General features: G+C 52.9%; 2 protein-coding genes across 4 annotated transcripts; one reads left to right on the top strand and one right to left on the bottom strand.

The window, feature by feature from the left end:
• Positions 1–1960: 1960 nt before the first annotated feature.
• UNC13A (unc-13 homolog A) lies at positions 1961–78219 on the bottom strand. 3 transcript variants are annotated; one of them, XM_075548854.1, is made up of 41 exons: positions 78055–78219; positions 65295–65394; positions 63526–63643; positions 61670–61793; positions 60521–60594; positions 57378–57432; positions 55626–55661; positions 51311–51518; positions 44574–45122; positions 43910–44006; positions 43128–43174; positions 41574–41652; positions 40901–40972; positions 40476–40695; positions 39568–39795; positions 38587–38728; positions 38327–38496; positions 36911–37026; positions 35723–35886; positions 35162–35312; positions 34809–34877; positions 34034–34123; positions 33209–33343; positions 31567–31700; positions 29261–29346; positions 28937–29063; positions 27717–27813; positions 27142–27285; positions 25985–26068; positions 24944–25021; positions 24638–24726; positions 23787–23939; positions 22864–22987; positions 19802–19840; positions 18618–18647; positions 17186–17242; positions 15963–16043; positions 15450–15597; positions 10384–10476; positions 8922–9081; positions 1961–6281 (listed from the first exon to the last, which is right to left on the bottom strand). In XM_075548854.1, the coding sequence occupies exons 1-41, from the start codon at positions 78074–78076 to the stop codon at positions 5981–5983; spliced, it is 5091 nt and encodes a 1696-aa protein (XP_075404969.1). In that variant the 5' UTR covers positions 78077–78219; the 3' UTR covers positions 1961–5980. The 3 variants fall into 3 exon arrangements, with proteins under 3 accessions (XP_075404969.1, XP_075404975.1, XP_075404980.1); XM_075548860.1 differs by lacking the exon at positions 55626–55661; XM_075548865.1 differs by lacking the exons at positions 18618–18647; positions 19802–19840.
• Positions 78220–96495: 18276 nt separating this feature from the next.
• On the top strand, positions 96496–106428 carry MAP1S (microtubule associated protein 1S). The gene is made up of 7 exons (XM_075548873.1): positions 96496–96636; positions 98555–98656; positions 99598–99680; positions 100257–100397; positions 100862–103202; positions 104931–105166; positions 106197–106428. The coding sequence occupies exons 1-7, from the start codon at positions 96519–96521 to the stop codon at positions 106350–106352; spliced, it is 3177 nt and encodes a 1058-aa protein (XP_075404988.1). The 5' UTR covers positions 96496–96518; the 3' UTR covers positions 106353–106428.
• The last annotated feature ends 35434 nt before the right edge of the window (positions 106429–141862 follow it).

Consider the following 141862-nt stretch of genomic DNA (forward strand, 5'->3'; position numbering starts at 1 on the left):
CTTCATACAGCATGAGTGTGGTTGGCTGATTCTATGACCTCAAGTTGCCTCCGACTCTTGGTGACCTATGTACAATGATGGACCGTTGCCAAGTTCCGGAACATCATCATGACCGGTGGGATATGGGTGTGCCTCATTTTGGCTATTGCCCCATCCAGCTCATGGAGTCTCCCTCACTTCTGACAGCCCTCCACTTTACCAACTGTGGTGTCCTTTTCTGGTCACTGGTCTCGCCGGATGATGTGTCCACAGTAAGCCAAGTGTGTCCATCTCCCTTCTAAGCAACCTTCTCATCGTTTGCCTGGTTGGCTTGTCCTCCTGGCAGTCCGCGGTATACTGAGTACTCTTCCACATCCCCACAGTTCATGGGCATGGACTCTTCTGTCTTCTTTTTCACACGTATGTCAAGCAACTGACAAGACCGACTGTGTGATTGGAGTTGGACACACCCTTGGTCAACGAGGTGACATCTGTACTCGTGAAAGCTTTAAAGTCTGAACACCCACAAAATAAAAACCCAAAGCCAGTGGTCACCGAGTCCACCCTGACTTGTGACATCCCACATGTGACAGAGCAGCACGGGGCTCCAGAGGGTTCTCGGTGGTTGATCGCCAGGACTTTCTTCCCAGGCACCTTGGATGGCCTATACCATCCGACCTTTCCTCTAGCTGCCAAGCACATGGGAATGCTGGTCCTAAATCCTGAGTGTTTCCATACCTGCCTGCTAGCCAGGTGAGGAGGGAGCCTAACCAAATGGCACTGCTGCCTTCTAAACTCTGCGGCGTCCCTGACTGGTGGGTCCGAGTGTGTGTCCCGGTGCACCTGGCTGCAGGGGAGTCTGGGAGGCCTGCCTTGAGTGCCCTACCATTGCGCAGAAAGGGGTGGGGGTGGATAGCAGCAGCTGTTCACCCCACCTTCTCCCTCTGCCCCGTGTCTGAGGGTACATGATCATTGTGGTAAAAGTGATTGTATATTGGCAGGATGTATAATTATAGGAACAACGGCATGTAATTGCAGGATTAGGCGTGGAGTAATTATAATGCTACATAATAAATTACATAATGAAATGTAATCATCCGTGGATTTGGGGATTACATAATTGTTTTCCACCCACTGAGGAAGGTGCCTCTTTGTGAAGTTTTCCTTGAGCCATTGGGCGGTGGAATGATGAGCAGGTGGGAGTCCAGGGGAGTCAGGATTCGGGGGAAGTAAAAGGGTGTGAGAGGCATTGGCAGTGAAGTGGAAGAATGCCCACCTCCCATGCATGAGACCTGGGTTTGATTCCTGGCCATGACACCTCATGTGCAGCCACCACACATCCATCAGGGGAGGTTTCTGTGTTGCGATGCTGAACCAGTTCCAGGGGTGCTTGCAGACTAGGAAGAAAGGCCTGGCGATCAACCTCAGAAAGTTAGCTCATGTAAACCCTATGGAGAACCCAGCAGAACATTGTCTGATAGGATGCTGGAGGGCACACAGAATAAGCAGCAGCTGGACCAACAGGACCAAGAAGCCGCCCAGGCTCAGGCAATATGGGGTGGTCAGGAACTGGAACCAACTCAAGGGGAGTGAACAACAGAAAGAATGAACATAGGGTAGGGGCTGACTAAGGGGGCATGTCTGTTGTGACATGTTCCTAGGAGGGTCGAGTTTTAGAGTCGTCATAATAGCAGCCAGTGCATTCGGAAAGAGCAGCGCCTGCCCAAGTTCTGGGTTCCACTCGCAGCTCCGCCCCTACCCGTCCGTGCCAGCTGAAGTCCAGAGGTTTGGCCCCTTGGGCCTCAGTTTTCTTTTCTGTAAGATGGGGATGGTGCCAGCCGGGGATCAGCTGGGTTAGTGGGCATTTACGGTGAGAACGGCACCTGTGCAGAGTGGGTGCCCCCCCCCACACACACACCCTAGCTGATGGGAGAACGAAAGAAGGTCCCTGGATCCATGCAGCTGTGTGCTTTATCTCCGTTTAATGTCTGCTGTTCATAAAATGTTTTTACAGAGACCAAAAAGTCAGAATAGTGCAAAACAGCTCAACACCATGCACCCGTGACCACTTCTGGTTTGTTTGAGACGTTTGTTCCAAGTCACATATTTACAGATAAATGGGGGCGCCGGGGGGGGGCGCCAGACCGACATGGGTGGATTAAAAACCAAAACCGGTGTTTTGAGTTCACATTTGCAATCACATGCGAAGAGAAGGGGCGCGGCCAGGCTGCCTCCCTGGACGGCAGGACTGAAGGGGTTGGGGAGTCAGTGAGGGTCGGGGTAGGGTCTAGGTGCCCCACTGCCTGTGTGGCCAGGAAGCATGAGGGACCCTTTGCCAGGACCCTGTGTCTCAAAGAAGCCCCTAGGGCTGGGGGAAGGGGAAAGGGGGAGCGGTTCTTATTCAACACCATCAACTTGGTGGCTCTCTTTAAATGAAGAAAAGGCAAAGAGAGCAAAGCAACACGTGTCAGCGAAGACAGCTTTGGTCCTTGACGAAAGAGGAGGTGCCCGGGGGACAGGTGGTGGGAGGGGTGCCCAGAGGAAGAGGTGGGGGAGTCGAGATAGACCCAAGACACCCCCTCATGTCTCTTCTACCCCTCTGGCAGCAGACTTGGAGCGAGTTGGGGCTGTCCCCCTTCTGCCCCCTCCACCCCATGCCCCCATCTGCAAAGGGGCTGGGAGGGCAGTTGGGACTGGACAGGAGGTCTCTGCGGCCCCGGCCAGGGGGTTCCCAGGGTCTCTGGCTGGGTGTGGAGTTTTTTGCATCGCTGAGGGGGCACGGTGGGTGAGGTTTCAGTCTCAGGAGGAGTTGGGGGGCAGTTGGCACCACCTCACATATGGGATTCTGGGCTTGTGGTTTTGGTGGTGTTTCTTGGAGGACCGCCTGCTAGGGCTGTGGGGGTCAGAAGCCCGTCCTCCCTTGGGACTCTGCTTCTCCGTCTCTGCTTCTCTCCACGTTTCAACTCATCCCTTACTCTTCTTTCTCTCTCCTCCTCGTTGGTTGAGTATTCCCCTCTGTGTCTCTGGCCTTTTGTCCCAGGAGTCTCTCTGAACCAACTCCTCCCACGGGCTGATGCCCCTGGATCCCCAGCCCTGATCTGTGGAACTCTGAGGCTAGCTCCCTGCATAAAGCAAGGTCCACACGCAGCCCAGAGCCCCAACTGGGTTCCGGTTCACCTGAGACCCCTGGGCACGGACAAGGTGGTGAAAGCCCAGACAAGGTGCTCAAAGCCTCAGGGGACCCCTGATCCTTACTGGAACCTGCTGTTCCTAAACAAGAGCCCGCTGTTGAAGCCCCCCTCTAGCCCCCTGGCCTCCCAACTGCCTTCCTTCTCCTCTTGCTCTGCTCTGTGGCCTGTGGCCAGCCTGCCAGCCTGGACCCTAATCTGTGCTCAAGCCCATGTGGGAAGGGGTGGCTGGAACAGAGAGATGAGTGTGGGGGCACGGAGCACACGCAGATTCCTCAATATGATGCAATGAGATAAACCCTCCCTGCCACCCTTCTGTGACCACTGTGTGCTGGGTGAAATTGGGATTCCCAAGAGACCTCATGCCCAATATGGTAAAAACAGAGCTGGACATAGACATCCCCAGGCTCCTGGAGTCCAATCTGGGCCAGAGAGAGGACAGAGGCTGAGAGCACCCTGATCAAGAGGTGGGCAGGACTTCCTACTGGAAGGGACATTTGTGGCGGGTTTTGAAGGATGAATAGGAGTTTTCTGCGAATGAACAAAGGGAGAGATTTTATGACACACTTCTAACCTGGGAGTCAGAAAGGTATTCAATATCTATTCCCAAGGCTCCACCTGTGTGACTGAAGCCAGTGCTGGGAATACTCCTCACATGCCACATACATGTGTGAACACACACACACACAGGCACGCAGCCATTCCCTAAGAATCTTGGCTGCCTCAACAACCATTCTTCAAGGGCCACCTCAGAGCACATCTCACCTCTGGGTCTTGCTGGTCCTCTCAACCCTGAGCTCTCACCACCCTCTTAGTTGGGATCTTATGTCTTCTGCCCTTCAGTTCTTAAGCTCCCCTCTCACGCTCATCCAGCCTGTCTCTCGCTGGAGCCCCCTGTCCCATGTGAGGACTCACCTCCTAGGGGCCTTCTGGGACATACAGATCACCTGGAAAACTAGACCACCTGTGTCCACCAATCACGCTGGGCCTGGCTCACGGGTCACAGTAGAACTGGCCCCATCGTGTTCACGCTGGGACCTTTCGCAGCAGATTTCCAGGCTTCTCTTTCAAGGTGCCCCATGAGTGGGCTCTAACTGCCAACCTTTTGGGGGTTCTCTTTTGAATGAGAGTTCCTTCTCACCGTCCACTCCCCCAACCTAAGCCATCCACCCTGCTTCCATGACCCCAGCCACTCTTCATCCCAGCTTCCTGCCCCCACCCCATCCTTGCCCCCAGTTAATATCTCCTGAGCATCAAGCACAGTCCAGAAGGAATCCATCACAAGCTTCTATGTAGATCCCGGGCAGCACACAGGACCTGGAGCCCAACAGAAACCATGCAAAACTGGCCAATTCCGACTCAAAATGACTCCACTACGTGACAGAGCAGAACTGCCCCGTGGCGTTTCCTAAGCTGAAATCTTTAAAGGAGCAGGTTGCCAGGCCTTCCTCCCATGGGAGTGAGCAGCCACGAGCTTCAGCGTTGTACCATCGGAGCTCCCTCCCAAATGGACACATTAGGAGCTGGGAAACTTGCCTGAAAGATTCTGCTAAGATGTGGGGTCCCTTGACTCTGTAGCAGTGTCCCCAAGAGTGCCAGCTGGAAGAAGAGGTTCAGGCCGGAGGAGCCCGCAACCTGGGGGCGTCCTGCATCCTGGGTGTCTGAATGAATGAGATTCTGGAGAAGGTGCTCTGGGTGACTGCATATTCTTCATACACACGACGCACACCTAGAACTTCTGGTCTCTTTCTGCTTTCTGTTCTTTTCCCTCCTGCCTGGAAGGTTCGGGAGAGGAAGGTTCCGGGTGGGACGGGAGCCTGGGATGGGGGTACCTGGATCCTCTCTCTCTTTCAAGTGGAGGTCAGGATTTCTCATGGCCAGGGGATCCCAGTGGTGAGGGCAGAGAAGAGGGGTCTTGCTTGGCAGCTAGAGGAGGAAGGAGGCAGTAGGGCCCTCGGCCTAGGATCCCCACTCCTTGTAAGGAAGGGGGAAGCCCCCCTCAGGGGGAGTTAGCAGCAATGGGGTGCTGAAGTGAGTCAGCTAGCCTCAGCCCACCCTTCATGGGGCACTGGGATCCTAGGGGAGTCTCCAGCAACTCTGGGAATATTTTGCCATCTGTCCAATGGGTGGGTTGAACTCTATGGTGAGGAAGGGCGGGGAATGTGGGGGAGAAGAGGGGAGGACCCGCATAGAGGGTTGAGTGCCGCGGGTGCCCCAGAGTCGTCTCCTCGGACCCCAGGGTGTCGGCGCCATGGGCGCATGTGCTTTTGAAATCCGCTCCTTCCCACTACCCCCTACACACATCGGGACTCCAGCTCTCCTGGGGAGCCCCAAACCCACATCTTGGGCCATCCAGTCCCCAAGGGCGCTTCAGGGAGCCCTTTTCTCCCTTGCCCAGGCCCCGGCACCCAGGAAACTGAGACTTCCATACTTGGCAATTAGTCTGGGTCCCAAGGGTTTAGGGACCTGTCTTTATGGCTTTTCCAAGGGATGGGGCGTGGCTTCCTAAAGGGGCGGGGCGCCCTCGCGTCTCAGCTTGAAACGAGCCCCCTAGGCGCTGGGGGCGTGGCCTCAAGTAGGGGGATGTACCTTCTTCCTTCCCCACGCCCTAGGGGCGTGTCCTCCTCGAGAGGGCGGGGCGACTTCCTCTCACAATTCCCCAGAGGGGAGGCTAAGTTAAGGTCGCAGGCGCCGTGTGCTCTCCACGCAGACTGAGGGCGTGGCCTCCGTGTCCCGGGCTGCGGGGCCCCCACGCGGGGGGCAGGGCAGCCCGCCCACTCCACGCAGGCGCAGTGTCGCCCACCTGGCCCGCGCTACGGCGCAGGCGCGGCGCCGCCCTCCTCGGCGGAGCGCGTGTCCGACTTGAGCTTGACGAATTCCTTGGCCACCTCGTCGTTGCTGCGCTGCGACAGGATGCGCAGCACCGTGAGCCCCGTGTCGTCCATGTGGATGCGGCGGCCGAGCGGCAGCCAGCAGGCGGCGCTCCCGCGCTGGGCCAGCTCGCGCAGCTGCAGCACGGCCAGCCCCACGGTGCGGTCCTCGCGGGCGAAGCAGTAGTCCTTGACGCAGACCTGCAGCTCGTAGCACTCGGGGCCCGTGTCGGCGCTCAGGGAGCTGCGGAAGGAGGGGCGTGAGGGCCACGCCCGCGGGGTGATGCCCGTTCCACGACCACGCCCACCAGGGGAATGCCTGCTCACTGGCCACGCCCCATGATCTCCATGGCCACGCCCACACCAAAGGAGCCATTCGGGCACGCTAGCTGCCTGCCAGGCTACGCTTCTCCCCTCCCAGGTCACCCTGTGCCTCCACCACACCTACACTAGGATATAGATGATCTCCGGGTCTTGATCATGACTGCTCAGGTGACTTCACTTTTGATCTCCCAGCCTAGGGGTGTCCTAGCCCGGCCCCAGGTGCCCATGCCCCCAAGTCCCTTGCTCGATCTCCCTCCTCCCCGTCCTGCAGCCACAGGACCTCATTCTAGGCCAACCTTGCCTCACGAGTGACACGGGCGCCACCTTCAGCCCTCGGTGACCAGCCTTCCGTCCTAGGCTAACCACAAATCCAGGAAGGTCCTACATCCCATGAGGTGAGTCCCTGCCCCAGGCGACCACAACCCCCAATTACTGGGCCACGCCCACAACCAAGTGATTGCAGCCCTCATCCACCACTCCAAGTAATTCTTTTAGAACCTTGGGCTTGACTGTACACCCGTGCCGTGCTAAAGCACACCTCTGCCTGGTGACTGCCAGCACACGGAGGGCCCTACACCAAGCCAGGTGACCCTTGTCTCTCACATCTGCTCTAGGCCACACCTACACTAGGTGACTCCACCCCATGACCTTCCCATAGGCTGGCCCAGCTCTTAGGGAACTGCATTCATATTCCTGACGACAGCTGGTAGATACTACCAGCGACTGGCTGGGGACACACCTGCTGGCCCACACCCATCACTGCCAGCCAACTTCTCCATCCCAAGTGACCCTTCCCTCATTACTTCATGCCTTGACTTATCTGCACCTGAGCTGTCTACACTCATGCCCTCTCTGCCTTCCCCCCTCCCCCTACTCCATGGCCCAAACAAAACACTTACCCCTTCCTTACTAATTTTCCTCAAAAGCATTCCCAACACGGCTGGGCCTGAGGACCCCAACCCCCAAACCAGGTAACCTACCCCCAATAAATCCTGTATAATGTGTGTCTTTCAGGAGCCCTGGTGGTGTAGTGGTTACATGGGCTGCTAACCACAAGGTCAGCAGTTCGAAACCACCAGCTCTGAGAAAGATGAGCCTTTCTATTCCTGTGAAGAGTTCCAGACTCTGAAACCCACAGGAGCAGTTTTACCTTGTCCTATAGGGTCGCTGTGAGCCAGAATTGACTTAATGGCACTGAGTTATTTTGAGTTTATTTATGTTCTTCAGGTCCCCAGTTCCTTCTAGACCCAAACTCCCTCCTGCCCACCAGGAACCTCACTTCTTGAAGTTGGATGGGTCTTTTCTCCATGGCCATTCTCACCATTGCTTTGTGACTCCCACCAGATGCCTGGGCAGGACTATGCAGATGAGGTGCTTGGGGCTCACCAAGGGGATTGGATATCTTGCTAATAATTCAAATAAAGTGCATGAGACCCTTGTTGGTGTGGGACCATGCAAATAAGGCATATGGAACCCTAACAAGGGGTTCAGTTTACCATCTAGCTAGGCTTCAAATGAACCATCCTGGAGACTGACAGAGGGGACCTCAATTTATCTAGAAAAAAGACTGAGGAGTGGAGTACATCCTTTGAACTTGGGAGCCTTGCCCTGAAAACCCCCTTGGCCCAGGAGGAGGCAGAGTTGTAAGGCCAGGTACAGAGCCAGTGTGGGATGGCAGGAAGCAGAGATGGAGAAATTGGCCAGGAGATCAGCAGGAGATGGCACAGTGGGTTTCCTTGGGGCCAAGGAATACTGGCAGAGTAGAGTACCCCAGGGTACTTATTAGTGGAGCCCCGAGTTTTGTAATCCTTTCTGAGTAGAGCAGAGGCCAGCTGGCCAGGGAAATGTTTGCTTGTGGAGATGGCTGAAATGCTATTTTGACCAAAGAACTGTATCCTGAATCGTTCCTGAGCCTGAATTGTATTCTGCTGCTTCCCTAATCCATAACTGTGAGTGTGGGCTGTCAGTTTTTGGCCTCTGTAAGGAATGAGATGGAATCCAACAGAGAAGTGGAATGTCTGAGACGGACAGCTGGCTCAGAGTTGTTAAAAAGATTGGAAAGTGTGCGGGGAAGGGGGGGAGTGGGAGGGGGTGTCTGATCATCCCCTGATAGGAATCTGCCTTAGGCTGTTGATCTAGAGTCTCTCTCCCCCTTGTGTACTTAGAGGAGGAGCTCAGAGCCCCCGCCCCCATGCCGTTTTTAATACTTCCCCAGAAGTCCTCATCCCTATACGACCCCAGCCTTGTCCCATGCCCCCAAAATCTCTCTCCCAACCAATTATGACCATCTATGTCTCTTAACCAGCCCAGAATCTCCACCGTCTCCCCTCTGCTCAGATTCCTTTCATAACTACAAAAGCCTCCTCATCACCACCTCAGCCCCCTTATCACACTCACCACCTCTGGGGGACCTGCCTGCCCTGCAGGGTGCTCACCATTTACTTTGGATGTCACTCCTGTGCCCGCCCCCCATGTTCCTCTCGTATCCCAGGCCCCTCAAACATCCCTCCTGCATGTCCACACACCCCCCCCTTCAGTGCCAAAGCATGCCCACACTCACAACTGGAAGCTCTCGTTGTACTTGGGGGCCCAGCTGTTGTTCTTGGACTTGGTGGCAAACTTGCGCTTCTTGTCGCTGAGTTGGGGTCCAATAATGTTGACCTCAATGAATGGCCGGAAGATGCCGGAAGTCTGCCACTTGAGGTCATTGGCGGCCACCACTGGGCAGGACAGAGGAAGGTAAGGCTAGTCAGGGTCACAGAGGAGGAGGCACATCTGTGGTTTTCAAAGCCAATCTGAAACAAAGACTACATTTCCCAGCAAGCCCTGCAGCCAAATGCAGCCGTGTGAGTTCTGGTCAAGGAGGTGAAAGGAAGGGCTGTCTGAATTTCTGGAGGGCGGGGGGCGGTTAATAACCTGGGTGTGGGTCTTACACTTCTTCCCGCTCCTGGCTGCAGGTTGGAAGGGTGCATGGGCCTGAGCGCTGTGAGACCCCAGAAAACTCCCTGCCACCAAGTTGGTGTCAATTCACAGCGGCCCTCTAGGGAACAGTAGAACCGCCCCTTTGAGTTTCTGGGACCATGTGTGTTTCTGGGAGTAGAAAGCCCCATCCTTCTCCCGTGGAGAAACTGGTGGTCTCAAATGGCTCACCTGGCAGATCTCAGCCCAAAGCACAACCTCTATACCCCCAGGGCTCCCCATGAACCCCACAGAGAAGGAGCATGCACCGAGGGTCACACGGCAAGATGGAAGAGGGTTTGGATGCCCAGGACTGCAGAGCCTACACTTCAGCTCTAGGCAAACTGTGCTTGTATGGTCACTCCAGGAGAAAGCAAGCCAGTTGCCAGAGAGTGGACGCTAGCTCCCTGTGATCCCCTGGGCATCCCCTGGAGGGTTTCCACGGGGTGCTTCCCCAGAAGTCAATTGCTAGACCTTTCTTCGGAGGCCTCTCAGAGTGAACTCCAACCTCTGACCTTTCGGTGAGCAGCTCAGCTGCTTAACCACTTGTACCAGCCAGAGAAAGGCATTATTTCAGGGCTGGGTTACAAGCACCCAGCCTATATCCCCCCAAACCCACTGGCATAGAGTCGATCCTTATGCATAGTGACCCCATAGGACAGGGTAGAACTGGCCCCGTGAGTTTCTGAGACGCTAACTCTTTACTGGAGTAGAAAACCCTGACTTTCTCCTGTGGAGAAAGGAGGAGCTGGTGGTTGTGAACAGCAGACCTTGCAGGTAGCCGAACGCATAAGCACAATGCCACCAGGGCCCTTAATTCACGAGAAAAGCCAAAAAATAAAAAAGCCAAGCCGAGAGAGATGGCATCCACCAAGTCTGGATCCAGCCATGCCTGATGCCTCAGCTGGGTTGACTTCTGACCATTTCCATTTCATGGGCCATGAGAGATCCCCCCCTCCCCCCGCCCCTTGCTTCAGCCAGTTTGAGTTGGGGTCCCTGTCTTTGAATGGAAGGAGGACGGAGCCCGCACCCCTCCTCACGTTGACCGATTGCCGGCCCCTCACCTTTCACTGTGACTTTGTGCTCGCCGGTTCCGGGGTGTGTGAAGACCTCCACGTGGACCGACACTTCACCCACAGGATCATCCACGCCCGAGCCTGGCCAAGGCAGGAGGGTGCTGGCGTAAGCCCTCTTCTTCCCCACTCACCGGGGGGGGGGGGGAGGGGGAACTAAGACCACCACCCGACTCCACCCCATGCTGGCAGCACCTGGTCATCAGCCCTAACAGAGTGTGGCACTGAGGGGGGCTGGGAAGGGAGGTGCTCGTGGGGGCTCTAAGAATCCCAGGTTCTGGCCTCTCTCCCTCTTCCTGTGTGATATGGGGCAGATGCCTTAACCTCTTTGGGCCTAGGCCCATCTGTCTGCCTTCCCCTCATTCGATGACTTCCACCTTGTCATCTTGCACACCACCTCTGCAGCTGTTGGCACCCTGGCTTCCTCCTGTGCCTCAGTTTCTTTTCTTGGCTTCGATGCTACCGTCTTTCACCTACCACATCAGCCACTGCAGCTCACCCGCCTTGGTCAGTTCCTTCTCTGTTGGGGGTCCTGAAAGTGTCAGCGTGCCCCACACCTTTGTCCGGGCCCCCTGCTTTGTTTTCATTCTCCCTCAAAGTGCTGTTGCAATGACAAAGCCAAGAGGATGCTCTCCCTTCCACGGGTAGCCATCATCTCCCCCACCTGCTCGGCCTCCATCTGGATCTGCCTCCTTCCCACCATCACTCACCTGGGCTCCTGCAGGAGCCTTTGGAATCACCTTCCACACACGTGTAATGTAATGAAATGGCATGTGATCACCTTCCACGAGATATGATGTAATGTTCCATCAGTTGAGGTCATGCCACAGTCGGATGGATCCTAAGTCTAATCACTTCTGAGTTCCGCAAAGTGCAGGGAAGATGCAGACATGCACGTGAGGAGCACAAACCCTCTATGAGGATCCGCTAACAGGCCACAGAAAGTCAAGGCGCCGTGGAACCAACAAGGAAAGGAGGGACACGGCTGAGACCCTGGTTTGAACCTGGAGCCTGTGGGGACATTTCCATCGGTCCTTCATAGCCCCCTCCCTTATCTCCTTGCTTCCGCCCTGCTCCTGTCTCAGACACTCCTCACACCAGAGGACTACCAAGGGGCTTCAAAAGTCCATGGAAACAAGGAAGGAAAACAGCATGGAATTTCCTCCACGGACTTTTTGGAATCCCTTGTTTTATTTAGAAAGATCATGTCCCTGCTCTGCTCAAAAGCTTCCCATAGCACCCATCGCCCTCTGTCATAATCAAAGTCCTTTCTCGGACCCGTTAGGCGCTGTCTCCCTCCACTTGCTCTAACTCTGATCCAGACCCTGGATCTGATCACCCCTGGAAGCGAACAGCTTGTAGGAATTGTGTTCTTTAACTTGTCCTCACTGGGTTATGCTTCCAACAGAGAATCGCCACTGTCTGCATAGGAATGCCCCACCCTCACCTAAGAGGTAGGTGTTCAGGTAGGACAGGTGCCTCCAACCCCACTTCCCTCCCTCATGGCTATCCAGTCCACTGACTCAAGGTCACTCTCTTAAGGCAGGGGCGAACTGCTCCTGTGGGTTGCTTTATGGGAGCCGAAAGCCTCATCTTTCTCTCTTGGAGCAGCTGGTGCATTTGAACTGCTCACCTTGTGGTTAGCAGCCCCTTGTAACCTACTACGCCAAGAGGGCGCCTTAGCCTGGCTGCAGGATAAATGAACCACAAGCCCCCCATCAGAGCAGCCTCTGTCCATACTACAGTGATTGGCTCAAGGGTGGCCATGTGCCCCAAGCCAAACCAATAGGACTCGTCCCTGCCATTTTGGCAGAAATTAGTAGCGTCTCCATCTTTAGGCAGCAGGTGGGTGCGACGTGGGAGGGGGCGATGTTGAAACTTCCACGGCTTTTTCTCTACCCAACGGGGGTGAAAAGTGAGTTCGTAACCTCAACCAGAAACAACCAGAACAGGCTAGTCTTTCCACCTATACACCTTATTTAACAACTATTCTCTACACTCACATTCACGTGAGACTTCCTCGCAGAAAAGCCAAGACCCCCTGCACTTCCTACACATGAAAGAACGGGCGTGGACCCGCTCAAGAACCTTCTTTTCCTCGGCAAGTCCCCGCTTTGGCGGTTAGAACAGCTTTCCCACCACCTGTCCCATTCCTTCCCGCCACCTTCCTGAAAGATCCTATAAAGAGAGACCACCACCCGTCTTAAATCCAACTCCTTGACATCGACTCTTCCTAGCCCTTTGTGTCCCCCGGCCCAGAATCTGGCGCTGAACAGTTGAGATCAATGCTGGGTGGTACCTTCTGAGGTTCTGGATCAAGTGGTTGCTGATGTCTAGTCTTTCCGTTCTGTTGTTGTTCTGAAGGGCCATCAAGTCCGGGCTGACCCCCAGCCCCCACCCCGCCACTACAACGGAATGAAACACCACGGGGCCTGGACCATGCTCACAATCTTGATCACATTGGAGTCCATTGTGGTAGCCACCGGGCCCATCCATCTCCATAACGCATCTTCCTCTTTTGTGCCGGCCCCCGGCCTCTCGGTTCTAGACCTTTTGCTTCCATAAGATTCCCTCATCTGCCCCAACCAGGACGAGGCATTCCCCTGTTCTCAGCCACCAAGAGCCTCACTGGTTCACTCTGTCTTGCGGGTTGGGATTGAAGGGGCAGCTGAATGGTATCTGTCCTCAACCCTCCCTCTGTGACTGCAGGAAACACATGCTGTTAGGCCTGAGGACCTGTGACTGCCAGCACCTCCCTCCCTTCCTCCCCTCCTCAACGCCCCACGCCTGGAACCCCACATGCATGGGTAGAGGAACAGAGGGCAAGTGGGGATGGGGGTTGGATAGGTCCAAGGTTCCAAGGTTGATCCAGGTTACCTCACGCTAGACTGGAAGTGACTGAGGCTAGGGGACGGGGAGGCTCAGAGACCCCATCACCTTGGTACTGGGGTGCATGCCCCCCATCTTCACTGCCTATACCCAGCCACCTTCTTGGCTATCTCAGGTGTCTGCCCCACCCCCACCAGTAGCATGCTCAGCCTCACCGCCCCTCCCCCCCACCTCCCAGGCCGATGCTTTGCAGCAAGCTCAATCCGGGCCAGACTGGGGGTGCCAAGGTGGAGTTGGGCAGTGGTGGGTCAGGTGAGGGGTCAGACCAAGGCCAAAGCTAGTAAGAAGGAGGGAGGGGGGCAGTGCTGGGCGCCCCCATCCCGTGCTTTGCTGGCTCCAAGGGGAAGGGCGGTCTGTGTATCTCTGTTTCCCAAAACCCCACTCCCCAACTCTCTGGCCCCACCCACAGGGAAACAGCCTCCTTGGGCAAGTGGCCTCAGACCCCTGTGACTCAGTATCCTCATCTGTGGAGGGATCCACCTCCTCCCCCACCCCACGGGGCAGTTGGGCCGAACGTTTGGAATAATTCTTAGCCAGTGCATTCAGTGCCTGCTATAAATGTTCATTGTTTTCTTCTATCCTGGGAAAAGTGACCTAAGATATTGAAACAACACTGCTGTCGATAGTGGCTGTGGAGTGGGTTCTGACTCAGGCCCACAAGCATGCGCAGAGCAAACTGTGCCTCGTTGCCTTTTCAAGGAAGCAGATCACCAGCCCTTTATTCCGAGGCACCCTCGGCCAATTGGAAGCACAAAACCCCGCGCTTAATCCTCTGCACCACCCAGGGCTCCTGTAGTAATCCTCACACCACGTTGGGAGCAGACCACTGGCTAAGAACTCGCCTAATCTTAAAGGTAAAACCCTGAGATCCGGCTCATGAGAGCCCCCATTTCACAGATGAGGAGACTGAGGCCAGAGGGTGGGCCGGTTCGGATCAAAGCCCCGCTCTTGACCGCACAGACAGCTCGTCGGGGGACCAGGATCTGAACGAAAAGACGCGCCTAGAGAGGACAGGGTCGTCTCCAGTCGCCTCTCCTTCCCGGGACGGAACCAGCACCCCGTCCTTCCGCCTCGCAGCGCGGTCCCGGTCCGCGGGCGGGCCGGGGAGGAGGAAGGACGGGCCTTTTACTAGCCGGGGAGCCGGGAGGGGCGCAGGCACCGGGCACCGTGCGCAGCGGGCGGGCGGCGGGGGCACGTACCCTTCTCAGGATAAATTTCTTCACTAAGGGTAAACCTAGTCCCTTTGCCACCATGGACTAATCAGGGGAGGAGAGAGCGGGCGGGGAGGGGGCGGAGAGACAGAAGAGCGAGAGGATGGAGGGGCGAGTGCGTGGGGGGAGCAGGGGAGGCGCGGAGGGGGTCGGCGAATGAGAGGGAGGAAAAACAAGAGAGAGAGAAACGTCAGCGGCAGACGACAGGCGGACAGACGGCCTCCCGCTTCAGGGCGACGCTGGTGACGCGCAAAGCCAGGGAGCTGAGCGCGGGAACCCTGTGGCTCCGGGAGGGCCCCAGGAGACTGAGTCGGGGTTCGAGCAGCGGGGCTCCCCCCAGACTCTCCCCTACCTCCAGTTTCCAGGGCGCCCCCCTTGTGAACAGCACCCTTTGGGGACAACTGTGAAGAAGAGAGGGTCCCCAGGGAGAGGAGAGGACCTCGGGGTCCTGTCCCCCAGCCCCAGCTGCTGGGAGGTTGCTCGGAGAAAGACGGGGGACAGAGGGAAGAGAGAGAAGATTATGAGGCAGGTGGTGGTGGGGGTGTCCTACGGATCCTTAGCCACATGACGTCAGAGGTCCCGCCCAGAGCTGGCCCCCAAACCTCTCAGGGACTGCCCACCCCAGAGCTAGGAACTGTTCTTGGAGCCAATGACGTAGAAGTCCCGCCCCCGGAGTTGTCAATCATTTTCCAATCACGGGCGTGGTTAGCGTTAGCCCCCACATTCTCAGAAGGCACTCCCGCCCGGAGCTGTCAATCACTCCCCAACCCAGCCGAGATGACAATCATCCCCTGGTCCTATGACGTCATAGGCCCAGGACTTCTCCGAGACTCCAGGGCGCGCCCCGCAGTTGTCAGGCGCTGTCCAGGACTGCCCAACCCATGAGGCCACAGAAGGGCGAGCATTGGCTTCGGGTTGGGCTGGGCTAGCAGAGCGAGCCGGCCGCAGCCCCCTTACCCTGGGCTGCCTGCGTCTGCACGAAGGTCTTGATGAGCAGGTCGGTGGCCTGTGTGTAAAGGGACAGCGCGTAGCGCAGGGACTGCAGGTCCGGGCTCTTCTCCAGAAAGGTCTTTTTGAGGCCGACGCCGCCCGCGTGGAAATATTGCTGGGAGAGGGACGGGAGCGGAGGAGGAAAGGATTTGAAATACCTAAGCAAGGTTGGGCCACTCGCTTCTCATTTCTACCCCAGGGCCTTTGCACGCGGTTCTCCTTTGCCTGACAAACTCCTATGCATTCCTCAAAACACCACCTCTCATTACCACCACCACCTTCCAGGAAGTCCAGCGGGCCCATCCTTCCCTATACCCCAGCCCTGACCCCACACCGCTGGAGATGCAAAGATGTCCCCCAGGCTCGTCCTCCTCAGAGCCCCAACATGGCCCAATCTGGCTCTGGCACAGAGGGGACATCAGGCATGAATTCAGGTGGGTTGAGCTGTCCCTCTGGTGGGGGCAGGGGCGAGGCTCTCACCTTGATGGTGTCCAGAGCCAGCTCCACAACAGCGCACTGCTTTGGGGTCAAGCTCTTGGCTTCTTCTCGAACCATGTGGTCCTAGACAGAGGGAGAAAGGGACCAGATGGGCGGAGCATCAGGGACCCTTTGAGGCAGGGGCATATCTTTCCATAAATGGATGTCTGATACTCAACAAACAGTAAATATTTTTATACGATGGGTTTCTTGTAAAGGTCTCCATTATGTTCCCATGGAATATGTGCCGGAATCCTAACCCCCGTACCCTTCTGGGGAATCCTTTGTTAAGTTAAGGAGACCATAACCAGAGTCCAATTCCTAAACCGGTGGTTCTCAACCTGTAGGTTGCGACCCCTGGGGGTGGTGGTGTCGAATGATCCTTTCACAGGGGTTGCCTAAGACCATGGGGAAACACATATTTCCGATGGTCTTAGGAACCGAGACACCGCTCCTCTCTCCGTCTCCAGGCGGGTTGCCCACACTCAGCTATACCCACATAGGAGTACTCAGCGTGAAGACTGTTACACATGCTTCAAGACATTTCATTTATTTGTCATTCGAAATAAGTATTTCACAATATAGATAATGACATCTCATTTTTGTGATTCACCACTATGCTTTCATGATGTTGAATTTGTAACAAAAAATATATCCTGCCTATCAGATATTTACATGATGATTCATAACAGTAGCAAAATGACAGTGATGAAGTAGCAACGAAAGTAATGTTATGGTTGGGGGTCACCACAAAATGAACTGTATGAAAGAGCTGCGCCATTAGGAAGGCTGAGAACCACTGTCTTAAACCGAGTCACCTCAAGCTGTAAAATCAGGCAGACTAGACACAGGAAGGGGCACAAAAAGGGAGAAGATGGATGCCATGCGACCCAGAGATTGCCAAGACATCCAAGAATGCCAGGCCTTCAGTAGCTGACAGGTGAGGCTCCTCTCCCAAAGCCAACAACAGTAAGAGCAAGCCTTCCCCTAGCTGGTGAAGCCTTGAATTTGAACTTCTAGCCTCAAGAACTTGGAGCAAATGAATTTCTGTTTTAGGTGCATGTGGTACTTCTGTTCCAGCATGTACATCTTCCCCAAACCCTGGAGCCAATCAATTGTGTCCTGGGTTCCTGTCCCATAAGCCTGCAGAGCATGTGGTCATTCTGGGATGCCCTGCCTCCCTTGGATCTCTGGCTCCTCCTCCCCACCCCTCACCCGGGGCTCACCTTGAGTTTGGACAGCTGGCCCAGCTCCTTGGCCGCATTGAAGATCATCTGGGTTCCCTATAGGGAGGAACGGACATGAACGGGATGAGGGCAGGGGTTGTACCAGCCCAGCCCTCAAATATCTTGCTGACACCCTGGCCCTGGACACAACTTCCGTTCTTGTCCCAAGGCTCTGCCTGGGTGGCATCCCCAGAGGGGGCAGGGCTCTGCAATCTCCCAGGAGGTGCTACGAGACAGAGATGACCTTGGCCCCCCCAACCTCAGACCCATGGGGACTCTAGCCACCCTACCATCCCCATCATGACCCTAGGACTATGAGATCAGAGATGGGAGCTGGCCTTGAGGGTTGTGGGTGGGATGGGAGCCAGACTTGGGGGTGGGGAAGAGGGAGTGGGGAAAAGGGGGTGGAGTTTGCCAGCTGCAGGTGAGGGTCTTTGAGAAAACCACGGGATGGCTCAGAGTATTGGGGAAAAGACACTGGGGAGGGAAACCCTTGCTTCACCCATGAGGCCACCCTCCCCTTAGGGAAAGGGAATTACCCCAGGAAACTGGGGGTGCCATTGGCCTGACCTTTTAAAGGAAGACCATCCCCTCCCTCCCCGCAATGCACACCTCAGCACCCATCCCTCCACAAAACAGATACCACAAAGATGGTGTTGTGGTTGTGGCCCTGGGTGCAAATCCCATCCCTGCTGTGTGGCCCTGGGCAAGTCACTGAGCCTCTCTGAGCTTCCCTTTTGCCACCTGCATTGCATCCACTTCCTCGGTTACAGGGACTGAACGTTTTTGCTCAGTGTTCGCTGTTAGCACTTGATGCAGCAACCTCCAAAGGGTCAGAGGCTGTGCTGGCGGAGGAAGGCGGGGTCCTAGCCTGGCAGTCCTGTGTCCTGTCGCGTCCCTATTTCCGTATGACCTTGGTAATGCCCCTGAGTGATCCTTTCTGGGCCTCATGGATAATAGGGATATGAGACTTGCTTGAGGGTGTGGCGGGGCTGAGTATAGACGAGGCCCAGAGCCCTGCATTCCTAGATCCTGGTGTGCTCTGAGGGCCCTGCGCTGGGCTGAGCAGGCTGGGGGGCTTTTACAGCTGGACTACCTGGAATTGTGCTGACAGGCTAGGAGCTAGCCTCGTTGGTCACTGCTGCAGCGCCTTGAGGCTCTCACCAGGCACAGCGACCCAGGAGCCCAGCTGTCTGGGCCTCAGTTTCCTCTGTTGCATCGGCCCGTAGTCCAGTGAGGACATCCTCCTCCCCAGCCACCTCCCTCTGCCCACCAACCCCCACGAGCAAGCCAGACAGACAAAGGAAGAAGAGACCGACAGACAGGTTCACAGTGGGTCCCCGGACGGCATGGACCACAGAGGCGGGAAGGGGGGGCACGGGTTGGAGGGGTGGGGATAGGAGCCAGACAGACAGTGAGAGGCCGGTCTTACGTCTGAGTGGCTTGGCAATTTCACCCTGCCCTGTGGAGAGAATCAGGTGGAGGTCAGAGTTCTGCTGGCTGCTGAGGGGATATTCAGTGGGACTTCCCGACCCCCTCAAAGCACAGTCCCCCTCTCCAGCCCTTGAGCTCCCTCCCAGGTCCTGGGTCTTTTCCCCAGGTGGGCATCTTCCCTTGTCCCTTTGGTGGGGGCTCAGGGACAGACTCCTGGATTATCAGGGCTCTCTGGGGGCACCCAGGAGGCTGAAATGAGCCCCTCACCTTGGGATACATGGGCAGATCCCACAGTCAGTCTACTCTGGGATGGGGCCCCTTGGGGATTGGGAGAGGAGAGAGGAGACTTGGGGGTCTCTCCCCTCCTCACCCCCAATGGCTTATCCCAAAGTGACTCAAAAGAAACACACCAACAGATATTTCCAGTACACACAACACACAGACACACCCAGGCAAGTCTACATGCATGCGCAGAAAGTTCATGCATGCACACAGCCAGATCAACATACAAAGACATACACACAGATGCAGAATTCACACTAAAACACACAGTGCACTCCTACACATTTGCACATGTGGGCACAACCACACACATATGCACAATCTCACCCTCACACGCATGCGCCTAGGTGCATAGGGTGCCTGGCACATAGGGTGCCCCCCATGGAGTTGACAGAGCGAGTGGGAAACCCAGAGCTCAAGTGCATGAAGCTGAGATCCTGTGTGTGTGCACACGGACACGACAGCTTTTGCACAAGTTCTGAGAAGGGCAGTTTCCCCGGGGCCGCTCCAGCTCCCGTCACCTTACAGAGAATAGCCATTGGAACAAAGTCCCCAAAATCAGGACACGGCCCAGCCCAGGGCAGTGCTCCAGTGGCTGGGCACTCTGCAAAGCGAGAGTTTCAGCTGAGCCCCAGACTGGGAGGAGCCCCGGGGGTATTGCCATGAGGAGAGGGGGGCTGTCCGTCAAACCTGCACCCATGCTTCAAGTGGTGTCCTTAGGGAATCCCCTTGTCTCTGACTCAGGTTTTGTTCATCCTGGTTAGGGTGCCCACCTCCTACCCGTGCCCTCCATTGGCCCCCTAACACACACACACACACACACACACACAGACACACACACACACAGACACGCTCGGACACCGGAGCTCGGGGCCTCAGTGGGGGCGAGACCCTCATTACCTTTTCTAATCCCTTGCCATGTTTTCTCAAGAGGGTCCCCTGCAGAGACAACGTCACAGGGTGATCAACCTGGTCATTCGTGTTGGGTGGGATACGGGGGGGGGGGTTTCACATGTGTACTCATAGGGAGAAGGGGGTAAGGGACACCTGTACCATACAGGGAGAGGTCACTGGGTGGCATGAGGGCACATGTGTATGTCTTACTGATGGACTCTTCAAAGGTGTGAGAGAGACAAAATAAATGGAGAGAGGGAGGAAGGGAGGGTCGTAGGGAGGAAGAGAGAGAGGAAAGAGAGAAGCAGAGATAGAAAGGCAAATAGAGAAAGGAGTGTAGTCACCGCCAAAATACAACCCAATTACATTGACTGGACATCTGCGGCTCTTGGCTGTCTTGGGTTCACAGGGCCTCCAGTCCGTCATGTGAACTCTGACTCAGGCCAACACTTATTGTGTGACCTTAAGCAAGTGATTCCCCCTCTCTGAGCCTCCCTTTCCTCATCCACCAAACGGGAATCGGCTCTTATGTCTACTTCATTCCGAGGGTTGGCCCGAAAGCAAGTTGAAACAGCAGCTACCAGAAGGTCTGGTACAGCCAGCCCTGGAGAAAATTTGCCCTCCATCTCCCCACTAACAAGTGCATCACTTGTGGTTGCGTAGGCTGCCACCACGTGGTGACAGGTAAAATTCCCGGTTGCAGCTACCAAGAAGTGAGACCGGCACAAGAAAACTTCGGACAAAATGAAATATGTTCAAGTCGTTTGCCTCATGCACCAAAGGCGTGTCAGATGTTGTTCACTGGCATGTCCCTACCCTTGGGTGCATCTTCATCTTGTCCCCACTACCCCTGGCAAGAAGATGAGCTCGGGGTTCCTGAGCATTGCCTCTGGGCCGGCCCGGGATGAGTCCTGGCATGCATCATCTCACTTCCTCTTGACACCAACCCTCAAGGTCGTTGCTGAAAATGAACCCTATTTTCCCAGAAAAACCTACTGAGCTTGGGAGGTGCAGTGACCGCCCTGGGTCACAAAGAGAGAGCAGCTGGGCCAGGATTGGACCTCCGGGCTGCCTGACACCTGTCCTAAGCACGAAAGGTGCACTTGGAAGAACTGATGCGTGTGAATTATGGTGTTGGCAAAGAATATTAGGATTAGCATTGACGGCCAGAAGAACCCCAGCAGAGTGCTCCTTAGAGGTTAGGATCGCGGGACTTTGGACCTGTCATCCAGGGGGACTAGAACCTGAGAAGGCCCGCATGCTTGGTCAAGTGGAGAGTCAGAGAGAAAGAGGAAGACCTGGGTGAGTTGAATCGACGGTCTGCAACCACGGGTGCAGGCAGCGAGGACTGTGAGAATGGGCAGGAGCAAGTTTGTGAGTCAAAGCCGACTCGGGAGCACCGAACAACTCCCTAACATCAGACCCACAGAGGGGGCTCCTGTCTGGGCGTCTCCATGTGTGTCTGGGTTTCTGCGTGTCTGTGTGGGCAGGGGAGGGGTGTGGAGGGGTGATAGAGGGACAGAGGATGGAGGTAGGACTTTGAGTGGGGGTGTCAGAAGTGAGAGCAAGGGGTTAAGGGCCTTCATTTTGGGAGGCCTGAGAACAGTTCAGACCCTGAAGAGGTGGTCAGAGGAGGCCCCTTGACGTTGCACCTCCTTTGAACTTACGGGGCAGACCCCAGTATCCGGGGGGTGTCTAAACCCAGGACGAGGGCGAATCTAACCAAAGGGTGAGGACAGAGGCGAGGGGAAGCTGGCTCTCTGGTTTGGAGGCAGTTTGGCCCCTCTGTCTTAAGACATTAGGAGGCAGGGTGGATGGGCGTGGTCTCCCTCCCTCCCGGCCCCGCCCCTCCCCATGCCCCGCCCCGAGACAGACACAGGCACATCTAGGCGGAGAGGTGGGACGCTGGGTGAGGAAGGGGGCGCTGGGTGAGGGGCGGGGGGTGCAGCCGCGCGGCGGGCCGAGTCCAGAACATAGAGCGGACGGACAGACAGACGGACAGACGGGCCTCTACTTACGATCATCTGTCGGCCGTGTGGGCGGGGCGGTGGGGGAGGGGGGAATAAGGTACCGTGAGTCTCCCCGGAAGGCCAGGGAGGGGGCGGTGACGGCACTGAGGGCGGACCCCGTGCTCCAGCCCAGCCCAAGCCCCAAGAGGTGGCGGGGCGGGAAGTCTGAGCAGACGCCCCATGGTTGCCTTTCTGAGACCCCTGCCCTCTGGAGTCCTCTCCATCACCCCAGAGCGTCCTCCCGCGCCAGCCTGTGGTCTCAACTCGCATGCCATCGCTGACCTCAGGTGCCCCCCTGCTTCCGCAGACCCCCCAGGGCAGGACTTGTGGACACCCACCCAGACACACCCCTCCTCCACCATGCTGGGGTCCCCACTCCCAGCCAGCAGCGGGTTTTCCCAGGCTCCAATCCACAGCCTGGTGTCTGGGGATGGTAGACTCTGTTCCTGATGGTCTCAAGCGCACATTCCTGGTCTCTGGGCGACCTTGGGCCTCTGCGTGACCTCTCAGACTTCAGATGTTCTCCATGACTTCTGGGGGCCTTCCCGGAGCCCTCGGGTCTATTGGTCTCTGATATTTGAAATCCATGTCTCCCCTCTTTGTCTCTCGATTGACCTCAAGGCCCTTGGATGACACTGCTGACCCCTAGAAGACCTCTATGACCTATAGATACCCGAGATCCCCAGGGTCACCTCTCCGTTCCCAGATCAACATCTTTGTTCACTGCATGATTCCTGGCCTTCAAAGGATCCCTGACTCCAAGTGTGGCTTTTATGTCCCTTAGACAGCTGACTTCTCCAATCTTTGACTAACCTAGTCTGGTGTCTGAAGGACATCCTTGAGCTATGGATCACCCTTGACCCTTGTGTGACCTCTCTAATCTTGGAATGGTCCCACTGACCTCTGGTGGACTCTAAGAACCTCCGATGACCTTTGTGCCCATTTGACCTCTCTGAGCCTCCAGTGCCTTTTGGCCTGGTCCATGCAGTCTGTAGGCTCTCTGGACTCCCATCAGGGCGGTGGCCCCAAGTGGCCCCTCTGGCCCACGCTGGGCCTCACCGTTTGGTCAGTGAGAGGTGGCAGGACGATAGTCTTTTCCATGGTGTTCATGACCAGCTTCCACAGCTCCTTCAGCACCCGCTTCAGCACCGTCTTCTCGCAGATTTTGGCAAAGAGGGTCAGGCTGGGGGCAAGGGGCAAGGCTGAGACAGGGACTGACTGGCCCCAGTCCATGGTGCCCCTCTTCCCACAAGTTCATCTCCCTTCCTTTTACCCTCCCATTCATCCATGCATCCATCTTTGTATGAATTTATTATTCTACCCATCCATCCATCCATCCATCCATCCATCCATCCATCCATCCATCCATCCATCCACTTGTCTATTCATCTACGTACTCTGACTCAAGCCTGGCGGACTTTACCCTCATCATCCACCCATCTACCCATCCACTCATCCATCCTTTTGTATCCACCTATTCTCTATTTGTCCTTCTAAGTGTTTATCTTTTAGTCCACCCATCTCTCAGTCCAACCACCAGCCCTTCATACCAAATATTTATTCATCCATCCTTCCTTCCAATGAGGAGCCCCAGTGGCACAGTGGTTATGCATTGGGCTGCCATCTGAAAGGTCAGCAGTTTGAAACCACCAGCTGCTCTGAGGGAGAAAGACGGGGCCTTTCTACGCCCGCCAACAGTTACAATCTCGGGAACTCACAGGGGCAGTTCTACCCTACCCTTTAGGGTAGATATGGGTTGGCATCGACTCCATGGTAGTGGGTTTGGTTTGTATCTTCCAGTAATCTATCTGTCTCTTCCTTCATCTCTGTATCCATTGATTCCATCATGCCTGTACCAGCCACTCATCAAATCATTCAACCAACTAACAAATCAGAGGACTCTTAAAGTCAGCCTCCAGGTCTCCATGGCTTCACCCCCCTAGGTCCCTCTCTTTCCAGCCCCACCCACCAGCCTGGCTTACTTGCTGTCCAGCAGGTCCATGATGGGCTGGAGCACGTTGTCAGCGTCCTGGGCCACACTGCTGCAGGCACTGGCTGGCACATTGCCCGTGCCCTTCACCTGGCTAAGGATGTCACCCATCTGCTTGACACACTCTTCGATGTGCGGCTGGAAGCTGGGGACGCAGAGAGGAGTAAGAACAGATTCTCACAGCCTCTCAGGGGCTGAATCAGATGGAGGCCACGGAACCTGAGCTCTGCACTCCGACCTTCTATTACCAGCACTCACTCACTCCCTGCCATGGAGGGGGAGGCCTACTCATAGTGACCCCACAGGACAGGGTGGGGTCCTGCCCTTTGAGTCCCCCAAACTGTGACTGTTTGCAGGAGTAGAAAGCCCTGTCTTGTTCCTCCAGGATTGGCTGGTGGGTATGAACTGCTGACCTTGCAGATCGCAGCCCAGCATATAAGCAGTACTCCGCCAGGGCTCCATCACCAGCACTGGGGAGTCATACCTGGTATCAGCATAAGGGACTGGAGGCATAATGACGGCAACCTCAGCTACCACTGTTCTTATGACCGGGTCACTCTGCGAAGCCAGTCGCCTGTGCTGTGCATTTCATTGTCACAGCCCCACTCGGGTACTATTATTCCTGTGCGTACAGCGGAATAAACTGAGGCTCAGTGAGGGTAAGGGATCTGCCCTAGGCCATGCAGCTAGTTGGCGATGGGGGTCAGGATTTGACCTCAGCTCCATCGAATGCTAAGCCTGAGGTGTTTCCCACTCATCTACTGAGTCCCTTCTACATGCGCCCGGCTCAGAGGACTGGGGGCTGCTCACTCCCCTGGCCCCTAGCTTGGGAGATGCCCCCACCTGGTAGCAAACACCCGGCTGAGTTCATCCAAGACGTTGTTGAGTTTCACCTGAAGCTCCTTCAAAATGTCACTGGCCTCGGCATCCAGCTGGAGAAGGAGGAGCCACGTCAGGTCTGGTCCCTATTCCTGGGTGCTTTCTCAAGGAGCACCATGAGAAAAGGCTCCTCGGGGGCTGGAGAGGAAACCGAGGCCCAGATGGCCGAGCAGATTGCTTGGGTTTGAGGGAGCAGCTCTCAGGCTTGCAGGAACCTAGGGGTGGCAGTGAGCCTGCCCCATCTGCAGACCCTACCGGGCTCCATCTCACCTCCTTCCCTCCCATGGCTTCGAACATCTTTTCAAGCTGAACTCGTAGCTGTTGAGTGTTGTTCATGAGGATGCAGGGCTGAGGATGGGAACAGAGGGGGAGTTGAACCTTGTGACCCTTCTCCTGAGCCTCCCCCGCCCACTTTCTGGGGACATTCTTTGGGGCTTGGGGCTGGAGGAAGATGGGCTCTCACTGGGGAATCTAAGCATGGAAGATGGCATTGGGGCCCAGGTTCTCAGGGACCCGGGGGTAGGCAGAGAGAAAGGCTAAAGTAGTTCCCACTGAGGTCTGAGTTAGACCCATGGCGGGTCTCAGCGAGAGGCTGGTTCTCTGAGTGTACTATGAAGAAGATTAGTGGTCCTGCACACACAATCTCCACTCAGCCACCAAGCTGTGCACATTCACATCCACCCTCACCACTTCATTCACAACAATGGTCAGAGCAGGAGGTGGGATCGAGGTGGGAATCAGCGTCATGGTGGAGGCTGAGAGTGAGGTGAGAGTTGGGATTGAGGTTCGGTTTAGGCTTGGTGATATTGGTGGTGGGGGTGTCGTTGGGGTTGGAGTGAGGTGAGGGTTGAAGTCAAGGTTGGTGATGGGATCCGTGTGAGGGTTGAGGCTGGGATTGAGATTGAAGTTGGGGTTAGGTTCGGTATGGGCGATATCATCGAGGTTGGGGTGTACAAGCAAAAGGCATATTCTCTCACATTCGGATCCACGCATACAGTCAGAATGAACATTCCAGACAGGCATAGGCACAGCCCCTCTCTCCCCACCCCCACACTGTACGCAATTAGTTAATACTCAGATAATACAGGCAGGATACATGCACTGAGTTCATACACCCAGACTCAAATAGCTGGACTTGCACACAGATCACATGCATTTAAGCAAGTGCACACACACATACACATAATTCCTAGGATATCTACAGTCAGATAAACACACCCACCCAGGGTCAGGGCCCTGGGAAGGATGGAGCTCTGGGGATGCTGAGGGAGAAGTAAGGGAGAGGGAAGGGCAGGGACACCCCCAGGTCACCACTTTCTCCTTCTCCTTGGAGCAGTAGGAGGCGAAATCCTTGGAGATGATGTCCGCGTACTGGAGAAGCACATTGCTGATGGTCTAGGAGGAACACGGGGTGAGAGGAAAGAATGGAGGCAGGGTGGACCCACATCGCCAATCCCACCAAGAGCTGGTGGTGTGACTGTGGATGAACTTGAACCTGAAATAGCCTATCAACCTGGGATTATCACTGTCCACCCAGGATTATCACTGAGACTCTGGCAGACCCACATGGGGAGACATCAGCAGATAAGGACACTTATTTTATGTGGACCCAGCTCTCTATTTCTGAGTAAACAAACATCATCTATTATCCCAGATCCAGCCACAAATCTGACCTTAATCTAATCATAATTCCTAGCTGCCATCTCTAATTTCAGCCCAGTATATATACGTATATATCCAGCCCAACAAACCCCAAACTCAATGCAGTTCAATGATCCCAATCCCCAAAGTCATCCCAAGGTCTACCCAAATTCTACATAAATCCAAACACACATTTCAACTCAATGTCAGACCAAATAGCCACCCTCACCGTAAACAGTGGAACGGTTGCATGAGCCTTGAACTGTTAACCACCGGATCAGTGGTTCAAGCCCACAAGCCACTCCATGGGTGATAGACGAGGCTTTCTGCTCCCATAAAGTTACAGACGTGGAAACCCTACTTTGGGCTGCTGGGAGCTACAATTGACTTCATGGCAGTGGGTAGATAGCAACTCTAAACTCCAGCCTCAAATTAACCTTTAACCTTACCACAGCCCTAACCTCAAACTCAGCTTCAACGTCCACCTCAAGGACATCACCAACCTCAACTCTAATCTCAAACCTCAATTCTAGACTGAACCTGAACCCCAAAACAACTTCAGTGATATTATCAACCCCAATCCTAGGCTCAACTCCACCCCCAACCTTGATTTCAACTTTAACCTCCACAAAAACTTCAATGATTCCACCAACTGTAATCTCAACTCAAACCTGACTACCATTGACCCCAGCCCTAAACTCAACTTTTAACTGCAACCTCAACTCTAACTTCAGTGACATTGTTAACCCCAGCCCTAACCTTAATCTCATCTCCAGCCCCAAACCCAGCCCTCTGCCCCACCCCCGACTTCACCCCCACTCCCACACCTTGGCAAAGCGCCTCATGTAGTGCCCCACAATCTGGGGGTCAGGGCACTCCAGCTTCTTGATGATCTCAAAGCTCTGGTTCAGCTGGGAGAAGACATCCACCACGGAGCAAGAGAACAGGGCATGCTCGGAGGTTTGCTGGAACTGCAGTGGAAGGAGACCAGGAAGGAGGATAGCAGTCAGAGCCAATGTGCCTTAGAGCCCATCCCCCCATTCTTCTTGGAGAGATTCAGCGACCAGAGTCAAGGGCTTCAGCCATCTGCCTGACTAAAGGCACATCTGGCCACTGCCCTGAGGCCAGACGCCGAGGGCAAAGTGGAGTCAGAGCCAACCTTGAGGGGTGGACTCAGAGATCACAGGGTGGAGGTATGGGACCCAGCAAGGGTTGATGAACTTGAATTCCGTATTTGCTGAATGGACCAAACACTTTGAAAGCCCCGGATGAGACAAAGACGGTAGACCCCTTCCGAGATGGGCTGCACCCCAATGGAAACTCGACTTTGCCCCATTACATCCCAGAGGGAGTGAGGCCACTGTGGGTGGACCGGGGGCGTGGTCGTGGGTCTGCTTCTCACCCCATCCTTTTTGTCTCGCTCCAAGGCTCCGTGCAGGAAATCCCGGGACACCTCCTCGTTCTCATCAAGCCACTGGATGACAAAGGGCTCAAACCACCTGGAACGGGAGGACCAGGGATGGGCCCTGCTGCCTCTTGCCCCCTTCTCCTTCTGCTCTGCCTGGGGCTAGTCCAGTGCTGAATGATGCTGAAGGCAGGGTTTTCTATCCTGACCTCCCTCTACCTCACCATGTGGTCTTGAGAACCTTCTCCCCACTTCCCTCCCCTAACAGAACTCAGTTTCTTCATCTTTGAAAAGGATGGAGCAGCCACTGTCCAGAGTAGGGACCAGCCTTGCCGGGATCCTGGTTCAGATAAGCTGAGCCCCAACTGCAGGCAAACAGGTCGACTCTCTGATATTCCCTTGCATCTACATTAGGTAGGAGAGAACATCTGTTCCATCTCAAAGCTGAGCCGTGAATGGGAGCACGTAGTAGGTCTGCAGCAAAGGGCAGCCACTCTGCCATTCTCTAACACGGCATGGAGTCCAACAACCCAAGGTCAAACCCTAGCTCCGTCATTTACTGGACTTCACCTTGAGCCAGTTGTTCAACCTCTTGTATCGGTGGATGGATAATGAGTGGGTGGATGGATAGATGGGTGGACAGGAGGGAGAATGAGTGGGCATGTGGACGGATGAGTGATGAGTGGGTGATGAATGACGCATACACTGTTTCTTTCACACACAGTGGGGGTGATAATGATCCCACCTTAGAGAACCAACAAAACGATTAAAGGAAGAAAAGCAGGTGGGACAGTTCAGGATGGTTATTGGACTTATTAAGATCATTAATTTCGGGGGCTATACTCACTGCCACGGAGTAAATTCTGATTCTCAGTGACCCTACAGGACAGAGTAGAACTGCTGCCGTGGGTTTCGTGATTGTGAGTCTTTTCGGAAGGAGAGAGCCTCCTCTTTCTCCCTTGGAGTGGCTGGTGGTTTCGAACTGCCGACTTTGCAAACAGCAGCTCAATGCGTAACTCACAATATCAACAGGCCTCCTTGTGGACTAAAGGAATCCATAATCCAATGTCTGGGGGTCAAGAAAACTGGACTTGGGCCCCACTTGTTCTCCTGGCTCCCAGGTGACCCTGACTAGGTCAGCCCTCCTTCCTGGGTCTCAGCCTAGCTGTTAATTCTACAGTCCTGGCTTTGGCTTTGGCTTGGGCTAATGGACTTACGCAGGGTACTCAGGGACACGGTCCTTGAAAGAGGGAAGTTCCGTCACATACTCATTGTAGAGCCACTTGACCTTGAAGTGGAGGTTCATGTAGTCGGCACTCTTGCATAGGCGATGCTTGTCATGCTCTGGCGGTGAGGGGTGGGGAAGGGTTCAAGAAAGAGGCAGCTCAGCCGAAGGGGTCTGCCGGCTACAACTGCCCACTCTGGCCATCACTGATGTCCAAACCTCCTGGCATGAGGGTCCAGAATACTCATAGCCTTGGCGGGGACACTGAGGTATAAGAACCCCCTGCAGCCAGGCTGGAATGAGAGTGAGGGCTCACCTTCCATGGCGTACTTCATGTCCTGTGCAAACAGATTCCACATCACTTCGGCACTGATTTTACCCACGTTCAGCTCCTGGGGAAACCTGGCAAAGGTCGCAGGAATGTGAAACCTTGGCAGATGGCAGCCAGATGGCACCAGATGCTTTGCCTTTACCTGCCCCAGGGGGAAGTGTGGAGCAGGTCAGGGGAAGGGGCTCCATCTTCAAATTTTCTCCCAGCCATTGGCTTGCTGAGGGATTCTATATGAAGACCTTACTTCTCCCTGACCCCCCATCCACCCACCCATCCATCCATCCATCCATCCACCCATCCATCCACTATGTCACGCATCCATCAATTCACTCATCCATTCACCCACCTGCTCAACTGAAGTGCAGGGAGCTACTTCTGTCTATCCCTTCTAACCAGAGTCTTGTCACCAAACAACGATGGAGCAGGACTGACAAATAAGGTGCTTTTGGCTCAACAAGAAGGTTCGACAGCTTTGCTAATGAAATAAGATGCTTGGAACCCATGGAGAGATTGGTCCATTTGGCCATCTCACCCAACTTAAAGGGAGCCAGTCCCAGAGGTCGGAGGAGAAAATCCCACAACCATGAAGACAAGAGCCAGAGATCCTGAGACCGGAAGAACGAAATAGTGCCCAACTATCATTACCAGTGACTTTTAAAGGGACCACATGAGAAAGTCCTGGAACGAGTGGGAGAAAAACATAGAACAAAACTCCAACTCAAAAAAGACCAAACTGTCTAGATGGATGAAGGTGGACACCTCGAGATGAGGCCCCTTAATTACACTTCAAGCCTGGAAGTGAATCTGGCCCCCTGGCCAATGAACAGACAGGTCTATAAGGTAGGAGATAAATGCATTCCTTACAACAATCAACCATTGGCGACTTTAAAAAGGCACCCTTTTCCCAGGGTCAAAGTTCAGCAAGGCTAGGGAAGGGAAGGACAGTTGAGCTAGGGAAGAAAGACAGTTGGACACAGGGAGGTCGGGGGATGAGGGGGGAGTGCTGTTACATTGTGGGGATTGAAATCAATAGCATGGAACAAAACGGGTGTGAACTACTGAATGGAAAACGTGTATGCTCTGTAGACCCTCACCCAAAGCATCATCCAAAGCCAAGCATGTCCCTTGGACCCAGGAACCCAGTGCTGAGACCCTCCTGGGCCCTAGGAAGCAGGCTGCTCTGTATGTGGCGCAGGACCAGCAGTCTACGCTCGCTGATTCCTGGAGTGGGAGAACTGAGCAGGCTTCTGGGTGGAGGTTGGAGGTAGCGTGGCTCCAGGGCCTCGGTTGGACTAAAGAGCTTTGTGACACTTGTCCAAGGGGGGCAGAGGCAAGAGGCAAGACGGAAGTCAGCTCGTGGGCACGGCTGAGAAGAAGCCGTCCTGATTAAAGAACTGGATCCTGAGTCACTCCTGTTACTTCCAAGTTGCTCTTTCCAAGTGTGTTCTTTCCCTAATAACCTCCAGAATTGTGAGGATGGTCTGTGAGGTCTCTGTGGGCATCGCAGGAGAAAAGTCGGGAGTGCCCTGAGAGCGCCAGCTGGGTCAGACTTGTTTTAAAAAAAAAAAAGATTGGAAAGTGAAGGTGTATCTCACCTCCACCTCATAGGAATCAGCCCAGAGCTGGTGCTGATGTTGATCTTCCTCTCTCCCTCTGAAGGCAGACAAAGTCTAATGCCTGGATGTTTATGAACCAACTACCCAGCCATTCTTACATCCCTCCAACCATTCATCCATCCATCGCCCACCTATCCATCTACTCATCCATCCCTCTGTCATCCATGTAGTCATCCATTTGCTATTCATTCACACATTACCCATCCATTCATCCACCCACCCACTTGTCCATCCGCCACTCCATTCATTTAAAATATTTGACCTTAACTCCATATCTCCGTAAGCAGAAGATGTTAGCACGCTAGATTTAGAGGCCCCCTAGGCCCCCTAGGACCTCCCCTTGGGGAGCTCTAAGAGAACAAACAAGCTCACTCAGTTACACATGGAGGAAAATTCCAACAGTCACCCAAACTCACAAACCAAAAGTGTCTACTCACCTATATAATTATACAATATATATCATTAGCCAAGACACAACAGATTTAACTGTGCTCTGTAACCATACACATACGCAGCTAAACCCTGGGCCACCACCATACCACAAAATCATATGCTCTCATGTGTAAGCTATACCACAATTAGACCTGATCATCTCTACACACACGGCACAAAGTTGCATGAATACTCATGTGGCGGCCCTCCTCGGAGAGAGAAATTCACAGACACACTACTCACTGGTTGAGGCAGGGGGTGTAGGAATTCTTGTCTTCCTCAATGATGGATACGATGAGGGTGATCAGCTTGGACCAGAAGTCCAGGTTCTTGATGCTGGGACCCTGTTCCTCTGGGGGAACTTCTCCCTTCTTGGCCTGAAAGAGGAGGCGGAGACACTGGTCATGAGGGCACCTCAGTGAAGGGCACCTCAGGCAGTTCAATAGTGATGAGGAGGGGCTTGGTGAAGACATGTTTGCAGGTAGGATGTCTGCGTGGTAAGGAACTGAACGCGCATCAACTGACCCACACATAGTCCAGAATAAGGCAGTTCAATGAAGGTGAATTAGACTTAACTCATGAAATGGAATAAAAATGAAGGAAATTTGACTTTGTGAAATGGACTCAAATTCCACTAAACCAAATGGAATAAAAATGAATTCAGATCACACCTATTTAGCTTAACAGAAATTAACTTTCTTCAGGGTCAATTCAGTGCAACTAGACTTGGGCCAATTCCACTGGATGGAGTAGAATTAAATTTAACTGGATGGACTTCAATTCAAATTAATGCAATTGGATTGAATCTAAGCAATCTGTCCAAGATCAACACCAACCTAAGTTACAATCATGGGGGAAAAATTGACCTCAACTGAACTCAACCAATTCAATCTAACTCAACCCAATCTAATTCTCCCTATAACAACCCAATTTAACACACTCAAGTCAATTCAACCTAACTTTAATCAACAGAAGCAAATGTAGCTAAACTCAACTGGAATGGGTACAACCCAACCCAAATCAAATGAACTGAGTCTACCTCATCAATCCAGTTCACTCTAACCGAAGCCAACTCAACCAATCAAGAACAACTTCAATGGGAGGCAAAAGCATGAAAATGGCTGAAAGTCTACCAATTCTTCTCATTTCAGCTCAGCTCTACTCCCTAATTATCCGTTTTAACGAGTGAACCATCTGGAAATAAATGACCTAGAACTGGTTATACTTGAACTACAGGTAACTCTGTATAATCTCGTTCACCTGAACCCAGTTAAACATACAACCCGTCAATCCAATTGACTGTTAATGAACCAAATGAAATATAGCATATCTGAATGCCTGTTTTGTCTTATCACTCATTGGAAAGGCTGAGTCAGAGTAGGGGCCATCGGTAGCCCCCCACCCCGTTTCCTCTGCCTCCTACATTCTTGTATTAATTAATCACTCTGGGTTGTAAATTTCTGCATCCTTTTCCCTACCAGCTTATATAAGACCCTTGAGATCTTATTTATTATCTTGGGATACTGTATGTGTAGATAAATGTTTATTGAAAAATCTAAAACAATTGGGTTGAACTGGATTAAATAAATTCAATTCAACTCCACCTTTATTGAACAATAGCTCTACTCAACTAAGCTGAACTCAGACAGAACTCACTGAGCGCCTACCCTGTGCCAAGTGCTGAGCACGTAACCACAGTCTACCTGACACTCCTATCTTGTTACATTTCCTCCCGTCCATGGACATGGGGGTTCATGACCTTCATCTTACAGGAGATGAAACTGAGGTCCAGAACAATTAAACGATTTGGGAAGAGACAGAGCTAGGACTTGAGTCGGGGACTGGCTGGCATCCACCACCCCGCTGCCCCACCCCGAGTCCTCACTGGATCGGTCTGATACTCCCGGCTGTAGAGCTCGTGACAGTTGTTGAAGATGTACTCATAAGTAGAGTTGAGGCAGGCTTTCACACAGTCCTTCACCACCTGGCTGGCTCGGGGTGGGCTCTGGAGTTCTTGTACCTAGAGCAAGGCAGGGACACAGGCACAGGTAGCCCTGCTGGCACAGGAAGCAGCTCTAAGGCAGCGCTTCTCAACCGTCCTCAGGCTGCCACCCTTTCATAAAGTTCCTCAGGTGGTGGTGACCCCCCACCCCCCACCAACCATAACATTATTTTCATTGCTACTTGCTCACTGTCATTTTGCAACTGTTATGAATCATCAAGTAAGTATCTGATGTGCAGGATGTATTTTCATGGTTACAAATTGAACATCATTAAAGCATAGGGATGAATCACAGAAACAATATGTCATTAGATAGGGTGAAATATTTGTTTCTAAGGACCAATAAATGAAATTTTGTCTTGAAGCATGGTGTAGCATGGGTAACAGTCTTCACTCTGGGTACTCATATGTGGGCGTATCTGTATGTGGGCGGACCCACCTGGAGATGGACAGAGGAGCAGTATCTTGGTTCCTCAGACCATCGGAAATATGTTTCCCGATGGTCTTAGGCAACCCCTGTGAAAGGGTCGTTCACCCACCAAAGGGGTCACGACTCACAGGTTGAGAATCGCTGCTCTTTGAAAGACTAGGGTCCCTAGCGAAGTGCAGCGCTCTCCAGGAGAGATGTGACTTGTTCTGGACATTGGGAGTCTGGGCAACCCCAGATGCCTCCTGGGAGAGCGAATGGAGCTGGGCCCCCTTGCCTACCTTCATCCGAAAGAAGGTGATGCTGGTGAGAAGGTCCACAGTGGATTTGAGGTCCTGGAGTCTCTCCGGGCTGCTGGCTGGGAAGTTATTCTGTTAGGGAATGAGAGGCGAAGCGGGCTTATGCAAGAAGGCTCAGGGCCGGTGGGAGACAGCCCACCTGGGTGGGAGACAGCCCACCCATGTGTCACCCTGTGGCAGCTGGTGTGTGGTTAGCATGATGGAAAAATTGCCACTAGGCTTCCAAAAGCCAACAGGGTCACCCATGGTAGGTACGTTTCCAGACTAAGAGAAACTGGGGGCAGAAACCTTAGGGACCTACTTCTGAAAATTAGCCCCGCCCCCCCCCCAAATTGTATAGATCACAACAGAATACTTTCTAATAGACTGCTGGAAGATGAGTCCCCTAAAGGCACTACCAAAAAAACAAACCAAAAATGAACTCAAGAAACAAGCACAGCGGTGGAGTCGGCTCTGCCAATGATCATGAAGACGGCACAGGACTGGGTGACAATTTGGTGGCCATGACTTGCAGTTGATTCAGTGGCAACTAACGACAACAACAATCCAAAAGTCCCCAAGTTTCAGGAGGGGTGTTGAGGGGCCGTCAATGAGTGAACCTGGAAATGTCTGGGGTCTGCTTGGATGCACCATGCTCTTTGGGAGAGGTACTGATGCGTGTGTGTGTCCACATGTCTGGGGAAGGGACTCCATGTGGTAATAGACCTGCTGACACAGACGGAGAAGGCGGGGGACCTGTCACGGGGCGTGGCCTTACCCGGTACATGGAGAGGTCAATCCGCAGTGAGTTATGTAGCTGGTCCAGGAGTTTCACAAAGCGCTCTTTCTGAGGGAGGACAATGGAGAAGACTCTGAGGTCAAGGGTAGCAGCTCATGGTGGCCACCTATTAGCCGGGCACGGTACACACGGAAGGTACCCCTCCCACCATGGACTCAAGATGTCCCCACACTTGTCATCACATTTCTACAGAGGGGCTAATGGAGATGCAGGGGGAAAGTGACAGGTGCCACCAATTCACACAGCAAGTCTCGTCCTGGGCACCACATGCAGTCTGGCCAGATGCAGTGGGACCCCCCCTCTTTCCCCACGTCCAAGCCCTTGACACTGACCCCAAAGTTGGAGGCGGCAAAGCGGTCGGAGGCAGACACGTTGGTGGAGGCGGTGGTGTGCGCGTAGTAGGCGTTGATGTTGGCGAGCAGGGTGCTCATGACGGCAGGCACCCCGGGGCACATGTACTTGGAGGAGAGGCAGGCAAAGTGGCTGGGGGGAGGGAGTGGGAGGCACTGGGCCCAGCGTCCTGCTAGGAAGGGCCATGTTCCCCCAACTATCCCCAAGACAGCATCTGTGAGAGACCCCTCCCTTGATCCCCCCTCCCCCGCCTCAGCCATTCCCCTTCTCCCTGCCTCCTTCTGTCCTGGCTTCTCGCCGTCTGTCTTTCTGTGCCTCTTGGCTTCCTTGGCTTAACTCTGAGGCCTCTCACATCCCTCTCACTCTAGCTCATAGGGCTCTACTTGACACGGGGACCAGGCACCGCTTTGCCCACTTCTTCTCTGGTCCATCCTCCCTACAAGCTCCGCTATTCCAGATCTGGCCGGTGCCCACTGGTGACTCCCAGCCCTCTCCAGTTTTCTGAGCCATGCCCTCATGCCCACCCCGGCCTGCAGCCTCACGTCATGGCTTGGTAGATGGACTCAACACCATAGCGCATGGCAAACTCATCCACGATCTCCTGGGCTGTCTCATCGTAGTAAACCTTCCAGGCGTCATCACCCTTGGCATCTGGGATCTTCACGACCCCGTTGTTCTGCACGTCCGTCACGAAGTGGAACAGGTTCTGCCGAGTGGGAGGGGAGAGATGTTGTCGTAAAGAGGGCACGAGGACAAGAAGGGCTCAGAATTCGTGGGGTCTGAGGCAGCTCACATCATCTACCCATCAATTTAATTATTCATGAATCCATCTATGCTTGCATCCATCCATCCACCCATCCATTCAATCACACACACTCCAATTCACCTCATCTAGACTACCATCCATCATCTACCCGCCCACCCACCCAGTCAACTATCCGAAAATCCATTCATTTGCTCATCCTTCCTTCTAACACATAATCCGACCACATCCATCCACCACATCAGTTACCCACAATTTAGCCTGTCCACTCATCAGTTCATCCTTTACCCATGCATTCAATCACCCATCGACCCGCCTATCTATCCATATATCAACTTCTCCATACATGGAGTATCCGTATGTCCACCCATTCGTCCCTCCATCTACTCTAAGATTCACCCATTTGTTCATCTGTCCCTCAGTAGCTCAACCACACATCTATCTGTTCCTCCGTCTCTCCATCATCCACCCATCTATCCCTTCACACACCTACTCATCAACTCATCTATCTGTCCACCCACTGATCCTTTTATCTACTCATCATCCATCCACCCATCCAACCATCTACCGAATCCCTCATTAATTCATCAAGCGATGTCTTGGGGATGCAATTCTCTCCCGGAGTTCCTAGGCAGCAGAAATAGACACACACACATGCAGCCTGCCCCCAAGTGTTCATGACTGGAGATGATGGGAAGGCCTCGAGTTGGGCAGTGAAAGTCTGTGTATATAGTCAAGTCAAGGGCTTCTCAGAGGAGAGGACTGGAAGCTGGACCTCGATGGATGGGGAGAGGTTTTCCAGACAATGGGGATAGTTTAAAAAATAGCCACAGGTGTGCAGGAAGGTGTGGACAGTGTGGCTGGAGAGAAGAAGTTGGGGCCAGGACAGGTAAGCATGGTACGTGGAGGTGTGGTGGACCACAAGACCACCGTGGGTCTCAAAGGCCAGCCCAGCCCCGAGCCTCACCTCATGCAGACAGGTGTACTGGACGTGGTAGGGGGCCACCTTCTCCTCGCCTTTGATCTCCACACTGATGTGCAACCGGATGGCGCCCGACACAGCCGACTTGTCAGTTCGCTTGTCTGCAGTACAGAGGTGACGGCAGCGTGAAAGACAGAACTTGCCGGCATGCCCTGGGCTCCCTTACTCTGTCTGTGAGTGTGTGCAAGGTGAACATGCTTGACTGATAGCCACAAGGCTGGAGGTTTCAGTCTACCTAGAGTCACCTCGGAAGAAAGGCCTGGCAATCTACTTCTGAGAGATCACAGCAGAGGAACACTCTCAGGAACACGGTTCTGCTCTGAAGCACATGGGGCGTCATGAGTCAGAGTTGACTGGATGGCAAGTGTGTGTGTGTGTGTGTGTGTGTGTGTGTGTGTGTGTCCCACTCAGCACCCTGAAATCAAGGCTTGGTCTCTTGCTTCAAATCAGCTTCCCAGGTTTGCATAGCATACTCTTTAGATTAGAATTTCTTTCTTCTTTTAAAAATCATTTTATTGGGGCTCATACAGCTCTTATCACAATCCATCCATCCGTCCATTGTGTCAAACACATTTGTACAAATGTTGCCATCATCATTTTCGAAACATTTTCTTTCTACTCGAGCCCTTAGTATCGGTTCCTCGTTTATTTTCCCTCCTTCCCCTATGAACCCTTGATAATTTATAACTTGTTAATTTTTCATGTCTTACACTGACCGATGTCTCCCTTCACCCACTTTTCTGTCGTCCGTCTCCCTGGGAGGGGGCTATAGGTAGATCATTGTGATCGGCTCCCCTTTCCTCCTTCCACCATCCCCTTCCCCTTCTGGTATTGCAACTCTCATTATTGGTCCTCAGGGGCTTATCTGTTCTGGAGTCCCTGTGTTTCCAGATCTTATCTGTACCCATGTAAATTCTCTGGTCTAGCCGGATTTGTAAGGCAGAACTGGGGTCAGGATAGTTGGGGGGAGGAAAGATTAGAGATTTTTAGACCCCATTTCTCCCCAGATTAGGATCCCAGGCCTTGCTTCCTCATTCAGATGAATTTCCTAGATCTGGGTCTCCTTGGATCCACTTCTCTCCCAGACTGAGCTTTTAGGTCCTGCCTCTCCCATCAGGTTGAATTCCCCAGAATCGCTTCAAAAATTTTAGACAGGTTCCTGGTCTAGTCCTCCCAAGTCTTGCTTGTGCCTCCTCAATCAGACTGGGATACATAGGCTCTCTCCTCTTACTAACTAAAGGGTTTTGGAATCTTATCACACTGGGTAACTTCCTGGCCCTCCTGTTGGGCTCCCGGGCCCTGCCTCCCTAACCAGATTGGCCGCCTCCCCACTCCCATCCCACCCCCAACCACACCCGTCTCCGGCTCTTTCCCATGCCCCTCCAGGACCCTCTGGCTCACCCAGGTTGTACCACACATCCATCTCGCCGCTGAGGGTCCGCACTTCGATGATGGTCTGCCCCAGGAAGTCATCCGATTCCCTCTTGAATCTCTGCTTCACTCGGGATTTGATGTCATCATCCTCGTCCCAGACACGCACTTTGATGCGGTCCGAGGAGTTGTGACATTCACTGCAAGGGAAGGGAGAAGGGGGGGTCAGCAGGGGGTGAGGGGGAGGGTGCTCCGGGGGGCTCAGGTCAGGGGAGGGGCCGCCCACTTACAAGTGGAAGTTCTCCTCCCACACCGGGTTCAGGTTCCCGTAGATGGTTTTGGTCCGTTTCTTGGTCTTCCCGACCTGGACGGTGACATAGGGGTCACTGGATCCCGTCTTGTCCTTTGCCTGCAAGCCCTGGGCACAGACGACTGGAAGACACACAAAAAGACAAATACACAAATGGGCACAGTGGCTGAGGCCCACCTGGCATCGTCTGGGCAGTCACAGTCACACACGGCTCCAGGGCACACCTGTGACCTGGCCGTTGGTCTTTGTTCTGGTGGGACCTCCTCACCCCTGGGCTGAGACCTCCCAAATGTGCCTGCCTGAGCTCCGGTTTCAGGGTCACCTGCTCTTTGGCGCCCCTGCCCTTGTCACACTTTCCTATTCCCCACAGGGGTTCCCAGGTGACCCAAACCCAGTCGATGCTGACGTTTCCTTCGATCCATTGCGACCTAATAGGACAAGATTAAACGATCTCTTCTGGATCCGAGGCTGTAAATCTTCCTGGCACCCGGAAAGCTTCATCTTTCTCCCTCTGCGGAGCTGCGGTGCGTTGGAACCACCAAGCTTGTTGTTAGCTGCTGGACGCTTAACCCACCGCACTACCAACCCCCTGACCATGACCCCCTGAAATCCTCATCTTGGAAGCTGTCTTCCGGGAAATTGAAATGAGGCTGGCTGTGGAGAAAACACCCCGGCGCCCTTGCCCCCGTAAGGGACCATTCAGAGCTAGGTGTCCGCCCTTCTGAGCCCAGGTGCCCCAAGTATCGCTTTGGGGGGCCCTACCCCCTGCAGGGGACCTTCCCACCCTGTGTCAACTCGCCACGCCTCCTGGGCCTTGCGGAGTTCCGCCCCGCTGCAATATGCAGTCCAAATGCAGGAGCAATGAGCAGAACACACGAGAAGCACGAAGGTCTATCAAGCAAGGATGACGGGAACACACGCAAGCTCCTGCCACCCAGGGCCGGGCCGCCCCCGGCCTCACCGGTGATGCTGATCTTGGCCGACCACTTGGACGTGCCGTCCAGCACGCTCTGCTTGACCGCCTTCATCTGCTGCGTGTGTGCCGTCTTGGTCACGGCGAAGATCTCCTGGATGAGCTCGAAGATCTCGGGCTTGTTGCGCTCCCGGATCTTCATGCGGTCCTTGAGCACCATGATGATGTTCTGCGTGCGGTCCTCCGCCCCGTGCTTGGAGCTCTTCTCCGCCGCACCTGCGAGACCGAGACCATAGAGGACCGGTCACCGGGGGACCCCTGGGAGAGCTTGGGCTGCTGTCGCCGCCAGGAGACACCTCCGCGTACCTGGCCCCTTTCACAGCCCTCACCTCCCCATAGGTATCCCCTCCCCTCTGAGGGGGATAGGTACCCCAGCTCTCAGCTCTCAGAGTCCCCGCCCATTCTGCACCACCCCTTTCTGGGACACGCCCCCTAACCTTTTTTATTGAACCCGCCCCTCTCGGATCCCTGCCCCAGGCCTCCTCCCCTTGTCCCCTAACTCATGCGCTAATTGTTCTTGGACCTCCCTTCGCCTCGAAGCCCCTCCTCCAGAAACCGTCCTTATCTCGGACCCGCCCTCTGCCCCTTCCTTGTTCCCACCCAGCAGAGCCCCCTCCACTGCCCTGCTCCGCCTCACACAGTAGCCAGCTTGAGCCCTAACCCTAAACTGAGTTCCACCCACCCTTCTGACCCCGCCCCATGTGCCAAATCCCCGTCCCTGTCCCCGCCTCATCCCCGCCCCTCTATCGCGATCCCATCCTGCAGAACCCCGCCCCTCTGTCACCGCACCTTCTCAGCCCCGCCTTCACTCAGCAGAGCCCCGCCCCAAGCTCCGCCCAGGAGAGGCCGGCCGAGCGCGCCGCCCCGCCCCCCTCGGTGCGCCGCCCCGCCCTCACGCTGCAGGCAGTCGGCGTTGAGCAGGTCCTGGCACTTCTCGTGGCACTTGACGCCGCACTCGGTGCAGCGCATGCCCTGCCGCGCGATGCCCCACAGCAGTCCCTCACACTCGTAGCAGTAGGTGGGGGTGGTGGCCGTCCACACCTCGAAGTTATGCGGTGTCGTGCACGAGATGGGGTAGATTAAGGCTTGCAGGGTCTTCTTGTAAACGTGGTTTTTCTGCGGGAGCGGTTGCCATCGTGGGCCTCATAGGAAGGTGGGCACAAAGAAACCCCAGGACCTCACTCGGGCAGCTGCCTTATTCCCAAAGGGAGGCATGCCCACGACCCTCACTTCTCCCCACCGGCTCAGGGGAGACTGAGCCCCTCCCAGGAAACCCTTCGCAGGTCCATCCCACCCGCGGTCTGGGGAGGCGCCCACGTACCAGCTCCTCGTTGTTCAACGTGCTGGAGGCCAAGGCTGAGGTGATGCCCGCTTTCCTGGACTGGACTAGGGACTGTGGCCAAGAGGGGTCGAGGACACCCATGGGACATCACCCGGGACCGAATCCACAGTCACGTATGGGGTCGGTCAGCCACATATCCAAGGTTGGCCACGAATTAGAAGCAGGTCACGAAAAGCAGGCAGGAGCAACACAGAATTGGGGAAAAGACATGGGCCCCGGGGTTAGAGGGCCTCATGGCCAATGGCGGCAGACCCATCCTCCTTCCTGACTGACTGTACTCTCCACCCCCTCCCTACCCCCCACAAGGGACTGGATTTGGAACCCCTCTGGACAAAGTCATCCACAATGGCAGGGGCCAAGCTAGCGCTCTTTCCCACCCATGGACAAGCCCCGCCCCCCACCTCCCAAGGATTTGGGGTAGGTTAGAAGATTCCCAGTGGGGCGGGGTCTAGAAGGGAGACTTAGAGGTCCCATCATGGTCACTCACCATGGCCTGCGTGTCCATGCCGCAGATGGGGTAGAAACGAGATTGCATTAGTCCCAGAAAAGACCTTGCCAGCCCACAGCCCCAGGACTGCATTGGCTGTAACACAGGCTACACATTGCTCCAGATGAACTTGTCCAGTGCAGGGGGGGTGGGGTAGACACTTACCAGGTCGCTCACGAGGGGGATGGGCTTCCTCTTGCGGATGTCAGGCATGCTGTCAATGATGATGAGGCCACCTCCGGGGCTGCGAGACACACACAGGTCTGTTGAGGTCCCAGGCTCCCCCCCACCCACCCATCCCTGTCCTCACACAAACATCATTCATCCTCCTCTGGGCCACCCCTTCCTCATCTGGGAAATGCTGCAGTAACACACACTGCAACTGTGTGAGCTTTTGACTTCACCAACTCTAAAACTAATCTAAGCAATACAATGACACTTCAGGACAGTGGGCTCAAACAGCTCAAAGACGCTGGCACAGGACTGGGCAATGTTGCGCTGGGTTTGACAGAAGGTCACCAGGAGTCGGATCGAACTTGACAGCAATGAGGAAATAATATGAAGCATCAATAAGGCCTTTCTTGAGGCTCCACATTGGAGACCCATGTGTATACTTCAGTCTGTCCAGGGAGGTGATTTCAAAGCTGGTGTGGACACACCAAAACTAAACCAGTTGCCATAAAGTTAATCCCAACTCGTGGCAACCATGATGACCTGGGTGTCATAAGGGGCTAAGTGCTCAACTCCTAGCCAAAAGGGTGGAAATTTGAACCAACCCAGACCCATAGGCACTTGGCATGGACTACAACCCATTGTAAAGAAAAGCAAAATCCTCACAAGTGGATCAATAGGTAACATCTTGATCAATGGAGAAAAGATTGACATAGTCAAAGATTTCTTCTTGCTTGGATCCACAATCAGTGATCATGGGAACAGCAGTCAAGAGATCAAACAACACATGACATTAGGTAAATCTGCTGCACAAGGCCTCTGTAGAGTGTCGAAAAGCCAGGATGTTACTGTGAGGACGACGGTGTGCCTGATCCAAGCCATGGTATTTTCGATGGCCTCCTATGCCTGTGAAAGCTGAGGACGTTGAATAAGGAAGACCAGGGAAGAACCGGTGCATTTCAACTATGGTGTTGGTGAAGACTGTGGAAAATACCATGGCCTGCCAGATGAACACACAGATCTTTCTTGGAAGAAGTACAGCCTGAATGCTCTTTAAAGGCAAAGATGGCGAGACTTCATCTCACGTACGCTGGACATGTTATCAGGAGAGACCAGTCCCTGGAAGACATCACGCTTGGTAAAGTGGAGGGGCAGTGAAAGAGAGGAAGGCCCTCGAGGGGCGGATACACACAGTGGCTACAGTCATGGGCTCAAACATGAGAACAACTGTAAGGATGGTATGGGTTGCTGTAAGTCATTTTTAGAGGCAAACGGGCCTGAATTATGCAGGTGGCCCTGGCCAGGCAGGAACCTCTCTGGACTCACTCTTCCCATCTGTGAAATGGGCTTGCTGAGAGGCTTAAGCCTGTTATTGTCTTCTACACTTGGATCTGGGAAGTGCCGCCTGAGAGTGACTATATTATTTGGCCCAAGCCTGGTTTGTGTCCCTCATAAATGTGTTCCCACCCCATCCTGGTTTCGTTAGGTCCAGAGGGCATACTGGCCTGAGCTTCATATTCAAAACCTCTCCCCGAGCCTGTTACTCACCCGCCTTTGAACCAGAGGGATTTCGACATCTCTCCTTCTCCCCGGGCCTGCAGGATGGACAGACAGACATGGTTAGTGCAACTGTCCTGACACCTTGCCAGGGCAAGGCAGCCTCCATGCCCACTTCTGTGCTTCTCTGGACTGGGGGTCAGAGGCCTGAGCCCTCACCCTCACCCTGCCTGTGTGTCCTTCGAGAGCTCCCTGGCTAATTCTGGGCTTCAGTTCGTTTATCTATAAAATGGGGGTGGGGTCTTCACGACAGCGACCCCAGTCTCATTGTTCAATCCTGGGAATGCGTTCGTATTATCTCCACCAACAGCATCATGCTGCGTGTGTAACCCCAGGATCCGCAAGGGCTACACTGGGCAGTCGGAGCAGGCCCTGGGCTCCCTGCAGCTCACTCTCGGGACTGACTCGCTCTTCCCTGGACCTTTGCTGGAGCCGGCTCACCTGCTTTGGTGCCTTCCCTGTCCTCTTTGCCCACCAGGCTCTGCTCATTGCTCAGATCTCAGCTGAGACCCAACCTGTAATTGGGGTGGGGCCAGGTGGGGGCATGGCCAGGGTGTGAGCAGATGGGGCCTAGCCAACCTGGGGAATGGCGTGGGTGACCAGCCTGTGTGTGGGCAGAATCTGGCCTGGCCTGGCTGTGTGTGGAGTAGGAGGTGGGGCCAGGCCGGACTTAGGTGGAGCTGATGGGAGATGTGGCCAAGCTGAATGTATGTGGGGCTTGGGCTGGTTCCAGCGATATGGGGCTAGGCGAGCGGGGCGGGGCTCTCACTCACCTCCTGTAGTTGCATCCGCACCTTGTTGAAGGCTCGCAGCCAGTTGGACTTGGCCCTGGACATGGAGTCCTGCCCCTCCTCATCCTGCGGCCTAAAACTAAAGCTGAGGCTGTGAGGCTCTAGAGCAGTGGTTCTCAACCTTCCTAATGCTGTGATCGTTGAAATACATACAGTTCCTCATGTGGTGGTGACCCCCTAACCATAAGGTTATTTTCATTGCTACTTCATAACTGTAATTTTGCTACTGTTTTGAATCGGGCCACTCCTGTGAAAGGATCGTTCGAGCCCCAAAGGGGTCGCGACCCACAGATTGAGAACCACTGCTCTAGCGGGTCTCTAACCATTCCTCAGAGGGATGCTAGCCCTCCTAGTGCTCCCTCCCACATGTGATCCCTCAGACTGGCCCCGCCCACCAGCACCTCTTTGGGACCGTCAACTCCCTCGCTTCCTCTCTGACCTCTCCAATCCTGGTAGACCCTCCTTACTCCCAAGATCCCATCTTACTCCCGGTCCCATCTGACCCCTACAGTTCCTTCGGCCTCCCGAATCCAGCCTGCACCCTGTTCCTTCCAATCCCTTCCACAAACCCCAGACAACCTCTGCCCCTTCCCAGGTCTATTCTGATCCCATCAGGACCCCTGTGTCCCCAGTCTCCTCCCCTCACCTCTCCTCTGCTTTGGGGGGCTCAGGTTCAGGGATCCGTCCATCTGGAGGCCCCTCCGCAGGCACCACGGGCTCTGGGACCCCCTTGGCCCCACCAGGGGCATCGGTCGGCCGGGCGGCAGCCTTGTCCTCCTTCTCAGGGGTGGCCGGCGGCGGGAGGCTGATGCGCTTGAAGTCCTTGGACTCGGTCACGGCTGGTTCCTCCCGTTCCGAGTAGCTGCCCCGAGCCAGTTCAATATCCTCGGGCACCTCCTCCTCCTCCTCCAGCTCCTCCTCCTCCAGCTCTTCCAACTCTTCCTCCTCTTCCTCTAGGAAGTCCTCCAGGTCCTCTTCTAAGTCCTCCTCCAGCTCCTCCTCGTCCTGGTCCCAGCGCGGGGAGTCCTTGTGGTAGCTCACCGAGCTGTGGCATGAGTGGTAGGAGTCCCGGTCGCGCTCGTCTTCCAGCTCTGAGCCCTGCAGGCTCTGGTCCTCGGGGTCAAAGTCCTCGCTCAGCTGTGAGCTGCCCTGGCTCAGCTCTCCAGACGAGGCGTAGCGGCTGCTGCCCGTGGGGCTGTGGGGACAGCAGGGTTCCTCACTCAGGGAGCACCTACTGTGGGCCAGCTCCCTGAGTGACGCCAAGGCTTTGCACCTGCAGGGTGGGCCAACAGAGCCCAGAGCTGGCAGTGGTTAGAGTTGGGTTGCTAACCTTAAAGCCAGCAGTTGGAAAACCCCAGGCCATCCGAGGGAGAAAGCTAGGGCTTTCTACTCTCTTAGAAAGCTTGGCATTGATGTATGTATATGTATGGATTGTAATAAGAGTTGTATGAGCCCCTAATAAAATGTTTTTTTAAAATAAATTAATTAATTAAAAAAAAGAAAAAATTCAAGAATAAAAAATTAATTAATTTTTTTTAAAAAAAGAAAGCTTGGCTTATGAGCCCCCTCCCAGGGGGCCAGACAGCAGACATGTGGGTGAAAGGAGACAGCAGTTGGTGTAAACATAAAAAATAATAATAATAAATTATCAAGGAGACATGGGGGAGGGAGGGGAGAAAATGAGGAGCTGATGCCAGGGGCTCAAGTAAAAGGAAATGATTTGAAAAAGATGATGACAACCTACGTACCTATGTGTCTGACAAATGGATGCCTGTGGGTGGATTGTGATAAGAACTGTAAGAGCCCCAATAAAAAATAAAAAATTATAATAAAATAAACATTTAAAAAGAAAGTTAGTCTTGGAAACTCACAGGGACAGTTCTACCCTGCCCTACAAGGTCGCCAGGAGTCAGCAGTGACTCGGTGACAGTGAACGAGCAGTGGACCGGGCAGAAGCCCCGGTGGCAGAGTGGTTATGTGTTGGGCTGCTTACCACAAGGCCAGCAGTTCAGAACTTCCAGCCACTCGGTGAGAGAAAGACCAGGCTTTCTACTCCGCTAGAGAGTTAGTTTCAGAAGCTCAAGGGGGCTTTCCCATCCTGTCTGTATAGGCTGGCTATGAGTCTGGTGTTTGGGGAGGTTGGACCAACCAAAGTCAGTGGTACCAACCCACCCTGTGGAGTCAACAGCGCACGAGGTCATTTCCATGGGCTGGATGCCCACTCCTGGCCCATGCCGAGTTTTGCTGCCGCATGTTAAACTGAGACTGCCCCCCTGCTATCTCCAGGGTGAGACACCCAGGGTCTCAGCATAGTCCTGTCCCCACTCAGCACCAGGGGTCCATATGCTGCAGTCCACAGGGTTGGTACCCGACGACTGTCCTAAAAGTTGGCGGTTTGAACCCACCCATCAGCACCAGAGAAGAATGCTCCGGTGATCTACTTCCCTTAGGATGACCGAAACCCAAACACTGGGATCGAGTTGGTTCTGACTCACAGTGACTCGATAAGAGAGGGGGGAACTGCTCCTTTGGATTTTCAAGGCTGTGACGCCGAGAGAAGAAAGCCTCCTCTTTTGCCTAAGGAGTGGCTGGTGGGTTTGAACTGCTGACCGCTGACCTTGAGGTTAGGAGCCCAATGTGTAACCAGGGCTCTTTTCCTTTAAGATGACAGCCAAGAAAATCCTGTGGAGTATTTCTCTGTAGCGCCCGAAGCTGCAGTGAGATAGAACAGGCTCAATGATAACTAACCACAACTCCCTCCTCACTTCTCACTCTCCACCTGGAAAGTCTCTCCTCACCCCTTCGTGGTCTTACACACGGCTTCAGGGGTGGGAACTCCTCCTTCTCACGTCTCCATTTTCTCCCGGAAATGCCATGACAGACAGGCTCCACCAGGGATAGATGGACCCGCCCAGAGCATCTTGGTACACTTCCACCCTGTGAGCCTCAGTTTCCCTATCTGTATATGGGCAGCATCCACTCTGTGCTGCCTGGTCTCCCGGGCGTTCACGGAAATGGTGGGGAGCCTTCCCTGTCCGGACACCCATGGAGAAAACCCTACCCCAAAGTAAACTGAAGCCATCTGCCATGGAGGACGGCCCCTGTGGGGTTCTGAGGCTATGAATCCTGCGAGGAATAGAAAATCTTATCTTTCTCCCGCCACTGCCGCCCCTAAAAGAATGTTTCCCCCCTTTTCTATTCTGCTCTTTTCCCTCAAAGAAGAGGATCTCTTCTAAAAGAGTTAATAATATTCTGTTTCATTTCTTCATAGCCCTCCAGCCATTTCCTGTGGCTGAAACTTTGTTCCAATAATAATAGCTGAAGTCTGAGCCAGAGGCGGGTGGAAATTAATGATGCGTTAAACATTGTATCAGCTGCCACTGAAGATGGTACAGAAAAACAAGGTGGGGTTCTTGCTATCCTTACAGAGCTGCCCCACAGAGCCTCCTGAGAAGATGGAAATCTTTTGCCACCAGCCCCGGGCAGGGCGGCTACACAGCGCTTGAAACAAGTCTAAGATGACCGGGAAAGTGAGTTTTTATTTGTTTTTCATTACTTTAGATTTAACTTGAAGATGCCAAAGGTGGCTATCCCCACTACTGTCAAGCTGATTCTAACTCACAATGACCCTACGGCGGAGAGTAAAAATGCCCCATAGATCTTCCCAGGGTGCACGTCTTTACAAGAGCAGACAGCCTCATTTTTCTACCAATGAATGGCTGGTGGATTTGAACAGCTGACCTTTGGCTCCTCCAAATGCAGATTGCAGCTACGGAACTGGACAGCCCAGTGCTAAGAGATGTTTCCCTTGATGGCATAAAGACGAGCCACCGATCGTTTGTTTTCTTATTGCACCTTGTTGATAGTTGCCACCAAGTTGATTCCAACTATGGCAACCTATGTGTTCAGGGAGCTAGGCTCTATATAGGAAATAAGCCTGCCAGACTTTTCTTCCGCTGCACACGGGGTGGATGGACAAGGTTTTGCCGAGTAGTCAAACGCAAACCCCTGGCGAGGGAAAATTATTCCAAGGGTTCGTCAGCTCATCTGTGTAATTAACATCCCCAACAAGGCTCCATGACTTGGTGTAACTTGGCGTTGTCCCTAATTGTTGGAACATGGAGAACTTGTTCCCTCAGGGTGGTGTGGAGGGACCCGCCACTGGACCTGCCACTCCGTGGCCTCATGTGCACGTGAAATTGGACACGGAATAAGGCACACTTAAGAAGAATGGATGCATTTGAACTGTGGTGCTAGAGACGAAGGTGGAAAGTACCACGGACTGGTAAAGGGACAGACCGAGCTAGTTGGAAGAAGTACAGCCAGAGAGCTTCTTAGAGGCGAGGCTGGGGAGACTCTGTCTTACATACTTGGGGCATATTGTCAGGAGAGAGCAGTTCCTGGGGAAGGACATCATGCTTGGCAAAGTGCAGGGGCACCGAAGGAGAGGAATGTCCTCAAAGAGATGGCTGGACACAGTGAACTTGGAGCGGGCACGCAACTTAGACACTGCCCCAGACGCTTGCTACTCCGGGTGTGGGCCAGCTGCCCAAGCACCGGGCCCAATTCTGCCTTTATGAAACTATTGATACTTTGTTTATCAAAGACTTGAACGTTCTTTATTGGATATAATTCACTTCCACTAACATCCATCCTTTTAAGGGCTGGTTGTTCTTCGGGGGTGGGGGACGTGTTTGTTTTTTTAACCCATCATGGGTTTCTTTTGCATTACTTTTTTAAACCTTGTGTTAACTATGTTGAAGAGTATTGCTCTTAATGACTGTTTTAGTGCTCCCTTGAAATTGGATCGTCAGGGCCACTATGAGTCGGAATCAACTCAATGGCAGTGAGTTGGACTTGGGGTTTTACATTCTGCCTAGTCCTGAGTCTGAGGTACTGGAGAAATCCGATAGGTTCCCACAGTTCTCAGAGGCCCTGGGCTTAGCTGAATGGGGCCTAACATCTTAGAGTGATTTGGGGGGGCTGTGGTAGTTACATAATTTCATGTCAACTTGAAGTGTAGGGGTGGAGTCCAGCCTGTCAATCAGGTCACAGCCTGATGGTGCCTCCATGTGGGTGTGACCTCCTTATAAGACGGGTCCTGGGAACTTCATCTGCCTCACTTTCCTGCTGTCTCGGAGAGCTGCCAGAGACACCACCATTGGATCCACCCACCAGCCTGAAATCTCCCTGAATTCTACATCATTGCATGTGGCTGTGTGAGTCTGAAGAGTGATTTATGGATTAGTACCAGACTTATGGACTAGTGTCAGACTTATGGACTTGTTCTAGGCTGGCCTGGGATGTTTGCTTCATATACAATAACCTCTTGATTCAAAACTCTCTTGTCAACTTGGCCTAGTACACGTGCGTTGGCTGCTAACTACAAGGTCAGCAGTTCAAAACCACCAGCCACTCTAAAGGAGAAAGACAGGGCTTTCTATTCCAGTAAAAAGTTACAGTCTTGGAAACTTACAGGGGCAGTTCTACCCTGTCCTATAGGGTCGATATGAGTTGCCATTGACTCAAGCAATGACTTTTTTTTGGGGGGGTTATTAATAGAGTAAGGAGCTTCTATTACATGTTGGGCTGCTAACCATGCGATCAGCAGTTCAAATCCACCAGCTTCTCCTTGGGAGACAGATGAGGCTTTCTGCTCCCATAAGGATTTACAGCCTCAGAGATTGATAGGGGCAGTGCTACTCTGTCTATAGAGTATGGGTCAGAAATGACTCAATGGCAATGCATTGCTTGTTTAAGAAGTATAGGCTCAATACCAAGGGAGCGTATATATTTTTGAATATATTACTAGAAGTATAGGTTAAACACTAGGAGAGTACAATTTGCCATATTCATAGAATATAGGTTCGACCCAGGAGAATGCATTTTTGTGCCATTTTAAAGGGATCCTGGTGGTGCTATCTGGTAGTATTGGACTGCTAACCAACAGGTACACAGTTCAAACCCAGCCGCCGTTCCTGGGGAGAACGCTGTGGCTGTCTGCTTCGGTAAAGACATACCGTCTGGACACTCTTGAAGTGGAAGGAACTTGATGGCGGTGGGCTTGGGCGTAGGTATTCCACACCAGAGGAGCCCACGTACCTTCACTGGTGACTTTCCTCCCTGCTCCCCTTTCATGGAGGACGTGTGTTCTTGGGAAGCCACCTGGGAGGAAGGGCCACTACCAAACATTCTCCCACTCACGCCCGATTGCCAGCAGACTCACCATCATGACCGTCACGTTTCCTGGTGTTCTGCCAGCGGCGTGACCGCAAGCAACGTACTCGTTTCTCTTTCCTCGAGTTCCCATCTGGTTAATGGGATCAATAGCTTCCCCACCCAGAGAAGGAAACAGATGAAGCAGCAGGGGTGGGGGGGCGACACCCCGCACTGGGCGAACGCAGGGCGCAAGGTCAGCCCCTGACATCAGGGTAGGTGCCTGTGTGCTAATCTACTGGTCACTGTGTAACTCTCCCCCACTCTGTCCTCAGTGGCTGGCTCCACACACTGTACCCGCTGGATGTCCTGGTTTACTTTGGGAACCAGGGCTGGGGAGGCCATGGGGCAGCAAAGTGGGCACCAAGTGGGGACGCCCACCTCTGAGACACAAGGGCCAGCACACAACCCCAGGAGCAGGCGGTCCACGGGACCCACTTGCGCAGCAGGTGTAGGGACCAGCAGCTTTCCAAGAAGGAGTGATCGCAGTCGGATTGCGCGGGATTCATGCCTCCTGGGTAGGGGCCCAGGACCCAGGACCCAGGGCCACCAGGGGCCACCCACCCACCAGCAGCTCCCTGGGAGCCTTTCCCACAGCAAGAAGCTTCACTCCTAAAATCCAAAAACCAAACTCACTGCCATTGACTGGATTCCAACTTACAATCATTCTCATGGACAGGACAGCACTGGCCCTGTGGGTTTTCCCAGCTGTAACTCTATGGGAGGAGAGAGCCTCCTCTTTCTCCCTTGAAGCAGCCAATGGTTTTGAACTGCTGACCTTACGGCTCGCAGTCCAACACAGAGCCCACTGTGCCTCCAGGGCGCCTCACGGTGTCCTCCCGGAAGCCCCCCACCCCCAATTAATCCTCATCTCTTCCCTGCTTGCCAGCCAGTTAGAGAGAAAGCAGGAACAGCGGCATTTAAAGGTAGTGCCCGGAGCCCCCATATTTCAGGGGAACCATTCAGGGGCCCGTTACTTCCCCCCTTTCTTCTGCTCAAACAGATCCATTTGCATTAAGAATGTTCTTGCAAGATTGTGGGCAAAGAAAGGGCTAGAACCCACAAGTCAGAGTTGACGCCGGGCTCCTAGATCTGTCACCGTCCTCTCCCCCCTCCTCCCCTCCACCTCTGCCCGTCACTGCCCCCCGCCCCTGCCCAAGGGGCTACCTCAGCGCCCGAGGCTCCGAGAACTCTTCGTAACTGTGCATGGAGTCACTGTAGGATTCCCGGGAGCCCAGGGGCGGCGGGCGGACGGAGTACTGGTGGACAGAGGCGTTGGGTTGGGATGTGGTGTAATACGGGGGCGGGATGCTGTTGCTGGTCTCGCTGCGGTAGTCGCTGTCCCGATCGTCCACCGCACTGTCAGCGTCATCATCTGGACGGGAATGAAAGGAGGAGGGGAGGGTGAGGAGGACAGCGCGAGGACGACAGGCCTTGGGGGCCCATGCAGACTCCCAGGCTGAGGGAGGCTTCACTGACTGCTAACCCAAGAAGAGGAACTTTGCCCAGAACAGATGGACTACGGACCATGTTAATAAAGGCATATGCTTTAGAGAAAGGAAGGGGAAAGCTCTGCTTTGGACCTTGAAGTTCAAGGTAGGGTTCGAGGGGGGCCCTATGTGAGGAGGCCAAGGACACACTAGAGGGTATCTTTCAGCTCAACAGGAGGAGGAGGAGGGCCTTGCCCAAATGTAAGGCTCCAAAAATGAGATGGGGTTTTCCATCAGGCAGTGAGCTCCCCATCAGGGGAGGTAAGTATGAAAGCGCTCGGGGGAAGCTGGAAGGCTCTCAGGCAGAACTCAGGTAAGAAGTAGTGACATAGACCCAAACTCACATGGGCAGAAGCAAAGAGATTGCGGCAAGGCGGTGGCTCCCTCCTTCCAAGGGGACTAGACTCTTAATTTGGCGAGGCCACCACGCATCCAGAGTCCATTACCAAAGTGTAGCATCAAGACATTTTGGTTTGGTTTTTCTTAGTAAAAAAAGATGCGTTATGTTCTGTTCGAGTTACTAGAAATCTAAAGCAGTGCCCCTGGGCAGCAGGGGGTCAGGAATTGTCCACTCTGCCTTTCTAGGTCTTTTCAAGCCTTGGGGTTCTTTTTCAAAAGGTGGGGGAAGCCCACACAGCAAAGCCTGCCCGGTCACTCGGTGACCACCTGGGCAGGCCATCTTCACTACCCTTCTGATCTAGTCTCCCACCATTCGCATCAACTCAATGCAGCCTCTTTCTTCTCCCCTCCCATCTGTGGTGGCCACAAGTAAATCCTGGTGTCTGTATATGTATTTGGAGCCCTGGTGGCACGGAAGGTATACCTTATACTGAGATCTGGAAGGTCAGCAGTTTGAAACCACCTGCTACTCCAAAGGAGAAAAACAGCTTTCTACTCCTGTAAAGAGTTGAGGTCTCAGAACCTCATAGGGGCAGTTCTACCCTGTCCTAGAGGGTGGCTATGAGTTGGAATCAACTCGATGGCAGTGAGTTTGGATTTGCACATGTGTTCAAGGAGCTCTGTGGCACAGTGGGTAATGGGCTGGGCTATCAACTATAAGACCAGCAGTTCAAAACCGCCAGCTGCTCTCTGGGTGAAAGATGAGTCTTTCTGCTCCCATATGAGTTCCTGCCTCCAAAACTCACAGGGACAATTCTCCTCTGTCCCACGGGATCACTAGGAGTCGGTGTTGATGGGACAGCCGTGATTTTTTTAGTTCAGGTGGCCTGGTGGGCGGCATGTTGGGTTACGAACTCCGAGGACAGCAGTCTGAAAACAACAGTTGCTTCTTGGGAGAAAGACGAGGCGCTCTAGTCCCCTCAAGATTTACGCCCTGGGAGATGCACAGGGGCAGTTCTGCCCTGTCCTACCCTGTCAGCCGTGGATTTTTTTATACATATATTTAAGGGTGCCCCGGTGGCACTGGCAGGTAAGTGTTGGACCGGTAGCTACAAGGTCACAAGTTTAAAACCACGAGCCCCTCGGTGGGAGAAAGAGGAAGCTCTCTGTCCCACAAAGTCTTCCAGCCTTGAGACACCACATTTGCCTAGGGTTGTTATGGGCCAGGATGGACTCCATGACAGGAGATGAGCCGATACAGATTTACATGAGCCCCCAAGTAGCACACACAGGTAAGCGTTTGACAAGTAGTTGAAAGACTTTTAACAAAACCCAAAACCTCAAAGTCCCTGCCATTGGGTTTCCCTCGTGGAGCGGCTGGTGATTTTGAACTACTGACCTTGCAGTTAGCAGTTCAAGTTAGCTCCACCAGGGCTCCCAGCGTCGCTACGAGTTGGATCGGACTCAGTGGGAATGAGGTTGAGCGGAAAGACCGGCACTTCAACCCCACCCCCACCCACTCCCCACCCGGGAGAGGCTCCGTGGAAGATAGGTTTGGGGATCCGCTTCCAAAGGGCAACCGGAGACCTCGGTGGAGCACTCGCAGGCAGCACACAGTAGTCACCGTGAGTCCACACCACTCAGTGGCAATGAACCGGCAAGAACAGCAGATTTGCTTACTTCACACACGCGAGGTCATGCGGTATTTATCCAGTCTCTTTCGGCACAGTTTTCTAGGCCGAGCCAGGGGATGGCATGCACTGGGACTTCCTGTCTCCTTAGGGTTGGGTCATATGACATGGTATCTATGGTCTCTTCTGAGGTTTGACAGTGATGTGCATGCTACTTCTATACTTAAAGAAGAGCTAAGAACGTGGTTTCTTTCTTGGAAAGCAGGATGACACGGCATCCAAATAGAAAAAGAAGAGAGAAAGAAAGCAAAGCTCCAGACTGCCAACACTCCGGCCAGCGAGATGGACCTGTGGACTCCTGTCACATGGAATGTGTGCGCATGTGCATGTGCATGTGAACGGCAGCGTCAAGGAATGCGTGAAGGACTCACTATGTTTGGAAGGGAGACACTCAGTTTACCTCCAAGCCCAAACCAAACTCACTGCCGAACCACCCGTTTCTGGTTTTTCACATAGGCCCCAGTCCTGACTTAAAAAAAATTCTTCTTTTAAACACAATAGTCTGCTGAGGTAGTTAGTTTATTGTGCCAACCTGGCTGATAAACACATGTGGGATTAATTGAAGGGCGGAGAGATAAATGGCTCAGGGAGCCTCGCCTTTCTGGTCTCTTGCTCTTTGATGATGGGACCAGTATGCAGCTGCCTTGCTTGTTCTGTGCCTCAATTTACAAGCTACACTACCTGTGGGACACCTAACCCGTGGACTCTGTTGCTGTAATTTGCAGTTCCTTCAAGACCTGCTTCACCACACCATTGGAATTTACATCTCTTGAGCTGGGGACTGTCAGACCCTGTCATCTGGCTGACTTTTGGTGACCTGCCTTGCTGTTTGCTCCCTGTGCCCGGATAGCCTGAATTGATCTACAGAGGACTACCCAGCAGCCCTCAAAACTTAAAGGACTGCCAGTGTCTCACAACTGTCTCACTGGAGTGAGTTGCACTGAGCCATTTGTACTGCCTTATAATTTAATTGTTTATTTCTTGTGCTATACATCTATCTGTATAAATTTGTTTGTTTGTTTGTTTATTAGCAATCTGGTTTTGTCTAGAGAACCCTGTCTAACACATCTGCTTTGGGCAAACTTGTCTTTACTTTTGACCCAATTATCAACTCTGGCTAAATTGGTTTTAATTTGCTGATGGATGGTCTCAGCAGCTTGGTGGTGAAGTTGGCTGCTCCCCAGCCACCCTCTCCCACCTGTCAATCCCGATTCTGGCTGAATGGCTCCCTAACCACTGTCTTTTTGGTAGATTATCTTTTCCACTGAAAGATCTGTAAGCCGTCAGCCTGGTCCTGGAAAGAGAGTGGGGCTGCCTCATTGGGCTGCGGGGAAGGAGTGCAGAGGCCTCCTGCTGGTGGGTGCAAGAGGGCAAAGGCCCTAGTTCCATGACCCTCTTGAGAGGGCAGGCAGGGAAACAGACAACAATGGAGAAGAATGGGCATTCACTGGCAAGGCCTTGTTGCCTTCTCCCAGAGGCAAAGGGCAGAAAGGTTGGTGTGTGTGGGCATGCTGGAGTGCTTTGGGGACAGGTTTCTGCCAGGGCATCTGCCTGAAGGTCCCTGTCCAGCCCTTGTGTCTGAGACCCTCTCCCCTTCCCCTGTGACACTAGAGCCCTTTCCTGGTGGAGGAGGAAGATGGGAGACAAAGAGGGCAAAGGGTCACAGGGAAGGAGATGAAGTTATACATAGGGAGCAGGGGGAGAGGGCGGGTGGTGGGGTACACAGTGCCCAGCTGGAGACAGGGCAGGTCTCCAGTCTAAATGCCCACCCCTCCCGGCTGCATGCCCCCACCCAGTGGGGGGCCACTGCCCATCAGGCAGAGCAGGAACTCCAAACAGGGGCCGCTGGGCACTGGATGGGGTTCTGTCAGCGCCCCACTTCCCTGCACAGTCCAGTGGGGGCCTGAGGGTCACCAAGGCCCCACCTCCCCGTGACCCCCGAATAAAGAGCTGAGTACTTACTCTGCTGTTCACCCCAGCCAAAATAATTCCAGTTGCCTACAAAGAGAAGGGGCAGAGGTCGCACACAGGGAGCAGGGGGGCTGCCTGGCCTCCTCGCCTCCCTTCCCTTCCCCCACCCCAGGACCCCTCCTCCCCCGGTCTGAGGAAAATTGCTGGCTCTGGCCAGGCCGCCTCTCACTGAGCCCTCACAATCTTGAGGAGAAGGCAGTGTATCCCCATTTTTCATCGAGGCCAGAGGCCTAGCCAGAGAGGGGCCAAGAGGCATTGGAGCTCCTCCCTGAGCTTCGAAACACCCCTGGTGGGAAGGGGTCTGTCATTCTCTGTACATGACTTCATGCTCTGAAAGGTGGGGAGAATGTCTCCAAGCCACCCAGCCTCTGAGCATCAGGGACAGGGAGAGAGCCACAGCCCCTGCGCCCCCGCCCCCCTGTATTCCCAATGCTCACCATCTCTGAAAATACCCTAGGACTGAACCCCAATTCCTGTGGCCCTTGACTGCCTCCTCTGTGAAACGGGGGTAACCCCAGAGGGACTTGGGGGTGGGGGTTAAATACTGGGCAATGGGTTCCATTGGTCAAGGTCAAGGTCAACCCCTCAGCTTCATTCCACCTGCCAGGTGCCATTTGCTGCTCTGCTCCAGCCCCCACATTGCAGGGCTCAGCTGGACCCCATTTGCCGGGTGTGCTTGTGATTCCACCCAGAGAAATGGAGGAACCCATTCGATGTCACATCCCACGTCAGGATGTAAACAGGGTTCGCCAGTTCACCCCCAAGAACCCCCCCATGCTTCATCACCACCATCCTAGGCACAGGGACGGGGGGGAGGACAACAGATACAGGGGAGACTGAGAGGGGAGGGAAGAAGACAGGGAAACCAGATGGAAACAGAGGAAGAAGTCAAAGAGCAGGATGGGGGCCGCAGGTGTCTGTCAGTGGCCCATGAGACAGGAGGGGATACAACTTGCCAATTCCTCTCCACCATGAGGATTTAGAGGGCACCTTCTTGGAGGGAAAACAGCTTGGTGACCCCTATAGACTGGTCTTTGGGGAACTGTACACTGGGTCAAGGAGGAGAAATGTCTCCAGCCTTGATGGAGGCGAGTGGTCGGTAGGCAGAGTGACACGACCGTCGTGATCACGGAGAGGTGTGGCCCAGTGGAAAGAGAAAGCCACGTAGGAAAGTGGAAATCCCACAGCCCTGAGTTTGAATCCTGGCACTGCCACTCGCTGGCTGTGTGCCCAAATCACTTCCCTTGAACCTCAGTTTCTTCATCTGTGAAAACGGGCACCTGAAGCAGCCTTCGTCCCTTGTACGGATGTTGGCCCGGTCACCTGGTCAGTGTCTGTGCCATCAGACACAGAAGCGCTGGCCCCATGAATCTTTTTATTTGTAAAGGGATTATAGACCCTCATCCACAATCTTAATAATGAAATTAAAAATCTTCCCCAAAATCGTGTATGCCTTTTGGGGCTTTATGTTCTTCAGACACCCCTCGGAGTGAGGGGCCTTATCAGATGCCCGGTTCAAAGAGAAGGATTCTAAGGGCCAGAGAGGGGCACTAGCCTGCCTGTAACCAAATCACAAGGAAGGACTCAAACCCAGTCCCCAACCTCTTCTTCCTTCCACTACCCTGTGAGCAGGCCTGGCAATGCCTCTCCAGGCTCATCTCTCCGGGGAGTGACCCATGAGGCAGGGCAATCAGCGTGGGGAGGGACGAGGTTCCTGTCAGAAAGGAAATGAGAAACACTCACAGCACTGGTTGCCCGGAACGGGAAGCGGCTTCTCCTGCTCTTCTTCGAAGGAGTACTGAGGGGGAGAGAGGGGAGAGTGAGCCACCCCAGGGGGCAGAAGGCAGAGGAGCCAGGATGGTCCCATCTGACTTCTCCGGGCCTCCGCCAGCCCCACCGTCTGGAGGAGAAGGATACAGGTACACACACACACACACACACACACACACACACACACACACACACACACACACCTAGAGAGAGAGTCGGTGGGAAGCGGAGCTGGAAACAGAGAAGCACAGTGAGAAAAGACACCCCAAGACAGGAAGGATGGAGGACGGGGGTAGGGAGCTAAAGAAAGAGGAAGACAGGAGCTTGGACAGACGTCATGAACCCCCGGGTGTCATGGGTTGAGCTGTGGTTCCCCGGGATGTGTTGTAAATCTAGGTTCCGTATCACTGGGTACGGTCCCATTGGGAGTGGGTTCGCTTCCTTGTCATGTCCTGGCGGCAGTATCCGTGCAGGGCGTGTCTTCAGCCAATCTCATGAGACACGAAAGAGCAAGTCAAGCCCACAGCAGAGAAAGCAGAGATGGGAGCCGATAAACGCCACGCCACATGAGGATCGCCAAGGAGGTGAGAAGCAGAAACTCAGAAGACAAGATCCTTCCCCAAGGCCAACAGAGAGAAAACCTCCCTTGGGAGCCAGGGCCCAGAATTCGGATTTCTGATCTCCTAGATCAGGGGTCCTTAAACTACGGCCCACGGGCCACACATGGCCCACTGAGGACATTTATCCTGCCCGCCGGGTGTTTTTGCCCTGTTTTATTTTTACTTCAAAATAAGATATGTGCAGTGTGCATAGGAATTTGTTCATCATTTGTTTTTTTAACTATAGTCCGGCCCTCCAATGGGTCTGAGGGACAGCGAAGTGTCTCCTTGTTTAAAAAGTTTGAGGACCCCTGTATGATCAGAAGATTAAATTTATGTTTGTTCACAATACTCGCGTGGAGCATCTCTTTCGTAACAGCATGTGTGAACCAAGACATTACACTCAAACACCCCAAAGACTAAACTCACTGACATCGAGTCACTTCCAGACCAAGCAAGTCTGGCGGCGTGGCCGGTTATTCCTGGGACTGCTCACCACAAGGCCAGCAGTTGGGACCCACCCATCGCTCTGCAGGAGAGCAACGACGCTTTCTGCTACCATCAAACTTTGAATAAGGTAGACTGAAGAATCGATGCATTTGCACGGTGGGGCTGGGTAAGAATATTGCAAATCCCAAGGACTGGGGGGACCCAGTGATAAGGGTCCACATGTGACCTCCTCCCTGGGGGATGGACAGCAGAGCAGAAAAGTGGGTGAAGGGAGACGTCGAACAGGGCAAGAGATGACAAAATAATAATTTATAAGTTATCAAGGGTTTGTAAGGGAGGGGAGAGCAGGGAGGGAGGGGGGAAAATGAGGAGCTGATGCCAGGGGCTTAGGTGGAGAGCAAATGTTTTGAGAATGATGAGGGTAACAAATGTAAAAATGTGCCTTACACAATTGATGTATGTGATAAGAGTTGTATGAGCCCCCCCCCCTAATAAAATGATTTAAAAAAAGAAAGAAAGGACCAAGGACTACTAAAGGGACAAGCCTATCTCTTAGAAGACGTACAGAGGGCTCCTTCGAGGCAAGGATGGCGAGGCGTTATCTCTCACACTCTGGACGTGTTGTCAGGAGAGACCCGTCCCTGGAGAAGGACGTCATGTTTGGTAAAGTGGGGGTGGGGGTGCAGGAAGGAGAGGAAGGCCCTTGAGGAGATGGGTTGTCACAATAATTGAAACCATGGGCTCCGGCCTAGGAACCATGGTGAGGCTGGTGTAGGACTGGGCGGTGTTTTGTTCTGTTGTACACAAGGTCAAGATGGACTGGAGCTGACTCAATGACACCCAACAACAACAACAACAAAGATCGATGGCTCCGGCAACTCCCAGGGGGCAGCTCTAGTGTGTCCTCTAGGGCTGCTGAGTGACTGTGTGTTAGGCCGGTTGACTAGAGAAACAGATCCAGAGTCACTCCTACCTGTGTAAGACAGAACTTTATATCAAAGGGCAAGTGTCTAGTAAGAAACGTCCCAGCCAGTCCAGATCAAGTCCAAAAGTCTGATATTAGCCCACATGTGTGCTACTCAGCCATAAATTCCTCTTCAGACTCACACAGCCATGCGATGATGCTGAATGCAGGAAGATCACAGGCCAGTGGGTGGAAAGTCTTGCGGATCCAGTGGCAGTGGAAGCATCTCAGCCTTGGCGTGGGTCTCCACGTGGCTCTTCCAGCTCCAGGGCTCTGTCTCTATCAGTGTGTCTCTATGTGGCTTGTCAACAGGGATGTCTCGCAGGGAGAGTGTGTGTCCCGCCTCCAGGGAGGAAGACAGGAGTTCCCAGAATCCTCAGGAGAAGGCCAATTGGCTAAGGCATGATTAACAGACTAGACTCCACCCCTTCACTCAAGTTGATAGGAGATTATGTAACAGCCACAGACTACTGACCCTGGGTGATCCAGCGGTTAGTGTGGTTGGTTGTTAACTAAAAGGTCAGAGGCTTGGGTTCACCCAGAGATGTTTTGGAAGAAAGGCTTGATATTCTCCCATCAAAGAGCCTGTGGCACACAGCCCGGCTCGGATGCTCTGGCAGCTGCCTTGGTTTGTCCCTCTGTCCTGAGCCTCCCAGTATCAGACCTTCTGGCCACACCTACTTCCTCCCTGTTCTCACTCTGGGGGCCATCTGCTTAGGCAGCACTGGGGTTCCACACTGCAGTGACGTGGGCCAAGAAGAAAGAGGTTAGCATGGAAGAAGAAGAGGCACGGGGGGGGGGCTGTTAGGAATGTCTGCGGTGTGCGAGTCTCCTGGGGTGGGGGGCATGGGAGCAGAAAGAGGGGCTGAGGAGGGCCTTTGGCAAACGCTGACTTTGGGTTGGCTGCAAGTGTAACGTGGATGGTGTACTTGTTCGTGCTCAGCATCCATCGTCGAATTTGCCAGGAGACTGGACCACATGGGCCACAAAGACACAGACCAGAGAGAAAGGCCAGCCACGAGAGAAACAGAGAGACGGGCTCGTAGAGGCACAGCCCGGCCCAGGAGCCCAGGAGGTCGGAGTCGCCCACCCCCAAGACTCACCTCATCCTGGTCCCTCAGGGCGTTCAGCTGCTCCAGCTTCTTGGCCCAATAGCGTGCCTCCTCCTCCGGGATGTCTGGAAGCAGGGCCGGAGCCGTGAGCCAGGAGCCCCGCCCCCCCAGCACCCCATCCTGCTCCCAAGTACACTGCGCCTGGCTGGAGGCTCCGGCATAGTCTGGTCGTTGGCAAAGTCTGGGTGGGGGGAGCTGGTCTCGAGTGGGGAGGAGGGCAGGGTGTCCCCCAGTCTCCCCTGGACTACGTTGGTGGTGGGACAGCTGAGTCTTGGCAGGATAATGTGGAGAGAAAGGAGCTGGCGGGTGTGTGTGGTGTGCATCTTCCTCTGTCTCTCTCTGCAGGGTGTGTGTGTGTGTGTGCATCTTCCTCTGTCTCTCTCTGCAGGGTGTGTGTGTGTGTGTGTGTGTGTGCATCTTCCTCTGTCTCTCTCTGCACGGTGTGTGTGTGTGTGTGTGCATCTTCCTCTGTCTCTCTCTGCAGGGTGTGTGTGTGTGTGCATCTTCCTCTGTCTCTCTCTGCAGGGTGTGTGTGTGTGTGTGCATCTTCCTCTGTCTCTCTCTGCAGGGTGTGTGTGTGTGTGTGCATCTTCCTCTGTCTCTCTCTGCAGGGTGTGTGTGTGTGTGTGCATCTTCCTCTGTCTCTCTCTGCAGGGTGTGTGTGTGTGTGCATCTTCCTCTGTCTCTCTCTGCAGGGTGTGTGTGGGGGGGGGGGTGTGCATCTTCCTCTGTCTCTCTCTGCCTCTGTTTTTCCATCTTCCTATTTCTCGGTTTCTCGTTTTCTCTGGGTCTCTGTACTGTCTGCGTTTCTCTTGGTCTTGGTCTCACCCTACCTCTTTCCACCTCTGTCTCTGTCTCTCTCTGTCCCGGCTTCTCCCTGTCTCTGCAGCCCACCCATATAGTCTAAGGCCTCACCAGGCACCAGCGCAGCTCACACCTGAGCCTGGTGGCCCCACGCTGGTCCCTCCAGCACAGGCAGGGCTGGACCATGTTGCTGGCAAACCAGAAGAGTCCCCTCTGGGGAGTGGGCCCCTGATCTTCAGAGTGAAGACTCTGCCCCCTCGACCCCAGTCCAGCCATACCCCAGGTCCCCCAGGGGAAGCCCAGGAGCCTGGTGGGCGGGGCAGGCCCCACACTCACCTAAAGGCAGCTCGAAGCGGGTGTCGAGCAGAATTCGGTGGAAGGTGGGGTCTTTGGTGCCGCAGATCTCATTGTCCGCCATGATGACCTGGGAGTCCAGGGTCAGCCATTCTCCAGGGCCCTCCTGGGTGGGGGGTGGGGTGGAGGCAGGGTCAGGGCCCTAGCCGGTGGGCTCCCTCCTCTCATATGAAGCGTCCACCTCGCTCCATCTCACCGACCCGAGAGCAACAGTGACACCTCCGCTTTACAGAGAAGCTAATTAGAGGCTCAGAGGGGAGAACCACATTCAAGGACTACATGGTGGGTGTGAACACCTGGAGAGAGCCTTGTAGCCTGCCCTCACCCCTGACTTCAGATGCAAGCCTTGATCTACCAGCCACCCCCAGAAACACCCCAAGCAAATGAGCCAACATCCTCATGAGAACCAGTGCCCCTGGTTTAGACACAGGAGCCTCTGAGTAATGGGGTCCACTCTGAGCTCAGTGTCTTCATCTCTTAAAGGAGAATAATCTATGAAATCTGCTTTCTGTAGCTCTGGGAAGAGACAGTGTGTGTGTATGCTCAGGGGGCAGGTCTAGAATCTCTTCCACGGAAGCTTTCCTTCCACCTGGGAGACTCTGAGGAAACCTGGGGTCTCCATGAAAGCATCTTTGTGGGCTCACTTTCCTCTACTATTGCACCCATTTCTTCCCTCTCTGTTCATTCATTCATTCATTCATTCAGCGATAACCCTCCCTGATGTCTCTGCTGCCTGGCCTGTGCTGGGGCTGTTAAGGTCCCCAAGAGACACAGCCATCACCAATCCCTTGGGGGATAGCATTGAGCCAGAGGGAGGGGCGGGTACTGGGGGTCTGGGGGTATTAGAGAGGGCTTCCTGGAGCAGGGGACACCAGAGCAGAATATGGGACCTAAGGGTGATGGAAAGGAGGACAGCGGAAGTTGGGGGCAAGAGCCAGCATGGAGGGAGGCCTCCCCAAACCAACCTTGGGACTGAGAATGGGGGGAGTTGGAAGTTGTAGTTTCTTCCTCCAGGGAAGCCCCTGGGCAGTAAGGTCCTGCTGGGGCATGCCTCAGGGCTGCAGAGGTAGCTGACCAAAGGCCAGGAGGCAAGCCAGAGATGGGGTTGGGAGGCCGGAGAAGGAGGGGATTAAGAGACCTAACTACTGCCAAAGCAGACACCTCTTCCCTCAGGGCTGGCATGACCATCGTCATGCCCACCTGTCTCTCAGCATGCTCCTTCCCGCCCATTCCACTTCTCTTCTTCCATGGCAGCGCCTTTCTAGCTGGGCTCTGGGCACTCAGCTTAAGACTCCATCTCCCAGGCACCCCTGCAGCTAGGTGCGGCCGCATGGCCACCAAAAAACCAAACCCACTGTTACCGAGTGGATTCTACTACATAGCAGCCCCTCTGTCAGATTTCCACAGTGGCCCATCTTTACAGGAGCAGAAAAGCCTCTTCGCAGTTCTGTGAGGCAGCTGGTGAGTTTGAACCGCTGACCCTGTGGTTAGTAATTCAATGCTTTTTCAATGACAGTGTCATCAGGGCTCCTGGGCCACATGGTTAAGTCTAGTGGGTGGAATGCAAAGGTGCAGCTTAAATAGGGGGGTGAGGTTCGTCCCTCCCTCCCCCTGCCATCCTGCCCTCCTCTGGCTGGAGTGCTGATGTAATGGTGAGTCTCCTGCAGTCCTCTTGTGCCATGAGGTAAAAGCAGAACAAGATGGAAGGGGTCTAGGCCCTGGGCGCTTTAGAGACCCCCTGGCAGCTATCTGTGGGGAGGTCCTTATGAGATGGTGAGAAGCACTCATTTTGTGGGGCCTCTGGGCCCCCTTTGCCCCCTTCCCCACACAGCACTCACCTCATTGGACTGGCGGATGGTCCGCAGTGGGATCCACACGGTGCCCACCATCGTGTCCCAGATGAGCCCCTTGTTCCACACCTCCACAGTCAGCCCCAAGTCCAAGCGGTTAATCTCACTGCGGCAAGAGGGGGGGGAGCATCGAGGGAAACCGGTGAGGGCTGGAGACTCAGAGAGGTCAGTTCACCCGAGTTAGGACACAGCACACAGTGCCAACTCTCCCCCGGCCAAGCTGGGGGCACGAAACAAGGTAACACAGCCGTCCTTAGTTCACAGAGGGGAACCTAAGGTGGTGGTGGGGGGGGCAGTGACTAGCTCAGTGGCTCACAGCAGAACCAGGAAGGCACAGGGTTCATGCACTCCCAGCTCATCTGGTCCTTCCTGGTGTGCTGAAGATGCTGGGTTAGCAAGCGAGAGGCTTATATACACAATCTCCATGGCTCCCTGTTACCACCGGGCGAAGGCATTCAAGGAGCCTCTCGGGTATCTTCTCCCTCCAATCTCCAGGGGTAGCCCCTCACACACGCACTTCCCTCACAGGACCCACCCCAGAAATCTCCCAATTTTGGAGGCGAAGTCTTGGTGAATGTCTAATCCACTGACTGAAGCCATGTATCAAAGATGTAGCCTGGGGACTGTTAGCTCCAAACACATCTGAACCAGGACTGGGCCAGTCAGGAACCATCTCTCAGTGAGCTGGGATCATGCTGGCTTCCCCTTCATAGCCCCTCTAGAATGGAGGGCCCACGCCTTCCTTTTAGGGACATCTCTCTACACCAGGACTTCAATCTGCACCCCCGAGGCCACCTCCAGCCAGGTTGAGCTCAGGGAACAACCACACCACTTAAAGGTTGTGTGATGTTGAGCCAGTGGCTGTACCTCTCGGAGCCTCCGTTTCCTCCTCTGTGGCACGGGGGTGATGAGACTCACAACCTGGCGGGGCTCTGGGCAGAACTGATTCAAGGTATGAAAATCAGAGCTGGGGTAGGTGGCTGTTTGGCAAGTAGGGGGAATCTGAGATCCTGTGGGGAGGGACTTCTGGCTGGTGCAAGAGTCCAGGACATGAATTCAGTCAAGGATTAGGCCAACCCTTACCCAGATGAACCCAGTGCTGATTCAGGCACACATATCAACTCCTGGTTGCTATGTGCCAGGCCCTGTGCTTGGGAATGGAGTCACAGCAGGGGCTGAGGCAGACCTGTCCCCACCTGGGAACTGAAGAGCCCAGGGGCACAGGTAGAACACAAAAATGCATGTTGGTAAATCACACCAACTGATTAAACACTAAATGGCAGTGAGGCTCTGAAGCCATGAGAGGGTGGTGGTCTGGGAGGGCTTCCTGGAGGAGATGTCCCAAGCAGAGACCCCAACACAAGAAGGAGCCAGCTGGAGAGAAGAGAGCATGTGTAAATGCCCTGGGGGCAATGTTGGAGGGTGCTGCTGAGTTGGTGGAGTCTGTGCCAGAGAGCCAGGGAAATGCCTGGGGAGATGCTGGCAGGATGGAGATCACAGGGGTGGGGGCAGGAGGGCGGACTTGAGTCCCAGGTCTATGGGCAAGTTTGGAAGCTGGGAGTGACAGGATGTGATTTGCAGTTTTAAAAATATCCCCCTGGCTGCCTGGCAGGGAACAGATTGCGGGAGGTGGTTGGCACAGGGAGGCGGCTGGAGGAGGGAGCAGGGACTTGGCTGGTGGCTGTGGAACTGGGGGAAGCGGTTGGTTTGGGGAAGACAGAGGGGAGGCCCCAAGGATCCGGGCTTGCACTACTCACAACATGAAGTCCTGCTCCCAGCTGGGCTGGCTGCCCCTGACCGCGATGGTGGTGCTCTTGACATTCTGCACCTTCAAGGTCACATACGTGTTGAACTTCTCTGTGGTGGTGAGAGCAGGATCAGAGACATGTGGAGCTCAGGATCCTCAGTGTCCCTGCCCACGCTCAACCCTACCCTGCCAGGCCCCATCAGGTCCCTGAATACTTTATGGGCTTGGCATGTTCCTGGCTCTGTGCCCACCTCTACCCCCCCAAGGCCATCTCTGAGAACTGCCCTCCCACCCATCCCCTTGGCAGAAGGAAAGGGGTCCAGTGCGGAGTGTGGGATTGTAAGCTACTGCATCCTGCCAATGGTCTCGGTTCTCGGTTGGAAATGCAGGTCCCAAAGGGGGAACATACAAATCCATCGGGGCCTCACTCCCCCCATCTGGGGCCACAGTGGAAGGGCACCTGCCCTGCCTCAGGATCCTGGGAAGGGAAGGGCCTACTGGGGGGAGTGTGAAGAAGCTTCCACATGCTCCTATGGTGTATGTGTTTGTGTTTGTGGGGGGAGGGAACTCAGCCCTAGATCTGTCCTCTCCCCTATGGTTTAGCCTTTCAAACACCCTCCTGGTCCCCAGCAAGTATAAAACCCAAGTCCTCCCACACCCACACCCATACCCACATCATGGGCTCTGACTCCCTCCCCAGTTTCTCCAAGAGACAGGCAGATAGACAGACAGACAGACATCACAGGACAGGAAAGCAAGAGAAATCACTTACCTTGGGCACCATCAAACTTGGCTTTTTTGACTGTGGAGAGAGACAGAGATAGGAAGGGGGTGGGGGAGGGAGGACAGAGTAGAGAGAGACAGAGATGCAGACAGCCAGAGAAGCATATGGAAACAGAGGCATAATGAAGGAGACAGAGATCGAGAGAGAGAGAGAGAGAGAGAGAGAGAGAGAGAGAGAGAGAGAGAGAGAGAGAGAACAAGAGACACGGGAGAGTGAGACTCCAGGAGAAAAGAGATGGTGAGAGAGATCATAAAAAGAGACAGAGAATAAGATAAGACAGAGAAGAGCCAGTGGTGACAGAGAGAGACGCCAATACAAAACAGAAGCCCAAACAGAAACAGAGGCAGAGAGACAAGGAGAGGAGAGAACAGAGGCAGGGATGAGGGAGAGAGAGAGAAAGAAGCCATCAGACAGCCTAGCACAGACAGAAGGAGATGTGGATTCTGGGAGCCACCCTCTACCCTCCCCTGCCCTCCCCTCCCCACCCTCACCCCCATCCCCATCAAATCCCCCAGAGCCCCCTTCCCTAGCTGTGCCTCCAACTGCAATTGAAAGAGATTCAAAGAAAGAGTTGGGACAGGTAGCAGGAGAGGACTCCCCCAGAAAGTCCTCCGGGATTGCCAAAGTGAGGAGTAGAGTCCGGGGGCAGTGAGCCCAAGTTCCCTTGTTCAGCTCTGCGTGCCTTTCTCCCAAACATTCCCAGAGCCTGGGGTTCAAGTCTCAAAGAGGGGCTGGATAAAGGGCAGAACAGTCCAGAGAGTCAACTTCAATAAGGCCCAGGGGCAATTCAATCTGGGGTGGAAGGTTGGGAGAGCTCATTGGATCTCCGCTGGTGGGCAGGCTGCATGTAGGCAAGTCTTTGCCTATCGTAGGCAATCCCATGCCAATCCTCGCTGACTTTTCCCACAAGAAGCGGACTTTCATTTTCAATATCCCTGTATCCTGAGGCTCCCCCTTAAACTCTTTCTCCCCCTAAACCTGCCCGCCAACAATGCCCGTGGCTCTTTTTCACTCTCACTGCCCTCAAGCCCTTTCCAGCTCACAGTGCCCCCACAGAACGCCGGTGGAACAGTCCCTGTGGGGTTCCAACAACGTAGAATGCCTCATTTTTTCCCAAAGAGTGGCTAGTGGTTTCAAACCCGTGACCTTTCGGATCATAACCCAACGTGTAACCACCGTTAGACTTGCTCCCCATGGGGATACCCAAAACCTTCCATCCCCATCCGTAAACAAATGCAGTACCTGTGGAATGCAAGAAAGAGGGAGGACGGCAGAATGAGGTCTATCTGTATCCGTGAGTCTATCCACTTTCCCAGGAATGTTTGCTTTTGTTTGTTTGTTTGTTTGTTTCAGTTGCAAGTAGGAATGGTATTGTACAATAAAGACCCCAATCATCGTGGAAAACAAGACTTTTTGGATAAGTGGAGTGAGGGTAACTAGATAACCATATTAAAAAACAAAATTCAATCTGTTTATTGCACGATACACAAGGATAAATATCTGAGCTTCGGCAGCCTCTGAGACTGTTGGTGGGTGCGGTGGAGTAGGTTCTGACCCAACACAGCCCAGGCCCACATCAGTCTCACAATTGCATAGGAATTGTGGCCACCCAGGAATGTCTCGAAGCCCCTCAGACCAGGCAAATAAGGCTCCTTCTCCCCAGGCCTCATTCTCCCTCCCAGAGACAAGCAAGGTCGCTGGCTTCTGGGGAACCCTTCTTCTGGAGCATCCAAGCATCTCCAGTCATGTGCTCCTGCACGGGAGTTCAATCCTCACACTAACACCGGCCTTCATCATCTTCTGCTCCGGGATACATCGGCCACATGTGTGCAAGGAAGCCAAAGGCTGGCTTCCTAGAAAGGGAATTGGGTGTCTGGCTTTTCGTCACTTCTGAGGGTCCCGGGGCAGCCTTTTCTGCGGGCAAGGAACACGGCGGTCTCCCATCTCTGGGTCATTTCTCAGTCCCCATCCCTTGAGCTTCTGTCTCACAAAAACCCTTGGACAAAAAACACGAAAAGATGCCCTCGAGGTGAGGCAAGGCAGCACGTGTCAGTGAAGACTGGTTCAGGTGCCTTGCTGATGCAGGTGGGGGGGGGTGTCATCTAGAGGTATCAGCCAGTTCCCCAGAGCTACAGAGCTTGCTCCCATGTCAGTGACTGCCCGCCCCCTCCACCACCCGCAGCCAAATAAAAGACCCACCTGGATTTCAGATGAAATTGAACCAGGCATTCTGCCTGCCTGCACTGGGTTAGGATTTGGGAGGTGAGTGTGGATGGAGCCCTTGGCTGGAGGTAGGGAGAGCTGAGCACTGACTGGTTCAGTGTGGAGCCATGGGGAGCAGATTCAAGTCCTGATGCTTCTGGTCCTGGATATGTTCCCCTCCCATTCTCTCTCTGGCTCACTTGGACCCCTGCTTTTGGGATTTTCTCTTTCTCTCTCTCTCTCTCTCTCTCTCTCTCTCTCTCTCTCTCTCTCTCTCTCTCTCCATCCACACCCCAAAATCAGTCACCAAGGCCTGGCTTCTTCACCTTCTCACTTTCATCACACTCAGTCCCTGCTTCACACTTGCCCACCCTCAGCTCCCACTGAGCACTGAGCACTCAGTCCCTTGCCATTCCAAGGGGTTCAAAGGCTCCCTTCTCAGCCCCTCCATCTGCCCAGCAGAAGCCCCTGACCCCCTTCTAGGGGAGGGCCAGGGATCTGAAGGGGCAGAGATAGAGCAGGCCTCAGACCCAGCAGTGGACAGAGGAAAGGTGGGGACAGAGACTGAGATCCAGGGAGGTAAAGGACAAGGAGAAGAGGAAGAAGAGGCTATTCTGGCCATCAGGTGCCATCCAGTTGGTTGTGGCCCATAGCGACCTTATGCACCGCAGTCGTTAACACTGCCCGGTCCAGTGCCATCCTCACAATTGTTCCTACAGGACACGTGGGTCAGAGATGGGCACTGAGACAGAAAGAGATGAAAGAAAGGGACACAGAGAGTCTCCCAGGAAGGAGATCAAACCAGGGAGCGTTCCAGCAAGACACAAGGGCTCCTGCTTCCAGTCAGATGAAGGGGAGCCTGGCCTGGCCCCAGCGGACAGCTGCTCTCCACCCAGTGCAGAATTTAACAGACCAGGCCCTGAGCTCCCCGGGAAGGCTGGTCGGTCCAACTCTACTGCTCCCTTCTCAAGGTCTCACCCATCTCTGCTTCCTCTCTACACCCCAGCCTCTGCCTCCCAATTAAACTGCTGACCACCCAGTGCCCTTGACTTGAGGTGGGGTGGCGGGGTCAGCTCTGGGGGGTTTGCGGGAGTCTCAACCCCATGAGAAAGAAGGCCAGGGCTCAAGTCCCCAAAGTGGGGAGGGCACTAATGTTTGTGCTCTGTTGGTCATCTGGGGAAGGGCAAGCCTTGGGGGAAGTGGAGATACTTGGGCAGGGTGGGAGCTGGCAGGGGAGGGGGACCAGAGACTGGAGCTCAGAGTTGGGAGTGTCCTGGAGGGGATGGAGGTGAGGGGAAGGGGGGAGACTCATATTGGGGAAGGAAACTCTGTAAGGGGGAAGAATTAAGAGGGAGGAGAAGACTCAGGGGAGGTGGTCTTGGGGTAGGACTTAAGTGGGGGAGAGAAATAAGAGGGTCTGCAAAGGGAAGGAGGGCAGGAAGGAAGGCTGGGAGCAGAGGGGGGCATCTGGTGGGGGAGGGGACTAGGTAAGGGGTAATTGAGAATGGGGGAGGGGAAGGGGGGTCTTGAAGGAAGGAGTTCACTAGGGGGGAGAGAAGAGAGAGGGGCTCTGATGGGGCTCAGAGAAGGAACCGAATCCCTCTCCTCTCTCTCTTTCTCTCTCTCTCTCTCTCTCTCTCTCTCTCTCTCTCTCTCTCTCTCTCTCTCTCTCTCTCCCTCCCTCCCTCCCTCCCTCCCTCCCTCCCTCCCCCCTCTAGTCTGCCCACGTCATCGTCACCTTCCACCGCGTCACAGCTCGCCCCTCCCCCGCCCCATCCAGTGGCAGTTTCGGGGTCACCGGGGCGGAAGCGCCTCCACCGTTCCCCGCGGGCTCCAGGTCACACGCGCGCGCCAGACTATTTTTAACGTGGGCACAGCGGGTGTGGGTGACACGCAAGGAGGGAGGCTGGGCTGGGGGAGACCGAGGAGGGGCAGGGACGTCCCTGGAGCCCACACTGACTCGCCGGGCTTGCGAGACCTTCCCTCTGGCTGGGCCCCCTATCAGTGGAGCGGAGCGGGAGGAGGGTCGGGGTAGGGGTGCAGGGAAATGTGCGACCCCAAACGCGCTGGGTCTCTGGACCTCAGTTTCCGAATCTGGGATATAAGCAAGGCCTGACTGGGCTCCCTCTCCTCCCCCTCCCTTTTCCTGGCCCCCCTTTTATCATCCTCATTATTTTAATTACTACTATTATCATTATTAACTTTATTATCATCATCATCACAATTAACTGTTATCACTCGCCGGTTTTCTCATTGTGCCTCAGATGACCCTGGTTCCCATTGAAGTGGACTCCTGTCTTGGGGTACCTGCTCCCTGACCTGCCAGTGTTTTAGGGGGGAGGGCATGGCTATCAAGGAAAGGAAGCCCTCTCTGACGACGCTGGGCACTGGAATGTCAGAATGCCCTTAGAAGGCCCTCGCTTTGGCATGGAGCAGCGGGACAGAGGCACCGAGAATCCAGAAATAGATTCCAGGACATTGAGCTTTCCTATGTGAGGCCGCCGGCGTCTGCGGACCTTTGGGCTGGAGCCAGATGGGCTCAGCTCTGAAGGACCTTGACCCCGGGGGCTTTGCATCCGGGAGAATAAACGCACCAAGAACGTCAGGAATGCCCACCTGTGCTGTAGACTGCGCGGCACTTCGAATAAGGCCAGGCATACAGGAGGCGCTTGTTCACTGGTGGTCTTAAATGCCATTATCCTCTCCCTGCAGCCGGAAGGACCCGCAGGGAGGATGGGCGCTGTCCGGGGTGCTGAACCCCCTCTCTGCCCTAGGAATCTGGCCCCTCCTGCCCATGGACTAGTGTCCTCCTCCTGCCCTCCTGGGCACCGCACAGCCCTCCTCAGGCCTGAGAACGCAGCGAACACTCAGTAATATCCTACATCTTTGGACCGACTTCCAGAAAGCTTTTAATACCCAGTAATAAAAACACCACCATTGAGTCTTCAGGTCTTTGGCTCACGCTTGCTGAGGCTTGGCAGCGTGCCAAGGGCTTCCGGGGCAGCTCATTGCCTTGGATGTTTCAGCAAACTGAGGTGGCGGGTGCTGGGAATCTACCCCCCTTCTACAGATGGACAAACTGAGGAATGGATAAGGTATGGGATTTTCCAGGAATGGGTGGGCTGAGAGATCTAACCTAGGGCCTGTTGAGCCCCGGAAACCCTCTTGACTCCTCACTGAGGAGGCTGCAGTGGGGCAAAGTGAAGTCCTCACTGGCGAACAGGCTGGGGCCCCAAGTCTGAAGATGAATGGGGCTGACTCCAGAGGGCATCGTCCACAGGATGCTGAGAGCAAAGGTTCAGAAGGAGATCTTTCCCTGCTTGGTGGTATCAGGGATGGGCAGAGAGCCGGGCAGGGACGGGCAGCTGTGATGAACTGAATGGAGACTCATGACAGGTCTCTTTACTGAGTGGATGGGGGAGGAAGACGGCTCCTCAGTCCAGCAAGACATTCTCACCCCAGAGTGAGACGATGTCTTCAAGATCCTGGGGACTCAGAAATCTCTGGGTGGCAAGTGCTGGGCTGCTGGAAAGGTTGGAGTCCACATCCAGGTACCTCGGAAGAAAGGCATGGAGATCTAGTTCTGGGGAAAATAATTGGCCTTGGGAAACGCTGAAAAGTTCTGTTCTGACACACACGGGGTCCCCCTGAGTTGGAACCCACTCCACATCACAGCTACTGGTTTGAGAGTAGGCTCCGCTCCCCCCAGCAGGCTGTGGGCTCAGGCAGCTCCACCCTATGGCTGTATGATACTGGGTAAGTTGTTGAACTTCCCTGGGGCTCAGTTTTCCTCATCTCTGAAATGGGCCGGCTGCAAACATCAAAGAGGTTAATGGGTAGTCAAGTCCTCAAAACTGTGCCAGTGGAATGCTGGGCACTCAGGGCTTGACTTGCCATTGGTATTTGTTGTGAGGCAGGGCTACCTTTACATACATTTATTTTTATTTGGACATAATCCAGACATACGATTCAATACTTCTGTCATATCAAGGTGTGTTGTACAATCGCTACCACAATCATTTTTAGAACTATTTCTTCCTTTTGGTACTCCTTGTTATTAGCTACTTATTCTTCGACACCCTCAGCCTGCCCTGCTATACCCCCAGGAACCCTTAATCCAGTTATTGTCTCTATAGAGTCACCCATCCTGCGTTGCATATGCCTTAAAACAGAAAAATATATAACCGAGTCAAGAATGCTTCCAACAATAAGAAAATACAACAGAGGTAAACTCCAGGGGGCCACCTTTTATAGACTGAATTGCAGCCCCCAAAGAGATTGGTGGGAGACCCAGCCCCTCACCTGTAAATAGGACTGTGTTTGAAAGTAGAAGTTTTCTCTCTCTCTCTCTCTCTCTCTCTCTCTCTCTCTCTCTCTCTCTCTCTCTCTCTCATTAATTAGGTCATTCAGGAAGGAGGTGGGTCCTAAATTCAATCTCTTCTGAAGGGTGTCGTATAAAAGGGGCAGAGACACTCGTGGGCAGAGAGACACCATGTGTAAGTAGCAGAGGAATGCTAGAAATTGAAGCCTACCCACTGCCATCAAGTTCATTCTCACACTTGACCCTCTGGGACAGAGTGGAACAACGTTTCCAAGGCTGTTAATCTTCACAGATGTAGACTGACACATCTTTCTCTCACAGAGCAGCTGGTAGATTGGACCTGGCAAACCTTTGGGTTAGCAGCCCAATGCTTTAACCACTGTGCTACCAGGGCTTTGGGATTGAGGCAGCCACCAGCCAACAGTGATGTGACCACTCTTGACTGCATTTACAGATTTGTTCAACTGATTCATTCATCCAATATTTACTGAGCCTTCATGCTCAGTAAATATTCAGGGCTCCGTCAGCCCTGCTCCACATGCCCCCTCTCCCATTCTGATTCCATCCAGTAGGGACGAGGACCAAAGCTGGACCCTCAGAGCCAATAACTGAACCTGGCACAGAACTATGAACTACCAAGGGCTTGTCATTCATCGCCTCAGACCCACAAAATGGATTAAGGGGACAACAATGGAGAGCTCCACAAATGGAGACATAGGGGTGTAGGTGAGGTCTGTTGGGGCAGTGGGTCTCTACTTTCCTCATTCCGCAATCTTTTAATACAGTTCCTCATGTTGTGGTGACCCCCCCCCCCAACCATAAAATTATTTTCATTGCTAATTCATCACTGTCATTTTGCTACTGTTATGAATGCTCATATAAATAGCTGATAGACAGGATGTATTTTCATTGTTACAAATTGAACATAATTAAAGCATAGTGATTAATCACAAAACAATATGAAATTATATATTGTGAAATATTTATTTCTAATGACAAATCAGTGAAATTTTGTCTTTGGTGCGGCATGAGTAACAGTCTTCACTCTGGGTACTCGTATATGGGCATATCTGCATGTGGGCGGACCCGCCTGGAGACAGAGAGAGGAACTGTGTCTTGGTTCCTAAGATCACTGGAAATATGTTTTCTGATGGTCTTAGGCAACCCCTGTGAAAGGGTCGTTCAACCCCCAAAGGAGTTGCGACCCACAAGTTGAGAACCACTGGTTTAGGGGTCAGCCATATGTCAGTGCCAGTGCATCAGGGAGCTTGCATTTGCACTGCAAGCTTGTTGCAGCAGGGTACTTGTGTTACTAGGGCAGGCAGGGGTTCGTGGAGTGGCCTGGGACAGTGACAGGGTGTGTGTGAGTACAGCTATGTGTGGGCTTGTGGAGGCTGGGTTAGATAGAAATCCATGCACGTGTGTTTGTGTGTGCATTCTATGCAGTTAAATGTTTGTTTCCATGCATGTGTTGTTAGGGCTTGTGTGTCCTCATTCCGCCCCCCCCCCCACTAAAACAAACAAACAGGAAAAGATAGGTAGAAATCCTATTCCTGGTGCCTGTGCACCTAACCTCTTTTGGAAATAGAGTCTCTGGCTATGTGATCACTGAGTGACTCTGCAGTCCACTTGGAGTGAGGTGGACCCTAATTCCATCAGAGTGGTGGCGTCGTAAAAGCAGAGAGACACAGACCCAGAGAGACAAGCAGGGGCAGGGGCAGGACATCAGATGAAGAGGCATGGACCAGCCAGGAACAGCCAGCAATGCCATCTGCTACAAGACTCTGGGGAGAGGCGGGGAACAAATCCTCCCTCACAGTCTCTGAAGGAATCAACAGAGCTGATACTGTCGGTTGGATGCCCCCAGCCTGCAGAGCTCCCAGAGAAGAAGAGTCTGTTCCTCTAGACCACACACTTGTGGCTCTTTGTCACCATGACCCCAGCAGCTCACATGCGTGTGCAGCTACGCAAGGCAGCATGGTCACCTGGTCAGCTGAGGCCTGGGAGGGGCTGCTTTGACTGTTTAAGGCAAGTGATATATATATATATACATATATATACACATACATATATATATAACCCCAACACGTGCTTATGTGTACTGAGAAAAGTTGAATCCCTTCTCTCCCTGCCCCCCTTTCTGCCAGGCACTGGCCAAGACTTTAGGACCTTTCTCGTCCTGTCTTTCCAGCTCCCCTGCCTCCTGGGGCTTCCAGAATTACAGTCACTCAACTAAAACCTGTTGCTGCGGCTTCAATCCTGAGCCATGGCGACCCATGCATACATAGAACTGTGTTCTGTGGGGCTCACAGGGGTTGGTTTTCCCCCTCCCCCCAAAGTAGATCACCAGGCCTTTCTTCCAAGGTGCCTCTGGATAGACTGGAAGCACCAACTTTTGATGAGCAGTCAGATGGGTGACCCTCTGCACTAGCCAGGGTCTCCTTATCAAAACAATAGACCCCCCCCCCAGCACTTTGCTCCTAATTGCAACCTGGATATATCACTCACCCCACCCCCACCTGCCTCTCTTTTACATCCAGGGCTCCTTGGAGTGGAGCTGAGACCCAGTTCTCCTGCCTTTCTCTCCTCAGCCCACTGTCCTGGTCCTCCCACCGGCCCCATTCCAGTTCCTTCCTTTGAAACTTCTTTTTGAATCAGTCATGCATGTCATGTTTTCAGCTTCCGGGGGAGCACACGTTTATCCGTGATTACTAGACGTTGACTCACAGCGAGTCTATAGGACAGAGTAGAACTCCCCCTTCTGGTTTTCAGAGCCTTCAAATCTGTACAGGAGTAGACAGCCTCCTCTTCCTCCTGTGGGAACAGCTGCTGGGTTTGCACTGCTGACCTGGTGGCTCAGCAGTTCAGTGCATAATCCACTGCACCACAATGGTGCACAGTGGTGCTTCGAATCCACCCAGGGGTGCTGCAGAAGACCTGCCGGGGGCAAACCTGGAGGGAGGAGCAGGTCTCCTCCCAATGCTTGAGTTCATCTAGCTGGAATCCACTCAACAGCAAGGAGGGTGTGTGTGTGTGTGTGTGTGTGTGTGTGTGTGTGTGTGTGTGTGTGTGTGTGTGTGTGTGTGTGGCTTTGCCATATGTAAACGTTGTCAGTGTGACTGTTTCTTTGATGGAGAACATGTCTTTCTTGGGATTTGGGAAGGTGGCTGAGTGTCAGGGCAGGAGAAATCCCGACATGACAGATTTGGCGTGAGCACACATCAAGCCAGGTGGACATCCACCGCCGTGTGTGCACGGACACACACACATCTCCGTGCTGGGGTGGAGCTTGTGGCAACCCTCGTCCGTGGGTGCCCCTCTCAGCCTCCCTCCTCTTTGCCCTGCCCTGCCCCGCCCACCTCACCCCACCCAGCCTCTCTCCTCCAGACTTACTCCTAGGGACCTCCGCCCCCTCCTTTGCCCTACTGGCCTGCACTCACCCCTCCCAGCTGCCCTCTCTTCCTACCTCTCTGAGCCTCACTCACTCCCTTCACCCCCGTTCTCCCCCACCTTCCAGCCTAACGCCTCTCAGAGACCCCTCTCCCCTCTTCCCTTCCCAGCCTCACGTACCCCCTTTACCCCTGGCTCCACCCCCACCCCTCCCAGCCTCACCTACTCCCCCCACCGGCCTGGGCTTCAGCCCACCCTCCACAGCCTCGCCCACTCACTCCTCCACACTCCACCGCTCCCATCCCAGCCTGCTCCCATCCCAGCCTCCGGAGCTTCTTCCTCCAGCCCTCGGCTGCTGGAAGCCTCACCCCTCCAGCCCCCCTTCACACCACCCCCGCAGCCGAGCCTCCTGTTTGCGTCAGAGAAGGGTGAGATCCCGCCCGCCCCATAGGCAAACCTGCCTGCGGAGGGAGGCGGGCGGGGGTGGTGTGAAGGGGGGCTGGAGGGGTCGGCAGGGCGGAGGCCCGCGTTAGCCCCTCCCTTCCGTATCACCGCCTCCTGGGGCCAGGCTGGTCCTGCGACTTGGGGCGCCATCTGAAAGGGTCTAGAAGTGCCAGGCCCCTTCCGCCCCGGCCCCAAACCCCCAACCCAGTGCCACAGGGGGTCCCAGGGTGGCCTCAGCCTCTGCGCTCTCCTAACTCCGGGGGCCTCAAGGCCGGGATCCTAGGGACCCGTCTCCCACTGCCCCCAGCCCCAGCCCCCGGGAGAGAGCCTGGGGAAATGGGGCCCTTTCGCTTTAAGAGCACCCGCGTCCACGCCCGCGCCGTCGGATTCGCAGCGGAGCCGCCGTCGCCGCCGGGGGAGCGGGCGGGCGGGGCCGGGTTTGTGAATGGAGCGGCGGAGGGCGGGGGAGGGGGAAGGGCGATGGGGGCGGCTCCCGGCTACCCGGCCTGCCCTCCTGCGGCTCTGGAGGCGGCGGGACTGGGCTCCCACTCACGGGGACCGAGCTCACACCCGCCGCCCAAGGTCTCCCCTAGCCTGACATCTCAGGCCTGGCTGACACACCCCTTCCCCCACCCCCGTTTTCCGAAGGAGGGGGGATCAGAGCACGGGGGGCGGATCCAGGGGTCAGACTTCAGGAAGCCTGGAGTCCTGGACCACCGCCCAAGGTCTCCCCAGAGACCTGTTCCCGTGCCCAGCACCTGCGCTGGGTGGGCTGCTCGAAGCGGACGAGGGGGAGGTCATGCCCCTCCCTGTCCTTCCCCCCAAAGCGAAGCGTGGATCTGGGCGTGGGCCTCGGTGCAGATGGCGTGCTGGCCCCAGAATAGCTCCCCCCGCAACATCTCCCTCCTGCGTGGAGTGGGTGAGGCGAGGATGGACCTGGATGGGGGGCCCAGGCTTTCCAAGGAATCGGGTCCCTGCCCAGAAGGTGGGGGAACACGTATGGGGAGGGGGGCTGGAGAGGAAGGCCCTCAGACCATCCCTGGACAACATCCCCCGCCCCCCACCCACACACGTAAGAAGCAAAGAGTTAACGGGAAAAGCACCCCCAGACCCCAATCACTGGCTTCTCAGGATGCTGGGAGGCGTCGCCCCGGAGCCCCCTCCTCTCCACCCTAGAACTTAGAGCGTCCTAAGGCTGTCGGTTGTCTAGGCGACCAAGCCCTGCTGCCCAAATCGACACTGCCCCCCACATTCCGAACCCAGTCCATGCGCTGGGGGTCTGCCAGCCCGGCTCACAGCTTCCATCTAGGAAGCTTGGAACCATTCCCTGCAACTCCCGGCCCAGCACGTTCCACGCGGACCCCAATAGCCCAGCCTACACCGACGCCCCTGTCCAGACTTGTTCCGGTTGGAGCCCTAGCTCCCTCTCCGCGTCCACCCGGGCCTCGGTGTTCGGTCGCAGCTACACGACCCCCAGCAGCGGCCACCAGAAACCCCACACGGGCTAGCGCCTCCGAAGTCCAGCCGCGTGGGCTGGGACCACCCCGTCCGAAGCCCGCCGCATCCTGAAGGACCCCGAGCCCAGCTCGCGTCCGCACGGGCCCCCAGGCCCCCGACCTCGCCGCCTACCTCCAACGCACAGCAGAGACATGTCTCCGGCGCGCCGGCAGACCCGAGGTGGCCGGGCCGGCAGCGTCAGGGCTCGGGCTCAGCGGCCACAGGGCTGGGGCATCTCCGGGCTGCAGCCCGCGCACGCTCGGCTCACGCCGGGGCCCGGCCGCCGCCGCCGGCCATCTTGATTCAGCACCGGGGGCGCGGACAGCTCCTGACGTGTGGATGACGCGGGCCGGAGGGCGGGGCCCGGGCTCCGGGTGGGCGGGGCGCCGGTCTCTGCGGGCGCCGTTAAAGGGCCCGGCGCAGGGACTGGGGTTCCCTGTCCTCAGACTGCCCCCCAGGGGCGTGGAGGGCAGCCCACGCAGAGTTTCCTCTGCTGGTGCGCGTTTTGCCTCTTCTTGAATCGCTTTGTGGATGCTCACCTTGCCTCTGCCTGCTCCCATTTAGGTCTCTCTCTCAGAGTGGTGGAATAGTAATACTGGGCATTAGCCATTTTTACAACTCTTGCTGCTGTAAAATGCCGTAGTAAGTACCCAGAGCTCCATGTGAGGGGGTTGCCACGAATCTGGATGAATTCAATGGAAACTGCCAGTCTGTCAAGAGGAGCCCTGGTCAGCACTGGACTAGGAGCGACAAGGTGGGTGGTTCAAACCCACCAGCCATTCTTAAGGTGAGAAAAGACATACAGCTGCAGAATCCTGTAAGAGTTTGTACGGACTGGTGAAGGAGCCCCTGTGCCGTAGTAGGCGATGCACTGAGCTCCTAACCAGAAGGCCAGTGGCTCAAACCCACCAGCTGCTCCAGAGGAGAAAGACGAGGCTTGCTACTCCTGTAAAGATTTAAAGCTTCTGAAACCCAAAGGGTCAGTTCTACTTTGCCCTAGAGGGGTCTCTGTGAGTTGAGATTACCTCGATGGCAGTGGGTTGACAGTGGGCCAGTTTGTCATACGGCGGTGACTTGTGTGTTGCTAGGATGTTGGAAGTAGGATCATCCATCATAGGTTTCAGCTGACCTTCCAGACTAGACAGACTAAGAAGAAAGGCCTGGTGATTTACACCCAAAAATGTTGTCCGGTGCCATAGAGTTGGTGCCCGACCCATAGTGACCTTCTACACACAGAGCATAACAAAGCACTGCCCAACCCCTTTGCTTTGTCACCAAGAAGGCTCACTCACTGCCACAGAACATGGTGGTTGGTGGAGTCAGGGCCAGCGAGGGTCAGAGAGCTCCACCGGGAGATAGCACAATGCCTTCGAATACCACAGTGATCGTGATGATGATTCTGGCTTGGGCAATGTTTTATTCTCTAGCACATGCAGTTGCCCCGAGTTAAACTGTGTGGCGTCAGTCTATCTACCTACCTATTTACCCCCCCCCCCCCGATTAAACGGGATTACAAAAATGGTTCCCCAGAGATCTTCACGGGATGAGTGAGCATAGTTTCAAACCCTCGCACCCTCTCACCTTGATCTAGCCTACCTCTCAGGTGGGCAGGCCTGAGAAGGTAAGGAAGCAAGATATTGAGCAGAGCAACTCTTGAGGTGGGACTCTGGGCCTGGGAGCAATGTGAGGAAGCGACAATTTGTAGGTCTGCAAAGGAAGGATGGAAAAGACAACAGTTTGATTGGTTAAGAAGATGAAGCAAGGGTGGATCATGAAAGGAGGATTGGGGTAGGTCCAGGCTGGACTCAAATCCCATAGGAACCACGAGGGGGCAGCACCAGAACACTAAACAATCAATCATCTTGGGAGCGGCCACACCTGATGGAGAGCAGTTTATTTCACCGATTCTGACAGGGTGCCAGGAGGAGTACAGACGTCTACAAATGTTCACTTATTTAATCCCCACATTCTCTGTTGCAGGTGGTTACATAGACACCGAAACCTTAAGCCACTTGCTTCAAGTCACTCAGTGGGTAAGTGGCAGAATTGGAATTTGAAGCCAGGCAGGCCAGCTGGGGCCTTTAACCCCTAATTACCACCCATTCCTCCAAGTCTCCTAAAATGTCAGCTTAAGAAGACAAAAGGTCATGTGTCCATTTTACAGATGAGGAAATGGGAGTCCCAGATGGTCAGCTGAGGTGGTCCTGTTTCCAACATGAGAAACCGGGAGCTCACCTGCAGTGGAGTCTGGGGCTAGCTCAGGAGCATTGAGGCCAGTGGGACCCCCAGCTTCTGCCCTCTGCCCTCTGCCCTTTGCCACCTCTCCAGACGTCTCCATGTGTCCCAAGGCTCCTCTTGCCTTCATGCACGGTGCTTCCTGATGCTCAGTCTTAGACAAGCTAGATGTATACCCAATGGGGCCTCTATGCTGCAACCTCTGACACGGGAGAGAGGATGGATCAGACACTGCACGGCCCTTGCCCGAAGCCATGCAGGCAGAAAGCATAGTCAGAACTCGAACCCAGAGCCTCTGTGACCACCAGGAAGGTGTCTGACAAGGCTAAGACCCCCAGTGCCCAAGGCCAGCAAGGGTTTCCAGGGGCCTATGAAAATGTTTGAGGCCTAGCAACACTCTCTCTCTCTTTCTCTCTTTCTCTCTCTCTCTCTCTCTCTCTCTCTCTCTCTCTCTCTCTCTCTCTCTCTCTCTCTCTCTCTCCAGCTCCCAAATTGAGGCGAACAAGGGGATCAATGCTAATTACATTTGGGAGTAAGATGTCAACATTACTTGGGGTTCAATTAGAGACTGATGATGCTCTCTGGAAAGTCCCCAGCCAGACATCAATCAGCTGCCTGTTCACAGAGCAGGTGATGGTCAATGTACTCAAAGCAAAAGGATAAACTACAAGGAGAACCACTCCTGAGTGAGCACGTAGCACATGCTTTGTGGGTAAGCCTAGACAATGTTGCAGCTGCTGTGCTTCCTGCCAAAGTTCAACAATCTCACCTGTGGGAAACTGACATGGTGGGAAATATGACTAGGACTCTATTCCCTAACTGATACAGAGGGAATCTGGAAAGCTAGTATTCCACAGTAGGAAAGCCTCCACTTTGGTAAGTTAGAGATAAAGTCCAAGTACATTATCCTGCTTTAAATGTCATTCCCACAGATTCTCCACCTAACAGCAATGCTGCCTTCAAGTGAACCCATGTTAATTCTGTCTCCCTGTAGAAGCAGACGCTCTTGTTATCTCCTTCCGCAATGACACCCATCCCCCCTCATGCCTTCCCCCAATGCAGGTATTAGGTTTCCTCACCTGTGAGCTCAAGGACCTTACTGTGGTTACCACCCATCTTATGACCTATGTAGCTACTGAATATGCATGTCTTATGGTTACCTATAAATATCCCAAGACAGTCAAGATTCTCTCTGCGTGGACCTGGCTGCTGAGATCATGGCCGTCCCAGAGGTGGGCATGTTACCAGGAACTGTGTCTGACTCCCTTATTATATCCTCTCTCCTGCCTCTCCTATCTCATATGACTTGACTATAATTTTTATATCTTATCGCCGTAAAATAGCGCCTTCAGACTCCTCTGTTGTTAGGGGCTGGTTTCCTTGGACATCATCCAGCAGCTTCCTCTGAAGGATCTGTCACCAAAGGCTTGAAAGCAGGGCCTCAGACCCCTGGCTCTTGGAAGCATATTCACAAGACGCTAACAATGGAGTCAGCCCAGCTGTCTACCAGCAGATGAATGAATGAATGTAATGTGCTCCCTCCACACAAGTGGATATTGTTGTTAGGGTTCGTCCGGTTGGTTCCAGCTCATTGCAACCCGACGTGAAACAGAACTACACACTGCCTGGTCCTGAGCCATCCTCACATTTGTTCTTTTTAAAAATGGATTTTAATGTAATTAAAAATATTTTTTACATAGAAGTCATGCCACATACAACTCAATGGCTTAAATATATTAAGAATAGATGCACAATCAATTTTAGGACATTTTCTGCATTCTTTTTTAAAAGTCATTGTATTGGGGGCTCTTACAGTTCCTAACAATCCATACATCCATTGGGTCAAGCACATTCGTACATATGTTGCCATCATCCTTTGGAAAACATTTTCTTTCTACTTGAGTCCTTGGTATCAGCTCCTTAATTTTTTTCTCCCTCCCTCCACCCTCACTTCCTCATGAACCCTTGATAATTTATTTTTTAAATGTCATATCTTACACCATCTGCTGTCTCCCTTCACCCACATTTCTGTTGTTTGTTCCCCTTGAAGGGTGGTGGTATTATACATCAATTTTTGTGAGTGGTTCCCCCTTGCCATCCCCCACCCTCTGATATCACTGCTCCCATTATTGGTCCTGAGGGGTGTATCTGTCCTGGATTCCCTGTGTTTCTAGTTCTTATCTGTACCCGTGTACATGCTCTGGTCTAGCTGGATTTGTAAGGTAGAATTGGGGTCATGATAGTGGGGGGAGGGGATTCGGGAAGCATTAAAGAACTAGAGGAATGTTGTATGTTATGTTGGTGCTATACTGTACCCTGACTGGCTCATCCTTTTCATGTGACCCTTCTGTGAGGGGATGGCCAACTGTCTACAGATGGGCTTTGGGCCTCCACTCTGCCCCCCCACCCCCCATTAACATTGATATGATTGTTTGTCCTGGGTCTTCTGATGTCTGATACCTGATCCCATCGACACCTCACGATCACACAGGATGGTGTGCTTCTTCCATGTGACTTTGCTGCTTCCCAGCTCAATGGCCACTCTCACAATTGTCCCGATGTTTGAGCCCAGGGTTGCAGCCCAGCCACAGTATCCATCACCTCCTTGAGGGCCTTCCTTTTCGCTGTCCCTCTACTTTACCAAGCATGATGTCTGTGTTAGGGTTCTCTAGAGAAACAAAACCAGAACATTTATCATTAGATATAGATAGATTTAGATAGGTTTATACAGTGAGAAGGAATACAACAGCTAATTAGTCCTCACAGCAGTACAGAGGACTCAGTTCAACTCACTTTCATGGAACAGTTAGTATACTGGAATCCTTTAACCCACGTGGGTTGCGGAGTCCAAGGCCAAGAACGCAGACAACAGAGTGTTCCCTCGAGCAAGGCAGGCAGAGTCTGCCCGTAGGCAGCAGGCAGCAGGGTGGGTCAGCAACAGTCAGTAGCTTGGGAGCTTAGCGAAGCAGGCCCTTATGGCATCTCTATTCCAAGCACTGGGACCGGATCCACCAGCCTCAAGCTCAAGCAATGTATGCACTTGTCTGAAGCAGGTCTCCAAGGAGCCTAAAGCTCCAGCAAAAGAATCCACGGGCTGGCTATGCCAACAGGTAGTGTAGCACACAAACTGAGGCAGAGAACTAGCTCAAGCAGCAGCACACTGGTCTGCTCACCAGGGAGCAATAGAGAGGTGGGATGCTGTCTGTCTGACTTATTTTGGTCGTCCTCCAGTTAAGCTGCCACCCAGCCAAACTTCACCCACATGTTCCCATTGGCCTGGTGGGCACAATAAAACCAACTATCACAATGTTCTTCTCTAGGGTCTGGTCTCTCCTGATAACATGTTTAGAGTCTCACCATCCTTGCTTCTAAGGAGCATTCTGGCTGCACTTCTTTCCAAGACAGATTGGTGTGTTCTTTTGGCAGGCCATGGTATTTTCAACATCCTTCCCCAGCACCGCAATTCAAATACATCAATGAGCATACGAGGCAACTGAAATGCCATGGCTTGGGTCAGAGGCACCTGTAGTCCTCAAAGTAACATCCTTGCTTTCCAGCCATTTACAGGGGTCGTGTGAAGCAGGTTTACCCAATAGAATGCATTGATTTTTTTTCTTGCCTGCTTCTTCCCTAGGCATTGATTATGGATCCAAGCATGATGAAATCCTTGACAGCTTCCATCTTTTCTCTCTTTATCGTGAATCCATGGAATAGTACTCAGCCGGAAAGAAAAGGGAAGACTCGGTCCAGGCAACACCACGAAGGAAGCTTGAAACAGCACGCTTGGGGAGTGAAACCAGTTACAAAAGGACAAAGATTGTGTGGCCCCACATCTGGGAAATATCTAGAATGGGCAAGGACATCGGACGATAGTAGAGTCTAGGCTGGACAGGGTGTGGTGAGAGAGAGGGGAAGTGGGGCGTTATTGCTTCAGAAGTCCTGGGTTTCGGTTTGAGGTGATGAAGACGTTGTGAACACAGAGACAGTGGTGATGGTTACACAACCCTGCAAGTGCATGGCGTGCAGTTTACAAACGGCCACTGTGGTCATTTGGTGGCATGTATTTACTGACGCCGAGCTTGGCGCGTCTGGGAGGGGCTCTGCGCTCTGAGTACTTTCAATTGTCCAGTCTCCACGACGATGCTGTGAAGCAGGGACTGTCCTTGCCTGCTCTTAAAATACAGGGAAACTGGGACCCGGGGAGGGACAGAGCTGGAATTCCAGCCCAGCCAGGCTGGGAGCCGGCGCCCTTGACCGCTGTTTGGTCCTCCACCGGGCAGTCTCATGGCAGCAGCCTAATGCAGAGTTGGGGTCTGGGGACCCGAACACTGTGAGTCACCTTCCAGGTCGCCAACCCTTAATTCTTGGACCTGAATGTCTGCCCCCTGAAGCCATCCCAGATTGGAGTGTGGAGGTGGAGCTTCAATAGAACAGCTGGTGGCCAATGAGGGGGCGTGCGTGGAAAGCTCCGCCCACAGGTTCCTTCTTGCGCCCCTCCCACCTTTCTTCTGGGCCTAGTTAATCCAGCAATCCTGAGGATTTTTAAATCCTCCTTCATCCTCTTTCAGGAGTAAACTGGAAACTCGCAGGGGCAATTCTACTCCGTCCAATAGGGTCACGATGAGCCGGCTTCGAGTGTGCCTTTTAGTTTTTAAGTTCTTCCAACCAGACCTTTGCTCTGCCTGAAACATCTCCCTTCTGCATGAAAAGCTTTCTCTCTCCATCCAAGTGTCTGCTCTCCAGAGAAGCTGCACACACACACACACACACCAGGCTGAGTTGACCCTCCTTCATCAAGGGGCAACTACCTTAGAAGCCAGGATTGGATTTCATAACACATTGCTTTCCCAGTGCTGGGTGCAGAATTGCTTTTAGGAACCAGGGAGTGTATATTGACTCATACTGGTGTAGGGAAGCCTACTGTTAATCAGTACTGGAAATGTTACATGGTTTGTTGAGAATTCCTTTGTTAAAAGGAACCTAGGATCCAACAGTTCTCTGCCCTACAGAACATTCCTTTTACATCTATTAATTATTCAAGGCATGGGCTTCTGGAAAACCCTGTTCATTATTCAGGATGCTTCTAAATCTAGAAGTGGGAAGCAGGACCATTTAGATAAGCCCGGGAGTCCAAGACCTTAGGGGGTACCGGTCTGACACCCCTGGAGTAATGAAGATATTACAATAGAAACGGTGCCTGTGAATCTTGTTCCCTTGTGTCCCATCACTTGAAATTCCTCTGATCACTGTCAACCATATTAACTATCCCCCACCTGTCACAAGTTGGGGGTCTGTAACTTGTGTGATTTTTACGAGATGGTTGGAGCAGTCCCGAGGGAGTAGCCTGGCTATTTTCTTCTGTAATTGCTTGCAGGAATCAATTTAGAATTTCTTGAATCCACCTGGTCTCTGTTCGTTGCTATAGTGACAGGCTCTCCTGGACCCCTTGCAGTCTGATACCATTTTGGCGACCATGAACTAGGACTTTTGAGAGGCCTTTCCGTCAGCTGAGAAATCCCATTTAGGGGGAACTTGCTGAGAGGTGGGAGCCATGGATTGTCTTGTGATCCCCAAAGGCCCTTTTCCTTTGACAGCTCTCGGCTGCCCCTCATCACCCCGTCACCTTCACTTCTGGATTAGAAAACTCTATGACTCTGGTCAGGCCACGTCTGCAAATCACGCTCCACAATGTAAACCCCTGAAGCTGCAACCCACAGGGCTGACATTTGTCTGTATCTGTCTCTGGGAGATCTCGCCGGTGGTGTGTGCTCTCGGTTACCTTGGCAACCTCCAAAGTCTGTCCCCGTGTCTGAGAGTTCTCTCATCTGTGAGCTAAGCTGTCCCAGGCTTTCTGTGCCAGGGAAAAGCCTGAGAGGGCACATTCTATCCCGTTGGTCTTTCTAGGCTTTTAAGCCCGTGACTAAGGAAACTGTGATGTTTAACTACCACACCGGTTGGCCTGTGTGTCAACTGGACTCAGGGGAGAGATGGCCTCGCAATGGTTCTTAAAATTAATATACTATCTTACAGCTGGTATTGTTTTGCAGACGGTCAGGTGAGTGAAATTCCTTATGTACAAGCTTTCCCAGAGAGTACATGTGTGCTTGTGAATGAGATTGTTTGAAGGTTATGAAAAACTAATCACATAGTTCACGTTGGCAGGTCCTTGTATGTGTGAAACAACCTTAAAATCTAAACCTTCGTAAGTGACTTGAATGAGGTATTACAGGTGTTTTCAAAAGGGAGAAATAAAATAAGGGAATATTAGAGATTAGAAAAAACAAACCCAAAACATGTTTCCACTCTGCTCGGTCTGAACAGGTTCATAGACATGGGAACAGGGTTCAGTGTGGAACATTCTGAGTAGAAATAACCAAGGATCACAGTGTGTTCAGGGCTGCGTTGCTAACGAGTTCCAGACGAAAGATAAAAGGCAAAGAGACCATTTGGTTTCAATAAAGTCTCGTGAAATATAGTCTAGGTCTTTTCAACTTGTTTCTTATTTTATGTAAGCTTAGTTTCTTAGGTTCTTTAATTTTGTAGATTTTGACATATCAACGGCAATATATTTACGTTAATTTTAACTCATAGCGAGTGACCTCATAAGACAGAGCAGACATTTCTCCCCAGGGTTTCTGAGGTTGTATATTTCAAATAGAAACTGACTGGTTCAAGCCCTTTGCTAATATGATACGTGGGTAAATAGATGGTCTCAGAGAGCGCTGACGCTCCGGCCCGGCTCCAAACTTCATGCCATGTTCACTCTGTTCCTCACCCCAGCATGCATAAAAATCATTCTTTGTCCCAACTGTTTTATATTGCTGCAAGACAGGCCTGGTGTCTACATAGCCGGGCCTACAGGGCCACGTGAAACTATCCCACCCATGGGGTCAAGACATCCAAAAGGGTGACTCCAGCAGCATTAATGTTGAGCTGGGTTGCTATGGGAGGCAGAGCTTGTGAGTATCATTTGTTAAGGGGATTTTCATTGCTGACTGGTCCACACATACACTTCAATTATTCAATCGTATTAAGAAAAATTGTGCACACATCACTACCACCATTATTAGAACATTGTCTTCTCTCTTGGACTCATGATTCTTATCTCCCCTTCCCATGCCTCCTGTGTTAGGCCAGGCGGACGAGAGAAACGACTCCAGGGACACTCATCTGTGAATTCGGGAGAGTATTATATCAAGAATTATATATTAAGAAAACTCAGCCCAGTCCAACTCAAGCCTGTAAATTCAAAACTAGCCCCTAATTTCCTCTTCAGACTCAGGCAGCCACGTGCAATAATGGAGAATGCAGGAATGTCACAGGCTGGTGGGTGCAAAGGCTCATGGATCCGAGGGCTGTGATAACTGCAGGGCTCTGGCAGTAACCAGGGTCCCCCAGCAGGAAGGTGACGGCAGAGCGAGAGAAGGGGGGGGGGGGTTCCCAGGGCCCTCTTTAAGAGAAGGCCACGCCCACAAAGAGGCACCACCAGGCTGTGACCTGATTGACAGGCTAGACTCCACCCCTCCACTTACAGATCTTCAAGTTGACATGAAAGTATGTAACCACCACACCCCTCAACCTGCTTCTTTTGTATCTGTCTACTTGCCTCCAGGCTTGATTAGGATTTGCCTTCTTACTCGGTGCCTTTCAAATGAATTTCCTTGATTTGAAATGTGCATATCACATCCAATTAATAAAATGTAACACTTAGGGTAACAAACCCACAAGAAAAAAACGTAGGGTGAGCTGGGCCAAAAAGCTAGTAGAGTCAGAGTAACTGATCATGAGTTACAGTAGTTTTTGTTTTAAGGCACAATGTCTGGTTGTAGCGGAACCTGACCGATAAGGAAAACAGGTAAGTTGTGGGTGGAAAGTGAACTTTGCTCAGATAGAAAGAACAAGGAACAATGCCAGGGTTTAAACCTTTGGTGACATTAGATCAGATTTAGTAGAATCATTCTTAAAACTGAGATAAGGTGGCGAATCCCCACACAACTACCTGAGTGATTGTGTGTGCTAGTAGGAAATGCAAATGATCATACTAAGCACATGTGGTCACGTTGAGAAAAGATTAAAAGTAGATCACACCAAGATTCCTCAATGACACAACTGAGAAATAAAGCTGGATCACTTAGTTTTGGTTTTAGGTGAAACCTTTAAACGCTGCATTTTAAAATGTTTCCTTTTAATAAATAACATTGCTTGGTTTTGTATTAGTTGGTGGATTGCCCACATATCTTTCAAAAACTTCTATGTCACCTTATCATTTGATCTCCCTTTTGACCCGTTTTAAATGTGTTCTAAATGTGTCCTGCTTTCTTTTTGATGGATGTTTTTCTTTGGTTTGGTTTGTAATACCTTTGGGGGGGGGCGTCTGTTTTCCTGATTATGAAATCCAGACTAGGTAGCTCTATGGGATTCATGGCTTATTGGGGGGGGGGGGATAGCAGAGGAATTGAGAGTGAAATGGGAGCTAATAACAATGAGCACAGAAGGAAGAAAATGTTCTAAAACTGATGGTCACGATGATTATGCAACTCTTTTTTTTATATGATCGCACGGTTGAGGCGTATGATATGTGAATTATGTCAATGCAACTATTTTTTAAATGGAAATTCTCTGTATCTATGTATATGCTCCACTGTGACCTAACCATGGCCTTGTCAAACTTCGTCATGAACAAATAAGCTTTGGCTTTGTGGGCTACTGAGGCGCTTACCCAAAACGTTCCACGAAAAGGGGCCGCTCATGGACCTCAGAGCACACCGGTCTAAAGCAATATTTCTAGAACTCTGGAAGCTGATGAGATTCCTGAATTGTAGCTGATCTTAAATTTGCACAGGATGGAAACAAATCACTAGGTAGATGGAATATTTCTGTAAGTTCTCTGTGGGAATACGAGGGGTACCCCCCCTACCAAATGGATTTTTCCCCAAAGCTATGTATTTAAACTTTTTTTTATAAAACAACCTTATCACCTTCAAAGGACTCTCCCTTACACTTGCTACATTTGTTAAAACTGTGATTCTATTCCTAGAAACATGTTTCGCTCATCAGTTTGGATGACTGACAGGACATCCCTCGTTTTTTCTTCACTTCTTCTAGGTCACCAAATCACTGTCCTTTCCTGTCCCTCTTAATTCACAGAAACAAAAAGATGTCACATGGAGTGAGATTAGGTGAGTAAGGTGTGTGGGGCAAGAGGGCATGCTGCTTTTTGCCAAAAACTGGCACGCTGATATGGCTGCATGAATAGGTGCATTGTTGTGGTGAAAAACCCATCCCGTCTGTCACATATCAGGCCTTTTTTGTTGCACACTGTTACACAATCTTTTCAGAGCCTCTAAATCGAAAGCTTGATTAACAGTCTGACCCAGTGGAACAAACCCCAAATGCACTACAGGTTGATATTTTCGTCTGTTTGGGAAGTTGATAGACTTTCAGAACGAGGTTTGTCATCAATTGACATTGTACCTTTTTTGAAACAAAAAAACCCACTCCTACGTACACCTGAGTTTTTTCCGAAAGTGCTGTCCTAGTAAGTCCTGCGTTTGACATCACAACAGTTTCTGCAGCATGTTTCCTGAGCAGGAAGCAAAATTTAACAGCTGCATGCTGTTCTCTTAAATCAGCCATTACAAGAAATGAGGTTTGAGCAAATCTGCTTTTACAAAAAATTTCACTGTGACCAGAAAGAACCTTCCCAGGCAATGCCACTGGGTGCACTAATTCAGAGAAAGTTGCTCAATGCCTGCCTAGCGGGGAAAATGTGTAACACTAAAGCTCTGCTCTGCCTATCACAATTCCGTTATGGGTGTGTGAGTTACATAATCCCCTGTCAACTTGAGTGAAGGGGTGGAGTCTAGCTTGTCAATCACAACTTGATGACCTCATTTGGAGGCGCTAAGGAGATAAAAAGCTCACTGGAGGTCAGACCCATGCTCTCTGCTTTCCCTTTCCTGATGTTGAGACACTCAGAGAGCTGGAGGAGACACATGGAGACCTGATCCAGTCAACAAGATGCCACTGGATCTACAAGACTTTCTACCCACTAGCCTGTGACCTTCCTGTATTCTGCATCATTGCATGTGCTGCCTGAGTCTAAAGAGGAATTTATGGACTAGTATCAGACACATGGGCTAATATCAGACTTATGAACTTGATCTGGATGTTTTCTCAATATATAATTGCCCTTTTTAATATAAAAGCTCTCTCTTATACACATAGGAGTGTCTCTGGATTTGTTGCTCTAGTCAACCTGGACTAACACAAGAGGATACTCCTTCATAGTGGGCTTAAAATACCGTGAGTCAAATTGAAAGCTTCTATGAGCAGATTTAACAAATTTATAGAATAATGATTAGAGAAGCTAGGAATGTCTGGGTTATGAAATTTGAGCTATAGGCTATGAAATAGACCAACGGACTTCATGCTAAGTAAGCGTTGTTCATAGATAACCGGAGTCTTTTACAGACTGTAGCTGATGCTAGTGTTATTTGGATAGAGACGGTACTTATTGTTCTCAGTCCTGTGTGTTATTTTCAAATACCTGGCTTAATATTGTTAAAGTCTCTGTTCTGTCTCCAGCTTCCTTAGAAGTGGGATGCCCACGTGTGAACTATTTGCCAACTAGACACCCTTGGCTGTGGGTGGAGTCAACCTGTACCAAGTCGCAGCTGGATGACACCTCCTTGATGTCCTCAGTCTGTTGTGTCAGAGCGAGGGACTCTGGGAGCTGCACGCTCTCTGCCCCTTTGCCTTCCTGCCTGCTGGAGCTCTGCCTGCCTGGAGGGTGCCTCCATGTGGGCCACCCAACCCTGAAAGCTGCCGGCGCCCTGCCATGCTCCCAAGGGGAGTGTGATCTTTTTATGAGAGACCCTGGGGAGGACTTCTCTCTTTTCTCCTCCTCCTCCTCTTCCTTCTCCCCCTCTCTTCCCCGGCCCCCATCCATCCTGCTTAACTGGGTCCTGTCTCTCACTTCTGGGGCTGGCGGCCCATGTGGCTCCCTGACCCCAGGAGCTGTCAGCACCCTTCTATGTCCCTGAGGACCTTGGTGCCACACAATTCAGCACCTTTGGGCCCGTGATCTCCCAGCTGCATGAGCCTGGAAGGCCTCCCGCTAGCACCTGATCCACGCAGTTGAGTTGGACTGGGCAGGGCTGCTTTTTCAATATAATTTTTTTCTTGCTATGAAGTTCTTTCATCATATATATGTGTGTGCATTTACATATTGTAGTAGTTATATATTCGTTTGTCAATTTGAGAGGATTATGAACGAAGGGTGGAGTCTAGCCTGTCAATCAGGTCATAGCCAATGAGGCCTCAGTGTGGACATGGCCTTCTGAGGATTCTGTGACTCCTGTATTCCTCCTTAGAAGCAGGAGGACACACTCTCTCTCAACTTACTCCCTGTGAGATATCCTGTTGAGAAGACACGTGGAGAGAGGCTGATGGAGCCAGAGCTCTGGAGCCCGGAGGAACCACGTGGAGACCTATGCCACCGCCGAGATGCTTCTACCACTGGATCCACGAGACTTTCCACCCGCTGGCCTGTGATTCTCTTGTACTCAGCATCACTGCATGTGTTTCGTGAGTCTGAAGAGGACTTTATAGATTGGTATCAGACATATGGATTAATATCGGACTCGTGGACTTGATCTGGACTGGGCTTGGATGTTTTCTTAATGTTCAATTGCTCTTGTAGATAAAGTTCTTTCTCGTACACATATGAATTTGTTTCTCTAGTCTACCCAGACTAACACACACATATGTGTTTATATTTACAAATACAAATATCTTCTGATTTTGTTTCTCTAGAAAGCAGTCCGACATAACTCTGAACCCAGTGACTGGTGATTTTACAAAGCGAGCAGCTTAGACACAGAGACGCAGCCACACGCAGAGAAATGACCGTGAGAAGATGGAAGCAGCGGTTGGAGAGATGGCGACACAGCCAGGAGCCCCTGGAGCTCACAGATGCTGCAGGAGGTAAAGAAGGCTCCTCCCTCAGACCTCCACCCTGCCAGATCCTGAATTCAGACATCTGTTCTCCAGAGTGAGTGACAATAAGGTCCTGTGGTTCTAAGCTTGCCTCCCCGCCCCTCCCCCCACACCTTGATCAAACAAAGAAACAGACCAGTTGACATGGATTCCATGGCAACTCCTGGGCACGTGTGAAGTGTAGGACTTTCAAGGCTGTGATTTTTCTGGAAGCAGATCACCAGGCCTTTCTTCCAAGGTGCCCCTGGAGGGGTCAAATCTCCAATCTTTTGGCTTGTCACTGATCCTTTAACCATTTCAGCATTTGTGCCACCCAGGGATGGCTTAACTGCCCTGGGGTGTCTAATTTGTTCCGCTGGCCACAGAAAATGGATCCACGGAGGAAGACGAGTGGATCTGGCAGCGCTGAAGGTCCAGGACTCAGTTTACCTGGAAACCAGCAGCTGCTTTGCGGGAGAAAGATGGAGTTTTCTCCTCCCGGGAAGAGCGACAGTCTCTGGAAAAAAATCATCTCTAACTTATCAAGGGTTCGTGCGGAAGGGAAAGTGGGAGGGAGAGGGAGGGGGAAGAAATGGGGAGCTGATATCAGGGGCTCAGTGGGAAGGGAATACTTTGAAAATGGTGATGGCGGCAGATGTGCAAAAGTGCTTGACACCCTGGAGGAATGTGTGGATTGTAACAAGAGATGCAAAAGCCCCCAGTAAAAGTATGTAAGGAAAAAAAGAGGGACAGTTTTAGAAACTCACACGGGCAGTTCTACTCTGTCCTAGAGGGTCACTATGAGTCCACGTCCACTCGATGGCACTGAGTTCTCTGGGGACAGGTAGCCCATAAAGAGGGCAGACTTGGGAGCGGGCCAGGGAACCAAGGCACCGAGCTGGATCTGAGTTTGATGCCTGTGATTTTAGCAACGGGTCCCCACACACTTCCCACACCAGGACCCCCGAGGGGGCGGGGGTGGGTGGGAAGGGGGCGATGAGGCAGGAAGACCCCCACCAGGAAGCAGATAATGAACATCTGCTTCAAAGGCCCCATGTGAGACCCCTGCTGGGTAGAAGCAGATCTGCAGAAAATAGCCCCTGTGACAAGATCTGAAATTTCTCCCCAGGGGTGTAGCAAGGAGGGGGCCCAGCTTAGGGGCCGTCTCTACGTTGTGCTCCCTACCCACCTCAATTTCACATGGAGTGGATATTCATGGTGGCCACACTCAGGAGAAACGCCTTCCCCTGTCTTATAAGGCGGCCTTAGACAGGCACCTTTTGTATTTGTGGGGCCGTGGAATGTCACTCTGTGCCTCCTCTGGCCTTCACACACTCACTCACACACACACACACACACACACACACACACACACACACGAAGACGCTCTATCTACTGAACTTGAAGAAGCACGTTGAGCCATAGAAACTGCACAGGAAGCCCTGGAGCCCCCAGACGCTGGGGGAGGAGGAAGTAAGGAAGATGCCTTCCCTAGACTCTGGAGGGACGCACCCCTGCCAGACCCTGAATTCAGACATCTGCAGGTTCATAGCAACTGCTCAGTGGTGCCCCCTGCAAGTGGCACCCAGGACACAGGATGTATCTGCCACAGCTGAGATATGGCTGCTGGAGGGGACGCATTTGTACATCTCAGACCCTCATGACCAACTCCAATTGATACCCCAAACTCATACCCCACAGCCTTGGTCAGAGGGATGAGCAAGGATCCCAGCCCCAGGTCCTGGGTTTGAAGCCTGGCCCTCTGTTTTGGGTTGAATTGTGTCTCCCCGAATCTATGGGTACCTTACCCCCTATCCCTGTGGCCACGATGCCGTAGGGTGCATCTCCCCCAGCCTCACTTCTGAGACATCAATTGAGCAGGTTAGGAACAGAGACGTTGGCACACATAGAGGGGAGTCTGCGCAGCGTGAGGAGCTCACACGGAAGCCAGGAATTCGGCCGTGACCGGAACGGAAAGAGAACGTCCCTGGGCGGCTTCTCTTGCTGGCAGCCTGAATTCGAACCTCCAGCCCCAGAACTGTGCGCAAATGCAGTTCTGCTCGTGCAAGCGCGCCCCCTCGTGGTGCTTCTGCACAGCAGCATCCCTGTGGCTTGTCCTAGGGCTCCACCCAGGCCGGTTCCCACTCCAGGCAGCCGCTGGACGACAGAACAAAACACTGCCCGGTCCTGCACCAGCCTCACGACTGTTCTCACGTTTGAGCCCTGATGGTGTAGTGGGCAGCGCCTTGGGCGGCTAACTGCAAGGTTAACCGTTCGAAGCCACCAGCTGCTCCTTGGGAGAAAGATGAGGCTTTTTCCTGTACAGTTAGTCAGAAACCCCACAAGGGCAATTCTACTCTGTCCCACAGGGTGACTGCGAGTCGGAACGGACTCCATGGCAGTGAGTCTTGAGCCCATTGTTGCCACCACTGTCCATCCCGCTCATCTCAGAAATCACTTCTCAGGACAGAGGCTCTTCTTTCACTGTCCTTCTGCTTGTCCAAGCATTTCTCTGTCCTTCCAGGGGTTAGTCTCTCCTGATCTCTCTCTCTCTCACACACACACAACAACAACAACAACAAGCAACAAAGCAAACATCTGTTTGGGAGGAAGCCGAGCCAGAAGGCTCTCATGTACTTTGGACATGACATGTGATGGGAAGAGAGTGGCATTGGGAAACTAAAGTACAAGGAATCCTGGCTGAATGGACTCCCCCCACCCCGCCCCCCGCCACCCCATGTACCTTCATTATGCCATCTTGTCCTGCACGAGGTCAGGGACCTAGAGAGGTGGTCTGGCCCCCAGTGAGTTTCCAGGCAGGCCAGAGAGGCAGCAACCTGACAGACACATCTACCCGCATTATTGCTCAGAGACATAAGCGGGAACTTCCCAGGCAGCCAGGATTCAGGGAGAGGAGCCAAGGGGGAGGGACAGGGGCAGTGGCAGGATGCGGGGGCCAGAGAGAGGGGAAGTGGACTAGGAGGTGGGCCCACGTGGCCAGACACCATTAGACACAGGCCAGGAAGGAAGTTGCGCTGAAGAACCCAGCTATGCGGAACAGCTGGAGGCTGAAGCCGCATCCCAGACTTTGTCTATCTCTGCTTGGACACCTCGGAAGACTAGGCGCTCACTCCCAAGAGAGACAGCCCAGCCCTTCCTGGGCATGAATGACTGTCCAAGAGTCTGATGCAACACGATGTTGTTGTTTTTATTGGAGTAGTGCTTATGAGTCAGTCGGTACTTTCATGACTGGAATGAAATCTCCGCTCTACCACTTCTGGGCCTGGTGACTCACTCTCTCTCCAGCCTCAGTTTTCTCTCTTCAAAAATGGCCAGCATATGGATAATTCGGAAAAGCCTACCCATCGTGGTTGTACAACATGAAGAGTATCATCACAGCACTGAATTAGACGTGTCCAAGTTGTTGAAGTGGAGGATGTTTTGTTGTGTATGATTTTGCCACAATTAAAATAATTCCACTAATTCGTACAAGGAAGAAGAAACTTTTAAAAATGAACTGTACAGCTCTTCTTGAAATGAATGAACCATTGAAATGTATATAAGGGGGGGGGATGCCCAGAATAACAGGGCCTACCTCAGGTTTGAGATTTCAGTCTGCCAATGAAATAAAGGCGCCCTGGCGGGGCGTGGGGGTGGGGTGGGCGGTGGGGTGGAGGTGCGGGGTCGGGTGGGCTACCCCTAAGGGCTGCATTTGACACCAGCGGCTCTATGCCCGTAACGAATTCATCTTGGGAACCCATAGGTGCAGTTCTACTCCATCCTGTAGGGTGGCTATGGCCGGCACGACGCGATGGCAGCGAGTAGGTGCCTGCACACAGTAGGTGCAGGCGAAGTGTGCGGTCTGGCTGCAGATCTGAGCGCTCTGCGCGTCTCAAACGCACGCGTACTTCCCTCCTGCTAACGCTTCAGGGTTCGCGTCCGGATCCTCAGGGGAGGGGGCATGGTTATACGTTTTGCCTGGCATGCCCACCGCCCACTCCTGGCACACGCCCGCCCGGGTATCCCTCAAAGCCCTTCCTCCGAAGAGGACTTACATTGGGGGCAGCTACACTGCTGCCCGCGGTAGGCACCGGAGGCCAACGCTTGTGGAATGAATGAAGGGCTAGCTGGGGAGCCCAGGTGAGCCCACCCAGGAATCAGCGCACCCCGCCACGGCTCCCCTCCGCAGGGCACAGACTACAGGGCCCCAACGCATGACAGCAGCGGAGGGGGTTTCAGGGCGGGGTCTTTAGCCGGCTCGGCCACACCCCTTAGGGGCGGAGCCAGAGCCCGGCGCGCCGCGCACGGATTGGCCGCGGGTGACGTCAGCGCGGCGCCCGCGGGCGGGGCGGGCAGCGCTTGGGGCGGCGGGCAGCGCGAAGATGGCGGCGGCAGCGGGCCTGGAGGCGGCTGAGGCCCCGTGCGCGCTGCTGCTCGTGGTGGGCGGCGAGTGCGGGCGCCCGGGGCTGCTGGCCTACGTGCTGGAGGAGCTGGAGCGAGGTCGGGCGCCCGCGGAAGCAGGGGACCCCCGGGGCGAGCGCGGGCGGGGCCGGGGAGGGGCTGCTGGGGGGTCGCCGGGGCGGGCACGGCCTTCTCGGGGCCCTGGGCTCCAACCCCTCCCGACCAAGCCGCGCTCCTAGCCGGGAGGCCGAGGTCCCGCGGAAGCAGCAGATCCCCGGCCGCCCCGCCCCCACCTGGCGTGGCCAGGGAAGGGGACACGGGCGGCCCCACCTGCAAGATTGGGCAATGGGAGCAACGGCTCGTTTCCCGCCCGCGGGGGCCCAAGCGAGGGGAGCGGATAGAGGGGTGGGGCTGCCCCAACCCTCTGATCTCAGTACGTGTTCCCCATTGTGGGCGGTGGAGTCCGGGTTCCGGGATCCCCCTAAGGCCCTGGCATAGCAGCCAACAACCAGGGAATCGTCCCTCCTGGGATCCGTTAGAAGCGGAAATCTGTGACCTCGCGTGATCACAATTATGGGGTCCCTGTGTGCGTGCAAGCAAGCCCCGCGCAAATCGAGCACACCTGGGGCCAGAATTCCCCACCCTGGATCTCAAGACCCTAAAGCCCCCTGGAGATAGGAGCTGCTACGCCCTTCTGTGGATGACAGAGGCGTGGGGGGGGGGCGAGGTCCTGTCACCCAAATGGGGTGGGGACAGGGCAAGGATGCATGCTACATGCCCCAGTGGGGCCAGGGATTAGGGGAGCTTAGGCAGTGTCTCCTGATCTGGAGAGGGTGCAGGAGGGACATTCTTGTGACTAGGTGGCTGGAAGGCACCTTGGGGAGGCTGGGATGGGATATCAAGCTGGGCCCCCAGGGCTCAATTTCCAGGGCTCCCTGGATGCTAATTGGGGTGTGGGCAGGCAACCTGCCCGGGGAAGGTGAGTCACAGGTGCACCTGCTTCTGCCTGGCACCGTGGGAAGGAGCAAGGCTTAGCACACTAGGCTCTAGGGCCCTTCCTCCACTGCCCTTTGGACAAGCCCTAAACCTATGTCTCATTGCCTGTAAAATGGGTGGCAGGACATGCCATGGACCCTGTGTCTCGACCCTGGCTCACAGGTCAGGATTGAGGCAAAAACCATCCAGAAAGCTTGCTGCAAGGCATATGGGGAAAGACAAAAAACCCTTCAAGGACAGCAGGGCAGGGGCTTCCTGTGGGGGAGCATTTGAAAGATGAGCCTGCAGGGCAGGGGGAGGGCAGGGGGAACAGCTGGTGCTCAGGCCCAGAGTTGGGGAGGGCCCAGCTCAGAAGAGGAGGGGAGGAGGCTGGTGGTGTGAGGGGGAGGGGAGATGATGGCATCCTCAGGGTCCCTAGTCTGCAAATTGCTGAGGTGGACCCAGGTCCTGAGACCTGGGCTCAGCGCTGACCACCAGGTTTCCGGCAGGGCACAGAACAGTTCAAAGGTAGGAGCTGGGGATCACCCCGCCCAGACGCAGTGTTTGTTGTTGTTTGCTGTCATTCATGGTGTGTGTAGTACAAAACCATTCCATGGGATTCAAGGCTGACCTTTCAGAAGCAGCTCCCACAACTCTCTTCTGAGCTGCCCCTGGGTGGGTTTGAACCACTCATCTTTCTACTCACAGCGAAGAGTTTAACCTTCGCACCTCCTGGCTCCCTCCTGCAAATAGTTAGTGCTTACAAACTGAGAGGTTGGTAGTTTGGATCCACCTGGAGGTTCCTTCAAGCTTCAAGGGGTCGCCGTGGGTCACAGCATCCACTAGACTGTAGTGAGTTTTACTTTTTGGTGTTGAGGCAACGCGGAAGAAGAGCCGGGCGATCTCCTTCAATAGCCACAGCCTTGGAAACCCTGCAGTTCTGTTCTGACACATGGCTTGCCACAACCTGGGTGCTGGGAACTGAACTGACCCCCTGGGAGTGGGGGCCACTGACCCACCCCCCTTTCCTGCTGCCTGCCAGGCGTCCGGTCCTGGGACGTGGACCCCAGCATCTGCAGCCTCGATGAACAGCTCAAGGTCTTCGTGTCCAGGCACTCGGCCACCTTCTCCAACATCGTGAAAGGTAAGGGAGGGTCTCCCCTGTGGCCCCAGAGCAAGCTCCCCCAGTCTCAACAACCCACAGGCAGGGGCTGGTGCTGTCATGTCACCTCCATTTGACAGATGAGGAAGCCACGGTGAGAGGACAGGGCCAGAGCCCTCCAAGGAGGGGAGCTACGTGGGGAAGTAGAACCCCATTTGGGCCCTCCCTGGGGCTTTGTACATATTAGGGGCTCAGGAGAAGCAGTAGGAGAGGGGATCGCAGCCCCTGAGGGCCCGGGGGTGACCTGGGGGTGAACAGAGCATACCATGCATCACCCCAACCCCCACCACCCGGAGACCAATAGTTGAGTCACCAGGCTTCCATGGCCAGGGAAGGAAGTGCCTGCTGCCTCATTGTCCCAGAGGGGCCTAGTGGCTTCCTGACCCCTCTTGGAGGGCAAGGAGCCTGGAACTTCTGTTCCCTCTGTGTAAGCTCAGCCAGCCTCATGTGACTCTCTGGGCCTTGATTTCCCGGCTTGTGAGTGGGCGAGGTCTGTGCTTTTTTAGGGGGTCAGTGATCAGGGACCACCTTTGGTGGTCCATGGCCTCCAAAGCTTCAGGCCTGGTGTGCAATGATTGGACCCGGGCTCTCGGGGGACAGGCCTGGGTTTGAGTCTCAGAATTGGCACCACTAATGTCCCGAGTGGTCCCCCCGCCTCCATGCCCTCAGTTTCCCTGCCTCTGATGCTGTGTCCCCATTGGCCCTTCCTTGGCTCTCCCTGAGCTCTCTGCCCCTGTCTGTAATACAGGATGATGTTAGCATGCACAACTCCCGCCCCTCAGCTGTTGGGGATCTTCAAAGAAAGCAGGCCTGGTGGCCACAAACACCCTTGGGCAGTTGTGGTCACCTGGGCTTCTGTGAGGCTGGGCTGGGCAGCAGGGGCACTGGGATCCAACCACGTGTTCATGGCTCGGCGTTTGCAGGCCAGCGAAGCTTGCACCACCGTGGGGCTGCCCTGGACACCCTGGTCCTCCTGAACCCATCCGACAAGTCGCTGTGTGATGAGGTATGGGACCCTGACTTCACTCCGTCTATGAAGCCTCCCCTTCTCCCTTCAGGGTGACACCTGGGTGGGGTGGGGACAGAGGAGCTGGAGAACATGCCCAGCTCAGGCCTCACTGACATGGTTTCCTCCATGGCCCCGGGCAATGCCTGTTAATGCCCCAGAGTGGCACATTAAGGGCCCTTCTCCCATTAGCCGTCAGAAAGAGGAACAGGCTGGCGCCTGAGCTCCCCACTAGAAACAGCTTTAGAGGTAGCTGCCTCTGGTCAGTCTGCTCCTTGTGTACCTTGAGGAGCTCCTGGTGTAGGGGAGACAAGTCAGACTCATACCCCAGCCCCGGGGTGTCAGGGCTGGGAGAGCTGGAGAGGTGGGTTGAGGAAGCCCAGGAGAGGCATTAGGAGTATGTTGGGGAAGAGGGGCAGGAAATGACGCCCATCGGGGAGGGTGGCTATCCAGCTCCTGGTCCAGCACTGATCAGGCTGTGTGGTGGGGCCAGGGAAGGGGATCATATGTAGATTTGGGGCTGGGGGCTTCCCTGTGGCTGGGAGTAGGTTCCTGAAGGCCCTCCCTGTTTTCCAGCTCCGGAATTTTCTGCTAGATCCTGCCCCTCACAAACTGGTGGTGCTAGCTGGGCCCTGCCTGGAGGAGACGGGGGAGCTGCTGCTTCAGACGGGGGGCTTCTCGGCCAGTCACTTGCTCCAGGTCCTTGGGGACAAAGAGGTGAGACGCTGCTGCCCCCCTTCCCTGGTCATCCCACCCACAACTCCAAATCCTGGCCCAGCCTGGTCAGATGAGGCAGGGCTAGGCTCTCTACCTGCTTGTCAGGTTCAGTCCCCTTCCTGGCTACTGTGTGCCCTTGGGGAGCGGGGAAGCTGTGACTGGGCAGGTATGCCGGCAGGGGGTCCGATTGAGTCTCCCAATGATGGAACTGGGCAAAAACCCATGGCCTAGTTGGGGGGAAATGGGTAAAAAGCAGCTGGTCTCCCATTGTGCGTAGCGATGCTGTAAAGGTGTGTGTGAGGGGTCCTACTTAATGGTGGAAAGAGGGGCCGTCCTTGAAGGAGGCCTCTGTGGAGCGGTGGCAGGAGGCAGAAAAGGAGGCTGGACCAGGTGGCGGGAGTTTGGTCCCAAGAAAGCAGGTGAGGGGCTCCCTGGAGGTCCCCTGACTCCAGGTGTTCCCTCAGATTGGGGAGCTCCTGGCCTCGGCCCCTGCGCCACCCGCCCCGCCAACACTCACCATCACCTGCCCAACTTTTGGCAACTGGGCCCAGCTGGCCTCCAACATGCCAAGCCTGCCAGGCGTGCTCCAGCCACGCTTAAACCCCCCGGCGCTGCTGCCGGCCTCCGAGGGCCTGCGAGAGTTCCTGGAGTATGTGGCCGAGTCACTGGAGCCGCCCTCGCCCTTTGAGCTGCTGGAGCCGCCGGCCGCCGTGGGCTTCCTCAAGATCGCCCGGCCCTGCTGCTACGTCTTCCCCGGTGGCCTGGGCGACGCCGCCTTCTTCGCCGTCAATGGCTTCACCATCCTGGTCAACGGCGGCTCGAGCCCCAAGTCGAGCTTCTGGAAGCTGGTGCGGCACCTGGACCGCGTGGACGCAGTGCTGGTGACCCACGTCGGCGTCGACAGCCTGCCAGGCCTCAACAGCCTGCTGCGGCGGAAGCTGGCCGAGCGGGAGGCGGCAGCGGGCAGTGGCGGGGGCGACGAGGCCCTGCGCAACCTCATCTCCCCCGAGCTGGGCGTCGTGTTCCTGAACGCGGGCGGGGCCGGGTGCTCGACGGCCGCAGCGGCGGAGGAGGCGCAGCTGGTGCGCAGCGTGGACGAGGCGGGGCTGGCGCTGAGCCTGCTGGCCCGCCTGGGCATCGCCCCGCTTCCCCTGAGCCGCGGGCCACTGCCCACCGAGCCCACCGTGCTCTTCCAGAAGATGGGCGTGGGCAGGCTGGACATGTACGTGCTGCACCCGCCCTCCCAGGCCGCCGGCCGCAGCGCCGACCGAACCCTCGCTTCGGCCTGTGTCTTGCTGGTGTGGCAGCCGGCCAGCCCCGCCGAGAAGGTGGTGCGGGTGCTCTTCCCGGGCTGCACGCCGCCCGCGCGCCTGCTCGAAGGCCTGGCCCGCCTGGAGCACCTGGGCTTCCTGCGGGAGCCCGTCGTGACGCCCCAGGACCTGGAGGGCCCGCGGCGAGCTGAGAGCAGGGAGAGCCTGGGCTCCCGGGACAGCGCGCGGGGCAGGGAGCGGCCCGGCACAGCCCGCAGAGAGCCCCTGCGCACCGAGAAGGATGCCAGGCCGCCCCCACGCGAGGCCAAGAAAGACCCCAGACCTGGCGGCGCCCTGCGGCCCCAGGCTCGCGGGGAGGCTCGCCAGAGGGCCGCTGCCGCCCCCGATGTCAAGAAGGCCGGCGTCTCAGGGTCAGCCAAGGCCCGGAAAGCGCCCGAGGCACCCCGCCCAGCCGTGGAGAACGGTCCCCGCAGCCCCCCCAGCTTCCGCTGCAGTGAGGCCAGCCCCCCGGTGGCGGTGTGCACGTCCCCAGCACTCCCCCTGGCCGCAACGCCCAGCCTCGAGCGCAGCCTGGAGCTGGGCCCCAGCCCGGCTGCTGGGGACGAGGGCTGCAGCTCCGAGGAGCAGACGCTGGAGCTGCTGTCCACGGCCAGCACCCCGCAGCTGCGCACGCCCTCACCCGCGGGGCCGCGACGTGGGGGCCCGGCTGAAAGTGGGGGGCGGCTGTCACTAAGCCCGCTGCGCTCCGGCGAGACGGTACCCGATGCCTCGCCCACCGTGACCACGCCCTCGCTGCCCGCCGAGGTGGGCTCTCCGCACTCCACTGAGGTGGACGAGTCCCTGTCCGTGTCCTTCGAGCAGGCTCTGCCCCCAAACCCCGCTCCTGGTGAGCCTGGGCTGAGCCTCCCGCTGCGCGGCCCCCGGGCACGGCGATCAGCCTCCCCCCACGACGTGGACCTGTGTCTGGTGTCACCCTGTGAGTTTGAGCACCGCAAGATTGTGCCCCCCGCCACCGCGGCCTCCCCGGGCGGCTGCTCCAATGATAGCAGCGCCCGGTCCCAGGAGCGGGGCTCGGACGGCCCAGGTGCCGAGGAGACCCCGCCCACCTCCCTCAGCGAGTCCCTGCCTACCCTGTCCGACTCGGAGCCCCTGCCTGTCGTCTCTGGCCCCGCGGACTCGGATGACGACAACACCGAGAGCCTGGGTGTACCCCACCGCCGCCGGGACCCACTCTCTGCCCCGCTCAAGGACCCCCGCCCACTGCCTGCCCCGCCCGGTGTCTGCATGGTGGACCCCGAGCAGACCCGGCGCCTGGAGAGCCTTGGGCGTGCTCGGAAGCCCCTGACACGCACCGGCCCCACTGCCACTGGCCCCAAAGCCGCGACAGCCGGCACTGCCAAAACCAAGGGGCTGGCCAGCGGAGACCGGGCCAGCCGGCCCCTCAGCGCACGGTCCGAGCCTGGGGACAAGGCCGCCCGGTCGCTCCTGACCCGAAAGTCCTCTGTTCCCAAGATGACCTCTCGAGGCCCACCAGGTAAGCACTGGGAAGCACGTTGGACAGGTGGTGGGCGGGGCTCCAGCCAGGTCCTCCCCATCAGTTGTGAAACCTTAACCCCACCCCACCCATTCTGGGCTTCTGTTTTTCCCTGAAGTGGCCAGCGCAGGCCTCTGTGGTTAAGCACATGCCCTCCCTAAGCCTTAGCGCTGGGATGCCCTGATAGAGCGTTACTTGAGGTCCACCTGTCATGACCCACTTAGGGAACAAGCAAGCAAAACAGATTTTCCTGCTCCGTGGCCCTCCCCAGGAACTGTATAGGGCCATGAGGGCTCCCTGGAAGACCTCTCATCCTCCACCAGTGAGACACAGCGCACCTCGTGCCAGCTCTCAGTGTCCTTGCCCCAAGCCCATGGCCATCAAGTTGATTTCGACCTGTGGCCACCCCATGTGCGTCCGGGTAGGAGGACTGTGCTAGGTGCCTCTAGGCGCAGATCACTGCTGGGTGGCAGCAACCAGCCATGCTGGCTGCCCCTGTGGTGTCTTGTCTGCCCAGTGTTGGTACTAGGCAACAGGGATCAGGCACGCTCAGCATTTCCTGGAATGGCAGAGCTGAGATCTGGACTCCGTTTCCAGGTGGACGCTGGTCAGGCCTTAGGGCAGCAGCCTCTGGACACCGTTAGATGTGCCCCTTGCCTTTCCTTCCAAGTCTCAGGGCCTGGGGTGGGGTGGGGGGCGGAGGTTGCACGCACAGTGCCTGTCTACCCCCCACCCCCGTCCCCACTCGGTGGTGCTGCCGGCCCATTTATTGCTGGTGCAGTGGTTCTCAACTTTCCCAATGCCGCTACCCTTCAACACAGTTCCTCATTTTTACTGACCCCCCAGCCATAAAATTATTTTCATTGATATTTCATAACTGCAATTTTGCGTCTGTTGTGAATCGGGCAACGCCTGTGAAAGGGTCTTTCGACACCCCCGCCCAAGGGGTCACGACCCACAGGTTGAGAACCGCTGCTCTAGAGGGAGGGCTGGCCAGAGAGCCACCGCAGTGGTAACAAGTTGCGGGCTGCAGAGACTAAGCCATGGCTCTGACCAGACCCTTGTCCCAGCACCCAGAGGGTGGCCCTGAAAACGGGACAGTGGCCTGGTAAATAAGTCCCTACTGCCAGGTGTCTCCCCGCTCTCGGCCACCTGGCCTGTCCTGGTCTCCAGCTGAGCCACAGCCTCCGGTTCTCAGGCAGGTTTAGAGGAGGGAGCCAGGACCTTCCAGGGCCTCTAGAAGTTGAGCCCCACACCCCCAGCATAGTAGGGGAGAGGGTGGCTGTCCGGACTCGGTGAAGGCAACAGGGCTGTGATCTTGGGGGTCTCTTATCCCCCCACCTTGACTGCAGACAGGCCAGGCTGATCTGCCCACAGGTCATGGTGTTCAGTTTCGGGTCCATGCTGTCTCTTCCCCCTGTTAGCTGGCAGAGGTCCCTTGGGGCACCCGGAAGCTACAGTGTTCTAGGGGTCTCCCAGGCCCCTTCCTTAGGGAAGCCCCCCTGATTGTTTCACCCTCTGCCCCCGCCTCCCAAGGTTTGGGTAGAGACCTTCAGTTCAAGGCCGAGATCAGGTTCAGGCACCCTTGGAGCAGCTGAAAGGTGGGCAGGGTGGGTGGCAGAGGGAGACTTCTGGCTTGGAGCTCCTGTGGCCACGCCTCCTCCATTTGGCCCCGCCCCTTCACAGATAGGTCCCGCCCCCCGCGTGCTGACTAGTTTCCTCCTGCAGGCGCAGCCGCCAGGCGTGCCAGTGGGCCCGCGGTACCGCCTGGCAATCCGGTCTACCTGGATCTGGCCTACCTTCCCAGTGGGAGCAGCGCCCGCCTGGTGGACGCCGAGTTCTTCCGGCGTGTGCGCGCCCTCTGCTACGTCATCAGTGGGCAGGACCAGGGCAAAGAGGAGGGCATGCGGGCCCTGCTGGACGCCCTACTGGCCGGCAAGCAGCAGTGGGACCGCGAACTTCAGGTGAGCTAGAGGGGCGGGCTAGCTGGGCTCTCCCAGCACCGGCTCACAGGTCCTGGGGACTGGAGGTGGTCTCTGCCTTCCGAGGGAGCCAAAACAGTGGCACCTGGCGGGGCTTTGGAGAAGCAGCATTTACCCTTGGGAGGCGCAGAATCTTAAGTACACGTGAGCAAGGCTCTGGGGATCATCGTAGCGCTATTCTCCCGTGACTCGAGCCCCCATGCTGGTCTGTGTCTGCCCACTCCTTTCACCCTTTCAATGGACACCACTCAGGAGAGGTAAGGAGGAGGACAGGGCCTCGGCCAGCAGGAACCCTTGGACTTCCAGGCAGGAGGCCATCACAGTGCCAGTGGTCAGGACTTGGGCCCATAGAGGTGCCCCTGAACGGGGCAGTAACAATGACTAGATGCTTATGTTACAGTCACGTGAGGCTGTGGTTGTCACCCACCACAGAGACATACCAAGGACACAGGTCTGCAGGCGCAGGCAGACACTGGTGTGTGCCCGCCCTGACTGGATCTGAGGAAACTTAGGTGGAAGGGCAGGAGGCCCCAGTTCCCAAGACAGCACACCCATGCCACCATAGTGACTGCGGGACCATGCAGGGGGTGCATGCAGTCTGCAGGCCTGGGAAGGGAGAACTGACTAGTGGGGAGGAGGCCTGCGGCCATCCCCAGAGGCTGTAGGGAACCTGGGGTGGAGACCCGGCGGTGTGCTGGCTGCACAGGTGTGCAGGGTTGAATGGGGCGATCAGAGACTCACTCACACACTGCATGTTCCACCTGGAGTCAGGCTCTGAGCAAGGTCAAGGCAGGACAGTAGGGTGGTCAGGGTGTGTCTGAGGTGGAGGGGGGGTGTGCTGCCATGTGGAGGGAAGGGGCTCGGGACAAGGGTGAGAAAGGAACCAAATGCCGAGCTCCAGAGTCAGAGAAGAGGTTAGAAGGACAGGGCTCCAGATGTCTGGAAAGGACCTGCCCTCCCCCATGGGCTGGGAGCAGGTGTCCCCCCTCACTGTGGCTGTTTTTCCCCACAGGTGACCCTGATCCCCACCTTTGAGTCGGCAGCCATTCACGAGTGGTACCAGGAGACCCACGCACGGCAGCAGGCCATGGGGCTGACGGTGCTGGGCAGTAACAGCACGGTGGCCATGCAAGATGAGAGCTTCCCTGCCTGCAAGGTGGAGTTCTAGTCCCTCCTCCCGCCCCAGCCCCTGCACTGCCACTGCCTGAGAGCTCACCTCCACCAATAAACCTGTGCTCACCAAACCGTGACCTCCATCCCTCTGCTCTCTGGGTCTGGGCCTATTTCACAAATGGGGACAACTGAGCCCCAGAGGCTGTCTTTGAGAGCTCACTGCTCCCTGCATCTCCACTCTCACAAGCCAGCTGGTGACTGGGGTGCAGTTTGATTCCTTGGCCTTGTTCTTGTGTCTCCAGAACCGTAAGATGAAAACAAGCCTTCTGCCCATAGGCCTAATCAGTGTTCAGGGCAGGAACACCCCAAACTCCACCGGAAGGTGGCCAGAGGCCATCCGAAGCTTAATGAGTTCCAGGCCCCCTACGCATCCTGATCTGTCTGCACAGACAACAGTGCTCAAACGTGCTGGGTGGCAAGAAGCAGTTCCTGGTGGGTTCGGTGGGGCCCACCTGAAAGACATGCCCCCTTCCTAACCCAGAAACCTGTGGATGGGACCTGACTTGGGGTGTGACAAGGTGGGACTACGATGACATCCTCCTGGGTGTCACTTTTTGTTAGCTGCCCATTCCACCCCTTGGTGACCCTGTGCATGACAGGCTAGACCTGCACCAGTGGCTGTTTGTGGCTCAGACCGGAAGAAAGCAGATTGCCAGACTTTCCTTCCCATGTACCACTGGGCAGGTCCATACCCTCAACCTGTAGGTTTGCAGCCTGGTATCGACCGTTTGCACCTCTTTCAGCCTTACCAGAAATCCCCACCAAACCCATTAGTGGGGTGGGAGGAGGGCGAGAGGTCTGTGGCTGGCTGCCTCAAACTCCACACGGAGGGAGCAGGCTCGAGAACAACCACCTAATTCGAATCTTAGGAGCTGGAGATCAGACATGCCTCCTCGCCAGCCTCCTTACTAAACCGGGCCTCCGCTGTCCTTTGAAGGACACTTTGCTTCTCTGCAGTGGTCACACACACCTCACCCTGTTCACGATTATGAGGTCACTAGAAAAGAGAGGTTACAATTCAGGATCAGGAAGCACCCAGGACACAGTTCTTCAATTAGCTGTGTGCCCCCCAGCCTGGCTTCTGTCCTTCTTAGGCAAGTGTTCCAAAGCACAGGCCTCCCACTCTGCCAACAAGCTGCCTGCCCGAAAGCACATAACCGTGTGACTCTGGGCCAGAAAACCTGGCATGCAGGCTCAGGCTGGTCTCGGTTCTGCTGCTGCTGCTGCTCACCGTCTCTTGCTGTCCCCGGTGTCACATCTCTCCATCTCCTGGGCTGAGGAAGGTCCCCGTGCAGGAGCCCTGCATGTGCTCCACTCTGGGCTCTTTCTTGATGGCCAGCAAGTGCCCCCCTGGTCTCACCTATGACCCAGCTCTCTTTAAGCCTAGTGTGATGGAGACACTTGGCAGCCCCTTTGTGAAGGTTCCATGCACCTGACTTGCATGGCCACACCCCTGCAAGGGCACCACACACATTGTTGACATTATTAGTAAGCTGTCCAGCCCCGTGTTGGGCCACCTCATGTTTGCATAGCCCCGTGCTGTCCATTGGAGCCGTGGTGCTGCTGTTGGGCACGCACTAGACTGCTCATTGCCCGGTCGGATCCACGCCCACCAGCCACTCCTAGGAAGAAAGGTGAGCCTATCTGCTTCCAGGGCAGTGAGAAGCCAGCCTCTCCGGGGCTACTCTGAGGCCGACCCAGCTCAGTGACAGTGGGTCAGTTTGGATAAGGCCCTGTTATTTGTTGCAAGTTACAAAGTCTGGGGGCTGCGAGGGCCATGCTGTGATTCTGACTCCCAGCAACCCTATAGGACAAAGAGACTGACCCCAAAGGGTTCCTCAGGCTGTCATTCTGTGGAAGCAATCCGCCACATCTCAGGACTTAGAGGCTCCTAAGTCCAATGACAACCAAACCCCAAGCTCCCTGCCATCGAGTCCATGCCGGCTCACAGCGACACTGTAGGACAGGGTAGAACTGCCCTCGTGGGCTTCCCAGATGGAACTAGAGGAGTAGCTGGTGGGTTCAAAATGTTGGCTTTGTGCTCAGCATCTCACTGTGCCACCGGGAGCCTCCCATCAAGTGACAAGTGGCCTTGTAAATGAGGAGGAGTTACGAAGGCACACAGAGCAGGTGTCGAGAGACATCAGAGGCAGGCTGGAGAGATGGGGCCACGAGCCCAGGATACCTGGTGTCCCCAGAAGCCAGAAGAAGTGAGGAAGCAGCTTTCCCTTGGAGGCTCTGGATGCAGCTTTGATCTCAAACTTGTGGCCCGCAGCCACGAGAATCCCTTTCTCCTGTTCGGTGGTGGTTGTCGGTGCCGACTGCTAGCAGCTCTCTGTACGACAAGGAAACCCTGCTCCGGCCCGTGCCTCCCTCACAGTTCCTGCGATGTCGCAGCCTTTTGGGGTCAATCCACATCGTTGAAGGTCTTCCTCTTTTCTGCGGACCCTGCACGCTACCAAACATGATGCCCTTCTCGGGGACTGGTCTCTTGGGGTGACAGGTTGACAACCTGGGGTGATTTGCTGCAGCGGCCCAGGACATTCTCCGCCCCCTCACGGACTGGCTGGAGCCCCGTGGGAGGCTGCCGGAACTCAGGCTAGGGTCTTGGGCGGTTCAGATGAGGTGTCGAAGGGATCAGGTATCAGGCATCAAAGAACAAAAAATCATTGTGAATGAGGGGGAGTGCAGATTGGGGACCCAAAACCCATCTGTAGGCGACTGGACATCTTCTCATAGAAGGGGAGGAGTGCAGTGTAGCAACGGTGAAACATAACTTTCCTCTAGTTCCTAAATGCTTCCTCCCCACTCACTATCATGATCCCAATTCTACCTTACAAATCCGACTAGACCAGAGGATGTACACTGGTACAGATAGAAACTGGAAACTCGGGGAATCCAGGACATGATCCCTTCAGGACCAGTAGTATGAGTGGCAATACCGGGAGGGTGGGGTAGAAAGGGGGAAATTATTACAAGGATCTACACATAGCCTCCTCCCTGGGGGACGGACAACAGAAAAGTGGGTGAAGGGAGACATCGGACAGTGTAAGACATGACAAAATAATAATTTATAAATTATCAAGGGTCCATGAGGGAGGAGGAGCAGAGAGGGAGGGGAAAAATGAGGAGCTGATACCAAGGGCTCAAGCAGAAAGCAAATGTTTTGAGAATGGTGAGGGCAACAGATGTACAAATGTGCTTGACACAATGGATGTATGTATGGATTGTGATAAGAGATGTATGAGCCCCTAATAAAATGACTTTTTTAAAAAAGAGAGAGAGAAACAGCTTGCTGGGTCCTGCGAGCAGCATAAGGCAGCAGTTCTCAACCTGTGGGTCTCGACCCCTTTGGGGGTTGAAAGACCCTTTCACAGGGGTCACCTGATTCATAGCAGTAGCAAAATGACAGTGATGAAGTAACAACGGAAATAATTTTATGGTTGGGGGGTCCCCATAACATAAGCTGCATGAAAGGGTCGCAGCGTTAGGAAGATTGAGAACCACTGCATTACGCCAGCATCGCCCCACGTTAATAAAAAATTCTTTCCTGCTGTTTTGACATTGTGCCTTTGAACCTTGCCTCCATCTAGGACTTAATTTGGGGAAAAGAATGAGGTCGGAGTGGTTGTCCCCCTCACAGGGTTTACCAATTGTCCCGATGTCACTTGCGGATTTGAATCCCTCCTCCCTGTGAATCAAGTCCCTTTCCTGAATCCCCCCTCGCTCCAACCCTCCTCTGACTTTGCTGGCCACTCCACCTTGGCCGATCCTTTTAATCAGTGTTGTTTGCACGCCCCTGGGTGGTGCGCATGGTGGGTGCCCTTAGCTGCTTCTGCCCGAAGGTGGCAGGTTCAGGTCTGCTCTCAGCACGTTGGAAGAGGGCCTGGACACCGACCTGCGAGCACTGTCACCGAGAACCCTGGGGCTGCAGTCCCCCTCGGACACACACGGGGGCACCCTCAGACAGGGGGGACTCCCGTTGGCTTGCTCTCAGCGAACCCTTTGTGAATTTCCAGCTAGCTTCCCAAGCTCATTTCCTCTAGAAAACTCTCGAATCCCTGCGGATGGGAGAGGTCTGGGTCTCCCACGGGGGCTACAACAAAGTATGGGACTCCGTCAAAAAGCATTGCTATGCAGTCCTAGAAAACTTCGCGACGCAGGCGGCGGGCAAGACACCCCAACTTCGAAAAAGCTCTCCGTGCCCGCGGTCTGCAGGCACCCGGCAAGCGCCCTCCCCACTGCCGAGATGCCCCGGTGGAAGGTCAGCCCAGGGCGGCAGGGTTGGGGGGTGGTGGTGAAGGAGGGGCCCAAGGGGTGTCAGCGAAACTTGCACCTGCTAAAATGCAGACGCAGCCCTAGAAGGCAGCAGGAAGGGGCACGGGCAGACCACATGCAAGCAAAGGGGAAAGGGGAGCCAAGGGAGACGAGGCTGAGGTGGCTCACCAAGGAACCAAGGAACTCTCACCTCCGAAAATGGAGAAATGACCAAGGAAGAGGGCGGGAGAGAAAGAAGCCGAGTCTGATTCGTATTCAGCTACCACATCTCATCGAGGAGCCCTGCTAGCTCCTTCTTCTACAACGCAATGTTGTCACCAACGATTTTGTAAAGGCAAGTTTTATAGTAGCTCCAGAACCATCTTTCAAAGAGCCCTGGTGGTGTAGTGGCTCCGTTGTTAGGCTGAGATCCGTATGACTGGCGGTTCGAAACCACCAGCCGCTGCGTTGGAGAAAGATGGGGCTTTCTACTCCTTTCACAATGAAGTCTCAGAGCCCACAGAGGTGATCCGAGTCCACATCGGCTCCATGGCAGTGATTGGTTGCAAAGAAACGTGTCCAAGGAGGAAATCCCACTGCACAAAGTGACTGGGCGGTTACTTTTGGGTGAGATGCTGAGCTGTGGGAAGATCTGACTGCCTTGGGTGTTAATTGCATGGTTCTGGGGTGGGGGCAGGGGAAGTTTTTGTATCCCGAATGCAAAACATACTTCATGGCCATTTGGAGTCACTGCCGTGCATTTGTGTGACTTGGACGCTTGAAATGTTGCTTCCAGGTTGTTTCTGAAACCCATTCCGTCATTTGGAGTCACTGCCGTGCATTTGTGTGACTTGGACGCTTGAAATGTTGCTTCCAGGTTGTTTCTGAAACCCATTCCGTCACCCTGGCTTCCTGGTCAGGACTGTGTGCATTCTGTGACACCTTTGGCCGCGGTAGTCCAGTTTTCCTGATAACTTTGTTACGCTCTGGGAAAGGCTGAACATTTGAGAGTGTGGTGTGTGTGACATTCAACTGGGAATCAGTGGGACTTACGATGTCCCAGCTTTTCAACATTTCAGGATAACAGTACTTGATAACCTCTTTACAAAAGTTACCTCCACATGCAAAGCTGAATAGTCACTGGAATTTTAAAAAAAGAATCGTATCCATATACGCCATTTTAGGATTTGGGTGCGTGCATTAAAAAAACGTGTGCAAAGTTTTCATGTCTCTGTGCGGATCTCAGAATAACCAATCAAATTCCAGTTACCCCCCCCAAAAAAAAAAAGAAATCTCTTGTTGTGGGGCCTAGATTCTCTAGAAGTTCACACAAAACCTACAAATCACACCTCTGTGAAAAATAACAAATTGTGAAGCTGCTGCTTCTCAGCATACGTTCCATCTAGGTCTATGCCTTTTTTTAAAACAAAACTTTTTATTGTGAATTAGGTAGGGGCTTACATTTCGGGTCATCATTTTGGTATTTAACAATTTAAACAACTTATCAAATCTCTGCGCACCCTCTAACCTGTTGCTTCCCCCTCCCCCTCTTGCCCTTTCCCTGTTAGCCCTCAAAGTCTGTTTCTTCTTATATGAAAAAACGTGGTCTTGGTCTTGAATTTTCCTTTCTTAATAGTGGTCTAACAGTGGGTCTCCTTTGGTGATGGACTAATTTCACGCGGTATAATGTTCTCCAACTCCATCCATACCAGAACGTGCTTTGTGGTTTCATCATCATTTTTTTCTTCATTGACCTCAGTTTGTGTTATTTACTTATTAACATTTTATTAGGAGCTCTTACAGATATCATCACAACCCATAGTTCCATTAGATCAAGCATAATTATACAATTGCTGCCCTCATCGTTTTCGATGCATTTTCTTTTCTTCCTGAACTCTTTGATATCAGCTCCCTTTTATCCCCTCACTCGTCATAATTTTTCAGTATCTAGTGTATGTATTTACCAAAGTTCCTTTATCTATTCTTCCATTAATGGGAGAATTACACTCTTCCCATCGTCTTGCTGTGGCGAGAATGATTGTGCATATCTGTTTGTGCATATGCCTATTACTTCTTCAGGATATATACCCAAAGGGATTGCTGGCATAGTGGGCCATATGTTGGGCTGCTAACCGAAAGTTCAGCAGTTTGAAACCACCAGCTGCACTTCAGGAGAAAGATTTGACTTTGCTTATGAATGCAGACTCACAAGGTTCGACTGGAGTGAAGAGTCTGGAGTGAAGAGTCTCAAGTTGAGCAAAGTCAAATCAGGACAGCAGCAGTGTGCCCCTGATCGGGTTCTGGTCAACTCAAAGTGGGCTGCCTCACTAGGGTGTCCATTGACTGCCTCACCTTTAGACCATAGGGCCCATCACAAATTCTCTTCACTTAGATGGCTGCTGGTTTGAAGACAAGCCTTTAAGGCCCCAGATGCCATTCTTTCTGGCAGCCAGGCACCATCTAGTTCTTTCACCACACTTTGCTATTGCACCCATATCTTCAGTGATCTCCCCATGAGGGTGCGTATCCAGCAGGGCCATGTTACACAAACTAATGGTTCCTAGATTGGAGCTAAAATTGAGTGTGAGCTCATAATCCATCCACATATCTGTGGTTTATGTATCTCTGGTTCACCTTCAAGACATCATTGTCATTTTATGTTAGAGACCATTGCTAGTGTCTTTAGTTTAGCCAATGGCATAGCATCTAAGACACGGTTGATAAAAGGAGATTACACAAGGACAGGCTGACTATGAACAGCAAACTTGTACAGATTAAACTGCACACTACACAAGCACTGGGGTTGGCCATACGGCAAACCTTTCTTTTTTCTTTTTTTTTAACAATTTATTGGGGCTCATACAATTCTTATCACAGTTCATACATATACATACATCAATTGTATAAAGCACATCTGTACAGTCTTTGCCCTAATCATTTTTTTCTTCTCTTTTCTTTTTTTACATTTTATTAGGGACTCATACAACTCTTATCACAATCCATACATATACATACATCAATTGTATAAAGCACATCCATACATTCCCTGCCCCAATCATTCTCAAGGCATTTGCTCTCCACCTAAGCCCCCTGCATCAGGTCCTCTTTTTTTTTCCCCTTCCCTCCCCTTTCCCCCCTCCCTCATGTGCCCTTGGCAATCTATACATCGTTATTTTGTCATATCTTGCCCTATCCGGAGTCTCCCTTCCCCCCTTCTCTGCTGTCCCTCTCCCAGGGAAGAGGTCACATGTGGATCCTTGTAATCAGTTCCCCCTTTCCAACCCACTCACCCTCCACTCTCCCAGCATCGTCCCTCACACCCTTGGTCCTGAAGGTATCCACCCTGGATTCCCTGTGCCTCCAACCCTCATATGTACCAGTGTACAGCCTCTGCCCTATCCAGTCCTGCAAGGTAGAATTCAGATCATGGTAGTTGGGGGGAGGAAACATCCAGGATCTGGGGGAAAGCTGTGTTCTTCATCGATACTACCTCACACCCTAATTAACCCATCTCCTCTCCTAAACCCCTCTATGAGGGGATCTCCATTGGCCGACACTTGGGCCTTGGGTCTCCACTCTGCACTTCCCCCTTCATTTAATATGGTATATATATACATATACATATATACATATACACACATATACACATACATTCACACACTTATATCCTTTTTTTGCATGATGCCTTATACCTGGTCCCTTTGGCACCTCGTGATCGCACTGGCTGGTGTGCTTCTTCCATGTGGGCTTTTTTGCTTCTGAGCTAGATGGCTGTGTGTTTACCTTCAAGCCTTTAGGACCCCAGACACTATCTCTCTTGATAGCCGGGCACCATCAGCTTTCTTCACCACATTACGGCAAACCTTTCTGGAATAGCTTTTTGTAGTTCTCTTTGTGCAAGTCTGTTTTCCCCTCTGGTCAGGTTTATTCATCAGCATTCAATCTTTTGTATGGCTATTGTAAATGGTATTGTCTTCCTGATTTCAGACCTTTCTGCCTTAGTATACAGGAGCGGTTCTCAACCTGTGGGTCATGACCCCTTTGAGGGAGTCAAATGACCCTTTCACAGGGGTCGCCTAAGACCATCGGAAAACACATATGTCCGATGGTCTTAGGAACTGAGACACCTCTCCTCTATCGTCTCCAGGCGGGTCCGCCCACAGGCAGACATGCCCACATACGAGTACCCGGTGTGAAGACTGTCACCCATGCTACACCATGTTTCAAGAAACATTTCATTGATTTGACCTTAGAAATAAATAGTTCACAATATAGAATTACATCTTGTTTATTGCGGTGAATCACTATGCTTTCGTGATGTTCCGTTTGGAGCAGTGAAAATACATCCTGCCCATCAGATATTGACATGATGCTTTCTAACAGTAGCCAAATGACAGTGGTGAAGTAGCAGCAAAAATAATGTTATGGTTGGGAGGGGGCGTCCCCACCACATAAGGGACTGGATGAAAGGGCCGCGGCCCGAGGCAGGTGGAGAACCGCTGCTCTACAGGAATCCAGTTACTTTGCAGGCTGATCTTGTACCTGCCATGCGGCTGAACCTTCATGATTTCCTGTCGGACCTTCAGGATTTTTCGTTTTATACAATCATATCATGTGCAAACGGAGTTGTGCTTCTTTGCCAGTTTAAATGCCTTGGGTTTCTTTTGGATCCCTGGTGACACAGTGGGCTGCTCACTGACCTGCTCACCAACATGTCAGCGGTGTGAACCCAGCAGCCGTCCCGGGAGAGGAAGAGGAGGCTGTCTGCTCCTGGAGAGGTTTGCAGCCTCCCCTCCAGAGTTGCCCTGAGTCGGCATATCCGCTTGCAGTGGCAGAGAGTTTGGGTTCGGGGTCGCATTATTTTTGTTGTCCGGCCGCTATGGCTGGACTTCCAGCACAATACTGGATCAGAGGATGAGGAAAGACATCCTTGTCGTCTGGTTTCCACTCGCTCATTTCTCCCAGATGAGTGAGATACTGACTGTTGGTTTTGAGTAGATGGCCTTTATTATGTTGAGGAGTTTCCTTTCTTTTCTGTTTTTGCTGATTTAAAAAAAACCATTTGATTGGGGGCTCTTACAGCTCTTATAAGAAGTCATACATTAATTATATCATACACTTTTATACATATGTTGCCATCATCCTTTTCAAAACAGTTTCTTTCTACTTGAGCCCTTGGTATCAGCTCCTCTCTTTCCCTTCCCTCCCCCAACCTCCCACCCTTGTGAACCCTTGATGAATGATAAATTCCTATAATTTTCATCTCCTACACCGTTTGCTGTCTCCCTTTACCCACATTTCTGTTGTTCATCCCCCACCCCACCCCGGTTGCTGATTGTTTGATCAGGAATGGGTGTTGAATTTTGTCAAGTGCCTTTTTTATATCAATTGATGTGATCACGTAGTTCTTATCCTTTTTATTGATACAGTGGATTGTGTTGATTGCTTTTCAAATGTTGACCTATTCTGGCATACCTGGTACAAATTCCACTAGACTGTGATGTATTACTTTAAAAAGAGTTTGTTGACTAGATCAGTTAGGGTTTTGTTGAGAAGTGTTGCACCTGTGTTCATAAGCGATATTGATCTGTGATTTTCTCTTCTGCTGAAGTCCTTGCCTGGTTTTGGTATCAGGGTTACCCTTGCTTCTAGGCGGTTGGGAGCGCACCATCCTTTTCTGTCTTCTAGAGTAGTTTGGGTAGAAGTGTCGACTCTTCTCCCAGTGCTTGCCATAATTCCCTGGCGAATCCAGCTCGTCCTGGACTCTTTGACTGGGACTTTTTTAATATCTTGATCTATTTCTTTTCTTTTTAAAAATACTTTTCTTAGTGGAGAGCAAATGCTTTGAAAATGATTAGGGCAAAGAATGTACGGATGTGCTTTATACTATTGATGTATGGATTGTGATAAGAGTTGTATGAGCCCCTAATAAAATGTAAGAAAAAAAAAAGAAAATGATGAGGGCAAAGAATGTACGGATGTGCTTTATACAATTGATGTATGTATATGTATGGATTGTGATAAGAGTTGTATGAGCCCCTAATAAAATGTTTTTTAAAAAAATACTTTTCTTGGGGGTTGTTACATCTCTTATCACAATCCACACAGTCCTCCAGTGTGTCAAGCACATTTGCACACATGCCGCCGTCTACTTCTTCTTTTCTTGGGGTCTGTTGAGGTCTTCTACAGCAGTCTGTGACTACATAGGGAGGGGCGTATTCTTAGAGGTTCCGTCTCATCTAGGGTTGCAAATGTGCTGTTGTGCAGCCTCCCGGGGCCCTGTCCGCTCCTCCTCGCGTCTGTGGTGATTCCAACCCTTTCGTTTCTTTTCCTTGTGGTTTGCCTCTTCTGCTTCTTCTCCTGTGTTAAGTTTGCCAGTGGTTTGTCAAGTCTGTTGATGCTTTCAAAGAACCAACCTCTTGTCTTGTTTTTTTGTCCTGTTGTTTTCATACCTGCACATGTATTCATTGCTGCCTTGATCCTTCTGGTTTCATTTCTTCTGGCTGATGAGGGCTCAGGTTGTTGCAGGCTCCTCTGGTGCTGGAGAAACGGACCCCCGCAGAGAGGAGGCCGTCTCCGCTGCAGTGCTTTTGGGGGTCTGCAAAGAAGGGGCGATAGATGGACCATTAGCTTTGGGTAGGTACACCACCCCACTGCTTGGGGGATCTGGTTGGAAGAATGCCTGTCTTTGTCTTGGTGTGGATCGCTATAGTGATGGCCTCATACACACCTGCGCTTTTGTGGTTGGCTACCTTTGCTCAGTGTGATGGTTCCCAGGTCCGTCCACAGCGGGAGGTGCTTTGTGTTTTGATCACTGGTTTCAGGGATGCCCAGAATTCCATTGTGTCCATGTCTTCTACAGACAGGTTCGGGGGCTGTTTCCAGCTTCTTGGCGTTGTAAACTGGGCCGCGATGGCCATGGGAGAGCACATCCCAGTTGTGTTGCGCCTCTCATTCCCTTGGAGGATCTACCTAGCACAAGTCGTCTTGCAGGATCGTGTGAGATTTCTCTTCCCACGTGGTTTGCTCGTGCCATCTTGTTTTCCATGTTGATTTTTTGAGATGTTGGGTATTTCTCGTAACAGTGTCCGACGTCGTTCTCGGGTTTCTTGGCATTCCTTTGCTTTTTTGGCGATGGTTTCTCTCCTCAGTTGTACTCGGAGGAATTGTCTTGGCGTTCACCAATTCTGTCTTCCTTTTCTCCCATTCTGTGATTCAGGTATCTTACCGCGTTATCTAATTCCGTTGTCTTCTTGTTCATGGTCCGACATTCCTTTTGGGTGGGGTTTCTAGTTTTTCCATTATTTCCTTTCTCATGAGCATCCCCCACATATCTGGAAGGTACCCAAACACCACTCTTCTGAGTTCTGTTTTTGGTAATCCCAGGACCTCTTTTTTCAGAGCACTTCGTTGGTTTTTTCCCTCTTGGTTTCTTTGGGTGTACTGTGGTTGACTGCTATTTCTGTGGCATTGTGGTACAGTTATTAGTGGTGAATAGACTTCTGCTCCGTGTGGGGGTGGTTGACTCTGTTGAGTGGTGTCGGAGCTGGAAATAGACACAGCGGGGAAATGGAGACAAGAAGAGAGTGGTAGGGAAATGGGGAATACTGGGATGGGTGGGCACGAGAAGAAGAGCGAGAACAGAATAAGTTATACTAATAAGGGTCCATCTGAATGGACCAAGGGTTTGTAAAAGTAACTGGAAAATGTCTTTAAGAGAAGGAGGAAGGTATATTGGAAATCTATTTCACAAGAAAAAGGAGAGACAGAGCAGAAAGATAGGGCAGTGGTTCTCAACCTGTGGGTCGCGACCCCTTTGGGGGGTCAAATGACCCTTTCACAGGGGTTGCCTGATTCCTAACAGTAGCAAAATTACAGTTATAAAGTAGCAACGGAAATAATGTTATGGTTGGGGGGGGTCACCACCACATGAGGTACTGTTGAGAACCACTGAGATAGGGGGCAGGGCAGGAGAAGTAAAAGGTGGGTGTGGCAGTTACATAATCTCCTGTCAGTTTGTAAAGGGGTGGAGTCCAGCCTGTCAATCACAGCATGAGGACCACATTTGGAGGCCCGAAGAAGAGCAATGGCTCACTGGAGGCTATACACACTCTCTGCTTCGTCTTCCTGCTGACAAGCCACATGGAGCCACACTGATGCAGCCTGAGCTCTAGAGCTGGAGGAGCCACTTGGAGCCCCACGTCAGCACTGAGATGCTTCCACTGCCACCGGATCCACAAGACTTTCCACCCACTGGCCTGTGATCTTCCTGCATTCAGCATCATTGCATGGCTGCACGAGTCTAAAGAGGAGTTTATGAACTAGTATCGACACATGGGGTAATATCGGATTTATAGATCTGGACTGGGCTGGGATGTCTTCTTAATGTACAATTGCTCTTTGATATAAAGTTCTCTCTTACACACATATGCATGTCCCTGGGTTTGTTTCTCTAGTCCACCTGGACTAACTCAGTGTAACTAGGTGGGTTGGAACAGGGGCAGGGGCGTACAGGGAAGGAAGCGCACCGAAGCATCTCTGGATGATGGGCAGTTGACGGGGAGTCGGTAATGGTCAGTAGGTATTACTGGTCTTCACACGGGTTACTGCACTGCACCCCCTTTGCTCCCTCCCTTCCCACAAACTCCAACTTTAAGAAACCCTGGTGTTCTTAGCTTTTGTTTGCTGGCTTCCCGGCAGTGCAGGACTTCCCTCTTGGTGGGATTTCCCTGCTAGTCACTCAGGAGCTCTTCCTATGCTTGTTACCTGATGGCATGGGCCTGGAAAACGTCAATCCATTTACATTTAACATCATGCATGTTGTGCGCGGATTTGCGGCGGTCCTTTTGCTGCAGGGTTTTTGGTTGGGATTATTGTTTCCTTTTATCTTCATGAATCTCTGTGCTGTGTTCCTTTTGCCAGAGGCTTCCTTGTTCTGCTGTTCTCTGCTGTTATTGTGCCACTTGCTAGATTTTTGCGATCCCCTCCCCTTTTTAATGAGGTTTGTCCATTTCCTTTAAATTGCTTTGTTGTTTTCTTCCCAAGTTTAAGACAGTCTGTCCTCATCCTCTCCATCCAAGTGGTTTGTGTCTACATTTTCCTATTTTCTTGTATCTGTCTTCTTTGTGGATTGATATCTCTGGCTCCCTAGTTCCCATCTCGTAAGTTTATTTTGAATACTGCTTTAAGTGGGTTGATTTCTGGGTGGAAGTGTCTTATTGATCTCAGGGTTTAAGTTTGCGGCTGCTGTTGTTGATTCTCTGTCTAAAAGACACCCTTTAATATATTTTGGCAAGGTTGGTCTTATTTTTACAAATTCTTTTAATTTTTCATTATCTGGAAATGCCCTATATTTTTATTTTAAACAAGAACTTTATTTAAACAACAAGACACTTGACTTGAAGGGAAAACTATCTAGGCTTCATTTCTTTTTAAAAAATCATTTATTAGGGGCTCATACATCTCTTATCACAATCCATACATCCATCAATTGTATAAAGTATATTTGTACATTCATTGCCCTCATCATTTTCAAAATATTTGCTCTCCACCTGAGCCCCTGGCATCAGGTCTTCATTTTTACCCCTCCCTACCCATTCCCCTCTCCCTTATGAACCCTTGATAATTTATGAATTATTATTTTGTTATATCTTGCCCTGTCCAACATCTCGCTTCACCCACTTTTCTGTTGTCCATCTCCCAGGAAGGAGGTTATATATAGATCCTTGTAATCGGTTCCCCCTTTCCACCCCACCTTCCCTCCACCCTCCAAGTATCGCCACTCACACCACTGGTCCCGAAGGGATCATCCGTCCTGGATTCCCTGTGTTTCCAGTTCCTATCTGTACCAGTGTACATCCTCTGGTCTAGCCAGATTTTTAAGGTAGAATCGGGATCATGATAGTGGGGGGCAGGGAAGCATTAAAGAACTAGAGGAAAGTTGAATGTTTCATCATTGCTACACTGCACCCTGACTGGCTTGTCTCCTCCCCACGACCCTTCCATAAGGGGATGTCCAGTTGCCTACAGATGGGCTTTGGGTCCCCACTCTCTAGGCTTCATTTCTTTGAGAGTAATTTCCCCCTAGTTAAAGACAGATTGCCCTATATGTAACAGCTACGTACAAAAAAGTTATAAAATTGTTCTTGATTTTACAATGATACGTGAAAAACATTAAAACTCTCCAATTGAATAAGGTATGCAAGGATTTTTTATGTCGTTTTTTTTTTGTTTTTGTTAAACAGTGAGAGCAAAATAACTTACTGGAATCTAGAGAGAGGAGCTGAGTGAGCATGCTGTTAATGGCGAAGGGGGTGTGTTCACAGAACCAGTATTTTCCCCCTCCCATCCACTTGATGTCATTTAGTAAAAAAAACAACAACAACAAAAAAAACCCCAAACACAAAATAAGCAAAGGGAAAAATGCAGTGTGCTTGTGCACATGCACCAGTTACTTGATGTGCAGTAACGGAGTGGGGAAGGGGAAATGGAGACTAGACTGTCATCGGCAGGAGGTGGTGGAACCAAACCATGGTTTTCTAATTGAGAATGGATTCTCAGTCGGTAGGAGAGGGTTCTGGAGGAAAGGAGCAGGCTCCCCCTGAGAAGACACCTCCTGTCTGCCGCTGGAACACACTCATCGTATCTCCATCCTCCATGTCCAACGGTGCGGGTGTGTCTGTTTCATTGATTGGCTGTCCATCACATCGGAATCTGATCTGCCTCATTGACAACCCCTGTTGTTCACAAGAGGCTTTCATTCGTTTCCTAAATGGCGTTTGCCTCTTAATCTTAACTTGCCCCCCAGAACCATGCTGCCCTGCCACCTGCAAGTTCATACTTGTTCTCAGTCTTGACGCCTTCCTTGGGGATTTTTTTGGCCATGGTGAGCGCTGAAGTCTCCTTAGCTGCTGCGTCACCAGAGGTACCAGGTCCGTACCAAACGAGCTCGCAGGCAGCTCCAGGAGCGGCAGAAGAAGGAGGCGGCAGTGGTGGAGAAGGGAGAGGGGAAATGCCCTCGTTCTCCCTCCTATGTGAGGGATAGTTTTGCTGGATATACTATTCTTGGTTGATGCTTTTTTTGTTGTTGTATAAATGTCATTCAATTGTCTTCATGCTTGCATGGTTTCTGCTGAAAAATCTGAGGCTTCAAAAGAGTCTTCAAAAAAAAGACTTCTTAGGGATTCACCTTTGTAGGTACGTTTTTCTTTTTCGCCCTGAGCCATTCTCTGGATTCTCTCCTGGTTCTTGATATTGGAAAGTTTGACTATGATACGTCACGGTGATTAGGGGCGGATGGGGGAAACCTATCCTGTTCAGGATTCTTTCAGCTTCTTAAATCGTTATTTTCTCCTCTTATGGTATTAGGGGAGTTTTCTTCCAGAAGTTCTTAGACTATTTTTTTTCCCAGTTCTTGAATGCCAATGAGGCATAAGTCATTCCTCTCCACGATGCCCCACATAATCTTCAGACTTTCAAAGGACTTTTCGTGTGTGCAATTTTTGTTGATTGTTGTCAAAGATTGGAATAGATATTTTTCTTCAAGTTCACTAATTCAGCTTTCCATTGCTTCAGTTCTATTGTTTTGCTGTTTTAAAGTGTTGTCTGATTCTATCACCTTAGTATTAAACTGGCTTTCTTCGGGGGGTGTGGTTCCTAGTTTTTCCCGTGACCGTTCACTCTTTTTCTCCTTCCGTTGAAAGCACGTGGCCATCCTCCTTTTGAATTTGTCACGTCACACTCCCAGTGCCCTTTCTTCCCCAGGAAGGCCGTTCGGCTCTGTGTTTTGCTTACTTGTGTGTGCCAGTCTGTCCTGGTTCTGCACGTGGATGGAGACTGCTGGTCTCCAGGACACCATGATGTGACTGTTGGAGGAAGGAGGACCTCTGGGTCTTGTCAGAACAGTTGACTCCATCAAGCCTAATCCCACTGCTGTCGAGTTGACAGTGACTCATCGTAACCCTACAAGGAAGGGTAGACCTGCCCCTGTGAGTTTTTGAGATGGTAACTCTTTATAGAAGTATAAAGCCTCATCTGTCTCCCTTGTTGCTGGCTGCTGGTTTTGAACTGCTGACCTTGCGGTTAGCAGTCCAATGCGTAACCACTGTGCAACCAGGACTCCTAAAGTGATGCAAGAAGGGATCATCAAAACGATAAAGCAACAAACGAAACAAAATAAAAAAGCAAACGATAGCCTACACCCCAAGAGTGCTGTCTTGGCGGATTCTCCCCTTGGCCATGGCGAGCAGTGTCGGCTATGTGCTGGGTCCCTGTCATGCCATTTGGGTGGGCTGCCCCCTCGGCCACAGTGAGGCCGAGAGGTGTGGGAATTTCAAGGTTTTTGTTTGTTTAGTTCAGTTAGCTTTTTGGTTTTTCCCCCTTCCGAGATTCCTGGTACCTGGTTTTTCTTGTGTTGGGTACTCTGTTCTTATAGGAGAATTCTATAGTGCATCTGTCTGCGCAGCCGTCTTAACCAAAGCCCCACGTCTACACACTGATGACAGTGTTGTTTCCATCTCTCTAACCCTTCCCCCCCAAATAATTAAATGACCTGCCACTTATAGGCCACTTTAAAAATGGCCGTTGTTGACATCTCCCAAATTGTACTGTCAATGTTCTTTGAGTTTAGGGAACAAAAAGAGTCTGAAGGGATCGATCGGGGCTGTAGGGTGGATGTACTTAGATTTCCCAAGGAAATCCCCCTGTGTCAGGCCTTGCTTCCCCCCAAAAAACCACAAAAGTGCATTGTCATGAAGGGAAAAAACAACAAAACTCAACAACTGACACGGTGCTCCTGGCTTTTGACTTCGCAGCGCAGCTTTCCATTTTCTTAAACTGCATCATGAGCCTTTATGACGATCTTAGGTACTTTGAGAAAATAAATCTGAATCACTCATTGGGAACCTCCTCAAAAAAGGTACCATGACCTTCTAAGCGGAAAGCTGACCTCTCTGACTTAAACAGAACTGACCCCTAGGCCCCCTTGGTCGTCACTGGTTTGATTGTACTTATTTTTTAATGAGATTTAAGACAAGTGTGTTACCAAGACAACGTGTCTACTGATCTCCGAGACATGCTTAAATACCTTTCGTTTGAAATCTACGTGCTTGTTGCATGGTACGGAGAGATGCCCGATGTGGGAGGTGGGGTCCGACCTCTTACACAGCGGAAGGAAAATCAAACTGCACATCAGCCACGCCACGGAGGTCTGAATTCTAGACGAGTCCCCATGCTCCAGCCACGCCTCCCCAGGCGCTCTCTACTGTTCCGCTGGCTTCCATCCTCCAGGCCATGACCACGTGGAACTCCCAAGCCGTGCTCATACTGATGAAGTTTATTAAGGACATTAACTGCTTAAGAAATGCTCGAGATATACTTGTGAAGACAGGACAGTTCTTTCTCCGCCCGACCCACAGGCACACCTCTATCTGGCCCTCGGCCTCTCGGCCTGGCCTCTGTCCTGCTTTGAGCAGTGTTAGAAAGCTCTTGTGGGGTTGCCACATACCCGGAGGGCATGCCAATCTGCTGCACGCCTCAACCCAAAGGCACCACCTCCAGCTCCGTGAGCAGCAAACCTCAACTCCTACAATGAAGTGCCCAGAGGCACCCCACTTCACGAGCCAGCCTCCCCGCCCCCCTCAAGAGACTCAGCGTCGTTTGCTCTGTGGCACTGGGAAGCCCACCCTTTCGGCCCATGCTCTGGCTCCTGGTCTTGCTGTTGATGCGTCTCTGCTGTCGCAGCTGTCTCTTAGACCTGGAGGTTCATTGTGCAGGGACCTTGGGATCACTCTGACTTCTTCCTTGTTGGGAGTAAGATCACCCCACCCCTCCACCCCCCGATTCTGAGGTGGCTAATTTTATACCTGGTAGGATGGCAATCATAATGAGCCCCATTAACAATCACCCACAGCTGAATCATATCGTCATTTCAGTCTCTTCCCCCACCTTTTTACTCATCCCTGTCAGGAGAACCACGGTCATCGGTCGGCATGACAACGGCCTGGGGTAAAAGTCATACGAAGTACTTGATGGCCTTTCTGGGCATCCTGGCTCTGCCAGCCATTGTCATCTTCACAATCGATTAACGCCACGCCTTCTAACCATCTTCCTGTGAACACAGCCTTGTAAGTCAGCCACCCATGCCTTTATCTCTGCCCACTTTCGATACCCAATTTCTAAATTGTGCATCCCCATCAACCCAGAGGTGTTCCGGGGTGACAGCATGCTTGTGCAATAGACTTCTAACTGCAAGGTCAGCAGGGCAAAGCCACCAGCTGCTCCAGGGAGGAAGATGAGGCTTTCTGCTCTCCCAAAGAGGTACAGTCTTCAACTCACAGGGGCAGGTCTACCTTGTCCTATAAGGTTGCCATAAGGTGGAATCAGCATAATGACAGCGAGGGGTCTCATTTGTTTGTTTTTGAAATCACACCAGTGCTCTGAGACAGAATGTTGCTGATGTGAAGAGTCTTGACTTCTGGTCAGCACGTTGGCCATCTGAATCCATAAACAAAGTCCAGTCCAGAGCAAGTCATGAAGTTTCAGCAATGTATGGCAGCTCCTGGGGCCAGACTTCTCTCTCTTCATTTGGCTGAGTTCTGGTCATCTCAGCCTTCACGAGAAGCCAATTGGGCACCAGCTAAAGGATTGGGAGTCTACACACAGCTGGACCCTTCTCACTCTCAGCTCTGGTCTAGGTTGGTTCTCATAGGCACAGCTGTCCACAGAACTCCCCGACTTCAGACCATCCAGCCCTTCCTCTCCTAACTCTAGCCTCTGTGGGCCAGGTCACTGAGCGGCAATGAAGCATATACAAACTCAGCCCATCTCTTCCCTGCTGAGTTCCCCTCCTGTCCACTGGGCAAGAGGAGCCAGGTGGGTACCACAACTAGCCTACCAGGCTGCTTTCCTGTAGACTCCCTTTAACTTTCTGTCCTAGAAGGAGGTTTTCTCTGATGGGCACAGACGTTTCCTGAATCGATAGGTCCATCCAACGGCAAACTTGCTTGCTCAAGAATGTAAAAAGCCAAGCAGTCCCATCCTGTTTCATTCCTCCTGCCCCCAACACGCAAGGTCCTCCCTTCCAATGTGAGTCTCCTGTTCTCTCAACAGTTCTGGGTAAGACTCGGGTTTTCCCCTAAGTCCCCAGCTCTACATAGGCTTCTGGATTAGAATAAACACTGTTTCTTCTGGGCAGTTCCCACCGCCCCCTTTAGCATAGCAAAGCAAGTATAGCCCCAAAGTGGGTTTACAAGTTCTCTGTAATCGTGACAAATCAAATTGACTTCCATCAAACATGCAGACCTATTTTATAGTAACAGAGCTATTAAATATCCATAGTGCAGTCTGATAAACACATAACTCTGAACTCTTTATAAAACCCCCATATCAACTTAGCTTCTCCATCCCGGGACAGGAGCTCCATCTACGTGCATTTGGCTTTGGGCTCCTGTCGGCCCTGTTCTTGTTGGGCGCCTTCCCATCTAGCGGGGCCCTGGTTACCTAGTAATCAACTTCCTTAACCGGCCAAGCTTTAGGCCCAGGCCACCCCAGAAGCAGCAGTGTCATTGTTTACATTCCTTTCAGCCCGTACAGATAACAGCAACCAAGGTGAGCATCCAAGAAGCAAGAGGGTTACACGCCATGCCTCTTAGAAAGCTCTCTGTTTCCATGAGTCATCGCACAAACCTGCTCCTGATGCCAGCGGGAAAAGGTGATAAATGAATGATGTGGGTGAGGGTGGGGGTGGGCTGGGATCTGGCCTCCTGTGTGAGGGGTGGCCGAACTGCGCATCAGCAATGCCTACAGCTGACTTCTGCAGAGGAGGCTGAGGTCAGCCATGCCTCCTGCTCAACTCCCTCCCTTCCTCCCTCCCTCCCTCCCTCCCTCTCTCCCTCCCTCCCCAGGCACTCTCTACATGTCAGCTGGCTTCTCTCATGCATGTACCGACCACGCAGAAAACACAGGCACTGCTCTCCAATAGGGGGCGCATCAGGGACATTAACAGGTTACAAATCGTTCAAGATACAGATTCAGACCAGACAGTTTCTTTCCTGCCATGCCCATGGGAGGCCTCGCCCTGGCTCTCAGCCTGGCCTCTGCCCTGTTCAGGGTTGCCAAAGGCCCCAAGGGTGTGGCACCCAGCTCCAGTTCCATGGGTCAGCAAACCCCAACTCCTACAGGTAAGTGCCCAGAGGCACCCCACTCCACAAGCTAGCCTCCTGCCCCCAAAGAGTCCACTTTCCTTGCTCAGTGGGCTCGGGAGCCCATCCATCTGGCTCCTGGTTGTGCTGTTGCTTCCGATGTCTCCCGAATCCAGCAGGTTCAGTCTCCAAGGATCTCCAGATCCAAAGGGCAAACTCCTGGCTCTTCCTGCTTCTGAGAGGGCTGGTTTTACACCGAGCAGGTCGGCAATCAGAATTAACCCTGGTTAAAAATGACTCACAGCAGACTCACTCAGATAACCCCATCAGAATCTTGCACCCTGTTGTCCAGAACCATCAAGAAAACTAAGCTCATTTGGTGTGAGTTAGCACAGGCTTTGGCTGGAAGAGCCGTGTGAAATAAATGTGCATTGAACGGCAGGCATTGGGGTCAAAAAGAGCACTTCAAGATCTATGCTGAAGCACATTGTTGTCAGCGATAGGATAATATCCACATGCCTATAAGGTAGTGTGGGGGGAGGTCAGATGCTCACAGGCATCCTCCCTGAGGGTGATCAGTTGCCAGACTGCAGAGGGCTTGCTCCCTGCTGCTGGAGACAATGGATTAATGGTCTCTATCAGTTGAGCTAGGGAACAGGCTAAACCGATCTGTGGCATCCAAGGTTAGGCTGCCATCCTGTACCTAGGTTCCACCCATCTCGTCACATGTATACCCCCAATCCCTCCTCCTCCTATTGTGTGTATTTCCCTAGACCACCCCCTCTCATTACTATATTACCTACAGCACAGCCCCTTCCAGTGACATAGGTCTTCACCTGTAATTAGGGGGCTTGCATGTCCCCAGAGAATATAAAAGCCTGGGCTAGTATTAAACTCTCTCCCTCCATGTGGACCATCAAGCGGGGCTGAGGTGAGCATGCTATCATGAATTGTGTCTGACTCCATTTATTTCAATACTTCTATCTCTCATGCTGTCTATGACTTTACTATGATCTTTACTTATTATCGCTGTACAATTGCGCCTTCCAGACCCGTAATGATGTGTTAGGGGCTGGCTTCCCCTGACAAGGTAGTCCAGTTAACACAAACAAGGACCCCCCACTTGCTGCTCACCAATGTCGGATGTAGCATGTTGCCTTTGTATGACAGACTGACAGACATGTGGTGGATAATAAGCATACAGTACATGTAACTCGGCCACACTGCCATGTAAAAGCAAACCAGACAGTACAAAGTGAGTGGGCACGGCTGTGTGCCAATAAAACTTTATTTACAAGATCAGGTGATGGTATACAATAAGTAAAAAAGGTAGAAATTGGGACAGATCTTAGACATAACCAGTCACTTCAAGGTTTCTTGGTTCGACAATCTAGAGTTATAATCTTGTGAGCAATTCAGTCAACTGGGATCATACAGAGTTCATTACCTTCCATATCAGCGGTTCTCAACCTGTGGGTCGTGGCCCCATTGGGGATCGAACGACCCTTTCACGGGGGTTGCCCGATTCATAAAGGCAGCAAAATTAGTTATGAAGTAGCAACGAAAATAATTTAATAGTTGGGGGGTCATCACAACATGAGAAACTGTATTAAAGGGTCATAGCTTTAGGAAGGTTGAGAACCACTGTTCTACATCCTAGTTCGGGGACCAGTGTCTAAGGTCATACATTTATGGGCCACGACTCATCTGAAGAAAACAGAATGAAGACAATCCAAGAATCAGTGAAGGCACTGAATCCACCCTACCCTCTCCCCCCTCCCCCTATTGCAACCCCCACTCCATGAACCACAGCCTCCTCTACTCTGTGACCAGAAGACTAGTGGTGCCCAGACACCACTGCCAAATCTTCTGATGAGGGCCAAAATAGATGGGTCCTGATTTTTACAAAAAGGAGAAAATTGTGGAACAAACTTTCAATTGTCATACAATCTAGTCTTGCTGTGTGCCATGAGATTGGAAATGAGACTATTGCTCTTAGATGCTCTTTAAGCCCCAAACAGGAACTGTCTCCTGAAGCCACATGTTTAACTCCTGGCCTCTTGGCACCCTCAATCGCCTGCCACGTTGCTGAGCAGTGGAGTCTTGCATGTGATGCTGGAAGCTACACCACTGGTGTTTCAGATCCCAGCAGGGTTGCTCCTGGTGGACAGGTTTCCATGGAGCTTCGAGAGATGAAGAAGAGACTAGGAGGAAGGAATAGGTGGCCCACCTCTAAGGATTAGTCACTGGACACCTGAGGGACAGCAGGTGGACATTGTCCGACAGAGGGCCAGAAGATGAGCCCCTCGGGGTGGAAGGCACTCAAAAGAAGACAGGAAGAGTTACTTCCTCCAAGGAGAGTCAACTTCAATGGCAGGGAGGAGCGAGCCCTTTGGGACTCCCATTTGCTGAAGGGTCACAACTCCCAGTGAGAAGAAACAGCTGCAACCATCCCTTGATACCAGGAACGCAAAATGCATGACTCTAGGAACACTGGAAGTTGTCAGAAATGAACTGGGAGGCATGAGGATGGGTGCTCTAGGCACTTGGTGGTGGGGTTAGGTGGCATTGAGTTAGTTCCGACTCTTTGCGTGCAAAGGTGCAAGAGAACAATACGCCACCTGGCCCCGTGGCGCCCTGACCACTGCTCTCCTGTTTGCGCTCGGTGTGCAGCCAGTGTGTCAGTCCTTCTGGTCAAAAGCCTTCTCCTTCACCGCCATGTCCTTCTCTGTGGAGTGATCTCACGGCATCGGCCATGCTGAGTTAGCCTTAAGTATGCTTGACTATGCTCACTCACTCGCTCATTCCCGTCAGGTCAGTGTTGACTCAGGACAAGTCGAACTGCCCTTATGGGTTTCTGAGACTGTGACTCTTCACAGGAGTAGAATGCCTCATCCGCACAAGAGCGGCGAGTAGTTCCAAACCGCTGACGTTGCTGTTGTCGCCGCCCAACAGCGCAGACTCAGCCACTATGCTGGGAACAACGAATTCAAGAGAAACGCCGTCAAAAAGGATATGTCAAGATCTATCATGAAATATAAGAGTATCTTTATGCCTACAAGGAAGACCAGTTGACCCAACTATTATTCAAATTTATGCACCCGCCACTAAAGCCAAGGACGAAGAACCTGGAGAATTCTCCAGATCTCGTTAGTCTGAATCTGATCAGACATGCGATCAAGATGCATTCGTAATTAATTATCGGCGACTGGAATGCACAAGTTGGAAAGGAATGATCCCGAACTACAAACTACACTCATTCTCATCAACGTGATTCCAAACTCATAGAGGCTCTATAGGACAGCATGGAAGTCCTCCTGTGGGTTGTAAATCTTTACGGGGGCAGAAAGTGTTATTATTCTGATGGGTCTGAACTGCTGACATTGAGGCTAGCAGCCCAACACGTAACCCACGATGCCACCAGACCTCCTCCAGAGGAAAGAGCAGGAACTGGAAATGATGGTGTTGGTGATAAAAATGAAGATAGAGTGGCCCACCAAACCCCAAGGACGATATTCCTTGGGGAACAGCCAATGCACAGAGAGGGCCGTAGGGCCGGCCCCACTACAAGACAAGACAAGACAAGACATCCTTCACTGACCCATATCGGTACGAGGGACAACACTGGAGGCACAGTACGGGAATTGTGCCCAATCTGACCCCACCACACCTGGTCAGCAAGGGGAGCAAAGCAACAAAGTCCTCGGGGAATACCCGAAATAGGCTTTGGGGCCAGGGTGTGGCACCCCAACAAACTCCACTGGAAAACACTCCTAAAGGTCAACAAACAGACCCTGGAACTAATTTATAGGCTTTTCTTTTTGTTATTTGGTTTGTTTTTCTTATTTTTGTTTTGCTCTGCTTGGTTTTTGTGCTTATTATTGTCTCTGCAGGTCTATCTAGATAAGATAAGTGGGATAATCAATCCAGAGGAGAAAACAACAGGACCAACGATTGGGGGGACATGGGAGAGGGGAAGGTGTGGGGAAGGAAGTGGGTGTTAACAAACCCAGGGACAAGGGCACAACAGTGATGTAAAATCAACGGCGGGAGGGTATAGGATGCCTGGTAGGGCTTGATCAAGGGCAACGTAACCAAGAGGAATTACTGAAACCCAAATGAAGGTTGAACATGATGGTGGGACAAGAGGAAAGTAAAAGGAAACAGAGGAAAGAACCAGGAGGCAAAGGGCATTTATAGAGCTCTAAATACAGGCATGTACTTGTGTATCTATCTATCTATCTATCTATCTATCTAAAGTATCAAGGCATCAGACTGACATTGGGCTTCTATTCAAGTACACACTTTGTTCTAATAACCTTGCATTCTGTGATGCTCACCTTCCCTAAAAGATCACTGAAGACAAAATGGGTGCATAGCAAATGTGGTGAAGAACAAATGGCCATCTAGCTGAGAAGCAACAAAGTCCACATGGAAGAAGCACACTAGCCTGTGTGATCATGAGGTGTCAATGGGATCAGGTATCAGGCATCAAAGACCCAGAACAAAAAGTCATATAAATATGAATGAGGAGGAATACGCAGTGGAGACCCAAAGAATCATCTGTAGACAACTGGACATCCCCTTACAGAAGGGTCACAAGGAGGAGATGAGCCAGTCAGGGTGCAGTGTAGCAACGATGAAACATACAACTTTCCCCTAGTTATTTAATGCTTCCTCCCCCCACTATCATGATCCCAATTCTACCTTACAAATCTGGCTAGACCAGACTATACACATAGGTACAGATAAGAGCTGGAAACACAAACAATCCAGGACAGATAAACCCCTCAGGACCCATAATGAGAGTAGTAATACCAGGAGGGGAAGGGGTAGGTGGGAGGAGAAAGGGGAACCAATCACAATTATCTATCTATAACCCCCTCGCAGGGGGATGGACAACAGAAAAGTGGGTGGAGGAAGACATTGGTCAGTGTAAGGCATGAATAATAATAATAATTTATAATTTATCAAGGGTTCATGAGGGAGGGAAGATGGAGGAGGGAGGGGGGAAATGAGGAGCCAATACCAAGGGCTCAAATAGAAAGAAAAGGTTTTGAAAATAATGAGAGCAACAAATGTACAAATGTGCTTGACACAATGGATGGATATATGGATTGTGATAAGAGCTGTATGAGCCCCCAATAAAAGGATTTTTTTTAATTTTAACAATTTATTAGGGGCTCATACAATTCTTATCACAGTTCATACATATACATACATCAATTGTATAAAGCACATCTGTACAGTCTTTGCCCTAATCATTTTTTTCTCCTCTTTTCTTTTTTTACAATTTATTAGGGACTCATACAACTCTTATCACCATCCATACATATACATACATCAATTGTATAAAGCACATCCATACATTCCCTGCCCCAATCATTCTCAAGGCATTTGCTCTCCACTTAAGCACCTTGCATCAGGTCCTCATTTTTTTTTCCCCTCCCTCCCCCAATAAAAGGATTTTTAAAAAAGAAAGAAAGAAAATAAAATAGAGAGCTTGTAAATCCACTTGCCTGGAGCCACTAAAAATTTGATCAATAAATGGGTTAGGACTCACCTGCAAAGAAGACTCTGCAGCGATGAGCTCCACCCAGTGTTTTGGAGTACTCGGGACGTTTGCATTCCAAGAGACTTGCCTGGAGGTTCTTGACAGATTGAAGAAAAAGGAGCTCTTTGGATATTTGAACGTTGAACTAGTGGTTTTTGTCAGAAGCTGGAAAAAATCTGGATCCCTGAAGAAACTCCACTCTAGGACTGAAGGTTAAAGGGAGCCTGTGGGCAGGTTCAGATGCTTGCTAGGTGACCACCTGGATCCACTTGTTGAGTGGCAGTGGGAAAATGCAGCAATAAGGAAAAGAGTTGAGTCTGACCACTGATACCCGTGGACTTGGTTCACAGGAACTAGAGAAGACAAGAGCGGGTTGACAGGTCTGAAGTTCATGACCTAGCACAAGGTGGCTAGGCTTGTTGAGAATTTGTCACGGGGCAGTGGTCTAAAGGCGAGGCGACCAGTGGACACCCTGGTGAGGCTAAGTGTGGCAGCCCACATTGAGTTGACCAGAACTCGACCAGATGAAGAGAAGATGCTTGAGACGTGAACTGGTGCATATTGCTGCAGACTTTATGGATGGCCTTCCCTGATGTGACTTTGCTTATGGCTGCAGACTTCACAGGGTTCCAACTGGAATGAAGATTCTTCACATCAAAGAATATAATTGTCTCTGCAGAGCACTGGTTGATGTAAGTAGGCAGTATAGAAACTGGACACCCAAAATTGGGGGATAAAGGCATGAAGTGGTTGACTTGCAGTCGTTCATCGGTGGGGGAATATATTCATAGGAGTATAGGATTAAGGTGTGGGTGTTACTACCTGCAATTGTTAGGCATAGGACATTTTTGTTTTGTTCACTTATGAAAGCTTTGTTGAAATGAGGGTAGCACATTTTTAATTGTATGCATTTTAGTTTTATCCTACTAGGTACAGATATGATTTTATTATTGATTGTTTGAAAATTATATATGACTAAAGAGTTATGTGAAAGTGTCAGATTGACAAGGGGTGGTCTGTGGTAGTTACATAATCTGGTGTCAATCAGGAACTTGAGAGGATTAAGAGTGAAGGGGTGGAGTCTAGCCTGTCAATCAGGTCATAGCCAATGAGGCCTCTGTGTGGGCAGGGCCTTCTCCTGAGGATTCTGGAAATTCCTGTATTTCCTCCTTGGAGGCAGGAGACACACACACACTCTCTCTAGGCTTATTCCCTGCAGAGACATCTCTGAGGAGAAGACACAGACCTAACCCGATGCAGCCATGGGAGCTGGAGAAGCCACGTGGAGACCCCTGCCAGCACTGAGATGCTTACAACGCCACTGGATCCACAAGACTTCCTACCCACTGGTCTGTGATCATCCTACATTTGGTGTCATTGTATGTGTTTTGTGAGTCTGAAGAGGATTTATAGATTGGCATCGGACATCTGGGCTAATATTGGACTTGTGGACTTGATCTGGACTGGGCTGGGATACTTTTTTAATACTCAAATGCCCTTGTAGATAAAGCTCTTTCTTATACACATATGAGTGTCTATGAGTTTGTTTCTCTAGTTAACACAGACTAACACAGCAAGTTCAGCTTTAAAAAACGAAAGCAAGTCCACAAGAGCCAAAATACAATCTTGACCCAACAGACTTGACACACTGACCAGTAATGACAAGGGCTCAGGTGAATTGTAGGGTGACATGAAGAAAGAAAAGGTCATTAAAAAGATGAGAGGGTGAGAAAACAGAAAGAACCAAAGTGGATGTCAGAACCGACTCTGCAACCTGTTCCTGAAAGAAAGCAGAGCAAATCCATCCATGGAAGAAATGACGAGGTAAAGGACTGAACGGAACCTTCCCAAAGACAGCCCCAGAAGACAGAGTAAAGCATTACGCCAGAATGTGCCCAGATCTGGAGTTAGAAAACCACAAGGGAAGGACATCCTCTCCATATCTCAAGCTGAAAGGACGACGGCAAAAGCACAAGCCTCAAGTTGTGAAGAAAATGGAAGAAAGACACAGAGTGGCCCTAAAGAATGGGTCAACGTCCCGCCGCTTCACGAGTCGGGGTAAGATCAAGAACTGACGGCATTGGAGGAAGAGGCTCAAGCGGCACTGAAGGCCGGCAAACATCAACGCTCCAGGGATGGACAGGACATCGACTGACCGTTTCAACAGCTGGATGCTGCACCAGAAGCAGGCACCAGTCTATTTCAAGAACAGTGGAAGACGGCTGCCTGACCAACTACTGAAGGGGAGCCATGTTTGCACCCATTCCTAAAATCACTACCGTAGAGTCGATTCTGGCTCACAGTGACCCCCTAGGACAGAGGGGAATTGTCCCTGTTGGTTTCTGAGGCTGTGAATCTCTATGGAAGCAGACAGCCTCGTCTTTCTCCTGGGGAGCAGCCAGTGGACTCAAACTGCTGACCTTGTGGTTGGAGGCCCAGCGTAGACCCCACTAGGCCACCAGGCTTCCTTAGCTGGCCCAGCAGAGTAAGGACATTATTGAAGAATAGCATTAGTATCCCACGTAAATACAGTTTTTCTAAGGATCATTTTTTAAACGGTTGCAGCAGGACAGCCACAGGAAGCTGCCAGACATTCAAGGCAGACTCAGAAGAGGGCGTGGAACGAGGGCTATCACTGCAGACGTCAGGCAGAGCTTGGCTGAAGTGGAGGAGACCAGGAAGCTATTTACTTGTGTTTTACTGACTTTGCATAAAGCATCCGACTGCGTGGGTCATAACAAACTAATTTCAGAACAGTTCATTGTGCTCACGTGGAATCTGTCCTCTCCGTACTCACGTGGACCAAGAGGCAGTCACTCAAGGAGAACAAGGCGACAGGTACTACGTGATTTACAATCCGCCAAGGTGTGTGTGTCAGCGTTGTGTCTTCTCATGATCGTGATTCCATTTGTATGCCGGGAAAATGATGTAAGAAGCTGTTCGATTGGCAGAAGAATGCAGCATTAGGATTAGAGGAAGGGTCATTAAAAACAGGCGACGTGCAGAGGACACGGCCCTGCTGGCTGAAAGTACATAGGACCTGAAGCACTTACTGCGGACGACCACACACTACGGCCTTCAATCTGGTGACAACTCAACGTAAAGAAAACCAAAAGCCTTATAAACGGACCGCCCTCTGAAGCCTAAGAAGCGCCTGGCGGAAGCCAAAGCCTTTTTAATCGCCTCACACGCATATGAAACGTGGACCGTGCTTAGGAGAGTTGATGTATTCAGATGATGGTGTCGACGAAGAACATTGTGAGTATCATGGAGGGCCAGAAGAACACACACACCTGTCTTGGAAGAAGTACAGCCAGAATGTCCCTTAGAAGCAAAGTGGGCAAGACTTTCTCAGGTTCCAAATTTGGACACGTAATGAGAAGAGAGCAGTCCCCGGAAAAGGACCTCAGACTTGGCGCAGTCCAAGGACGGCGAGAAAGAGGAATCCGCTGGACAGACGCATCGACGTGGTGGCTGCGATGAGCCAGGGTGAAGGTGGTACCAGACTGAGCGGTGTTCCATTCCAGTGTGCACAGACCTGCCTGGGGCCCCGACCCACACGCTGTGAGTTCAAACACGGAAGGATGGCACCCTTGAAAACGGTCCTTTAAAATAAATGACCCGTGTGAACCATTGGAGTGGGAAGAGAAATAAAAGGGAAACTAGCTCGATTCAGGGATGAGGTAACCATGTATCCCCCAAACTCCACAAGAACCCGTCTAGCACGGAGGGGCGACGCCAAGAAGCAAAACTCCGTTGGGCTTCTATAAACCAACATTGAGGAATCTGAAAGGGAGATTAAGGAAACAATTCCATATGGGATAGCATCTAAGAGAATAAAACATCATGAGGGAGCGGGGAGCAGGGAGGGAGGGGAAAAATGAGGAGCTGGTGCCAGGGGCTTAAGTGGAGAGTAAATGTTTTGAGAATGATGAGAGCAATGAATGTGAAATGTGCTTTACACATTTGATGCATGTATGGATTGTGATAAGAGTTGTATGAGCCCCTAATAAAATGATTTTTAAAATTTAAACACCAAAAAAAGAAAGACAATGTCTAGAAAAGAATGAAGGCAACATATGTACAAACATCCCTGATTCGATTGATTATGATATGAGTTGCATGAGCCCCCAGTAAAATGATTTCAAAGGAAACAAAAGAGTTTAACACATTTAGGAATAATTCTAAGCAGGGATGGGAAGGACTTACAAAACACGGCGGGGAGAGATTAATGAACGCTGACGCAAATTGAAGGACGTTCCACGTTCCTGAATTGAAGACAATATTGTCAAGCTGGCAAGACGCCTCAAGATGATTTGTAGATTTGAGTCCATCCCGGTAAAAATTCCACCAGCTTTCTTTATAGAAACAAGAAAAAGGAGCGCTTAACTTTATTAGTCACAGCAAGAGGCTCCAAATAGCTAAGCGGTGTGGAAAAGGAACAGAGCGGGAGACACTCTTCCAGAAAAGGGGCGCTCTTGCCCTGTCCGCTGTGTTGCTCTGGCGTGTTCAAGATTCAGTCCCACCCGTGACCCACCCCCACGGCCGAGGAAGGTACTGCTGCTGGCGGTTCATGGACGTCAACCCTGCTTTACAAGAGGGGCTGAAGACCGCCTCGTCCACGATGGCCTCGCACCTGGAATCCGCAAAGCCGCCAAAGCCTTAGACCAGCACCCAGCTCACCTGTGTGCTTGCATCCAACCGTGATGAGCCTGTGGATGCCGTTAGCAGAGGCCCAGTGTGCCGAGCACCACATCGACCGCATGAGGGACAAGAAACCAGGAGAGTGGGCAGGCCTCCGCCAAACTGACAGAGAAGGGAAACCCTGGGAAGTGGTTGGTTGCAGTTGTGTGGTTGTTACGAACGATGGCAAAGAATCTCAAGCCAAGGATGTCATTGAAGAATATTTCAAAAGCAAAAAGTGAGCAAATAAAAGTTTGCTAATGGTTAAAAGAAAGAAAGAAAGAAAGGGTACTGGGGAAATTGGATTTCCACATTCAGAAAAAAAAAGAGAGAGAAATCCACATCTCACACCATATACAAAAACAAATTCAAAATGGATTAAGTACCTAAACGTGTCAGCAAAAACCGGGAAGGCCTTAGAAGAACAAGCAGGACCAACAATGTCAGACCTGCCTTTCAACAATGGTTCTTTTACTTTAGAAGTAAATCACAAACAGGAAAAGACAAAACAGGTAGCTAACCCGTTGATGTGAGTCGATTCAAAGTCGTAATAGCAGTCCGGGGCCAAAAAGCATCCCACCACCCAGTTTCCAAGTAGACAGCCTCATAAAAATGAAAAACTTTTGTTCATCAAAAGACTTGATAAAAAAACAAACAAACCAAAACAAACTGAAAAGACGAGTCACCAACCGGGCGAATATCTTTGGGACCCAGAGAGCCGACGACCAGAATCTAGCCACAAAAATAGACATGGAACTCTGACAACCCAAACACAAGCCAGTCATAAGATGAGCAAACGACCTGAAGAGACATTTCACAAAAGAAAGCATCCAAAGGGCCAGCAAGCACGGGACAAGGTGCACAGCACCCTCCACCATCAGAGAGATGCAAATCAAAACCACAGGGCGCACCACCCTCCTCCCACAGGGCGGTTACCATAAAAAGAGAATAAAGCAAAGCAAACGTTTTTTCTAGGGGAGGGGACATCTGGGCCAATTGTGGAAACCGTTCATAAAAACATGCTCTACATCCTCTTCGGGTGAGTAACATCTGGGGTCTCGAAAGCTTGCAAGTGGCCATCTAAGAGAGGACCGTGGGCCTCTTTCCATCCGCGGCAAAGGTGGGTGAAGAGACCACACGAATCCCAGCCTCCACTAGCGTGAGACCGGGAGAACTAGCTGTCACTACCGGCCACTCGGAATGGGATGACAACAGAAGGTCTTGGACAGAGTGTCAGAAAAAATGTGGAACACATTTCAAAATCATGAAAAAAGACACACCGTTCCGTGAGAAGCTAGTGAAGCCAACGTCACTGAGCGTGACGTGCAGAAATTGTTGAATGGGAACATGCTTTTCATTGAGAAATACCATAAAATATTAGTCAAACCAAAACAAACAAACAAACAAAAAATATTAGTCAAACCAAACCAACACAGGTGGTGGGCCATATTTGTCCCACCGGCCATAGTTTGCTGCAGTTTGGTCAAGAGCATCAACCTACTGGAACAGTGTGGGGGCCGGGAGGTTGAATGTTCCTTGGGAAGAAAAGAGTCCCTCAATTTTTAGTATGAATTGTTAGCACACGTTCAGTGACACGAGAAGAAGCCACCACATCTCAGAGAAATAAGCCACAGCCTCATTGGCCCTGAGACCAGAAGAACTAGATGGTGCCCGGCAGCCCCTGCGGACCATTCTGATCAGGGAGAAAAACACAGGGTCCTGACTTCCCAGACCAACTGAGACTAACACCATCCCTCTCAGACACTCCTTAAACCTTAAACAGAAGCTATCCCATGAGCTCACCTTGTAGGGAATAAAATAAAGATTGGCACATTGAATTAAGTATGGAGCGCCGGTAAAAATTGGCCTGTGTGAGACTGAAATGTCAAGAACCACCCTCAAGCAAAAATGAGAAGACGGGGTGGGGTGGGAGCAGGGAACAGAGAGTCCTGGAAACAAATAACTAGAATGTGGCGAAGAAGAATGGCATCCTGTTGTGAAAAAATGACAATTACTGGCGTCACTGAGCACCTTGTGCTGAAACTGTACCTGGGAACCTTAGTTTGCTGCGTTTTCACAATACAATATTCTTTTTTAAACAAAAAATGGAGCTCATTGGCTTTTGAGCAAGTGAAAGAGAAGAGAGCATTTATTGACGCCCAAGTTGTAAGTCTAGGAGGGTCCAGCCTCAGGCATGGCTGGATCCAGAGCCACATGTCACACCTGAGCTCCATCTGTGTCCCTGTCTGCCCACTCCCCACCCCGCACCCCTATTTCTCTCTAGAGGGCTCACTCACTCCCAGTAGACAGCAGGCAGCTCTGTTTCTACATTTACAACCAAAGTCTCAGGGCTGCCTTTCGTTGGCCTAACTGACCTTTCTTTGAACCAATGGGTGGGCAGCGACATTCTGATGGGTCACATCTGAGCTAGGTGGTGAATCTAGAGCCCTAGAAGTAGTGTCTGTCTGTCGTGGTGGTGGTGGTGGTGGTGGTGGTGGTGGCGGTGGGGCTCCTCTCCCACATTTGCATCTGGTAGCCAGCGTATCCATGACACAAAGGAGGGGACTGAGGTTGTGGGGAGCCCAGGGTGCGGGGCAGTGGCTGGATTTGAACCTGGGAGAAGGGCTTGGTGTTCTACTCCCTTAAAGAGTTGGGAAAGCCAGGGGGCAGCTTGACCCTGCCCTCTCAGGTAGGTCACTGTAAGTCATCACAGAGCCAGGGACTGTGAGTTTGGTTTGGTTTGGGGTCTCTGACCTTTGAAGTGCTACGGATGCCCCAGAGCTCTTCCTTGGGATGAGCTGCCCCCATTCTGCTCCTGGCAGGGGCGGGGGAGTTTGGGGTCCACCCTGACCCTCCAGGCTCTTCAGTCCTGTAGCCCCCTGGGCGGGGCCTCTTCTGCCTGCACCATCTGCCCCTCCTAACACCCTTTGGCACCCACCTTAGCACTGGATTCTGACCCCTTTCTCGCACCCTCCAGCCCCCAACCCTGATCCTGCCCCCACCCACCCACCCAGGCCCTATATTTCTCTGTTCCTTTGTCTCCCTGTCTCTTTGTGTGTAAAGTCTCTCTCTCTCTCTCTCTCTCTCTCTCTCTCTCTCTCTCTCTCTCTCTCTCTCTCTCTCTCTCTCTCTCTCTCTCTCTCTCTCTCTCTCTCTCTCTCTCTCTCCCTCCCTCTCTCCCTCTCTCTCTCTCCCTCCCTTTCTCTCCCTCCGTCTGTCTCTCGCTCCTCTTTCCCCTTCTCTCCCTCCTGGCAGCTGTCTGGCCCGGCCCCTGCTACCCTCGCTGGAGCAAGCACTAAAAATATCAGCAGCTGCTGCTGCAGCGGAAGCACCTGGGGGACCGGGGAGCAGGCGGCAGGAGCAGCCATGCGACCTTGGCTGAGCCTCCACCCGCAGCGCCCCAGCCGCCCCTCCCCCACACGCACCTCCAGCATTCCCCGCCAGGACCCGCCCCCAGGCTCTGCGTCCGTCCGTGCACCCTGCAGTCAGCGGACACCAGGGGACAACTGTCTAGTGCTCAGTCTAGCGACAGTCCAGCGACCTGAGGAGGCAAAGGCCCGTTGTGCATGAAGGTGGTCTGGGAGGAGGTGGGGGATGGGGCTAGCAGGGGTTCAGACCCGCCACCCAGAGGGCTGGACAGTCTGAGAAGGGGGTGGGAACGGGGCTGCGGATGCAGCAGTACAAGAAGGTCGCAGGGACCCACGAAGGATCTTTCCGTGGGGTGGTGGGGGCCAGAGGGTGGCCTGTCCCCAGGAATGGTTGTGCTTGGACTCCTTTTCCAAGATCCACCTGCTGCCCTGGGATTCCGCACAGTGGGTGCTTTCACTCATCCACACATAGTAGGTGTCCCTGAATGGGGACCTGCTCAGAGTAAGTCCCTGCACACCATAGGTACCTGTGTACAATAGGGCCCCACACATGGTAGGTATCTGCACACAGTAAGTGCCAACGCCTGTCTAAACACAGACTCCTGCACACAGTAGATACTCCGTATAGGTGCCTGCATACAGGAAGGCCCCCCCACACACAGTAGGTGTTCAGGGACTGGTGGTAAAAGTGGTGTCCCAGCTGGTCAGTACTTGCTGAGTGACTTTGCAATTGATTGGCCCTGTTTCCTGCCTGCCTGCCTGCTCTCAGACACCAGACACAGCCTGCCCCTCACCTGGTCTTCCTCACCTACAGGGGACGTCCTTGGCGGACCTGAGGCTGGGGCAGGTGAAAACTGGGAAAGAACTTTGGCGCCAGTTGGAGTCCAGCCTCTGATGTGCCTTCCTACGTGATCCCCAGCCCCGCCCCCCTACCCGCCCCTTCTTCTCCTTCAGGTCTGGTCTGACCTGGCAGGTGGGGACAGTGCAAACCAAGACCACCAAGGAGCCGGGCTCTGCAAGCCATGGGGTCAAGGCTGGGCTGGAAGGAGGGCCAGATGGGACTGGGGAGCCCTGGAGAGCCAGAGGAGGGCTTCTGGGTAGAGGACCAAGACCAAGACCCACAGGCAGGGAAGGCACCAGTCAGATGCAGGGCTGGAGGAGAGCGCTGGGGGAGAGGCAGCCAGGCCCTGGGGCGGGACTGTGAGGGGCAGCGCTGGGACACAAGCAGGGGTGTGGGATTTTACTAAGGGGGCTAGGGAGTCGTGGCAGGGTTTGGAGCAAGGAAGGGGTGATCCAGTGTCTACTTCAAGCCCCCTCCATGAATTCAATGTTGGGAGCGCTGTCTGTGACTCTGGTATTGAGAAATGAAGCGAACAAGTGGGAGCCAGATTCCACGGTTGGAGTGGGAGGCTACAGATAAGCACAGGGAGGAGGCGAGAAGGCCCCTGTGGTCCCAGATTGGGGTTGGGAGAGGTCAGTGGGAGGTCATGCTGAACGAACTGTC

The sequence above is a fragment of the Tenrec ecaudatus genome, chromosome 1 (genome assembly GCF_050624435.1).
Source record: "Tenrec ecaudatus isolate mTenEca1 chromosome 1, mTenEca1.hap1, whole genome shotgun sequence".
In the NCBI taxonomy this organism is placed as follows: domain Eukaryota; kingdom Metazoa; phylum Chordata; class Mammalia; order Afrosoricida; family Tenrecidae; genus Tenrec; species Tenrec ecaudatus.

What these genes read in the sequence shown, in the direction of transcription:
- MAP1S (XM_075548873.1), top strand. Translation starts at nt 96,519, where the DNA reads ATGGCGGCGGCAGCGGGCCTGGAGGCGGCTGAGGCCCCGTGCGCGCTG. An exon ending in AGGTCCTTGGGGACAAAGAG is followed by an intron (nt 100,398 to 100,861) that starts GTGAGACGCTGC and finishes GTGTTCCCTCAG; the next exon opens with ATTGGGGAGCTCCTGGCCTC. An exon ending in AGTGGGACCGCGAACTTCAG is followed by an intron (nt 105,167 to 106,196) that starts GTGAGCTAGAGG and finishes TTTTCCCCACAG; the next exon opens with GTGACCCTGATCCCCACCTT.
- UNC13A (XM_075548854.1), bottom strand. Translation starts at nt 78,076, where the DNA reads ATGTCTCTGCTGTGCGTTGGAG. An exon ending in GGCCAAGATCAGCATCACCG is followed by an intron (nt 38,729 to 39,567) that starts GTGAGGCCGGGG and finishes TGTGTCTTCCAG; the next exon opens with TCGTCTGTGCCCAGGGCTTG. An exon ending in TACAACGAGAGCTTCCAGTT is followed by an intron (nt 6,282 to 8,921) that starts GTGAGTGTGGGC and finishes CTCCTTCCGCAG; the next exon opens with CTCCCTGAGCGCCGACACGG.